This window comes from Melospiza georgiana, chromosome 15, assembly GCF_028018845.1.
Source record: "Melospiza georgiana isolate bMelGeo1 chromosome 15, bMelGeo1.pri, whole genome shotgun sequence".
Classification (NCBI taxonomy): Eukaryota; Metazoa; Chordata; class Aves; order Passeriformes; family Passerellidae; genus Melospiza; species Melospiza georgiana.
The window spans coordinates 5,276,113-5,416,592 of NC_080444.1; the positions used below are offsets into that span (position 1 = coordinate 5,276,113).

The following is a 140,480-nucleotide window of genomic DNA, read 5'->3' on the forward strand; positions in this document are numbered from 1 at the left end:
AAACACTCATCCAGTCCCTGCAGTTCCCCAAAGTGACAAGGTTTTATTTACCTAAAAGAGATGTATCTGGACTTTGATGAGCTCTTGCTGCTTTTTAATCTATCACTCAGGGAGCTGCTCTGGCAGGGAGCATTTGACACTGAGTGAGAGGCAGCAGTGCCTGGCACAGCTGACGTGCCTGTTTTCACAGGGGCTGTGTTTGAGCATCCATCAGGTGTGCTGTGCACACAGCCCAGCCAGACTCTGCTCTCTGGCAACTTTGGCAGACATCACAGCACTGTCTCTCACTCAGAGTGAGTGTTTTTTCTTCTCTCACTACACAGATGAAGGCGGAACTCGAGGAGACAGTCATCCTTCCTCCTCACACCACTTTTGCACTTCACAGTAACAGCGTTGCTGAGCGCTACAAAGCCTCCATCTTTTTCTTGCTCTGAGCGTGGTGGGATGCAGCAATTTCATTCCACCTTTAATAACACACAAACTGGCATTTAATTTTTAATGCTAGCTTAAAACCCAGGAGGTTGCTGGGCTTTACAGGTGAAATCAATCTCCTCTTGGGTCATTTAGAGAGTTCAGGAGTCCAACACCACTGCTGCCAACTAATCCCTTCCTCCCCCTCTCCAATACCCTTTGAATTTTGCTGGGTTGTAGGCAGGGGTAAGGCCAGGCTCCTGGGGTACTGCAGGGGCCAGAAACCAACAGGAATTAAAGCAGGATAGCTGTTGCAGACATCTTTTATGAGAAATCTTTCCCTTGGGATTTTTCCTCCTGAGAAGATGAGAGGCCTCAGGAACAAAATGTAAACAATGGTTATCTGCTGGAATGCAACAGATGCATCTGTGATTGGCCCAAATTAATTGTTTCTAATTAATGGCAAATCAGTCAGCTGGCTCAGACAGTCTGAGCCACAAGCTTTTGTTATCATTCCTTATTATTCTATTCTTAGCTAGCCTTCTGAAGAAATCCTTCCTTCTATTCTTTTGGTATAGTTTTAATACAATATATATAATAAAAAAATAAATCAAGCCTTCTGAAACATGGAGTCAGAGCCTCCTCTCTTCTCTCATCCTCAGACCTCTGTGAATACTGTCACAGATATCCATTCCAGATTACTGAGCCTATTTCCTGGCCAGTGCACTTTAGTGACCCACAACACATCTTGAACAGAGCTTACTGCTGTCCCTTTTCTGGACTCTGCAGCTCTTAGGATGACCTGCAGTCTGGTTTGATCCTACCTGCAAAGGCTGTCTTGTCTAAGGAGAAAAAAATCTAATATAAAGGAATAGATAAGAACATATTTCTGCAGAGATGAGTCCCCGAGGTTTTAGAGTTTCAAGTTCAGCAGACTTGTGACATGGGTCCATACCACCAGTGGTTTAAAACCTACTGTAGAGAACAGACTGCTTTTTCCACTCTCTGGATTTTCTAAAGGGAAAGATCAAGAGACTAGAATGGAAGAGGGGAGGGGGGAAAGCCACAAATAAGATCAGTTCCAAGAATACCAGCTACTTGTCAGCTCTGCAAAATAGCTGTTAATTTATAGAGGAGAAGTGTGCAGGTTCCCTCAGAACCTGCATATGTCAAAGCTTTCTCACCATGATACCTGGCTTTATTTGGCCTTCATGGTTTGGACCAAAATGGATTTCTCTGGTTCTGGATAAACTGCACAAGGGTGATGAACACTGTGATTTATGGCTGCAAGTGCTTAAAACGCCTCCCACTAAATTTGTGGTGACCTTCTCACACTATTAAAGCCTGAAGTAAATAAGTGCACTGAGTAAAGGTTAACAACACCTCCAATAAAACAAACAGCAAACAGAGGGGATAGGAGATTCTCAATACCATCACCAGCAAAATCCAGGGAAAGAAATTGCTGGATGTCCTGGCAGCACCAGGGAAGGAGCCAGAGGATGCAGAGATAAGGAATGTGGTTTAACACCTCGGCCCAGCAGCCCACTGAGCACTCAGCTTTGCTGTGACAGGTTGTCACCTCGGGGAGCCCCTGGATCAGGGCCATAATGAGCCCAGGCTGGGCAAAGAGCAGCACAGGGGCTCCCAGGGCTCCCTCTGTGCACTGAGCATCAAAGCACAGAAACCACCCGAGAGGACACAGCAGTGACTGCTCAAACAACGGCTCTGCAGCCAGGAGAAAATCCTTTTGAGAAATAAAAACCAAAAAGCTTTTTACTGTGGTCTGAACAGAGTCATCATCAAATTATCTCAGAGTCTTAATCAAGAGCTGAGTATTTTCCCTGTAGTAATTGGTTTAGGTTTGTTTCCTAAAAGACCATGCCCAGGTCATGCCTTCTATTGTCTGACAAAGATTTATTAGTTAAATAAAATTACTATCAGGAAATAGAGGAGCACTTGAAGGTGAACAAATGCAGACACTGACCCATAGAAAAAAAAAGAAACTTTTAAGCCACTGATTTGAACAGATTCTTTACAGGTGTGGAGAGGGAGACAGTCTCATCTCCAGGTGCTCCTTGTTACAAGGATAACGATGAAGTTTTCTGCAACTCAGAGCATCAGAACACACCTTGCCCACATCAGAACTCTAATAAAAACAAAATTTATGGAGGAGAAAACCATTTTTCATTACAGATCCTTAAAAAAGGTGCTTTAAGCCCTCAAGACAAAAGAAGCCATGGGGGAAGAACCAATTTCTTAATGAAAGCTGAAGCAGATTTTTTTCCATTTGGCTTCTGCAGTCAGAAATTGTTTTTTTATTCCAAAATAAATACTTATTTCCCATTTCATGTCAGTGTGAAGTTCTGAAAGTTCCTCTCTGTACATTAAAATGTTTGAATACAACATTTAGTACTCCCAGCCTCATTTTCTCTCTGATACATCAGCAAAGGTGAGTCAGGTCATTGTAATTTCCTTCCTTTTTACTCCAACAGCAGTTGGATCATAAATTCATTATTTTCATAATTGCTCCATTATAATTTAGTGATAGATTCACATTAATTTCAAAAAGTCCTACTATGAGGCATTAACCAAACAAAATAAGAAACAATTAAAAATAAATTTATCTAAACTCCTATTTAGAAGGCATTATCCAAACAAAACAAGTAACACATAGCATGAGATTTATCAAACACCCTATTCAAAATTATAACATTGAGACCAAAGAAAGTATTCCACATAAAAGCACACAAGATAATCGACTTTTTCTGCTGTGCTCTTGAAGCAAGAGCTGATAGCCAGAGCTAGAACAGACATGCTGGGCATCCATAGATTCACACCCCCAGCAGCCCACCCAAGACCCCCCCTCTCATCCAGTAATTTCCTTTTAGGTGTTATCATCTCATTGCAGGGGTTCCATACTGTTGTCTCCTATCACAAAAATTTGCTTCATACCTTTTTTGTGTTTCTCATGGACAGCCCCTCCAAGCACCAACTCCTTCTTCTTCACACAGCAGCCAACTGACTCCAGTTCCCCTCTCAAGGGGCCACCCCACTCTCTTATAGCATCTTCTTCTCATTGCCTACACCTGTGGCCTATTAAAGACAGGCCTGTTCCCAATCTTTGCTAATTAACCCAGCTGCAACCCATTAGGGGGAAGATTACTTTCTACACCACGCTTATTTTCTCACATTCTACCCCCCTACATTTAGGAATTCAGGGATTTATTACACCAGTAAGAAACTCACTTTTGCCAGCACTCCTTGGGAAGATTCCTCCTGCTGCCTCCAAGTCTCCAGGTTAAGAAATTCCTGCTCTGGAGCTGCAGGGAAGCTCCTTGGGTGGTGTTTGATATCCACAGCCTCACCTGGGCAGCTCCACACCCCCAGAGCCCCCACCAACACCTGTGGGGAGGAGCTCTGAGCACTTAACCACAAACCCTTTTCACCTGGCTTCACCTGGGCCACTCAGGAGCAGAGTATTGCAAGGAGAAAATACTCTTAAAGCCATCTGATGCTGCTCCTGCTTTGTCCAGTGTTCCTGCAGAAAGCAAAGATTATTGTTTGTCCCCTAAGGCTCCCAGATCTTTGTCTCACCACCTACTACTTTAAATTATAAACTGCTTTATTGTCACTTCAGGGAGCAGCACATAGCTGAGCCCTGCCTTGGGCTGCTCTTTCCAATGTCCCTCCATTGGGTTGTAGCCACTTTTAATTTGAAGCCTCCTTTTTTTTTTTTTTTTTGGTGTTTTTTTTTGTTTGTTTGTTTTTTGGTTTGGTTTTGGTTTTAAGGATGTGTTGAGCTGCTCTTGCTGGAGACATGCATTCTCTCAGCAGTAATGGGACAACAAATACATGGTAACCTTAACATGTTTCTGTATGTCTCAATAACTAGGTCATGTTCAGCATTAAGAACAAATGCTGCTGATCACATTGCTGTGTGCCATGCCCCACAAGAGGAGCTCATAGCATCATTTCATATGATTAACTTGGTCTCAGTGTCCAGTTTTGCATTTGAGGATGTATGTCCGTGGTCAGAAATATATTAAAGCAAACACTTAACTCCTCCCATCAGTTATCTCCTGTCTCAGCCTTCCTGAAATGAGTCATTAGCTGCATTTCATCTCTTCAATTCCAAAATCCTCAAATTCAGCTGCAGAAATGGAACCCCTTTGATCTTAGATTGCCACTAATTCATAATTGATAACCCAGTCTGGAAGGAAAGGAAAAATTCGTCCCCATTAGTTGTTCCACTTAATATGTTCTGGTGCTTCAATTATGCAAAACCCAACTCTCAGGGCCTGACTGCTTTCCAAAATGTGAGTCAATGGAGGGAAGAGAAAAACCCAGATTGAATTATTCCAGCTGTAAATCTCTGTAATAGCATAGATGTCACGAGAGCAATACTCAACACTGAACAATTCTGTTTGTTTTCTGAGCTGCTCCTTTGTAGAATTCCCAAGGCATCCATAAATGGCTCCAGAGAGCTCAGTGGAGGACTCAGGACTTGCTTCTCCCTCACTTACATTTTTTTGGCCAGGCCATTAGGCTGTGAGTTGTAATGACCCTTTTTGGCCCAAGGCACTAAAAGCCTTGCAGTAATACATGAGCTGGCGAGTGAGTAAGCGAGGAAGAATAATTAACACAAGTCATTATGTTCTTTATTTTGTAGAAGAGAAGCTGTCACTTATTTCTGAAGACCTTTGAATTATAAATGTTCAGAATATGAGCACTGTGAAGAGAACAGCAGCGCAGACATCACTGGGCCAGAGTGTGTTTTTGTACTGGGAGACTGACAGAAGCAGGACTGCACAGCAGGGAACCCAGCTGAAAAGGCAGAGATTCCTGCAGCACCTCATGAATAACCAGAAATCAAAGGTAGGGATGTGTCTGTACCTGTGTTCTGTCACCCAGCAGGTTGCTGGGCTTAAAGAAGGAAATTTGGGCTTGCATATCTCTCAGACAAAACTGTACAACCACGCAGCAAACTCCTGGGAATCAGGGGAAATAAAAGCCTGCAATTGCACAGGTGCTGCTCAAGATCAGGAGGATCACCTGTTCATTTTGGTTCCATAGTTCTCCAGAATTCATCCACATCAGCAAAAAAAAAACCCCAAAAATATTAGTTTGGTTTTCTACTGGCTTGTGTCAAGTGACTGATAGACCTCATGCTTTAGGAAGATGAGAACTCCAGGTGGGAGCTTTCCTGGAGTAGGGCCAGGATAAAATCTCTTTTCTGGAAAGCATCACAGCTTTTCTTTTTCAGGCACTTACAGAATTTCCCCTCTTCCTGTCACTGATTTTCTATAAACTTCAATCTCTTCCACACTTGTCCCCAAACCTGGTCAGCAGCTCCTGACACTGCTGGGGAGCCTGGGAGATTCTGAGTACGAAGGCAAGAGCTTCTTTCCTGGAATAAACTATGCTAAAGAAAAACACAATTATTTTGCAGCAGAAATTCACATCTGCTCTTTTTTCTTATGCACGGTGAGTTTCCCACAGTGGCAGAGTAAAGCCAAAGGCTTAAGGCAAATGGAGGGAACATCTTCACATTGCATTTATTGCCAGAATGTGTCAAAGCCACCACATAAACCTCCTTGCATTTTCTGGTACATTTTAAGGGCTAAGCTATTAACCTCTTACAAGAATAAATCTATCGGGTTCTCCAGGCTTCCCTTGCTCTGTTATTACTTCCAAGTCTAAATCCTTTTGGTACTTGGAAATTGAGGGGTACACTGTGCCTTTCAGAAACAGACAGATGCCACTGGTCCTCACAGAGCACCCCCTTCTCCCTCTTCCTTTGTCATGTGCTGCAGCACACCTGCTGTTACCCTTGCACTCCTGATATTGTCATTGCCACCCAAATTTTCTCTTATTTTTCAAAATAAATAAATGCCTCAGCCTTACACAAGTCTGTGAGAGCAGGAAACTCTCAGCTGGCATCCTTGGGCAGTGCAGACCCTTCCCCAGCCCTGTCCTGCAGGGGACAGAGCTCTGGCTTTGCTGGGACACTTTGGGGACCTGGCCAGCAGGACTGGGACCATTGATCCACGACCACTTCTTGTCTCACATTTTGCTTCTTCTGCTGCATGTTTTCCTCTTGTTTTTATTTTTCACAGACACCTGGCAAAAGAAAAACAGCCCTGCACCTCACAGACATTTTAATAATTCATATTCAACTTCAGTTGCTGGAAGTTTAATAAACAGGCTCTTATTAGAATACAATCACTTCTTCTTAAAGCGGGCAGTTTTTAGGAATGAAATCACAATAATTACCTGGAAGAATATGTATGAATAACAAACATTCAGTCCTCCTGTTTTCATTGGCTTGTTCATTTCCATGAAACACTTTCCCACTGTTCCCCTTGCCTCTGTTTTAGCAAAGACTTTGCTTTTAATTGGACTGAATATTCAGCTGGGTTCAAACCCAAATTTTTATGTAAAAAAACTACTCATAGCAACCAGCTCATCCTGGAATTCATTAAAAATAACAAGAGGGATTGCAATGAGATTATTTCAAGAGCTCTCTTGCATTCACAGGAAAACAGATTTATTGCTCTTGCAGAGAAGCTTTCCCAGGCAAGGGAGATGCAGGTGATAACACTGAGTCCTCCTGGTTTTTCCTCTTGTCCACAAAGCAAAACCATGAGGATTTCTGAGCTAATTTCATCCCTGAAAACCAGCTTGCCATGCTCTGAGAGCTTGTTATCAGCACTGCCTGTTCCTGCAGCCTCCCTCCTTCAGCCCTCCCTTGGGATGTACTGCAGGTCCCTGTGAAATTCCACCTGGCACTGAATGGAATCAATGGGGAATTCTGCACAAAACCAAAATTAACCAGGTGCTGCAATAAGAACACCTGCGAGAGCCAGGAAAGCAGTTGAAAAGCTGACTGACACCCTCAGAGCTGGGAAGCCCAGCAGCCTCAGCATTGTGCTGCAACAGGGGTGAGCACATCCCGACCACCCACCCTTGGCCCAGCCACCCTCTCACGGGGCTCCAGTGAAATTTGGGCTCACAAGTAAATTTGGGCTCACAGCATGTTGTCCTAAGAGCAGAGCACAGTGCCAAATTGCAGCCTGCCACCTCAGCTGCCACCCCTCTGGGAGGATGCAGGCTGTGTTTTCATTCCAGGGGAGGGGATTTTTTTATTGCTCTCACTTAAAAAACAGCTATTTTCATAAAAAGCATCTTTCCTGCCCTCCCACTCACAGCAAGAAAATGGAAAGTGATCCAGAGACTTTAGGTTTCTCCTTCTAGCTCCTGACAGGGGAAATTCTCAGGAAGAAAAAGAAACCCTGCTTTAACAGGATAATTAATTGTTTTGGGGGACATGTGTTGTGGAACCCTTGAACGGAAGAGAACATGGGGGTAGGAAAATTTTGACTTTCTCAACAGGGAAAAAAATAATTCCTTTGTAGATCACAGACACACACACCCTGAGGCTGTGGCTGAATTTTTGAAGGGCAAGTCCTCAACTAAGACTTTTCTCACTGGCTGCCCTGCAGTGACCTCATGCAGCAGCCCCTGCAGGAGCCTTGAATCTCCATCTGCAAAGGCAGGGGCTTGGATGCACATTGAACTCCAGGGCTACAAACACAGGCCAGTGAAGGAGCAGCATGTTCTCCTGTGTCAGGTAACACATGGCCTTTCATGCTGCTCTTCAAAGCAGAACATCTTCCTTTGGAGCACAGGCAGCTCCAGCTTGGGGTTCTGGGGAAAGGTTTGTGATGGAGGAGCCCTGATTAGAAGCCAAATAAAACAGGGTAAATTTTAGAGGTTTTAAGGACAAGTTTTATTGACTGCCACACACCCCTAAGTGCTGAAAGTCTGCTGATCCCAAAGGTCTGGGCTGCCAAACAAAAGTCACAGAAGCCAAGGAGGTTTTCTTTGAAGTCTTGCTTCCAGTTGCTTACAACTTGCATTCCTCAGATGAAATGAGCTGCAGTTTGGCTCTCTGTAGATAAAGGTCTCACATTTGCACCATACCCAAAGAGCTCCCAGAGCTCAGACATTGCTCTGCACTGTGCAGGTTCCTGCAGGAGTTCATCCCTGTAAAGCACAGTGAAAGGTGAAGGTTAAGGGCACTAAGTCCCACAGTTTCCTACAGATCCCACACCTCGATTTCGTTGGGATTTTTTCTCTAAGAGCAAACTAAAATGAATTGAACATTACATTAGTGTGGCTTAGTTTTGTAGCAGATCTTTAGCTGATATAAATTAACAGAGCTCTGACCTATATTCCTAATTCACACTTCTTAGAATGGGGAGTGAAACACAACCAGGAGGAATGCAGTTAACAACAAGGTCAAGGACTCATCTTTCACCTTTATTTTGATAACTCTCATGCCAAAACCAGAAGAGGAAAGAGGCACTTGTTTCATTGTCCTGGAGTTCATTCACTCTGTGTTTTATAAGAGCCTGTAACTTTGTGTTTTCTGCCAACCCATTTTCCCTGGTGCACTGGCAGAGAAGCACACTGGGCAAACACAAAAATCCCAAAAATACTGACCATGTTTGGATCTAACCTACTTTGGGAATCTGGGATGCAGAGGAAGTTGAACTGGCTACCCAGTTCCAGCTGTGTAAGAGTGCCCTGGCTTCTTTTAAAGCTTATTTATGTACAGATCAAACAAACAGACTTCCAAGCGCTTTCATTTAACTTTGATGCCAAACTTTGATGTTTTCACCATTTACAGTAATCATTTTTATGTGCATTTAATATTATTTTTTTAGTCCAAAACACTATACATAAAAAGACCAACTTCATTTAAAATATGCAGCATTTTTGCTATTTGAAAACTCTGCATTTTTAATTTGTTTCTTATCAGCAGAGTACTTCTGGGGCAAGGAGAACATCAAGTTTTTAATGCCTTTCAGTTGATTTAAATTAATACTTTATGTTTTTATTCAAAAGAGCTGACTGATAGAAGGGTGCTGACATTTTTTTCACACTCTTTCTCTGGCATGTGTTATATGCAAAGTAATAGTTATTTCTTAAATGTTTGGTGCTTTATTCCATGATGAGTACCCAGAAGATAACATTTCCACACAGTTTAATGTACTTAGATCACTGCTCAAATGCCCAGGCTGGGTAGGAAAGGGTTTCAAGGTTAAGATTTTAAGATTTGTATCTTAATATATCAAACATTTGTTTTAGAGGCAAACACTACCTTTGTGTGCTTGGAAGCCCCATCCCCTCAAAACAACAAAGCAGGGAAGTGTTTCCCTCCTTGGCTCTGTGTCTCTGCTGAGCTCTTTTCCAAAAACACAGAAAGCCACAAAGATGAGAGTAAAACTTTTAATCAAAAGGGGCCTGAATGATTTCTATAGCATTTAATAACCACTTCATCACTGTCTCTGCACAAAAGGACTGTGTTAGATTCCATAGCTGACAGGAGTGGTGAGGCAGAGGACAGTTTTCAATTGGGAAGCTGCACCCCTCTCCTTTTAAAATCAGTGGAGGAGGAGTATCTGGAGTTACGTTTTCACTGCTGAGTGCTTCCCCTTCCTTTACCCCAGGTAGCTCAGAGGCTGGAGAAATCTGGTACCTGCAGGATGGAGCTCAGACAGGAGTCACTGGGGATGCAAACTCAGACTATCCCTGCTACAGACACCATAGTCACAGACAGGATCTAGAAATGTCTGGAAAATGGGGAGAACTTAGAGGAGGAACTGTAATCACACAGCCAAGTCCCACACAGCACAGGCTACTGCAGAATCAGCACCATGTTTTTACAGAATGAAAATATTATTGCCATTATCCGTGAGGGCAAAGTACAGGGGAGAAAGTTTTTCTCTGTAGGGCAGATGGAGGAGGAGGAGAGCAGTGAGAAGAAATCATTAGTAAAATAATTGGCTGCCTGCTTTGCACAGTTGCCACAAAATGTTTATGCTGTCAGTGCCATGAGGGTATTGACTTGCCAAAGTCACAGTTGTGCCAAGGAACTGTCAACCACAGGGGCTGCTGTTGCTTTTCACCTTGTGGGTATATGAAGCACCCCTGGGTCACCACCCCCATTGCCCGCTTTCCCAAGAACCATATCAGAAAGATTTATTATCAGCCTCCTCCTGAAACCTAGGATTTTGGCCCCTGTGATTGCTATCAGGGACAAACATAAAATCTGAAAATATCTCTGAAAAATAAAGATAGGATGCTGTGTGATAAAGGATCTGAATTAAGTTTGTGGAGTGTTTTTTTTTAAGTGAGTAATAAGTTGGAAGCTTCTGTGTCAGAGAACAAAAGACCTGTTGTTTTTCCCTGCTGTAGATAGAAAGAAATGTTAATATCTTACATTCAGGCAAAATGATACTGAGTTAATTCCAGAAGTGTGCTGGAGTGGGGCAGAAATGTCACTTTAATAAAGCAGGTTTTTTTGCTTTTCCACCTCATTTTCCAACTAACGTTAACAAAATACAACTTGAAGAAGAAATGATGCCTTTGTTTTTTATCAAAGCAGACAGATATAAAAAAGAACTCCTAAGACACCCAGAAGTGGTTAACTGAGGACAGGGAATCATTGCAAAAATTCCATCAAGAATTATCAGCAAGAAATCACATTAAAGAAGGGCACGCTCTGGGAAGGAAAGCCATGCACCACATAGTAACTTACTCAAACATTACATGTGTAAAGAAAGCTTCTAAGAGCAGCATCCTGAGAGCAGCTGCAGCTCCCTGCAAGCCCCTGCTGCTCTGGGCTGGTGAGCACACTCAGCACACAGCAGGGTTCACCTCTCATGGCTCTCTCAGCCCAAAGCCAAACTGCTCCATGAATAAAACCCCTGCATGCTGCTAGAGCAGGACACGAGAAGATCGCCCATGTTGTTGAGAGATTATCAAGTGAATAAATCTAGCATGTGATAGATAAAACAAATAGCCATTAAAAATACAAATCTCTCAACACTAGGAAGAGAAATGCATTCCCAGCACAGATTCTGAAAGCCTTCAAAAAGACAGGCATATCCAGCATCAGAGCAGATGGAGGAGATGAACAATAATTGCTTTCCAAGCATCCATCCCCACAAAAGCAGTGAGTACAGGCCCCCTAAAGAGACAGATAATAAGAGCAAAAGAAAAATGAAGAGTAGCTCTGAAACACCTCGGACCTGATGAGAACAGCTGGGAATCTCTGCTGTGAAGTGTGACATACAGAGACAAATGCAGACACTTCTGGCTACTCAGCCAATAGTTGAGCTGGTATTGCCTTGATCTCAGAAATTTCCACTGACTTTTGGAGGTGAGAGAGGTGTAACTGCACCAGACTTCTGATTCTTGCTCTTGACTCCAGTCAGCCCAAAGTAAATCCAAGTTCCAAACAATTTTGTCCCATCTCTTCACTGACTTTGGAATCCACCTTCCCCTTCTAAGGGAACCTTAGTTCTGGTTGTTTCACACTCAAATTTCTCTAGATACACCTTGGTCTAAAGAATGAAAATTGTCTTGCCACGTTCACCTGTCAAGAGAGAGGGCAGCAGCACTAGCATAATTAAATAATTATTTAGTAATTATTATTAATTATTTAATCAGACACTTGTGGGGGTTTCTGGGCTGGTGCCAGCTCTCCCTTCAGAGGTTTTGGACAAGCACAGTGTGAGGGGAAGAACTCCTGTGCACTCTCCCAAGCTGTTCCATTACACCTGATTTATAGCATGACACTGCTTGTTCTAGCCCATAACCTTGAGCTTGTAAAATACACAGGGGAAAATTTACTAACTACTGAGTTCATCTTAATGCACTGTTGGGAATCTTAAGGGGGGAAAAAAGAAAGGAAGGAATTTGGCATCTAGAGGAGCTGGTTTTGAACAGCAATCCTGTACTGGCCCAGTGCAGGGCATCTCACTCTGCTTCCATTTAAATAAAGTTTCAATTTACACAGCCAGCATACAGTAAGGACCCATGTTTATCTGCTCTGAAGGTGATAATCAATAGGAGAGTTGTAGACACATTTCCCAGCTTATTAGCTGCACACATGGATGGAGTTTCCCACAACAGCATGTAAAAATGCCTCTACTCCACTCTTAGCTGGCATCAGTTTGATTAATAACGGAAGACAAAAAACTGGTTTGCAACTTTTCTATTAGGATAGGAAATTGTCACCCACATAGCAGACAAATTCCTAGCAGTAAAGGAGTGCAAACAGCACAGCCCTGAGAGCTGGATCATGGGTGCCACAGGTCCTTTAGCACACAGCCCTTGGTGGCTGCACTGCTGTGCAGTACACACAGGCACCACCCACACATCCAGAAGTTATTCTGATGCTCTGCCCCACATTTTGTCATTGTTTCCAAGTGTAGACTTTTAGGTTAATTTCCTCATCTAATACTCCTGAGGTGAATGTCTAATTTGCCCAAGAATGTCTAATTTCTCCTTGGCTTGTTCCCTTCAATGGCAGCCTGCCCTCTGTACTAATGTACAACTTCCTTGAGACAAGCAGAGAGTGTTGATGTTACAGAGTAAATACAAAATGAGCTCTGCATTCACTGACTATTCCCAAGAGATATCTTGCTCCTTACTTCAGTCTGAGTACTCAAAAGTCAGTCCTGAAACTTTCTCCTCAAGTCCTTTTTACCATGTAAGGCTCCAGCAAACAGCAACTTGTGTGTTTATTTCTGCCATTACAGTCCCTTACTTTGTTCAGCTTTTAATTATTTTAAATTACATGGCTGAAGTGCTGCTGGATAGATGTCATTCAGCAATAAAGGCTTGTTCTTTGAAGAGCCTGAAGTAGGGCCTTTTTCAGCAGGACTGTAGCTCATATGCTGCGGAATGTCACACTCAGGTTCTGTGGTTCACTGAGGACATTAGGAGTAACCTTATTCCTACTCAAAGCAGAATTGTGTTTGCAAATTACTCTCCAGCATCCCAGCAGTGGATTCTCATAGGGACTGGCAGGAAGCAGTGACTCCTATTGCTCCTCCACTCCAGTGACTGAAGGATTTCCCAAGTGACAGCACAGGAGTGTCACACAGCTCCAGCTTGTGCCAACAGGGAATCACAGGGTTTGTACTGCACATCCTTGGTCGAAGCAAGTTCACTGCAGGTACAGCAACACAGCTGAAGCACTGGGCACAGTTGTCACCTGTGTCACTGGGCACACCTGTGTCACTGGGCACAGCTGTGTCACTGGGCACAGCTGTGTCACTGGGCACAGCTGTCACCTGTGTCACTGGGCACAGCTGTGTCACTGGGCACAGCTGTGTCACTGGGCACAGCTGTCACCTGTGTCACTGAACACACCTGTCACCTGTGCCACTGGGCACACCTGTGTCACTGAGCACACCTGTGTCACTGAACACACCTGTCACCTGTGCCACTGAACACACCTGTCAGTGCCCAGGTACCAGCTGAGCCCTAGTGCAGCCCAGCTCAGCACAGCAGCTCCCAGCACACACCTGCCCACAACCAGCAGTACCAAACTGTCCTGTCACTGACTCTCACACTCTCATTTATCTTCCATGTTTAAAAAAGGACGAGGATCATTTTATAACTACAATCATGAGCCTTTCTTACTCTACCTCTGATGAACCACTTCATTAATAACTGCCCAGAAGTCTTAAAAAGGAAAAAAACAACCAATGACACACATCCATAAAGATATCAGGCTGCCTGACTAAAGTACTTCTATCTTCTCACTGGATACTTCAAAATGTTTATGAACAAGCCCAACAGCAGGTTTACAAGTTTCTCCTCAGTTAAATCTCACATTGCTCTCTTCATATTTCCCTGAAGCCTCACACCTTCACATGGACTTGCTCCTTCTGCTGTTTCTGTACCAGCAGCACAAACACCCACCATGCTGAGTTTACAGTGCCCCCAGATGTTACTCATGAAATCAGCACCAAGCAGAGTCCTCACTGCCTCTCCATCCCTTCTGGTGACAGTTCACTTTAAAACATTCTTTTATAATAAATGATCTGCTAAAGGCTTATTGCAGTCAGCACGGAAATTTGTGTCTGAATCTGTACCAAACACCTAACTGAGGTGCAGATGTACTGTAATTACCATGAAAGCACAGTAGAATCAAACCTCTAAAGTTTATAAATATACAATTATATGTAGTACTTGCCAGTATAAAGCTGTGTCACTACAACTTACTGAGCTGGAAAAGGTTCAGTTCCCAGCATTCTGATGGACCTAGCACAGAAACCACTCCAGACATTCTCACCACCTTACCAGGGAAAGGCAGGGACCCAGCCAGCTCCTCACCTCACCCCATCACTCCTGGCACAGACACAGCTGTGGAGCTTCCTTAGCCTGCACCATAAAGATCAGCTCTGGATTATGCATGTTTAAGACAGCAGAAAATGCTACCAAGGCACAGAAGAATACTAAAAACATGCCAAAAATGAGTTTTCCCACTTACTGTCTTGAAGAAGAAAACAAGAAGCAACAACCTTGCTTTTTAACTGAAAATATTTAAAGCCCAGGTCTGTTTGTTTAAAGGACTTTCAGGGCCACCCGCAAATCATAAAAGGAGCTGGAAAATAAATCTTCTCACTTCTCTCTATGTCTGTGGATTCATAACCACAGTAATGATATCTCTAAGGATACAGCCTTCTCTGGAGGTCCAGAAAGGATCTGAAGCAAAATCTACAGCATGCAGGAGAAATAGGTACTGGAATAAAATACCTAAAGCCAGGTTTTAGATATTTACATGTGTCTAAGTGTAATATATATGAGTGCTTATTAAACTTGGATTATTTTGCAATTCTTCAGTCTTCTCCCAGATCAGTCATCCCCAAAAAGATTATAAACAATTCAAATCTGCCACAACTTGTAAGAGATTCACTCTGACAGAGGAGTGCAAGGGCAGCTGGCAGAGCCAAGCACAGCTGTTTATCACAGTACAACAGAAACACTTCTTCAAACACACATCAGGGACTGCAGAGATAGAGTTTTATCAGAACACACCTTTCAGGCAAGTTACTAAATCGTGGTTTTACAGCAAGAAATGTGTTTGAAAGAGAACCAGCACTGCAGAGAGCCAGATTGCAAATAGGGCCCTATTAATGGTACTGAGCTCTCAATGTGCTTCTAAACATCATGGAACTCTTTCTTTGGTAGCCAAAAGAAATCACTCTGTTCCAGCCTTTGTCAAGACAATAAAAATAATTTGTTTCCTTACAGGAACTTTCCGTTTCCCATCAGCCAATACTGACCAAAGTAAACACATGTAAGAAAAGCTACCATGAGTTGTTGCAGTAAAAAGACTCAAGTAAGGTAAGCAAGCTATCACCCACTCCAATGTTACCAGAATGGAAAAGAAAGGTCCAAATATCAGACATTTGCATGTACAAGCAGCTGCTCATTCTGTTTTGATGTCCATCAATTCTGACTATCTTGATTTGAAAATTTGACTTGAGTGAAATGAGATTCCCCCTATCAATCTCAGTCTTCTTCTCTTCAAAAAAGTAATGATAAAAATGGGATTGTTTTCAGAGAACTGAAAGGTTGATTTGTACATGCAACAAGCCATTCCATATGAAATCCATGGAGTCTTTCACTTTCCTCAATGTTTCAAAAGCAATTTGTTTCCAGACAATGCAGAATTATGCATTGAATTAAGCTTTATGCAGAATTAAGCTTTTCTCCATATTTTGCCTGTTACCCACAATGAATTGCCAGAGAGAGCAGCATGAACTCCATGCCTGTATCAGATTATTAATGCCATGGGCAAAATCCAAAAGAGTTTGACCATTCTGGAAGTTTTCACTGCCACCTCCTCTGTGACAAACTAAATATTGCCACCTACTGACTGTCAGAGCCTGAACTTCCAAGGATTTTTTTATTTCTCTCTCCCAGACACAATTCCCAAGACACACAATGAAGGCTGTTACAGCCCAGATAAGCCAAAAATTGATGTCTGATATTCTGAGACAGTATTATTTGCTTTTGTCCACTGTTACTTGTTTTTTTCCAATGTTGTAACTACTTTAAGATGTCAAATTTTAGTTTGAGGTTTGATCTTGCAACATGACTGTCAAGCACAGAGTTTTACACTAAAAGTCTCACCATCCACAGCAGACACCAAGCTTTATAACAGCACCATATGTATTAAATTTGACAGTTCAGAGTTGAGCTTGAATGCTGTGGTCCAAGAAACTCAGAAAAAGTAACATCTGCTGCTCCAAGATTTTTCCATACCCTTGACTTGACAAATAAGGAAAAACCCATGATTTTTCTCACATCACCCAGCTCCAGCAGCACCAAAGATATAATTAAACCATGCCTTTAATGATTCCTTCACACAATTACATTGCCCAACAAGAGACACCTCTACAGCCACTAAAGTGAGTCACAGTGTGTGGACCAGGGTTCTGTTCCTCAGCTGCTGCACGTATTCCTTTGCTTGGTCAAAGCCAGTCCTTGGTGGCTCTGGGGGAGGAGGAGGACCTTCCACCAGCTTCACAAAGTAGTGGCACCTGCTGATTTTCATCATGCCAAACATGCCCTTGCCGTGGCACCGCAGGCGCTTCACGTAGCGGCCCCTGCCCGTCTGCGACTCCGCTGAGGAAACAGGACAGGGAGAGAGGAGGGTTCAGTCAAGCACAAACTGCTGCAGCTGCAATAAAACACCTGTCCTGCCAAGGGATTTTTCATGGCTGCTTCTAGGAAGTTAATTCTACTTGGGATTCTCCCCTCCATCTTTCTTCTGTTACATTTAGCAGATCAGTGCAACAGAGGAACCCGTGAGCTCCATTGACGCTCTTCAGGAGCACCAAAAAGGGGGATTTAGAAAGCAGGCACAACAAGATAAATATGTGCTGAAGGACAAGTCACACTGAGCACTTACTAGATTATACAGCTCTTCTGGAGGTGGTATTCATTTCACTGCCTTTCAGTAGTTTGTCTCATGAATTGCTGTGAAGTCTTACAGACTTCATTTTCCCTCCTTTCTCCCTTTACTGCATTCATCACAGGTATTTTCATTATCTGCACATCCAGTCCTGCACTACAGCTCAGCCTTCTTGTGGCAGAGGCTTGGAAGGCTCCAAAGAATTCTAATCAAATCTCTCTACAGTCCAGGTGACTTTAAGCTTATGAGGTCAGCTGAATAAAATTTATCCCCTATGAGACAAAATGGGAATTTTTTCTTTGGGCATCAAAACACCTAAGAGCAAACATTTCTCTAACATTTTCTAGGCTAAAAAGCACTTTAGTTATTACAAGCTTATCCTGCAAACATCTACAGACAATCTTTTTATTAAGAATTTTACTGTCATTACCCATTTACTTTTATACTGTGTTTAATGGAAGTTTAACTTTGATTCTGCAAATCAAATTGTACCAGCCACAGAAAAAACTTTCAGCATCTCTGACTGGCAACATTAAAAACTAGAAACTGTTTGCAGAAATTCCATTCTCAGATAGATAAATCCATGTTAAAAATGCTGCAAACATGTGCTTTTCATGTTTAGGTAAAGTTAAGTTTAGCAGGAACTGCCCTCTATTCACTTCTGGTGATTTCAAGCATCAAAATCTTATTAAATATAACACAGTTTCACAGGGTAGGATAGAGCAGGATGACATTTTTCTAATGCACTAAATTAAAAAAATGTACCTATGTGTAAGTTTGATTTGAATTCCACATTGTGCTTTCTTACAGCCATTTCCTGTGCTTCTAACAGAACCTGTAACAAAAGGAAAAGAAATGGAAATACTGAGAATTTAAGCAATCCTATTTCTTATCTCTAGATAACATGAAAGAAATTGCAAGTCTAAGTCAGTTATAAAAAAAGTATTTTATAAAGATAAAAACTTTTAAAAGACAAGCATCTTTTACATAACAATGTTCCTTGCATAGAATGAAAAAGCCTCAGGACAATTTTATTACATTTTTGGGGAGGAAAGGGAGTGGAAAAGATGTTTTCCACCAGCATTTGTCAGCCTTCCCTCCACAGACCTTTGTGTAATTAGACATCTGATTAGAAATAAATTCCAAGGTGGGCACAATGAACTTGGTCTACTCAATATTTTCAGCTAATACAGGACATTTCTTTGCTATAATTATACCAGAAGTCAATGCTTCAGCCAAGAAAATGAGCAATTTCAGAATCCAAACTACCACGCTGTATTTAGAGCTTTTGTGCTTTTACAGAACTCAGTCCTCTCCTCAATAATATCCCTCATCTCTTACAGTTTAAGAACCAAAGCACAGCAGATGTAGCAGCCATTAGTGACCAGGATTCTGCACCTTTTACCATGAACTTAACACCAAGCACTGCTGGAGAGGACACCCACATGGAATTTATCACCATGCCAAGTTAAAACAGCCAGCAAAAGTGACCCCAACATATTCAAAATTCACAACATTACACGACTGTAACAAAAATAAGTTGTTAGAATGTGCTCCCAACAGGCCAACTTAAAACACAAAATCCCACAGAAGTAGAAACACCTCCAAACTTCTGGTGACAGGTGTTGATTTTAAAGTTTTCTGGAAATCAGAAGTGTTAAAGAATATTGCTATTTACCTCTTTGATGACCTTTGCTCCCTTTTTGTCACTGAATTCCAGCTGAGCAAGAGCCTGATCAATGGACATTCCTTTTATCTGCAATCAAAGTGTTAAAATTAACTTCTGCATTTACAAGTATTTCCTTTCTTTTATTCAGAAGACAATATTTAAATTATACTGCTATTATAAAAACAAAAATATTGTCATTTCATTATTTACCATTTCTTCACTGTAATACCTTACAGCTAAACCAAACTAAAGCCATTCCCTGTCCAGACCTATGCTCCCTCCCAGGACTCTGCTATAAAGATGTTGATTAAACTGTGATAAAATGAGGCTCTTAAGACAAATACAGCACTTAAATTTTGCATTCTCTCAAGTACAGCACAAAGTACTCTTTGCTTACCAGTTTTGCCAGGTACCACATCTTATCTTTGCTGTATTTTATTTCCCTCCGACAGTGATATATTTCCTAGGGGCAAAAAAAAAAAAAGTTAAAGGATGAATAATTTTGCTGTGAAAACAGGAATGGAGCATCCATGTCTGCTCCACAATCTATGTTCTTACTAGGAATAAAATAAAAATGTCTCTGCCTACTACGAGAACAGCACATAGCTTTGACATTTGAGACTGAAAGCACTAAAAAAAGATGCTGGCACACAGGAAATTTTAATTTAATCTAATGACAGTTTATAAGCAGAAGTCCCTGAGAAGGATAATCAGAAGGTTTATCACCATCCTTTCCTCTCATTCTCCCCACTTTAGAAGCAAAGATTGACATGCCCATTCAACCTTAAAAATATTACCCTGCTGTCAACTCCACTTACTGGGAGAGCAAATAAACAATATCACCAGAATGAACTTAATTAGCCCTGGAGAAGTGAAGAGGGTTTCAAGTTTGATTGGCACAAAAAGCTCCACAGACCCATTTTACATTACTGCTAACAGGGACCAGCACCAGCTGGTAGAATCTAACATCAATACAAATTTGAAAGAGATGGAACTCTTGATAAACAGGGAAAACACTGATTTAATAAACAAGTCTGTCAATAGCTGCATTTTCACACACACTGCACCAGCCAGCACAGCCCACAGCAGGGATTTCTGTGTGCTGGGCCACAATGTTCACAAAAGCAATCAATAAATGCTCATAGCCCACAAAATACATGCCTAAAAAAAACCATTTCTTTTCAGATGTAAATACTTTTACTTTGCTGAGCAGTGTGAGTAACAGAAGCCACAACACATCAATTCCTAATGAAGGAAAATGATAATGGAATCCAGAATATCAGTTCTGGACAGTAGAATTTCTACCTCCTTGTAGTTCAGAAACTTCTACAAACACAGGATGGGCCCCTTGCAGCTTGAACCACACACTGAGTAAGTGAGCAGCTCCCAGTAACTCGAGGCTCCAATATAATTTAGAGATAGAAAGCATTCCAAGTGATATCAACCTCTACAATACAGCCTAAAACTGAATAAAATCCTAAATAATGAGCAAACAAGCTTTCAAACTAGTGCCTTGTGCAGTCACCCTGTGCAGACAGTGACAATTTGTGCAGAAATTCTCAGGTGAGGACATGCTCAGGTGCATCCTTACAGCCGGTCTGCGAGGCTCTCCAGGCAGCTGGGGAGGGTAAACAATCCTGTTCTTCTTCTCCCACTTCCCAATTTTCTGCAGGAATGTGCTGGTGTGGATGCAGGACAGAGGCAAGAGGCTCCCACATGGCAGCAACCTGCAAGGCAAGAGCACAGCCTGAGCTGCTGAACACAAGAGTGCTTTGTCCCTGCCCAGTTTACCTGGAAAACTGTGAACTTGCTGTCTTGAAAAAGAGAATCAGCACATTTGTACACTCAAAAACCCAAACTATTGAATCCTTTGTAGTTTATGCTGAAAGGGGTTTTTAATTCAGCAAGACTCAAGCTTCTTAAAGCAAACCATGAATGTTGGTATGGGATTCCACATGAAGTGTCCTCAGACTGTCACACAGTCACAGCCACCTCTGTTCTGATGCTCTTGTGGGGTTCAGGACTCACACAAACCATTTGTACCTTTCCCAAGGTACTTTCCATACTTATTGAACTTTTACCAACAACACATTTAGCAATGAAATTTTCTAATTTTTCAAGCAGCTGAGCATCTCAGAGCATTAGAGGTTTATAAACATGGTGAAATTTGAGAAGAGAGGTGTTCTAAACCAGTCCCAAAACACAATGAAGTCAATCCAAACACCAGACAGCTGATAGCAATAAAATCAATTTTCAGACAGTTTGCTCAGCTCAGATTCTGAAAAACCAAGCTACATTTTGCCCCCTGCTGCCTGGATAAAGCAGCAGCCACTGGTGACTACAAGAAACAGATGAGTTCAAGACCAAATACAGAGAGTTTTCCTGAGCCTTGAATGTCTTTGTGTGTGTGGCCAACCTGTGCAAAGCATCTTAAAAACAACAGGCAAACAGCCAAAAGGGGATTGTACACCACTGTCCACAATAATATGTGAGCAGAGATTAGCATTACACACACATTTCAATGTCATGGAATATTTTTGCAGGTATTTTCAGGGACAGAGCTGGCAGTTCCAGTGCTCCTACAGCACAGCTATGGGATTCCTCCAGAATGAAGGGAAACTTCAGCAAGTAAGGAAAGCAGCGACTGGGGACAGCACAGATACCATGCTACTGTGACTATCAGAGAAAATATGGATGTCCAAGAGGAAGAAGCGAGGAGAGAGATATCTGCATTGTGGCACAAGCTCTGAATACAGAGGAGCAGAGAGAGACCTGTGTGTGTCCAGAGCTCCAGGGTGGGCGAGATGGCCAAGCCAGGGGACCCCAGAGCCCAGCCCCAGATGCCCAAGCAGGGCAGTGCCTGTCCCACCGCCTGGGGCACAGGTGACAGGGCCAGACTCACCTCTCTGGCCGTGCCCAGCTGAGGAGACCCCGCGCCCAGGCAGCACCTGAAGGGAAGAGAAAGTGAGGGAGGCATGAACTGAATGGTAAAATCACAGCATGGTTTGGGTTGGAAGGGACATTTAAGACCATGCAGCCCCACCCCTCGCCATGGCCAGGACACTAAATTTTTGTACATACTGGAGAAAATGCCATTAACACTTATATGCATGAAATACAGGGTTTGGCTTATACTTCCTTCCTTCTTTCCTTCCATTGTCCCAGGCTGCTCCCAGCCCCGTCCAGCCCAGCCTTGGACACTTCCAGGGATCCAGGTGCAGCCACAGCTTCTCTGGGAAACCCGTGCCTGGGCCTCATCACCCTCACAGGGAAGAATTTTTTCACAATATCTAACCTAAACCCACTCGCTGCCAGTTTGAAGCCATCCCCTTCACCCCGTCACTCCAGGCGCTTATAAACACCCTCACTCCATCACTCCTGGACGCTCCCTTCAGAAACAGCAAGGATACAACTTGGTCACCCCGAGGCCTCTCTTCTCCAGGCGGAACAACCCCAATTCTCCCAGCCTTTCCCCACACGAGAGCTGCTCCATCCCTCCGACCAGCCCGGTGTCCTGCTCTCCAGCGAGCCCCTCCCAAATCCGCGCCGCGTCTCCTCAGCCTCACCCGCGCCCAGCGCCCAGCGCGCCGCCATCTTCCCGGCCGCGCTTTGCGGCAGCGCGGCGGGCGGGCGCACGGGCAGGGGCGCGCTTTGCGACGCTTTGCGGCGGCGTGCGCGGCGCTCGGCGGCAACGCCCGGAGCACGTGGGGCGGCGCGGGGGGACCCGGGGCGATGGCGGCGACGGGAACGGGAACAGGGACAGGAACGGGAACAGGGACAGGAACCGGGATGGGCGTGCGGGCGCTGCCCGCCTCCCCCAACTGGTACAGCAGCCGCTGCAGCGATGTCAGCAGCGACGGCCGCCTCTTCGGCTTCGCGGCGAGGCACCGCATCTGCCTGCTGGATGTCGCCGCCGCCGCGCCCACGTTTTACGGTACCGGCGCTGCCTTCGCTGTGCGGGGGCTGCGGGGAGGGACCGGCACAGCCTTCCCTGTTCCCCGCACCGTGCAGGGGATGCGGGGGGCTCGGCGGGCTCCGGGCGGCCGTGGGAGGGCTCGGCAGGTTGTGGGGGGCCGTGACGGTCGCTCGCTGTCGCGACAGGGGAGCTGATCGGGCACACGGACCGGATCTCCGGGTTCGCCTTCTGCCACTGCCCCGGGCACGGCGGGCTCTGCGCCAGCAGCTCGGACGATGGAAGCGTCAAAATCTGGGACAGCGGGACCCTGTCGCCGGTGCTGGAGTACAGCCTGCACCAGGTGGGACACGGGACGGGGACTCGCGGGTGTTTCGGGGCTCACACACAAAGCAGGCGAGGCTGCTCAGCCCAAAAGCGAGTTTCAAACAGGTTAATAATCCTGTTTGGCGCTCCGGGGCGCTCTTTGTGCGCAGCCCGCAGCGCTGTTCATCCCTGTAATTAGCTGCTGCTTCACCCAGCTCGCCTAAAATGATCTCAGCAAATTACTATGCCCCCAGGACAGACTAAGTGTGTATTTAAAAAGTTACTGCGGCTCGGGAGTGCCCATCAGCAGCTCCATCCATCCTCTAAAGCCTGAAAGAATGGAGGCACCCAGGGATAAACCACAGTGCTACTCTCAGATGATTTCCCGCTGTTGCTCTGTGTTTAGGTGGCAGTAAAACAGCTCTAAACCTTTCCAATGCTCTTTCTTCAGAATGCCATCTCAGCACTGCACTGGTCCCCTCTTGTGAAAGATCTTATTGTGACTGGTGATGAGAAAGGTGTCATTGTTTGTTACTGGCACAACAGAAACGACAGCCAGCAGTTCTTCCCAGAGCCAAGGACGGTGTTCTGCCTCTCCTGTTCTCCTCATCATGAAAACCTGGTGGCCATTGGGTAAATGCTCATTATTTAATGGTTTGTTTTCCTTATGTTTTGTTTTCTTCTTCTGCAAGAATTTAATTATGAGGTTTTGCTACATGGTTGAAACATAAGTTCTAAGAGATCTTGGTGGCTGTTCTTCTAGTTTTGGAGTAAAACAAATTAGAAATAACATTTAGATTTGATAAACAAAAGCAGAGAAATCTGTAAAAGCATATGGTCCAACCTGGCTTCTCTGTAGTAAGGTGGTAGTGACGCTGGAAAGAGCTTGTAAATCACCTTGGATATTACTCCACAAGCATCCAAGAGTCCCTTCATTAATTTAAATCTCTGCTTTCAGCTACAAGGATGGCATGGTGGTGATAATTGATATCAGCAGGAAGAGAGAAGTCGTGCACCGGCTGAGAGGCCACGAGGATGAAATCCATGGCCTGGCCTGGTGCCCTGTGCCTGGGGAGGAAAGGTTACCTGCTTGGCAGGATGAGCTCCAGGGTAGGTGAACATGATTAACAACTTGTGGAGTAATTTTTAGTTCATGTAAATGTCCTTCTACACTAAATTTTTTACAGAAGGTTTGTAATTAGCTAACCAAGTGATAAATTCAACAAAATCTGATCTGATACAAATCAATATAATTTTCTGCCCATTTTTTATGAAGCTTTGATTTTTAAAGCCTAATAACATGACTTCAATGGTGTTCAGCAGCTCCTTCAGAAGAAAGCAAGGTTCCAAATGGGGAGGTGACACAGGACACAGCCACAAAGAAAGGTTGTTACCTGGCCTCTGGAAGCAAGGATCAAACCATTCGAATATGGAGCTGCACCAGAGGCAGGAGTAAGTAAGAGATAAACAATAACAAGGTGTGGAATAACTCCTGAACTGCAAATTGCCTTTTGTGCTGAAAGCATGGGGAATGTAATTGAAGCTGCAGATTCACAGGACTCCTCTGTTTGTCTTGGTTTGAAAAGACAGGTGTCCTCTAAGGAAGGCAGGAGCCTCCCTTGAAACAGAAAATGCAAAGCCCCTCCCTCTGAATTATTATAATTTTGAAATTAAGGGGCTCTCAGGCAAAGATATGGGAGTAGGAATAACAGTTCTTTACTAGGAAAAAAATTAAAATGCAGTAATACCAAACAACACTGCCAGGGTCAGAACATGACCTGACACCCTGTGGGTCAGGTTGGTGGCAGCAGTCCCATTAAATGGTGGCTGCAGCCCCCTCGCAGTGACAGGTGTGGTTCTTTTGGAGCAGTGATCCTGTACAAGGGGGGACTTTTGTTCTGAAGGTCCAGTGGTGGTGGAGATGGGCCTGAACTTCCTCTGGGAATCCAGTGGGAAAGGCAGGCTGTGGTGTTCCAAACCTCAGATTGTGTCCAGGTAGGAGTGCTTGACTCCTCTCTCTGGACAGAGCATCTCCCAGTGGGATGATGGAATTTTATCAGCCATGCAGGCACACTCAGTGGCCCATGAACAGAAGATATTTTCCAGAGGGAGGATTGGTTGTGGAAGAGATAAGGAAAACTGCCCAGTTAACAGAGGATAACTGCCCCACCTCTAACAGATGGTGATAGAATGCACGCTCAGCCACATGAGTGCATTTGATGCATGAGTGCACAATTCTTGCATTTCCACCCTAAGACACTGAGAATTTGCATGTGTGAGATGCAGTGATGGCTCCTGGTCCTGCAGGTGTGATGACTCTGAAGCTGCCACCCACCAAGAGGAGAGGAGGGGCCGTGGACCCGGCGGTCAAGGAGCGCATCTGGCTGACGGTGCACTGGCCTGTTGGCCACCCCTCAGACCTCCTGTCCAGTGCCTTTGGGTGAGTGGGACACCCAGCAGCAGCTGCAGAGCCACTTGTTCCTGCTGAAGAAATGCTGCGTAGAAAAGACCCCCCCCCTTCTTCCCTCCTGTCCAGTGTTACAGGAGAAAACAGGCCAAGAGTTAGAGTTCAGACATGGAGAAAGTGACTGCTTGTCCCATAATTTGTCCAACAGTCTGAATATTGACTGATAATAGCACTAATTGTGGTTTTGCCCATCTACTGGGACAAAATGGCAGTTTTCAGGTGGAGTTGGGGTGTGTGGATTTTCACAGATGTCTGCAGAATCTATTACTTCTGTATATTTGTCACATAGTCTTTATAGGGCCTGTGTTGTTCTTGTGAAGTGAAGAATTTAAATACATTTCAATTTTGCAGAGGAGAACTGCTCCTTTGGAATTTGACCCAGCCTGGCAAACGCAAGTGGACTCTTCTGGGATCTTCAGAAGGACAGAACCACTCCCGAATTGTGTTCAATCTCAGCTCTGTGAAGCACCAAGACAGAGAGCTCCTTTTTTCCATTTCAATGGACAGAGATGTAAGAACCATTTAAAAATTAGCATAGGAATGCTTCTACAATGCAGTTTGACTGAGTGAGACTAACCCTTCTAGGGCCACGGTATTTCTCTTGAAATGGGTTCATCTTATAAGATAGTTTTCTACCATTTGTCGTGAGCATAGGTTGTGTTTGTTTCTCTTAGTTTATAAGCTCAGTCTCTTACCATGGTGGAGTGAATGCTTATTACATTCTAGACTTGAATAGTAAGCATTTAATGAAAGTTGTTTTCCTCTGTATATCACTTTTAAAAAGCCTGGTTTTCCTTCTTAAAATAATTTAATTGTAGAAACTAATGCATCTATTTTTTATAGGTCTTATTTTAGTCTTTGGTCTTTTACAGGCAGCAGAGTGTCTCCTATATTGAAACTTGGAGAGAAACTTAGTAAAATATATTCATTATGTCCATTCCAGTCTTGCAGCTACTGCAGCCCTGTCTGTGACATGGGAGCCATGGGTGCAGATCACATCCTGCCAAGCCTTGCATTTGACCCTTTGATTCTTTATTTCTCTTCTGCTCTGTTTTTCCTTGTCCTGTGAATCACTCTGTATTTAACCGTTCCTTGTCCCTCTAATATTCTTCAGGTGAAATGCTGGGATCTGTCCACTCTGGATTGCAGCTGGACCATGCCCTCCCTTGGGGGGTTTGTCTACAGCCTTGCCTTCTCCCCCGTGGACTCGGGCTGCCTGGCCATCGGGGTCGGGGACAGCATGATCCGAGTCTGGAATACTCTGTCCATCACCAACACCTATGATGTTAAAACCTTCTGGCAAAGCATAAAGTCCAAGGTTACAGCAGTAAGTGTTGGATTCCTTTTTTCCCCCCCTCTTATGCTTTTCACTCCGTTTTTTCCAAGTATGTTTTTCACTCTGAAGGTTTGTCCCATCTATAAGGGACATATAAGGGACAAATAAGCTAAAGCCATGTTGTTCATTTTATACTCAATTCTTTCTGTGCACAAAACATTTTAGAATCTGGCAGCAAGTTTTTAGATCTATTTACAATCTTAGAAGCTTGCATTTACATCTAGTGGAAATAAGCTGAAGTCCAGATGGCTGTTATGATACTTTTTCACCTTTATCCTCCTTTCTTGCTTTCACCCATGGTTGCCCTTGTTCTGCTAGGAAGTTTGACAGATACAAAAAGCCAATACAACCAACATAGGTGTCTTCAGTTGGGGTTTAACCACTGGTTGGTCAAAAGCTACTGCCTGGCAAAATAGCTGGCAGCTATTTCTGTTTTGTAATGTAGGTATCAAGTAGGATTTTAATTCTTTTACTCCCTTGCATCTTATCCCATCATAACTGGAAGGGGGAAAACCTTTGATACTCAAAGCAGAGTGGTCAAATCAAATGGCTGTGGTTGGAAGGGTGTGTATAAGGTCCTTGTTCATCAGTTTCAGCATTTTCCTTTTGTTTATTATTTAGCAATAAAGTGTTTATAACTTACACATCTTGTGTCTCTTTATATTTTGCTCGCAGTTATCCTGGCATCCAACTAAGGAAGGCTCCTTGGCTTTTGGAACAGATGATGGAAAAGTTGGCATATTTGACACCTTGTCCAGCAGGTGAAAAAGTATTATTCATTATTTCAAATTCATTAGTGTCAGATCTCCTGGTGTGTTACCACTCAGGACTGGTGTGATCTTTCCTGAGGGATGCCTTTGCTGTTAGATGAGTGAGATTAAATTCAAATTAGTCAAACAGGTGGATTTTCAGTACATTTTTCATTTGCATCATGTCTGTGAGCTTCTAAGGTGAACTTGCTTTAAGGTAAACTTAAAATGGCATGACCAGAGATCACCTGTGGGAAGACATCAATTACAGGAAGACTTTACCCAGAAAGGCGTTTGCAGGGAAGGAGAAGCAGCAGGGAGGGGAAGGTCACCAGGAGAATTATGTTACAATTTTAGTAGTGTCCTAGAGCAGATGTTAAAGAAACATGGTTAAGCCATGGCTTTTAGAACACCTGGTGTCTCAAGTATGTTGCTTTGATTTTATCTTTTAATTTCCATTTGCTGAAATCTGACTGCCCCTTCTTCCTTATCTCCCTGCCCAGTGCTAAGAACAAGCCACCTCAGATCTCCAGCACCTACCACAAGAAGACAGTGTACACATTAGCCTGGGGTCCTCCCACTCCTCCTCTGATTTCTGGTGAGTCTTCCAGCACCTTGTGACAAAGCAGAATGTCCATGCAGAGCACCCAGATGCCAGGAAGCTGCTATTCCCTCCCTTCCTAGGAGAGGAGCCCATTTGCTTGGAGTCAATCCTTTGGAACAGCTAAGAATGTGTTCTGTTTGAGGACTTTTAACAGTTTTAACAGCAAGGCTAGAAATTCTGGCAGTTTGTAAATTCTGGTACCTTCAGCAAATAGTTTTGAGTAGTGCCCCACACCTCTGGGTTGGCTTCAGGCTGTTCCAGGCCAGGAGCTTCACAGGCTTCGTGCAGCAATTGCATCAAACCAAATACAGGTTCCAGAGTTTCTGCCATTTGAACTTTAGCCCTTCTTACACAACTTGGATTTTTTTTTCTTTTAGGGATCAAAATTTAAAGGGAATTTTATTGGTTTTGGTGCTATGAAGGATCTGTTGGTAGAAATGAGAACTCCTTTTAGAGGGTTGTACTGTGAGAATTTCCTGCTGCTGGACCACAGGCAATTGAAGGATGTATATTGCTTTTTGAATTAATGCTTTGATTTATAGTGGGAGAGATTAGTTCTGTGAAGAAGAACAGAGTGTAATTAGCTCTTTCTCTGTTGGATAGGAGAAGAAAGTGAACAGCCTTCTGTAACTTTATATAGTTGTGCTGGAGAAGGAATTGTTTTTCAACACAATCCCTGGAAACTTAATGGAGAAGCAAATGACATCAACAAAGTCATCAGAGACACCAATTCAATCAAAGTGAGTATGAATTTGAGGGGTTTTATGGATTCATAATAATCACACCAGAGTTTTCATGGCCTTGTAATTCTAAGTTTCTGATTTTGCCTTTTTGATGTATCTGTAACAAAAAACTTGAACCCTTCAGTCTCCAGGGATGAACTTCAGTGACACTGACTCAAACTATGTAGAGTTTATATATTTATGTCTGAAGAGAGTGGTTAGTATTTTTTTTCTCCTGGTGTCAACATGGCACATCTTTTTTCTGGCATCAGTTGCTTCATTTTTTACACTGTGATTTGAAATGATCATATTTAGGTATCTGAGTTGTAAATTGTATGTAGCTTTTATCTGAATTCAAATGAATAGGGATAGTGAAATGTAAACTTTGGTTTCTTTTGAAGTGTGAAAGAATTTGCTTGCAGTGTCTAGTCCTTTCCAAGGAGTGTAAGGATATGAAACTTCCATGTCCTACTGGAATCCAGACAAAACTTCAAAATATTTCTCAGAACTAAACAACAATAAAAACCAATCATTGGTTCTTGCATCAGTAATTTCAGTCTTAATTGCTCAGATTTATGCCACTGCTACAAAAGCAATGGATACTGTTATGACTTTTCATTTTGCAGACTAATTGCAGCTCTGTCCAGTTGCCAGCTTTGCTCTGTGGAATGTATGTGAGAGAGATTTAAGAGATTTTGGCAATAATTGTGTCTTCTTTCTGCAGCACAAGCTGCCTGCACGGACAGAGGTCAGCTGGAAACCAGATGGCAAACTCCTGGCTCTTGGCAATGAGGATGGGTAGGTCCCACTTGTGGGTTCAGGTGGTGTCTGCTGATCTTGACTTCAGTCACTGTGATGAAGCAAAAGTATTTTTTGTTGCCCTGGTTTGTCTCTGTTCTTTCACTGCTGATGTGTTTGAATTATGATAATATAGAATTCCCTGCTGTTATTTGTTGTAGCTGCTCTTGGCATGGAGGATCCTCATTATCACATTAAATTCTATTTCAAGGATCCACTCATGGTTGAAATGCACTTTTGCTGATCAATGAAACCAGGGTTTGAGTTAGTTCCAGAAAGCACAAACTCAGTTACTTTATTTCACATGCTCCAATCCTGCTCATGCAAGATAACAAAAAAGTTCCCATTTCACCAACTACTGAAATTCTTACACTGTTGTTCTTACATTTCAGCTCAATTGAAATATTTCAGGCACCAAATTTGAAGTTGCTCTGCACAATCCAGCAGCACCACAAACTGATCAATGCCATCCGTTGGCACCACGAGCACGGGACCCAGCCAGAGCTGAGTTATTTGATAGCTTCAGGCTCCATCAATGCCACCATTTATGTGCATAATCTGAAGAGTGTTGTAGGTAACAGTTTGCAGATTATATTCCAAATCTTGGCATCATTTTTTTTTTGTTTATTTCTGTTTTGTCTTTCTGTCTGTCCTCAATAATTTTTCTTTTTCCTTTCAGAGAACTCTTCAGAAAATCCTTTGACAATAACGGAGCCTTTTCGAACTCTGGCTGGGCACACAGCTAAAATCACAAGTCTTTCTTGGAGTCCCCACCACCAGGGAAGATTGGTGTCTGCTTGCTATGATGGCACTGCACAGGTATTGTCCAAAGCACCTCAGAATTGTATTTCAAACCGTCCATTCCACAGCTGATCAAAGAGCAAAACTTGTTTTTGTGAGATAAACTATTGAAGTACTGCAAGTTTACCTTTGCTAACCATCTGGTTCTGGATACCTGATATGCAGATTATGTTGTGATTTGTGAATTGATTTGTAAGTGCTATCATTAAGGTTTTCATATTACCATTTTTGGATCCTTAGAAAAGAAAGATATTGGGCAGCTATATCAATGCAAACAAAGGAAGCCATGCATTTTCTCTGTGTGCATGTTGATGTTTGAAATACCCCTGCAAAATCCCAAAAGACAAGCTCCTACCTGTGCAAATCATGAGAAAATCAGAGTATCAGGTGCAGAAGTGACTTTGAGCAATTGCATTTCTTTCTTGTTGCCCAGGTGTGGGATGTGATGAAGGAGGAGCCACTCTGCAACTACCGAGGGCACCAGGGCCGCCTGCTGAGTGTGCAGTGGTCCCCAGTGGAGCCAGACTGTGTTTATACAGGGGCAGATGATTTCTCTGTTCACAAATGGCACATCTCCAAGCAGGAGCACACAAGGCCTCCTCAGGGTGAGTGTATTCAAATAGAAGATCTTCCCTGAGGTGATGTTGGAGCTGAGAATTGGGAGTTGTCATGTTGAATTCCAAATCTGCCTCTTCCTCTTCAGGAATAAACTGTATCTCGGTTTAAATTGAGTAATCTTATTTGGAAACTCAATGTTGATCCTGAGATATGGGCAGTTAATACACTATATTTTGCACTTTTTAATTTTGCACCTTTTGCACCTAGGCAAAAAGAGTATAGAATTAGAGAAGAAAAGAAGTATACAGCCAAAAGTCAAAGCCAAGAAGAAGAAAAAGCCTGTAGGCAAGAGTCCAGGCAAGCAGGATGCAAATGATGCCATGAATGGAGATGAGAGCATGAAGGAAATGCTGCTGGAGGAAAATGGAGTGTCAGACCACGAAGGAGAAAAAGAAGCCCAGGAGGCAGAGTTGGCTGATAAAGTCTCTGTGACTGGTAATAATCAAATCCTCTTAGTTCAATGTTTCCCAGACTGTTCAGCCCTCAGAGCATCACCAAGTTTAATTTTCATGCAGATTTTCTCATTGTTTGGTTTTATTGAAATTGTCCACTTGAAGCAAAAAGGCTCTAGAATGCCTTTGATAATTTTCTAGACCAGTCTGGGACTTAACTGTCATTAGATAACAAGATTCTGCCTTCATGGACAGAGTTACTGTGTTTGGCTTGAAACAATGTCATTTTTGATCACCATCAATAAATGTTATAATACTGATGGATCTTTGGTGTCTCTTGACATCTCATTTAGCCTTCTGACAATTGTCTGTTTTCTTGATATTTGCTTTCCCTAAAAAGCTGTTAAATTCTGTGGCAAAGCAAAGCTTGGTTTCTGTCTATTTCAAAATTAACGTAACAGAATGTGAATATGTGAATTATTCTGTGTGCATTTCCATTCATTGCTTTTCCTTTTTTTTTTAAATCACAGTGTCCAGGGATACATCTTCATCTGCGTGTGATTATTCTGCACTCAGCTTGCCAAAGCCTTCTGTGACCCAGAAAGCTGCTCCTGTGAAAAAGGATCTACCTAAAGAGAAACCAAGTTAGTATGTTTCAGGGATTTATAACAGTCCTGTACCAAGGCAGAGTTCCCCATTCTAGACTTGTTTGACTGCAGCTTCCCTTCCTAATGTGACACCAAATTATTGTCAGAGAAAGAAAAGGGTGCTTTTGGAATAATTTGAGGGGTTCTGCTGTAAATGCAGCAGCAGTGACTAAAATTGTCTGATTTTTCAGCTCCTGATGCCTCTCTGAAGAAGAGGAAGCCTCGTTCTATTCTGCCCTTCAGCACATTAATGGATCACAGATCAAAAGAAGAATTGCATCAGGACTGCTTGAGGCTGGCTGCATGCCTGAAAACTAAAGGTACCAGTATGAAATTCTAAATACTTAAAGGGTAGGTGCTCTCAAAATCAAGTGTTCAGGGACTTAATTTCAACCACAGCACTTTTTTTTTAAATCCTCACCTTTATCAAAGAGAGTGACTTGGTGTGATATCAAACTTAGATCTGAGTGTTGACCAGCAAATTATTAAATCTGCTGCACAGGAAAGAAAGTAGAAGACAGAATTATTTGCCAGCACTTGAGTGCTACAGTGACTTGGCACATTCCTGTTCCCAGCTTTGTGTTAAATCCTAAATAGTCATTCTTTTTATCTGGTTTAGATAATAATGAAGATGTGTCCCCTGACCTCAAGGATTGCATCCACTTGGGGCTGTTCACCGACAGGGATTCTCTGCACAAGATGATTGATATGGAAGGTAAGTGGCATAAAGAATATGTGCCCTGTAACTGTTATATTCAAGTAGGAAACAAATTGGGGGAAATGCTTTAGTTTTCTTTACTTTGGATTACAGTCTAGGATTAAGAATGAAGCTCTGTGTGAGAAGAATATACATCTTTTTCCCAGATAATGTTTACATCTTTCAGATGTAAACCTGCCTTATCTTGACTTTGAATTATTTCCCTTTTGCCAAGCTATTTTACTGTGACAAACGATGCTGATGGGAAATGTGTTTGCTTCCAACAGGAAAGCACCACTTGGAGAATGGGCATGCAGAGCTCTTCCAGCAGCTCATGCTGTGGAAAGGAGACATGAAGGGTGTGCTGCAGGCAGCTGCTGAGAGGGGGCAGCTCACAGACCAGCTGGTAGCCATGGCACCCATGGGTAGGTTTGCTCTAGCACCACATGAACTGCTGGCATTGGCTGCCAAGGTCCCCTCATTCTGGTGGTTCTGGACAGAAACTCAGAATTAGTTCTTTGTGATATGATTAGCAGTCCTTACAGCTTGCTGCTGGTTTAAATGTGCTTTTAAGTTACTGTACTGGCAGTGAATGTTCAAGCCTTAGTTTTGCCCTGCTTCATTGACTTGTGTTAGGGTGGTCAAGAAATAAAAACTAACCTGGGGCAGAGAGGTACAGATTGGAGAAACCAGTGATGGTATCACCCAGGAATTCTTCCAGTCATGAAACTGCCTCCAATGGTGTTGCCTTCTCTTTTGCAGTTGGATACCAGGCCTGGGTGTGGACAGTGGAAGCCTTTGCCAAGCAGCTGTGTTTTCAGGAGCAGTATGTGAAGGCTGCCTCCCATCTCCTGTCCATCCACAAAGTCTATGAGGCTATTGAGCTCCTGAAAGTGAACAATTTTTACAGGTTGCTGTATACTTATGTTTAGCACTTTATCTTGGTTTTTTTTTTTTTTTTTTGTGGGGTAGATTGAGCATTTTGGTTCACTCTTTGCACACAGATTAACTTTTCTGTCTGGTTTCCCTTGTGTGCATTAGGGAAGCAATTGTAATGGCCAAGGCCAGGCTGAGACCAGAAGATCCAGTTCTGAAGGAGCTCTACACCAGCTGGGCAGCTCTGCTGGAGAAAGATGGCCATTATTCCATGGCTGCCAAATGGTGAGTGCTGCTGGGGAGAAGAAAGACAGAATTGGTTCCATGCCTCAAACAAAGAAGGTTCTTGGTTTTGTATCAGTTGAAATCTGTTACCTGGTCTGGTTGTCTGAGGTGCTTTCTGAGTCTGATCTCACAAAATTTCCTCTAATGTAGGTGGGAAGAGAAGCTCCAGAGAGCAGTTCAGAGCAGAAAGCCCAAATGCCATGTTATAATAGAGCCATCTCTTTCCACAGACATTACTGGAAGTTTTTGAAAAATAATCTAGCAAGGCTAATATTAGGTTGTCTACAAAAAGGCTGTGTGAGATTTCCAACTTTTCCACTGGAAACATGCAGTGCAGCAGTTCATCTTGAGTTTCTTGAAGCCTTAGCTAATATCCTGGTCATTGGGGTATCCTGCTCCAGCTGGAGTGTTTTAACTCTGTGATTACCAAAATTACTAATACCCCTTGAAATATTTTGGCTGGAGCAGTGTCCTCTGCTTGATGCTGATTTCAGTTCTGGCATTTTTGTGGGTATCTCTCTTGTGAAAGGATTTGAATGAAACCCAGAGAAATGCAGTAGGGACAAACAGCTGTATATAACCTTTGTCTCCTGAATCTGTTTAGTTTTATTGCTCATCCAAGCCATGTGTGGCATGCAGACCATCAGGGATTTCAGTCCTGAATTTAAGGCTGTGTGACTTCCCTTTTGTGGCTTTGCATCAGATAGTTCACCATATGTCTGTAGTAAACTTGGATAAGAAAAAGTGATGAGAGCTCTGAGAACCTGTGGAAAATCCAGGGTCATCTTCATTTGTGTATTTATGCTACTGTGTTACAATACAATTTTAAAGCTATTTTAGTACCAATCAGCTTGTTTTGCTTTTATCTTTTTCAGTTATTTGGGAGCTTCCTCACCCTATGATGCAGTTAAAGTGTTGTCAAAAAAGGGAGATGTGGCATCTCTTAAAACTGCTGCTGAGCTTGCTCTGATATCTGGGGAGGAGGAGTTGTCAGCAACTTTATCTTTGAGATGTGCCCAAGACCTTCTGTTATCCAGGAACTGGGTGGGAGCTCAGGAAGTCCTTCAGCAGCACAAAACTTTATTTGTGAGTCTGGTCCTTTCCTTTCCACCTTCTTCAGTGTTGTCTCTCTACAGATTAACACAACTTGGCCCCAGTTCTCATTTCTTCATAGTCCTCAGTTGGTCCTTTGGGCTGGTTTTGCTTCAAAATATTTTTCTGGGAGTATATTGGAATGACCCTATGGAATGGTCATGGTGAGGAGGCATGTAGACTCTGTGCTTGTTGTTATATGGGAGGTTGTAGAGAAAAGTGGGATTCTTTGAAGTGCAATACTGATCATGAAAAGAAAGAAATTAAGTATTTGCTATTTATATTAAAGGAACAAATGAGCCAACTCTAAGTCCAGCTGCTGGATGCTTAGATTTGAAATGTTTTTGTGGACTGAAAAGCAGGTGGCTGCCTTGGCTTGCTCTGAGGTTTCCTTCTGACTTCCCTTGGGCTCTGTCACCAAGGAGCTGCTCCCAGGCTTGATGTTCTGAAGTCACTCTACCTGCTGTGGTCAGCAAGGGATTGTTTGTATGGTTGCAACAGCTCAGTGCTTTTTTTTTCCCTCCTTGTTAAAGGGACAGAGACTGGTTTTCTGCCTGAATGAGCTGCTCTGCAGCTGCCTCAGTGAGAGGAATCCCTGTGAGAAAAAGAGCCCTGTGCCCCCCTGTTACCACAGCTGGGAGCTGAACAGAGAGGCCCCATTTTTGGACATGGTGACACAAGTGTGGCAGAATGTGCTGGGCATGGACACCACTGAAAAAGCCACCTGTGCACAAGAGCAGCTTGGCAGGATTGAGCATCCTCCTTCAACCAGCAACACACACCCAAAGCAGGTAAATGGAATTTGATCTGTGCAGGCACAAATCCTTACTTGGGGATGGGCAGTAAACCCAGCCACTCTGTGGTGTTGCAGCAGCCATTCCCAGGGAGCTGATGTCTGCTTTCTGATGGGGGTTTAGTCTGGGAGAGAGATGATCAGCTGCTGGGACAGTTTGTGTAGCCACCAGTTTGTTTCTGTGCAGGGTAAGAACTAACACAGGGTGTTGGGATCAGCACTGAGGTCACTGAGATGTGCTGGATGGGAGTGATGGACAGAGCTGAGTAGTCTCAGCAGTGATTCTGTTAGGGGAGGAAGGGCTGCTTGTTGGCAAATTACTTTGCAAGGTCTGTCCATGGACTGGTGCTCCTGCAGCTCTTCTCTGTGACCACAGTGAGTCACTGCTCCCCCTTCTCATCTGTTTGCTGAGACACAAGTCTGATTTTACAGCTCCAGGTGATGTAGAAATGCTCTGCCCCCTGCATGAAGGAGACTGTAAATTGCATTGTCACTAAAATTGCTTTTGGTCAAGTCGTGTGCGTCTGGGCTCTCCCACAGTTGTCATAAGCTCACACTTTGCAATAAAACTATTAACTGTGTTCTCTGGTGCTTCCTCTAGGTGCTTTTCCATATCTCCCATGACCTGGCCCTTGCAGCCCTGAGCTGTCACTTGGGTATGTGGGATGAGGCAGTGAAAAGTATTCTTGGGGCTGTGAGCCGCAGCTTGGATGCTGGGAATTTCACTCTGATGCAGGAGATTTGCAGTATCATCCTTCCTGAGGGTGAGTCTCTTCTTGTGTCTCTTCTGGCACTGACAGGGTCTTTCCTGCCAGCACAGTGTGTCCATTAATGTTCCAAAATAATGTTTGGAAGCAGCAAGACATAGACATGTCTGTGGAAACTTGTGGAATTTGGTTAGTGCAAAGGCCACTGGGCAGTGAAAATTGTTGACTGTGGGAGGAAGCTCCGCTGTGTCACATGGTGGGAGTGATGTAGGAAACTGAGTTCTTTTCTGTGAGGGACACATTAGAATGCTGTGTGCATTTCACAGCAACACATACTCCAACTTGTTCTCTATTCTTTGTAGGTTATGCAGTGCATTTATGTTGTGGCTTGTGATTATGTGACTCTTGTGTTTTGCAGCTTGAGACCAAGGAAGTTTGCTGTAGCTGATGAGAACAGTTTAGCTAGAACAGAATATTGTGTCATATAACATGCCAAAGATGTTTTTATTTTCATAGTTTGTGCACTGCTCTGCCAGCATCTGAGTAAATCCCTGATTTAGGTTTCCAGGGTTTCCTGGTTCATTTACCAGATCTGCTCATTGTCTTTGGAAAGTTCCATGAACTATTTGTAATCCTTTTCTCATTATTAGGCTGTGATGACCTGAGAGACAAACTGGACAGCACAAATTCTCAGAGCATGGATGCCTGCAGGAGTCTGGAGGGCTTTGTGGCTTACAGACAGCTCTATAACCTGTGGTGGAACTCACCCAAAGACTCCCTTGGCCTGCAGAAGGCTGTGTTGGGTCCCAGTGAGCAGACAGCTCTTGAGAAGAGCTGTGTTTCAGGTGACCCAACCCCTGAGGAAACGGTTCAGACTGCAGCTGAGATGGGTGAAAACCTCTGCAGTACAACTGAAGTTTCCAAGGGTGAGACACAGAGTGACTCAAGAACTGATTCAGTTGGTGTGGCAGACAGACAGTCAGCACTGAAGGGTTGCCAAGTGCTCCTTTCAGAAGAGATGGCTGCCTTGCAGAACACCCAGAGGGACATAGCTGAGGTGCAGGAGACTTTAGCAGAGATGATCCGCCAGCATCAGCAGCAGAGGAACAATCTCCAGGAAAACACAAATGGCAACAGCCAGGGAAGCAACCTGGAACAGAATTCAGAGACTGAATCAGACAAACCATGCTCTGACAGCAACCAGATGAATTGGTAAGACTCAGCACAGGAATGAGAGTGTTGAAGAGTGTTGCTTTTTTGTGTGTTTGTGCAGGAAATCCCTTGTTTTGCCTAGACTGCCTCTAATCTCCAGGAACACTTGAATATAGAGCTCAGAAATCTTGCATTTCCCCTGGGCTGAACCACCACATGCATAAACTCAGTGCAGCTGAAGAGTTTTGTGATGCATGAGGTGTTGTCACAGTGAATAAACAGGACAGGTTGAAAAAGGGAGGATAATGAAAAGGCTGAGCATGATCTACTAGTTTTCTGTGTTGAACATTGGTTTGGGAGTTTGGCAAGAATGAGGTAGAGCATAAACCACTCAGCCAGTTCTCTCCTGTGCTCCTTGTCCAGGAGGGAGGCTGCACAGTCACCTAACAAAAGAGTTACTCATGACACCTGCTCTTCTCTTGACAGCAAAGATGAAGCAAAGCAACCAGTTACACTCCCTGAGCTCACAAAGCAGCTTCTGAATGCAAAGCAGAAATTAGCTGAATTCCCAGACAATTTAAAGGTAAGTTTTCAGAAGAGCCATTGCAGTTCTGAAAAAAGTCATTCTGTAAGGGCAGCCTTATCACAGAACCCCTTTCATAGAGAAAGGAACAGAGACATCCCTTGTGATCCTGTGGCAGTTCTGAGAGAGAACTGACACATGGCAGCAGGGTGGTGTTGGTGCTTTTCTTTCAAGTATAATTTTCCCCATGCAATTGGAAAGCAAAGCTAAAGCTACTGTGGGGGGGAACTCAGTGAGATATCCTGTATGGATCATGCCATGCATTTTAAGAGTAATCCTTTGCTACTTATGTATGAAAAAAATTATAAACAATGAAATCAAAAATTTAAACTATAAAATGACTTTTATAGATAAAGAACTGTAGAAAGTACACATAACACATTCAAAAACATGTAACCATGGTGATTGGGCAAGAGGGGGCAAACCTGGATAAATGTGAAGAGAAAATGCATCTGACTCTTCTGAGAATGCTACAAAGCCTTGTCTTTAGAGAGCTGCCTGATGATGTTGAAGCACTGTAATATAGACTGTAGACATCACCTCATGGTCCTTTTTTGCAGGTCTTCCCCTTCCCTGATGTGCTGGAGTGCTGCCTGGTGCTCCTTCACCTGGGATCCCAGTGTCCTCCCGAGCTGCAGGAACAGGCTCTGGCTCTCCTGAGGAACCACGGTGGTGCTGCTGTTTACAAAAAGGCTGCCAGGAGCTTCTTGACATGACAGTGGGGACCAAAGTGCCTCCCTTGAGCTGCCTCCTGCTACTGAACACTAAGGCTGCTCTTTCTTCAAGTGAAGGCTTCTTTTGATGGCTGTGGCTGTTACTGATACAAAATGTCAGGTTTATACACATCCACTTGTGCTCATCCACTGATACTTATTTAAGGAGACTGTTAGAAAACTGAAAAGCAGTAGTGAACTGTTATAACTGATTTTTGTATAGCTTTTTTTTATTGGTTGGACACTATGCTATTGAAAGCTCTTGCTGTTTACATGCAAGAGAAAGTTTTGAGCAGCTGTGTAGTCTTTCAGCAGAGGAGGAAGAGTAGCTGCCCTCAGGAAAATCAATGGTTTCTGTATGCAAACTGACCCTTAGGCCAGTATTGTTCTTAAAAGCTTTCTGAGTTTATTTTCTCTCCTTTAAATAAAGTCTTCTACCACCATGAATTGGTATTTAATTTGATGTATAGAAATAAGTTCTCTGGAATGGTGCTGTTCTAGAAAGTGCCAAAACCAATCTTGGATTTTGCAGTTTTGAACATGGAGTATTTTCACCAGTCTTACAGCTTACTTAAAGGCTTTGTCTTGTTAGAAAAACTAACTTCTATGAAGAGCACAAGGGTGCAATAAGCCTTAGTGAACACAGCATCTGTCTGAGTAATTTTCAGAAGCAAGGTTTTAAATGCGGCACAAAAAGTTGATGGGGGGAAGTGTGCATCATGAATTTAGAAAGTTTCAGTACAGTAAAGATAATATTGTTTAAGAATTAAAAGGAGGAGTAATGGATTTTTAGATCAGAAGCTGTTCCAGATTCTTCCAGCCAAAATGCAAACTTCTGACAGATTTCCTGCCTCAACCTGAGTAAAGCCTCAGAACAACTTCAAGAGCAGCAAGTGAAAGCCAGGGGTTAGACTGAACAAGATCACTGATTAAACACATCTACAGAGGCAGTGTTGCCACCAATTTGAATTTCTCAATTCCTTACAAAGCACCTGAAAACCAGGTGGGGGAGCCAGTGCTTCACCAACCTGCCTTCCTGCGCTTAGAGCAGCAACCACTGGAGTTTAGATGAGCAGAAAACTTCACACACAAGTTTGTCCTTTTAAGTGACCACTCTGCAGTGCAGGAATACTGCACCAGAGTGAGCAGCAGGGAGAGAACACAGCTCTGCCAGAGCTCCTCAGCTCAGCTCTCCTCAGCTACTGTACAAGAAGCTCCAAAGACATTTCACTAAATGGCAAAGGAAACAAACTTCAGCATCTTCAGGCATGTATCTCCCAAATTCAGATTCCAAAGCCTCAACTGTGGAAATTCTAGTGCTTGATGGAAAATCCAAAACAAAGCCTGGTTTAAAAAAATTTATTTTACAAAAAATAAAAACTAGTCTTTACAAACATTTCAAATACCAGCTCTAAACCTCAACTCTTTAATATTGGATTAAGCTTGTTCAAAATGCCAGACAAAGTCTTAAAAATTTTTAAGTTTGACATGTCCAAAAGGGTTTGTTCTTTTAAGAAATGTCATTACAGAGCTGTTAAAAAAATACTATAGAATGTTTTTCAAAGTCAGAATCCCAAGTTCTTCATCCTCTTAACTACTTTTCAGGTGTTTATAATGAAAAAGACCCAGAAACTCAGGGAAAAATAATCAGAAACTGTTTTACCTGTTAAGCATATTGTGAAATTAGGGGCTGGAGAAGCAGGGGTGAGAAGAGGAACAAATATTTGTCCATGCTGACTTATTGTGTTGCACGAGATGAATAAAATGTGTAGGTTTAAGCTGAAGAAAACTGAAGTCATAGTATTGGTCCAATCCCCTGTCAAAGATGAACTTTTGGGCCTCTGAGTGTATTTCCAGAACAGTTCCCTTAATACCCGTAAGAACAGAGCTGAGGCTTAGCATGGGTCAAAGCAGTAACAGAGAATTAGAAACTAAGGAGTGCTGATCAAATCAGCTCCATTAATCTCCATCCCCTCTGTTGTTAAAGCAAATCTCTGAATATTTTTAGCTGCAAGGATCATTTTTAATGTTATCTGTTCCCAAACCTCTGCAGTGATCAAAGGGAGCAATTTCCACAGACAGATAAAATAAGCAACACATGAGGTGAAGCTGTCACCCTCACAACATGCAGAAGTTTTAAAATAAGCTTTATAAAACACAACTTGCAATGTCTGTGTCCATTTTCACTGCATTTCCCAACCCTCAGCTCTACCCAATATTCTACAGGTGAATCTTCCTTGCAGATTCTGTACAGTAAAAAGAGGAAAAAACCAGAGGTATACACAGTAGATTCTGTCCTTTGCCCTTGGTATTAAAAATATAGCAAACCACAAATGCTGGCATTAGGAAATCAGTCAACTCTTCTGGGTTTCAAAGGAAAATGCAGCTCTTCAGCAAAACTGCAAGGCTTGGTGCAGCCTGTGTACTGGAGATGCTTTTTGTTTGAGATACTGTTTAGGGAAAATGGTTGAGGACAGCAGCTGCCAAAATAGTAAACATGTTCTGCTGAGGGCACCGCTCATCACGGCTGCATGTTGTTGATAATGGCCAAAATGCTCATTTTCTCTTGGGCTGAGTCCACATCTTCATTTTGTTTCTGAGCCACTCCTGTGCCAAGGCCATACAGTCGTCCGCAATACTTTGCATCATCAATTGTATCCTCAAAAAATAACTGCAGATTAAAAAAAAGAGAGAGAAACAGGTATTGTTTAATTAGGCCTCTAAATCAGAAAACATCCAGTGTTAATTAACAGCTCATTTGCAATCAGCCACCTCCAAGATGGAGTGCACAAATTAAAATAAGCAATGAAAGGGGAGTAAACAGAACAAGTCTGTGCCAAAATCAGCACAGACTTTGACAAACTGTCAGCAATTCCTATTCCTGACAGTTTGAAGTGTGATGGCCACAGGGCTCAAAAATCCCAAACTAAAACAAACAACACATTATACACGTTGACATTTATGGACAGAAAGTGGAGAAGGAAGAACACTGCATTACCTCTTTCATTCTGAAAAATGCCATTCCTGTGAGGAGAGAGTCTGATCCTGCCTGGTGTTGTCGTCCAATTCGCTGCAAATCCAGCTGGTCTGCCACTTCCTGAAGGCCACCCTGCAAAGAGAACAGAAGAGAATTTATTTTGGAACATTTATTTCTTGCCAAAATTGCCACATTTCTCCAAAACACGAGGGCAAACAGGGTATGATGGACCAATGCAGATCCCAGCAGTACCCACACTCCAGCTGGGAGTGAAACACAGAGGGAAATGGTGTTCAAGAGTGCACAAATAACTCTCCTCAAATTTAGGTGCCTTCTTTGCCTGCTGCAAATACTTGAGATAACTGTGGGTACATTCATGGGTTACACAAGCTGGGCCTTTCCCTCCCTTTACTCAAGGCTGTGATTCAGTAGATAAATTACTTTCAACCCTCTTACCAGTTAAGCCATGGAATATTTCATGTAAAAGAAATACCACTGCATGGGAAACATAAATATGCTGAATTATAATTAGCCTCTGATAAACAAACCAGAAGGCTGTGGCAATGTCCCCTTTATAATAAACACATTCCTAAGTCTGAAACTGGGGAGGGCAGGATCCAAACTGTGTCTCAGGTGCTTCTCTGTCACTACTTTTATACACATTCCCATTTTAAGACAACATATGCAGCAGTTCTGCCACCTGTATTCCTGTGCATGCAGAGTGTTGGTACTCATCACATGCTTGCTGGGGAGATAAAAGTACCTTGAGGTTTTTGCAGCTCTTCATTAAGTACTTCACATCATAGATAGATGGGAAGAAAAGGTTTAAGATATGGAAAAATTCATGTTCCTCTTCTGGTAACCTGGAGTCTGTCAACAACTTCACCATGTAGCCAAAGTCATAACCACTGAAAACAAAACCATAGAGAAACCAGGTAAGCAGGCAGTACTAAAACCCAAGGTACTGCACCTTGTTTTTGAACAGAATTTTACTTGCTTTGCCTTTCAAGCCTTAACATTTTTTGACATTCATAAAACTCTAGATCTCAGCCAGAACTCATCCTGATTTTCTATGTCAATGCAGGACTTTGGAATGCCCCCCAAGTGCCCTCACTAGCCTTTTGTGGAGCAGCTAAGCCATTGGGAAGAATACACACTTCTTCCCAACTCTCTATATTTCTGTAGCTAAGGGCAATACAGAAAAGAAGGAAACCCTGCAAGTATCTGTTGACATAGAAGGAGGTAGTGCCAAGTCCTTTCATTTGTGATACCGTGCTGGACCAGAGGCTTCCTGATCAAGTTGGTTGAAATGCGACAAGAAAGATATCTTAACCACACAGGTGGAAATTCAGAGCACCACCAACATTGTAAAGAAGAAGAAACAAAATCCTTTACAATGCATTTACTAAGTGCAGAAATCAAATTTCAACTTCTTCAAGAGAGGGAGATGGCAACAGCAAAAGGATTCAGAAGCAGTCAGGAAGTCAGACCATGAAGTGTCCTCACTTCTTAAACTTGGCCTTCATATCCTGAAGCTTATTTTAAGAACTGCAGGACTGATAATTTTTCTCCTTAAAATCTGTCAATCTCCATGGAAAATGCAGAGAATTAAGAAGAGATTTAACAGGGTCAGGGAGCATCCTGGACCTGGACCCACCTGTGGAAGGACAGCCATTTCACACTGTCACTGAGGACGACCCCCGACGTCATCAGCAACTCAGCAAAGTGCAGGGTGTCAATCCCTTCCTCTTCATGCTTCTGGAACTGCAGCCCAGAGCTGGCAAGGAGGTCTATGGAATCCTGAGAGTACATGTCTTCCCTGAAGGAAAAAGAAAAAAAGCAAGTTTGCACTCAGGGTGCTGCCAAGACAAGCTCATTTTAGAAAAATTCTCCCCACACTATGTCAAGAATTGGATTAACCAGTAGGATACTTCTGGGTGTCAGTTTGTCCCTCTAGAAAATTCAAACTGGCTCAGTTTCAACACCACTGCAGCCTCCTACAGCTGTAACAAGCTGTTCTATGATCATAACTAGTGAACACTTCCATTGCTTGTGCAAATTCCAAAGATTCCAGCTCCATAACTGACTGTTTTGAACAATGTCCCTTCTGCAAGGTGAAGGGAAACACCACAGATGAGGCCCAGAGGAAAGGGGAGTTCCCCCAAACAGGAAGATGTGCAGCTCTAAAGCACTGACCATCATTCCTGTCTACATCTTTCCTTTTCACTCCACAGCATGTACCACCTTATCAGCACCTCCACCTCCATCTTGGGGAGTAAACAGAATTGCATCACCCTTGACTCAGGAAGCAGGACAAGAATGATGTGCTCGGTGGAGAGATGAGCAAGAACCTGACCTCTTTACTGGTTTGTGTCATTTGAGGGAGAGGAAACAGAGCCAAGTTCTATCAATCAAGTGATCACACAGCACTTCTCTCTGATTTCAATACTTATAAGAGGCTCACAAATTTGTGGAGTAAATAGTGCAACTTTTGGGGTCAAGAACTGGATGATCTGCACATAGTAGCTACAAATTTTTGTAATGCTTTCCAACGACAGTTTCATAAAAATTGATTGATTTCCTCTACATATGTGGTTTTGCCAGATAAACCCTTTCTTTATTTCCAGACAGCTCTAGTGGTAATTATGCTGAGTTTATCTTTATAATTACAGGGGAAGGGATAATGAAACTTGTTTCAGCTGCAAGCCAGGATATTACAGTATGGAGGAGACAAGAACTGCCACACTCCATTTAACAAGATTCATTCTGAACAGATGTGATGATTACACCAACATGCTTTTAGATCCCAGCTTACACTTAAGCATGGATTTGTAAAGAAGTCTTTTACTTTTTGATGAGAGCAGCACATGCATTTATTTCTAGCAGAAAGAGATGGAGTTTTACATATATATACATATATATATATATATATGAAGTTTCAAACATTGGTCCAGAAAAAAATGGCACACAAAATTATGAAGAGAAAGGGTAATAAGGATAGAATTTTAGAATTCTAAATTTTAGAATTTAGACTTTGACCTCCAGATACACTGTTAACTCCTGGCACTTCAAAACAGGTTCCCACATAGTCAGTACTAGAATCTGGATCCTTATTGCTCAGAGGCAGCCAGCAGTGATGAGCATACGGACACAGACATTTGCCAAAGCAGAAGGAACAGGAAATTAATGCCAAGCCCAAAGACTCACGTGAGGTTGAATTTGAAGTTGAACTGCCAGGTGTTAATGCCAGAAGGATACTCCCCCTTCTCATTTGTGAAGGTGAGGCCCAGCTGGATGATCTTGAGCAGGTCGACGTTGCAGCGCAGGAGCTGGTACTGGTAATCGATGGAGCTGCGGAATTCACCGATCGGCCTCACCACCACGCCTGGGAACTCCGTGTCCTGGCACAGAGGGAAAACTCAGCTTCACCAGGGATTCTCTGGGAATCAGGGCAGCCCAGACAGTGAAACCCTTCCCTGCTTCTGAGGAACACTCAGTGCCTACATTAACAAAAACTACTGTCACACAAACACACCTCAGCAACAGCAGCCGACTGTTAGATGAAAAATCATCTTTTGGATGAAGAACTTCTTACTCAGGCAGGGACTGTGGGCTGTCTTTGCTGAACACCAAACTGCCACACTGCCTCTACCCTCAGACTGGGGCACTGAGCTTCTCCTGATTACACACAAAATCCTTCCCAACAAACCCAGTGCTGTGCACCTGACACAATCTCTCCCTTGCCCAAGAGGTTTATCTGTCTACTCTTACAGCACAGTCACTCAAACAAACCCTAAGAACACTTTCAGTGAGACTGAAAAGAAGCAAAAAGTTCATTTCTCATTGACAAATGTTAACAAAAAAATTCATATTCACCTTCACAGCTGAATTTGACACCAAAATCCCACACACTCTGCAAAGGCACCTGTCTTTTGCCACACTTTTAATAAGGACTCTTCATAACTTGAGGTTCAGTGCTCCTAAGCAAAGCTGGCAGAACTTACAGCATCAGAGCTAAAACCAGTTCTTTATCTAACACACTGGGGTGCTGCCAAGCAGATCCAGACTTGTAAGAGCAGGAGGAGATTCCTCCCACCTGGGGGAGAGTATGCTCTTCTTAAACAAAGCTTTCTGAGCATATTGTCTTATCTACAGCCAGAATATTTTTCTTCCCTAAGAATCAACATCTGCCCTTATCAGAAAGGAGGCAGCTCAGCTGGCTGGCAGTCACTTGCAGGCCTTTTAACCTCCAGTGCCATGGCATCTTTTATAATCAAAAGGAGAAAAACAATCACAGGATTTAAACCCAATTGTGATTTGTTTCATTTTCCTGTTGCATGAACTAATACACTATGAATAGCTAAATATTAAATAAATTCAGGTTTTTAAGTTGGTCTCCTCCTCCCCTCCTTTCACTCAATCCATACTCAGCAGTGCTTAGATTAAATTCTGGAAAGCTACCAAACAGCTTTTTATTTTTTCACTTCTTCTAGTTCAGTTTGACTGAGGGTGGGGAGAAATCATTTCTCACCCAAGAATCAACTTATCCACAACCCCAAAAAACCTCTTGACTAAGGGAATCAGGTCAAGTATAAAACATTTACCATGGCAATGTAGCTGTAACTCAGGACAATCTCCCGAATTTTCCTCATCTCCTCCTCCAGGTTGTTGGCCCATACTTCACAGATAACCTGGCTGTTCTCTGCAAGGGCTGCTGGCATCTTGCAGGGACCAGAGAAAAGGCAGCTGATGCTGAATTCCAATGACAGTGCAGGATCACAAGCTGTGCAATCTTATCAGTGTGCTGCATTAAAGAGATAAATAAATATGTTTTAAGTAAAGGAAGAGTGACATGTGAAAAATGCTCTGTAGGAGTCAGTCACTTCCATTTTCACCTTCAAATAACCCACTTAAAGTTCACACCAAATTTTCTTGCTTTATCACTTTCTGTAAATATGCTGAATGAAATCTAGAGCATCTTTTCACAATATAATAGCAGATGCACAACCAACAGTCCAGTTATTTATGTAAAGAATCATTATCCCTATATCCCTTTTCCTGGCACAAGCTTTGACACTTTGGGCACAAGATGTACAGGCAGTGAATCCTCATCTGTAACCCTCGACTATTTCACCATCCCTGGAAGTGTTCAGGGCCAGGCTGGATGGAGCTCTGAGCAACCTGGGCTAGGGGGGTGGAATGAGATGATCTTGAAGGTCCTCTCCAATCCAAACCCCTCTGTGGTTCTGCGATGAAGATAATTGTTTAAACACAATAACAGAATGCTTTAGAGAGAACACTCATGGGCATGAGGTTTATGGGTATGAATATCTAAAGGAGGGTGCCAAGAAGATGGAGCCAGGCTCATCTTGGTGATGCCAGGACAAGAGACAATGGGCAGAAAGTGATGCAAAGGAAGTTTCTCCTGAACACGAAGAACATGAGCAGGGACTGGACACGGGAACAGGCTGCCCAGAGAGGTTTTGGAATCTGCCTCAATGGAGATATTCCAGAACTGTCTGGATTCATTCCTGTGCCACACGCTCTGGGACGGCCCTGCCTGAGCAGAGAGGCTGGACCAGTGACCCACTGTGGTCCCTTCTAACCCATGTGGGATTCTGATGTACTGGGTCAGGCTGCAGGGGGTTCCCCTGGCACAGCGGCAGTGGCAGCAGTGCCACAGCCCGGCTGAGCCCCTTTCCCACAGTAACACCGGCGAACCGCTCCCAGGCGCCTGCAGGAGGGCTCCGCCTCAGCCGGGCCGGGCCCGCGCCGCAGTTACCGGGAGCGCACCGCCACAGCCCGGCCCGGCCCGGGGGCACCTCAGGGCCCCCTCACAGCCGGGGGCGGCCGGACGCGGTTCACCGCAGCCAGGGAGCGGGAGGGCCGCTGTCCGCGCCGCCGCCCCCCGAACCCCAGCGGCAGCCCTGCCCCCTCATTGCCCGTCCCGGTGCCGGTGCCGGTGGCGCTGCCTGCCCGCCCGCCCCGCTCCCCGGTACCTCCCGGCAGCCGCGGCCGGGACGCGCCGCTCTCGCCCCGCGCAGCCGCGATGGCTCCGAGTGGCCCCCGCCGCGAGGGGCGGCGCTTCCGGGTCTCGCGCCGCTTTGCCTCTCGCGAGAGAGAGCGAGACATGGCGGAGCGGGCGGCGCGCGCGGCGGGGCGGGGCCGGGCGGGGGAAGGGGGCAGGTACGTTACTGCGCGCGGCCGCGCTGCCCGCACTGCGCATGCGCCCAGTCCTAGCCGGCTCGTGTTTCTCCTCCTCCTGGCCCCCCCCCGCAGTCTAATGGGCTCGCCCGGGCTCCCCCCGCGCTCCAAATGGCGGGCGAGTCCAAACTCCGCGGGAGGGGGGGGAGGAGGGATGAGGGAGCTGGGTGCCTGTGCTCCTTGAGGGAAGCGTCGCCATAACACCCAGCGGGGCTGGGGTGGGCTTCCAGCATGGGGAGCCCCCAGCACCCCCATCCCCTGGGACACGGGCTGCGCCGGGCCCTGGCTGAGCGTCCCCGAAAGAAGCAGCGGCCGCCCCTCCCTCACCAAGGGGAGGTGAGGGGGTCCCCGGGTCGGGGTTGGGCCCGAGCCCCCCCGGGCTCCCAGGCCAGGGTGGGAGCGGCTGAGGGTTCGGTTCCAGGGGGGATTTCCTAAAGCCCAGAGAGCAAACGCTGCTGTCAGCCCTGGCACCCCTGCTCCTGCGCTATAGTGCGCATCAAGCTCATTAATGGAGCAAGATCTGCTTCTCCCTGCAGGGGCTTAGAAGTCATTTAAGTTCCTACTGCACCTGCCGACTTTTAGCCTGGCTTCTCCTGTTCCAGGAATGGAATTTAAGTTACGTTAGCAACAGAAGGTTGTAGCAGGTAAAGCAGCTACTGCTTGTGTAACGCGGCTGCCAACACTTGCTGTGCTGGCTGATGCTGATGGCAGATCGACAGTTCATTGGGAAAGCTTGTCTGCTAATTAAACTTAGATAGTGTTTCCTTTATTTTACACTGCCATCTTTCTGGACGGGGTTCGATCTGTTGTAAAATACGTATGTGCCTATATAAATAATATATGTTCTGGTACTGGATTGTCTGCCCACCATATGGGAGTCTTTCCGTGAATCTCAGCTTCTTGCCCAGCATTTTGATCAAAGTATTTGCAAAAGCAGATATTGGTATCTTTCACACCTCAGACACTGTTCAGTGTCACAGGTTTAATGTTCATGCCTCAGCAGAAATGTTGCCTTTAGAAAAGAAGAGGGTTTTTCAAGTGTTGCTGTGTTGAGTGACCTTGCTGCTGTCAGCATCTTGGTACATTCCCTTTATTGAGCATTATTTTGATTCAGAGTTTATCTTCAGGGATGATAGAGAGTTACTGTTTTGCCTTAGCTCTGCAGTCTGTGGTGTTGTGCAATTTATGCAACATGCAATATGCTACACTGCCAGAAAGTAATCACCTGTGGTCAGTTGAGTCCGGGGTTTTGTACAAGGAAATCTGTGTTGTTAGCAGGTAAATTCAGCAGGCTGGATTACAGCACCCTGTAAATATAAGGTGAAATTTTTATTTCCCAAAAGAGTTCAGAGTCATTTTTCTTGCTCATAAAGCCAGCACTTGAAGGGATGTTGAATCCAGGGGAAAAAGGAGGATGGATCTCCTCAGGCCACTGTAAATATCTGTGCCCTGGCACTGTAATAAAAATGTGTTGCAGGCAATAATCACCTGTGATAAATTACATTTGTAGTGTGTAAAAATACCTCTGTAAAACAAAAACTGTTCAAGGATGTTGGCAAGCACTGGTGGGAAGAGCTGGAGACACATTTTGCTTGATGAGATCAGAATTATTTTCAAACATGACATGGCTAGTAAGGATTCAGAATAGCTGGAAGAGGCACCCTGCTCTTTAAAGAGTCCCATCATTTCTGTATTTGGAGGTTTCCAAGGTTGCCTCCAGCTCCAGCACTCCAAAGCAAGTCTTGAAGAGTCCTCACATCTACCCTGAGTGTAGAGCTGCATTATAAGGTGGAATAAAGGTATTTAACTCAACATTTTCACACTGGGCAGCTTGAGCTGCACGTCCTGTTGTGCCTTTTCTTTAGAGCTTACTCACAGCACCACAAGAAATCTTGCTTGTGGGAATCCTGAGAGGTGAATTCATCCTTGTGTTGTTGCACAGGTGCTCCCAAAGCAGCCACTGCCGTGCTAGGAGGTGGCACACGTGCCCAGGTGAGAAATCTGGTTCAGAATGCAGGGAATCAGGCAGGGGGTGATGTGTGCCAAGCTCAGATTCCTCTTCAGGAGCTATCAGTATGGCTCTGTCCAGTCCCTGAAAGATAATTCATAGCTTTTCCCCTGGTGTTCCTCTCAAACAGTGAAACAACCAGTGCCTATTGCAAAAACTGTGAGGAGTGAACAAAGTTGTATTATGAAGTGTCTGATCAAAAATGTTTTTTTGCTCTGAAGAAATCAGACTGCTTGCATGGCTGAGCAAAGATTGCAGCAGCATTGGGGGGGTCTGTGATGGAGACATCACACAGGGCAGAAGCAGCAGTTTGATCAGTGACAAGCTGGGCTAGACACAAAATTGCAGCAGAAGATAAATGGCATTTACAACCCTATGAGTAATGTGCTGAGCTGTCCCTATGGGTATGAATATTTCAGAGATCACCCATGCTGGCATTGAGCAGTGGTTCCAAAGGAACACAGGTCTGAAATTCACTCTTATCACTGACTATTGGCTGTTGGATGAACAGCCCTCCCCCTGCAAGCTGAAATGCAGAGCTCAGCTGAGGACATTGTCCTTATGGCACCCCTCTCTTGGGATGCTCATTTCCACTTCCTCCTCTGCACGTGAGTGAATAGTCTGAAGGAATCACATTCCTCTCTGCTGAGCCTGCTCTCTGTGATAAATGCCAATTAGTAGCAACAGTTAAGAATTACAACTTCTGTCCCTACCAGGGAATAATTGGAATTAGGCAAGAGAAAGTGAGGATGGAAACACCAACAGTGTTCAATGCTGTTCACTCCTGCAGAGCTCTCTGCAGTTCCAGCTCTGCTGGCATGAGGTGTTGCTGAGAAAGAGCATTTCTTGCTTCACCTGTGAAGGGCAAACAAGGCTCACTGTGAGGCAAAGGTGATATTCCCTGTTTTTCCTCCTGTGGGAAAATAAATCTGGAAAGTTATGATAGTAACAACCTCAGTTGCCAGAGCTTAGCTGGTAGCAGGGCACAATTTATGGGCTAAGTAAGAGATTGGGGCCACATTTGCATAAGAAAGATGGATGCCACTGTAAATGACATCTCTGCAATGCCATAATTACACATTTTATGGTCTGTAAACACCATGGTTAAACACAACTGAGCCCAAGCACATGCTAACCTATGTGTGTCTTCACCTTACCCATGCAAGCCAAGCCTCTTACTGGTTGAGGGCACTGTGTAGCAAGAGTTGGAGTAATTTTTAGACTTGGTACAACAACATGAAAATTGGACTGCTGATTTTTTGCCAAATTCCACAGTAACCCTATTGCTTTGAACAAATACACCTTTGACCCATTCAGTTGCACTGGCAGTAGCTATTTTGTGCTCCAACCATGGGTTAGTGAATTATAAAAACTAGTTCTCTTTAGGATGTTGGTGGCTTTTTTGTTCTCAGGTACAACAATGAAAAAACTTAGAGAGATGCAGAGATGTGTTCCACGTGCTTAACTGAGTAACAGCATGCACATACACACAGGAACAGTGCCAGCACTAACAGTGACATGGCACTGCCTTCACATGACTTGTCTGGGAGGGGACAGGAGCTCCTGCTTGGAAACACACCCCCAGTGCCCTTGCCTAAACCCTCATAAAGCTTTGACAGCAGTCATGAAAAGTGAGGAGTTGAACTCTGGGCTCTGAACAGACACAAAGGACCTCTCCTAGGCTACCATCAGCAGGTGCTGAGCAAAGAACAGGCAGCCAGAGTTCAAGGGTGCTTGAAAAGATATGATAGAGACTTTGAGGAAGTCATTAAAAGGCAATGTCGTGTCTGTGTGAAGTCCATTGTCAGCTTTTCTAGGAACGGGGTTTCCCTTAAAACCGTGCAGTGCTTGGTAGGACATCAAACGCCACGGCTGGTCCTGTGTCTGTCCTCACAGAGGGGCTGATATGCAGCTGTTCAGGTGACCAGGTAAGTGCTCCTGTGTTCTTTGTTCTCTGTGTTCTGTACTGTCAGGGATAGTCACATTCTTTGTTCTCCCAGGAGCGGTTGTGCACTGTCTGTGCTGTATAAAGGTTGATTTCAGTGAGGTAAGAGCCACACCAGAGGCTTCAGGAGGAAGGCACAAGGAATCCCAGGGAGCTGGGGTGGGTGGGCAGCCCCCATCACAGCAGATGGAGCTGGTCTGAGCTGTGCCTGCCATGCAGGTCTGGCTGCTGGGAGAGGGATGCAGTGCAGGGAAAGGGCACCTGGGCTGCCTCAGCTTGAGGCTATCTGGGCACCAGAAGTACAAGAGAACAGCAGGCATGGGGCATAAATAATAATTCACATGTTAAAAAATGTAAAAAATACAGCAGGGCTTTTTTCAGATTATACTCAGATTATATTGAGCATTTTAAAATATGACTTAGACCAGTGGAAAATTCAGTGAAAACAAGATCTGTGACTTAATGAACAGTTTTTGGGCAAATTAAGTTATACATGGAAACAATAATATTAAAAATGTATTAGAATTCTTGTTTGACTAGTGTATGTTTCCCCTTTAATATCAAGACACTGATTGGGAAAGCAATTACTTTTATTCTAGGGTTGAGAATTTATTTTGGATCAAATATGGTGTTAACTAATTCGAAATAACTGGAAAGGAACTTTTTTTTTTAGGCAGGACTAGTTCTAGCTGATATTTGGAAATAGCTGCAGGCAGCTGAGAGCTTCAGTGGTTGATTTGGGGCTGTAAAATATGCCAACATGAGAGCAGTGCCAAGCAGCTGAATGGCTTTTTTGTTAGCTGAAACAGCCATGGTTACATGAATGGGTTTTTAATGTATTTGGTGTATTCTGAATCAGGAGAGAGATTATACAATAAAAAAAAAGAGTAGGTAATGAGATGTTGGGGAAAACCTACTCTATCCAAATTTTTCTGGGTTTAATGTAAATAATGTAGAATTTTATCCTGAAAAGTGGCTTAATAAAGGCAGTGTTTTAAACAGAGGGCAAACAGATGTGGCAGTTCTGCTTTGAACTAGAAATCTTTGCCCAAGCCAGCCTTCTGTCATAAACTGATTATTTTAACAAGAGTACTAGAAATGTGATTGCAAATTTAACTCTTTCCTAAATGCACAGAGTATGTGACTCAAATCAAGTAATAGCTCCTTCTCCTAAAAACTCAAAACAGAGTCACATTTTCTACAATGCTCTGCCCTGGAGCTCTTCACATGCAAATGTGTCAGCAGGTTTGAGTCAGCACTGCTGGATGGAGGAACCTCTGGAGCATCAGCCTTCCAGCTCAGTGAGGTTCCCCTCTCACATCTGCCTCTCCTAATCTAATCTTGTCTGCTCCAAAGTCATCAGAGAGGAATAATCTCTTTAACCACAGAAAACTATGGCCAGCACTATTTACTTTACTGTCCCAGCAGAATAATTGGATATTGCTCTTTTCAGCTCCCTACTGGGTGGTTGTAAAGATAGAAATGTGCACAGCTAAGAGCAAATAATAGGAGTTATAACCAAAAAAAATCCAAGTGGAAAAAACTTACAGTGAAGGTTGTCAAATACTGAAACTGATTTGCCAGAGAAGCTGTGAAATCTCGCTCTGTGCAGACACTCAACTGTTCAAAGCTCTGAACAACCTGTTAAGAAATCTGGAATGGAGCAAAGCCTCAAAGGAATGGATTATTCAAGCCTGACATATTTCAAGCTTTAGTAGTGTTTCCTTGGAGGCAGTGGGCACACCTGCCCTGAGAGGACCTGTGTGACAAGATGGGCATGTAGTGGATGTTGGGTAACAGATGTGATTAGAAGGTCTTTTAAAAATTAAGATAAGATCAATTTAAATTTGGCCTGTGGCATGTTATTTATGCTGCTCTCTTCAGGCTAGCAGGTTATTTTTGGTTGTTTCTTATGGGTATTCTTCATCAGATATATCAGAGTCCAACTGTATTTATCAATAAAGATGTGGTTGGCAGACAATATATGAGAGGAAAAGAAGATCCCACAGACTGGCTGTGGTAGCTCACACGGTGCAGAGTGAGGAGCTCTGTGTCTGGGGAAGGACAGGGAGCCCTGGGACACTGCAGGTTCCCCAACACATTCTCATTTTCAGCAATAGCACCTTAGGACACCTTTCATGATACCTTTTTGGGCCAAGGGAGATAAAGTGAACTTGGATTTGGTTTCTTTTTAAGACTGCTACCAAAATTCAGCATTTCCCATAGGAGTATATCCAGCCCTAGTGTTGAAATACTGGGTTGGGAGTTGGCCTCAGGGTTTCAAGTTTCAAATCCCTTTTTGCCTTGTTTTTCTTTTTTTCCTTCTCAGAACTGTCTAACATCAGTTTCTTCCACTAAAATGTGTGGTAGGGTGGGCTGGCTCTTTGTGTCTGTGAGTAAGCAGGAAGGAGGTGTCTAATTTTACTGTCTCATGCCCTTTGACCTGCATACTAACAGGGAATGTAACAGAGCTGGGAACACCTGTGAATAAACACAGTTGTATTTGGAAGAACATACCCAGAAGGCTATAATTTCAAATCTAAACCTCCTGACTAATACAGGATTTCTTTTTGACAGTTTATTCATCCTTTCTGAAACACTTCAAGAAGAGTACTCCCAAGAGGCTTCCCTCCATCATCAAGGTAATAGAATATCATCTTCCTAATGAGTAATTTTCCAACTGTTTGTACCCTAGACAAGAATGTTTGATCCTTCTCTGTGCTTGCCTTTGTACTTTAGGTAACAGTTTGCCTGTGCTTGAATATTCTACTGAGTAGGAAAAGCAAAATGGATTAAGTTCTGCAATCCTCAGTAATCTGGCTGTCATGTTGTTAGAAGTTGTTTGTTATTAAAGACCATGTGAAACCAAGAAAATATTAAGGAATGTTTTGTTAACTTTTGCTAATTATATTTGATGATAAGACTGCGAAATATAAAAACAACTATGCAATAATCCCTAGGACAGCCAGAACACAGCCTGAAATACAGAACCCCCCTCATGGCCATGGCCAGCAGTGAACTCCCAGCAGTTACTCAGACCTTGGGTTTGATTTATTTTTTAAATTTCTTTTAGCAAAACCATCAACAAATGGTCAAGCAGAGGCAGATGCAGGGAGATTCATTATGCGATGGCCACATGCCCATTTAGGACTTTAACTCTCTAAGTGACCATAGCAGGACTTGAAGCAAAGATGATTTTCTCACTTACCATGTTCTTAAACTGTAACTCAGAGTTTGAGTGAAGGCTGTAGGGCTCTATTGTGTTAGCTCTCTGTGGCCCAAACTCATTTTGTTTTCATCCCTGTTTGTTTAATTGCATGTTGTCATTAAGGAAGAACATATGTCCCACATTATCATTTCCTTACAGCCTGGGAGGGGCTGGAGTAGCTATTGGGTGCTGCAGTGGATTCCCAGGCCAGATCAAGGGAGGAAGTCCTACCACAACACACCAGTGACACAAGCAAAAGCTTTGGTTTTGGCTGTTCTCCCATTTTTCCTTGATATCCTTGCATCCTTAGTCTTCTGGGACATTACTAACTCCTCAAGAAATAAAGGCATTTTTCTTCTCAAGAACTCACTTTTGCTCCATGGCCAACACATGAAGGATGGAGCAGGACAGGACGTGGCACACAGAGTAAATATTTTACACTTTTAGCACTGAATTACAAGTAGAGATGATTTGCTGTTGTCTGCATCATATTCTACCACTCTCCAGCTGGCCACAGTTCACTTACTTGGATTACCTTTTATTTCAGATGGAAACCAACCCTGGACATTCCTCCACAGCTGAGCTGCAGAAGCAGGTAAAGGCTCCAGCTCATGTTTTCAGGAAGCTCATGCAGGTGCTTTGAAGGCTGAATGTGTTGAATCACCTTCTAAGAGAAGTGACAGACACATCCTCATTCCGAACATTTTTGCATAATTAGGAGCTCATCTCTTATCACTAAAGCAACACTTCCCCAGCATTTTTTCCCTACAGTGGACTGCAGCTACAGCAGCAAGTGGGGAAGGAGCTGTTATCTGTGCTCGAGGGGCAAGAGCCCACCACAGTTCCCCAAAACCAGAAGCTGTGCCACCTCACTGGACCTGGTCCTGCTAAACTCTTATGGCCACTGATGTGCCCCAGTCTCTTTACCTCGCCAGCAGCAACCCTGTTCTGCACTTAAGGACTTTGCCAACTTCTACAAGCACTTTAAGAGCAAGAACTCAAGCAATCCATGAATTAGTTTGGAAACTACTGTGCTGTAGCTGTTGGCATGGGGAGAAACAGGGTATTAAGCACTTGGACTTGATGAACAAGATTTGTTTTCTACATAATTATAGTGTGTGGGGTTCATGTAATCACTTCATCATATGCAATAAAAACACAGCCTTAAAACAAGACACTTTCTAGCCAAAGGGCTGTTAAAATAGCTGAAGGGCTGAAATTTAGCTCTTCTCTGTCCTGTCTCAAAGCAGGACATGCACAGTGTCTGAGTATTAGGAGTTAAAAGGGATTGAAACTCTTGAGCTAAGGGATGTTAAAGAAACTGAAACCTTCTTTGGGCTAATTGGAAATTTTGACACTTGTAAGACAGAATTTTTGTTTGGTATGCTCTTCATCCCAGGAGAAAAAGGCTTTACAGGATTTTCCAAAGATTAATGTTAAAAAGCTCAAAGCTTTCTGTAACTTCTACAACATTTTTTTTTTCTAAAGAATATGTAAATGATAGTCCAGGGTCTAAAGATTAAGAAAGTCTTACATCAGCATACATGGGGCATAACATGGATGCAACTGGAATTGTGAAAGTGCTGAGAGAGCAGATCTCTGGTCCAGGATCCAGCAGGCACCATCTGATGATGCAGGAGAGGCTTTTGCCAGCCTGGCATTTGCACTTCAGTACCCCCAGTGATAACAGTGGCAGCTGATTGCACTGCTCTCCTATCAGCCCATAGGGTTCACAGTATCAATCTGTAGGGCAAGAGTCCTGTCAGTCCCTTCCTCCCTAGCTGCTTTTTCAATTTAAAAGAAAAAAGGAGGTGATAGGAGGAAGGGGTTGCTTGCTTGTTTTAGTAGTGAATGTTTCAGTCAAGAAGTTCTGTCCTGGGACAAATAAATATTGCTTATAAGTCCTGGGCCACCTTTAATGTTCTGTAGCTGTTACAGAATCTAAAAGCCATGTAAAGAGGATTCTTTTATATTTCATTACCCTAAACCACCTGCATTTGGCATTTCTGAGAGCTGCCTCTCTTGTTTGTCCTCTCTGACAGGAGGTGAGCAGGACTGCAGCTATGAATCACACTGTGTTCACTCCAGTCTGATTGTACAACACAACACCACAGTTAAAAAACAGGAAGGACAGAGGAATGAAGAAGACAATAGCTGTTATTATACTATTGCATTGATTTTTTTTAAAAAAAATTACATTGCAGATAGATATAATTCATATTCACTCACAAAACCCAAATTAATTGCACTCCAGAACGAATTCCAACTTGGACTACTCCAAAAGATAGATCATTAATTATAAATTTGTTGTATATAGACAACTTTGTTTTGAATATTTAAATATTCAAATATATTGAATACTGCTTTTTGAATATACTTATTCCTGTTAACCAGGTCATCTGAGCACAGCAGTTCTTGACTGCTGTGGGGAGAAAACACTGCATCCTGAGAGGGAGAAAATACTGAGGGAGGGAGGTGAGGGGATGGAACACCATTCCTTATTGCTGGTGTTCCTTTCCCACTGCTCTGAGTTATCCACAAGCCCCTGGAGCTATAGCCCTCCAGTAGCAGTATGCCAAATGAAGGGAAAAAAATCAGTGGTCCTTTCTCTCCCTTTGGTTGTTCCAAAGGAATTCCCCATCAGTCATGCACCAGATACCTGTAAGCATGACAGATGGATGATTATACACAATATCCCACAACAGCTTTGTTATTGTGTTCTTCAGAGTGTGTGTGAAGCTAAACAGGCCGTCACAGGACTGCCTTCATCATTTCAAATACCAAAAATGCCAGGGCAGGACACAGCAGCACGTGCTCACTCCCTCCTGTTGCTTCTCACAGGGAAAGAAGCTCTCAGATGCCTTGAGGATCAGTGCCTACGTCTTCAGTGCAGGCCTGCTCATGTTCACTGCCCTGATGAATGCTTCTTCTTGGTAAGAATGTTCAAACAAAGCAGCCTGAGGAGAAACTTTCTGTGGAAAGGGGGGAAAGGGGATGAATAGATGGGCAACCAAGCACTGTTATTCCCACAGGTTAATGCAGAATATAACATTAGACAATTTCTGGCAAACAGCATGGTTGGAGTTCTACGACTATATGGAAGGAGATGAGTGGACAATCTTCCTTGTTGGTGAGTTTTAACAATGCTTCTCAGGAGAAATCATCCATTTATTATTGCATATTAAATGGAGACGTGGACAAACTTCCCAAACTCACTAATCCTCCCACTGACAAGCACTGCCTTGGAAGGTACCCACAGGTGATGTGGTGCAGCTGTTCTGCTTTTGGATAGGGTCACAGTCAGGGTGCTGTACAGATTAAAAATCTGATCTTTTTGCTGCTACTGAAGTGGCTTCCCTGTGAAGACACTTTGCTCCTGTGAGAACTGAATGACTCAGTAGAACTAATTACTAAAAATATAAGTAAATTTAGTGAATTCTACTCTTGTTGTAGTACTTACAAAACTCTTTCTTTTGTTTTCTGATTAGCAGCTGGTGAACAGAACTGGTAGAGACTTTGCAAGGTTCTAGATATCAAGTCAGCCTTAGCCTACTTGGATTTAAAAGCAAGAGAGGCCTCCCAGCCACCTAGAAAAGCCTTTTCTTAGCTTCAGTTATGTCAGGTTTCAACCTCTGAGACATTTATCTGCTCTAACCTCCTTTCCATTCTTTGATTTTAATTTATGTCAGAATTTACCAATATTCCATTTTAAAGCATCTTTGGGCAGGGGACACACCCTTGGCACATCTGGGTCCCAGCAAGGTCCTCTGGGTACTGTGCCAGTGTATTTTGTTTCTGATTTAGCCATAGTTCCCAATTCATTCACACATCTCTGCCCTTTCCTCATGCCACAGGGGCTGCATTGGTGCCTGCACTTGCTTTCTGGGGCTTCAATGGAATCCTTCTGGTGGCTGATATAACAGGAAAGCCAACTTTCATTACTCGCTATCGCATTCAGCTGGGCAAGAATGATCCTGTAAGTACTTCTCACTCTGCCTTTCCTGCTGGCTGAACACTTCCTGCACTCTCTCAGGCCAGGAATGGGGAGAAGAACCTGTTATGCTTTTCTCTTACAGCCAGGTAGGATTCCAGGGGGATCAAGTCAAGTCTTGCATAACCACTGTAGGAAGGAAGGCAGATCCTGTTGTGAGGCTACTGATCAGATCTGCATTGACTGCTTGTTAAAGAGCTGATCCCAAAACTAACTGCCTACAAATCTTAAAGCTTTTCATCCTTCCAACTAAAACTGCATTGCTTCTTTCTTAGACTCAAGTCCTGACTTCTCTTTTGCAGGTGGACAGAAAGAAACTGTGGAAAGCCATCTACACAGCGCTGGGTAATCAGTTCTTTGTCTCCTTCCCCATGCTTGTGCCCATGTTCTACATCATGCAATGGTGGGAAAACACCTTCAGCAAGGAATTGCCAACCTTCCAATGGTTTCTTGTGGAGCTAAGCATTTTTACTGTAATAGAGGAAATTCTCTTCTATTATACACACAGGTGAGCTGAGCACAGGAACAGGTGCTTGATTTTCCTCTATGCCTTTAAGTTTATACTCATACCCTACAACAGCAATAATCCTCATCCCTCTGTTCCACCAATCTTGTATTTATATGGGAAATCTACCCTCACAACATGAGGCCTTGCTGCTGCCAGCAAACAAAAATGGGTAGAATTTTAAAGGTGGAACAGCTTAAAAGCTAAGGAAGAAACAGAACAGGCAGTTTTTCACGAAGCATTCTTTGAAAAGAACAAGACTGACTGTCCTGAAAGATAAAAATCTCAAAGGTCAGTGACTGATCTCTGTTCCCTTGTACAGCATCCACAAATCAGGGCCTGACTTCCAACACTGCAGGATTCCCAAACACTGACACAAAAATTAGAGGACAGAACTAAAGGAAGGAAGACAAAAGAAGCAGAAGCAAGCAGAGTACTCTCAGAAATCTGTAGGTTTCCCTTTAGGACAAATGCACCCAAAAAAAGTAAATGCAGTTTTTTACCAAAGACCCATGGAACTGAAAATTCTGATTCTTTGACAGTTGCCAGTAGAAAAAGTCAGAACAGTGAAAGCATAAAGTGAGTCTTCCCCTTACAGTACTCCCGGATTTGAATAAATAAGTAATTCAGGGACTTTGATTTATGGGATTTATCTGGCCTGAGTTTATCATAAGCCAACAGACACATTAATTGAATAAGGACTCAATACAAAGAGAGCAAAAGAAGCAAGGAATCCTACACTCTTATTGCCAGCTGCTCTGAAATCCTTATGTTAGTGGAGACACAAGCAAGTCCCCTGCAGAAATTCTGTTACTCCTTTTTTGCAGAGCTCAAACCCTGCCTTTCTGTTTCCTCTGCCTAGGCTTGTTCACCACCCAGTGCTGTACAAGCACATCCACAAGAAGCACCACGAGTGGACAGCCCCCATCGGCGTGGTCTCCATCTATGCTCACCCTATAGAGCACATAGTAAGTGGATTTTCACGTGGTCACCCTCCAGGTGCTGTGTGCAGTGTGATTTCCATGGCAAGAGAAGAAAATTTGCCCTTAGAGGCTTCTTCCTTAGGAAGAGGAGGCTGAGCTGCCCTGCCAAGAAGCTTGGCTCTAGGAGGGTTGCAGTAATTGTTTATTCTGGACTCCAGCAGCTTCCAGAGCACAGCTCCAAGGGCCTCCAGTAGATAAGGAATTGACTGGACAGGGCTTCCCATGAGCCCCAAGAGGACTGGGAGCACAGACAGTGCTTTCAGCAAGAGATATGACAGCCTGAGTGATTGTGTGGACTTGGAAATCTGTCAGGATTTTTGTGGTGGTTGCTGGCATCAGTGTTTGCAAGGAGTGTATCCCAACACCCCTGCAGCTGAGACTTCTCAGGAAAACACATCCCACCTTCAAATATTCCACTTAAAAATTCCATCTCCTGTTACCAATAGTCCTGGGCTGCTCTGGGTGTCTCCCCAGCTGACAGTCTTTGGACAGCACAATGATTGAGGAGCCCAGCTGAGCTGTGCTGGTGCCTGCAGCTGGGTCTGGGCAGCCAGAGCCATTTGTGCCAGGGCAGATCACAGTGAAGAGCTGCAGCAGGGTTTGTCACATTGCTGGGTGTGTCTGCAGGCCATGCCCTTTCACAGTGAGGTTTCCCAAGGGCAGATTCAGCATTATTCCAAGGTGAAGCTGAAATTCATACCTCAGACTGCAGGGTGATTTACTGGGATCATGCTGTACTCACCCAGGGTTTGGAGTCATGTCTAACTTCTACTGCAGCCTTATGGATTTGGGCTTTGTCAATGGTTTGCAGTAGTAGAACTCTCTTATCCCTATAATTACTTTTTGGATGATTATATAACTTTAGTAAGGTGTTTGCAGAGTTGTTTTTTTTCTTTACACTGTTTGCACAAAGCAGGCCAGTGTGATGGATCACCAGGTGACAATTCAGCTCCTAGAGGAGAATCTGCTTGTAGTGGACCCATTAATGAGATATTTTCTTCTCATTTCCAGGTCTCCAACACTCTGCCTGTCATGACTGGACCGATGATCATGGGATCTCACATTGTTTCAGTCTCAGCATGGTTCTCCATTGCTCTTATAACAACAAGCATTTCTCACTGTGGCTACCACCTGCCCCTCCTGCCATCTCCAGAGTTCCACGACTTCCACCACCTCAAGTATGTCTGGGCACTGCTCAGTTTCCCATTCTCCTGCCTCTCCACTGGCACCACTGGCAGGAAAAGCTCCTTTCTGAGGGTCAAGTGGGTTTGCCTGACTCATGCACCAGCAGTGCAGCTCTCCAGTTCACCTGAGAGCAGGCTGAGTGCTGCCAGTCTTAGAGCAGTTAAACTGGGATTTCAAGGCATTCCAGCCCTGTTAAGGACTGTTCTCTGCAAGGTTCTTCCTAGAAGTTCAGAATACACTTCATGTGATCTAAGGACAGAGCCAGGGCATGTCACACAGGTAAAATAAGCGAGCCTGCCTGTCTGTCCCTCTGCCATACACTGGGATCAGTAACACTGATCAGATTACACTGTGCCCAGACAATCACCATTAACCCTTCCTGACAGAGATTCTCAGCCTCCTGTGCTGGACAGAGAGTAGTTGCAGCAGACAGTTCAAGGATACACACCCGAGCAGTGGAGAAACATTCCCAGCTCCCAGAGTGGCCTACATTCAGACATGCTGCTCAGAAATGTCTGCCCTGCTGCAGAACCAGCCCAGGGGACAGTTCTGTCACCACATGCCAGGACAGGGATCCCTGCAGAGCCAAGACACTCTGGGTGGAACAGCTGTGCCAACTGGGGCACATCTGCTCCATGGCTCAGGACAGCCAGATCTGGAGAGCACACGGGGCACAGTGACATGGGTGCCCAGTGCTCCCACAGCTCTGAGCTGCCCAGGAGAAACAGATGATGGCACCAAAGAGGAGCTGCACAAGGTTCACCCAGGCTTTGACAGAGCTGCCAGGGAGACTGGTACAGAAATCCCATGGACAGATTATCAGGGCTCAGAAAGGAATGGAGAGAAAGGGCAAAGTAACCTCAGTAACTTCAGTGATGTTTATCTGTGTTTGGTTCTCAGGTTCAACCAGTGCTACGGAGTGCTGGGAGTGCTGGATTTCCTGCATGGCACAGACAAAATGTTCAGACAGACCAAAGCCTTCGAGAGACACAGAATCCTGCTCAGCCTCACACCACTCTCTGAAAGCATCCCAGACCCACCCAAGAAAGAGGAGTGAACCAGCCCAGCAGCTCTTGGCCAGCCTGGTGATGAGCAGAGTGAGAGACAATGATTTATGCCAATTAGTATTTTAATCAGGAAACAAATTCTTGTCCACACATAACGGATGAAGCTGAAGTTAAATATGCTGCTTGGAAACGACTGCACTTTTGCTGACATTGTTTTCTATATAAGACACTTATAAAAAAACCTGCTCTAGAAATCTATTTGTAAAATTTAATTGTTTATCTGTTACTTGCACTGTCCCCTGGTTCCATCTGCCTGTGTATGAGGCAGGTGTGTTCTGGGCCACATGGCTCAGGGTTCCCACTGGTCAGCCCATTGTCCCACAGCCCTACCTGTGGAACCAAAGCCACTTCCTCTGCTCCTCTCCAGTCCCCAACTACACCAGGATGAACCCAGCCCAGTTACCTGAGAGGGCAAGTCAGCAGAACAGAAAACCCAGGCACCACTGTCTTTTGAACTTTTTATTTTTATACATTTTTTTTTGTATTAAAAAGGAAAAAGCATAATTACCACAAATTACAAAGGACTAAAGCATTACTAGAATAATGAATCACATCAGCCTAGAAAGCAGATACTCTGAATAATATTAATGTTATAATACAAGCTCTCATTCAAGTATTTTACATTTTTCTCTGTTCCTTTTATACGTGATGATGATCCTAGCACATGGGTCAAAGATTATGTACTATCGACAGAGATGGATCATGTACAGCAGGCCGTAGTAACAAGATTTTCCTCCCAGGTGATACATGGTCTGTGATGAGTCATTTTAAGTTTGTCTCTACTATAAATGCAGCTGAAGAAGGTTGCACACACTCTCTAGTTTTGGGAAACAGAAGGCTGAGGTTGGACACACAGGGTTTGAGAAGGGCCAGCACATGGAACCATCACCCCTTTAGCTCCAGGTGAGTGCAGAAGGCTGCACTCGCTGGGATGCAGCTCAGTGGGTGCCTCTGAGCCACAGATCCAAAGGTTTCCAAGCCCAGTGGGGCCAGGACAGGCTGGGGGGGAAGACAGGGAGCAGGGCTGCACCAGGGAGGCTTGAGGGACCAAGTGGTGCCCAGCATCCCTCCCAGGATGGCACCACTGGCACAAGCCACCCTGGCCCAGGGCTGACACCTGGGGAGAGAGCAGGAGGGCAGGTGGGGAGCTGGAGGGAGCCCAGCTGGCACCCAGGGCACCCCCTGCTCCTCTGGAGCTCCCACCAAGGGGATGTGCTTGTCACAGATACATCGGTCCTATGTTCAAGTGTCTGCAGAAAGTGAAACTGTAAACTACTCCTGGAAACGCTGCCCTCCAGCCACCCACTCCACACCACCGAGATGAACGTTTGCTTAGAAAAAGAAAAATGAAAGAAACTCTTTTATCTGTTACCTGTATTGGAATCTTTAAAAAAAGTCAGTGAGGCATTTAACATCAAGTGTAACAACTCTCTCAGGAAGAGCCCAGCATCCATTTCAAAACAGTGACAAGTGACATAACCAGCCTCAGAGACAGGAGACATTAAGCATTGCAAACACAGCTTGCTACATTTACAGTTTTCCTTTTTTTTTTGTTTGTTTTTTTTTTTTTTTTCCTTTTGATAAAATAACTGGGAAGGCATTAACAGCTAGAAGGCCCCCTCTGCACTGCCACGTGGAACATGGCAGGACACTGAGGTTAAACTCATCAGTTTGTTACAGTACAACAATCAGTCCCCAGCAGGTGCCAAAACTCAGGGACCCCACGGGCTACAGTGACAAGGTGCCATCAGAGGTGCCAGGGGGCAGCAGAAGAGATGGACAGGCAAAACCAGAGCAGCAGCATCATTATTTTTTAATTTTTTTTCCCAAATGAGCACGGCAAAGCAACAAAGCCTCCTCAGAAACACACCTTCCACCTCCACTCTGACTCTACACAGCTCTGTACCTGTTGCAGCCACCTGCATTCAGACAAGTTGACCTCAGCAAGGAGGAACTCCTGAGAGGAGGGGCAGGATGAGGAAGGCTCCCCTGACTCAGCCTCCCTCAGCCTTTCCAGAAGCAGCTGGGGCTTCCCCCAGGCTCTGCCAGTGGCTGGACACCAGCACCATGGAGCTCTCATGAGCTGTGGGACAATCAGCACTCACAGGAGCACGTGTGCAACCTCTCAATCCTCTAAAATTCAAGAAAGCAAAATACGTGGTGGAGGTGAGGCATTCAAACTAAAAGCAAGGCCTAACTCCCTCCTCTGCAGAAGGGCAGGAGCTCCCCCAAATGCAAACCCCCTCTGGACAGCTGTCCCTTTACCCAGTGGGGACATGAGCCTGGCTGTGGCCATCGTGACCCATCTGGGCACAGACCAGGCACCCGGGGAGCTCCCTGCCCTCTGCCAGCCCCCACCCTGGCATGGAGCAGGAGGGAACAGTTCTGTGCTCCCTTCCCTGCAGGAGCACAGGGCTGAGCCAGCAGCAGCTGCCTCGGGCTGTCACATCCATCTCTGCTCTGTCCTGCCCTGTCCCATGACAGCAAAACAAGGCACACGGGCACTGGGACCACTGGGATTGCTCTTCTGACCCACCCTCCCCTGGGTGCACACACCAGTGTGACAAACCACTGACCTGGCAGAGGGGGAAGGGAAAACACTTCCATGCCAAGACTAGAACCTCAGAATCAGAAATTTAAAATCACTTAAAATCAGTATTTTGGGAAATCCTCTGGGAAATGTCCTACCTCTTCTACAACCCAAGCAATTCCACAGTCTGCTCTACAAGCAACAACTCCATAGCAGCAGCTCATCCCTCCCCATTTCCTATGAATTTGTTGCTGAAATGCAGACAATTGGCTTCAAGAGAGCCACATGCCAATGAAAGGAGCACAGACACAGCAGCAAGGATCACCTGTGGCACATCCAGACCTGCCTCCACTTGCAAACAACCAGCAACACATCTACAATGTCCTGGATCGACTCTCCAGCCTCCTCCTCAAAAATCTGGGACAAACCACCTAGAAATGTAACCTCAGAGATCTGACTCCAGCTCACAAGAGGGGAAATGCAGAGATAACAGTCACGGCCACAGCACTGTACAAGTGTTACTTTTGCCCATCCTGCCCAGTTCCCACCCCACAACCCCAGAGCACTGCTGCCATAAGAGAGACCCATGGCCTTGGATGGGCTGCCCTGCTGCGCTCAGGCCTGGGAGTGGCACCAGCTGCAGGTGACATGGCAGGGCTGGACAGGGCAGGGCAGGGTCACAGCACCAGGGAACAGCCAAGCAGCAGCTCCCCAGCCTCTCAAACCCAGCTGTGCTTTCAATCCTAGCAGCAGTTCACTCCAGTCAGACCAGCCCAGCTGCCCCCACAGGCAGGATCCTGGAGGCAGGGCCAGGTTGGGAAGGGATGGCCTCAGCCAGGGCCCCACAAGCACCCACAGCCACTGCTGATGGACAGCCTGGCCATGCTCCCCCCTTGCTCCTGCTCTCAGCTCCTGGCTGCTCCCACCCACCCTGCAGCCACACAGGGACAGCCCTGGAGAGAGGATGACTGCTCCCAGCTAAAAGACAGCTCTGGATCAACTGGATCCCTTGGGAAAACTGCTCAGTACCAGCTTGTGACTTTGCAGAAAGGACAACACACCGAGCTGCACCCTTGGAGTGCTGCATCCACACTGCACACCAGAGCACAGCTCTGGAGCTCACAGGGATGGAGCCTGAGCCACAGCCAAGCCTGGTGTGCCAGGGACCCAGCAGAAGGAGCAGGGTGGCAGCAAGGCAGGCAGGTCTGGCTGGACAGGAACACAACTTTCCAGTGCTAGCCCTGGAGCATCTCCAGAGATAGCACTGGACATCTCTGAGATCTCACACCTGACACACGTCCCTCACAAAGGATCCAGCTCACAGCCAGAGTCCACCTGGTGCTGGGAAAGGATCAATCAAGTAAATGCCACAGCAGCAGCTCTGCAGTCACCCCCTGCCTCAGCTGGGTAAGGAGCTACACGGTGTCATCTCAGCCCTTGGAAATGCACAGGGGCTGTGCCCTGAGTGGGAGACTCCACGCAGGCGCTGCCACAACACAACACACAAGGAAACCCAGCTGAGAGCTCTCCTGTGCCAGGGAGGCCCCTGCTCACCCCTGCACAGGTCCCAGCAGCAGCCCTGAGCCAGTGGCTGCTGTGGGACAGCATTCCCAGGGCTGCCTCATTCCCTGGCAGGTACAGAAGCAGCCCTCGCTCACAGCCAGGAGCAGTGCCCCCAGCTGCTGGGACATCTCCCTGCTCACTCCCCAGCCACGCTGGAAGCACAGACAGGAGCAGAGGCACCTCCTGCCCAGGGAGGGCTGGGGCTGTGAGCAAGGCCATGACACAAGAGTCGCTGTCGTGGGGACAAGGCTGCCACGGTACCAACACAGCGGAGCAGAGTCCTGGATGTGACTGCCCTCAGCCCTGCCCCAGGAGCCTCAGGCCTGGCAGGGAGGCTCCACGGCAGGGAGGCATCGAGCGAGCTGCGGGGTCGGAGGAAAGGCCGCAGGGAAGATCAGCTCGGCAGCAACGCCGGGAGGAGTCTCTGGGCCTGGGGGAGCCAGGAGCCCAGCGCACCCCAGGCTGCAGGAAGCCAACAAGCCTCCCCGCTCCAGCTCCACCATAAGGCAACTTTTTTTTTGTGTGTTTTTGGGGTTTTTTTGTTTGTTTTTTTTTTCTTTTTTTTTTTCTTCAGTAATATTTCCAAGGAAGAAAGCAAAGGGAGATGTGTCTTTTTTTTTAAAGAGTTTTTCTGTTGTTGTTTCAGAGGGGTTTGTGGGTTGGTTTTTTTTTTTTTTTCCTTTTATGTCATTTTTTTCCAAGGGAAAAGGAAGAGAAAAGCTCCTTCAGCAAAGTCCTGTCTTTGCAAGCGATGGGCATTCCTGGGGCAGCGGGTGCACCGTCCACACAGGCTCGAGTCCAGGTGCCTGCCAGCCTCCCAACCAGCCATCCTCGCAGGAAGGAGTCACAACAAGCCTATCCTCGGCAAAGGTCCTTTGGTTGACTTCCAAATTGTCCGTGACAGAAGGGAGAGGTGGTCAGAGGGAGAGCCAGACCCTCGGGAAGGCGAAGACGTTGGGGAGGAGGGAGCAGGAGGACGAGGAGGGCGATGCTCCTGGGCGGAGGCGGCGTTGGAGCGGCCCCGGGGGCACCAGCCGGGTCATGGAGGTCAGAGGCTCCGCAGCAGCTGCATCGGCACACGCTGTGGCTTCGGTCCCCCACTGGGGGGAAACCTCGCTCCTCCGAGCTTCCTGAGCGGCTGCTCCGCCGTCCATCCCAGGGGGACACACAGGGGACTCATTGGGGCCACACAGAGCAGACTTGTTTTGGTAAATCCAGACGAACTTCTAGCAATAATTTAAAACTTGATATATATATATAATAATAAAAAAATCTCCCCTTTCCAACCCAGCCAGAACACATTTTTTTTGTTTTGAAGAGACACTAAGACATGAGCGTGTGCACAAGAGGAGAGAGAAGGGAAAAAGGTTGGGTCTGCTGGGAGCGGGTCTGGCTCTGGTCAGGGTAGTAATAGCAAAATGGTGTTTTGGACGCAGATCGTCTTTGCTTTCCAGCCACAAGAGAAGAAAATCGTGTGCGTTGAAGTTTCTCCCAAGCAGCCTATTCCTGGGAACCCACCTTGCAGCTCCCTTCCTGTCCCACCCCTCATGTCTGCCCCTCTCTGAGCCATTCCCCACCACCCCACCCCACCCCGGCAGGAAGCTGCAGCCTCTCTACTTCCCCACTGTCTGCGACTCTGCAGCTGATGGGGCAGGGGATTGCTGGCTCAGGTTTTTGGCATCCTCTTGTGCAGGCTGGCTGGGTGAGGCGTGGCCTTGGCTGGATGGGCACTGGCTGACCGTTTTGCTGGAAGACTGGGATGGGTAGCGCTTCCTGCCGTCTCCCCCTGACGTCGTAGGGTATCGCTTGTGTCCACCTTCCTCCCCCATGGGTGGCTGCAAGAGAAGCACCCCAGGATCAGCACAGCCTCCTCCAAATGCAGGTCCTGATCCCTCCTCTGGGATCAGCCAACAGCCTTCCTGCAAGCTTCCAATTGCAGCTTCCCTCTCTTCCTGGCCCACACACACTCACCCCCCCAAGCACTCAGCTTCCCTGTCCCAATTTCCTGCTGCCACATTTGACAGAAAAACTGCCTGGCTTCCACAAACTGACCACAGTGGTGACAACTTGTCTTTAGTCACCTGCTTCCCACACAGAGGCACAGTCCCTAAATTTGGGAGCCAAAGCTCCACACCATGCTGGCTCTACTCAAACCATCCAAGCTCCCTTTCCTCTGGGACAGGCTCACCCAGCTCCGTCATCCCACACTCACTGGGTTTGCCATATTCCAATCCCGCAGTTTGCTCCCAGTCTGGCTGCAATGACTGGGAGTGACAGTAGGTGTCACTGCCCCCCCTCCTGCCACCACCTGGGGATCCCCAAAATCCCCCACCCTCAGAGGACAGGGCCCCCAGTGAGGTGCAGCAATTGTGTCTACTCACATCTACTCGGAAGTCCTCGAGGCGCTTGAACTTGCTGAGGTATTCTTGCAGTTTGCTGTTAATGTCCAGATTTTTGGCTTTGGAATATTTTAAGAAGGCCCAGAACTTTTCCAGCCCATAGAGCTGCCCTGGAGGGAAGAAAAAAAACCCAATCCAGATGTCAGCAGGACAAAAACCCAAACAAGACACCTTTCCTCCAGGCTTCCCCACAAACTCTACTGTCCTGCTGGTGGGCACAGCCTAGGCAAGATGGAACACCTGGAGGGAAGCAACCTACATCAGTCCTGGGAGCCCCACCTTGGGATGCCCCCAGGCTCAGCCACTGCAGGGCCTTGAGAAATCCCACAGGAAATGGTGCCTGTACAGGAATGCTCTGGCAGAGCTGCAGCCTCCCACTGCCCTCCTCCAAGCCCCAGCAATCTTCACTATGGTGAACTCAACCCTCTCCTGTGAAATGAGCAACAGGACCAGTCCACAGCGCTATGTGGCTTCCCCAAAGTGATGAGAAGAGGCTCAGGAGGACCACACACCTGAGCTACAGCACTGCCAACCCCAGGGGAGCCAAAGGAGGCACCTACCAGCTTCATAATCCTTGATGGTCTCTTCTTGGAAGTCCTTAAATATGTCCGGCCGGAATTTCTTCTCCAGCCCGTAGCTGTAGTATCTGAAAAGGCACTCCAGACCGTACCTGGGAAGGGAGCAGCACGTGCAGCTCAGACACTGCTGCACACAACACAGGGCAGCAGCAGCACGAGACTGAGAACAACCCCAGACCCGCCTTCAAGCAGGGCAGAGGCACTGCCTTATCTGCCCTGTAGAAGGCCAAACCCTTAGAAAAGGCCACTCTATCCCTCCTCTCTTACCTGTATCCCTCCTTCCCATCCTCCACAGCCAGTTGCTTGAACTCCTCATACATTTTCTTGTTGAAGTGATCTCGGAGGAAGAAGGACCAGAACCGGAAAAGCGTGTTCATCTCCTGGGACTGACCAATGCCCAGTCGTTTCCGCTCTGTTTGGGGAGGAGGGGATGATTACAAAGCCAATCCTCCCCCAGGCAATCAGGGGCTCATGTGCAGGAGGGCCCTGTGGCACTGTGATGACAGCAACCCAGTCCCAATACTGGACACCATGAGCACAGCCCATGCTCGCCAGAAACCCTGGGGACACAGCAGCTGCCAGCAGGGCTGTCCTGTAGGACCCTGTGTCCCTCCCTGCCATGTTCCTGTCCCCAGCAGGGCAGAGCACCTCCTGTCCCTCCCCTCAGTGCAGGGTCCCTACCGTTAAGGCAGCGCCGCCGGTACTTGTGGTAGACGTGTTGTGTGAAGCCGTTCTCCTTGAGCAGCTCGTGGGAGGGATGCTGGAACTTGGGCAGGGACTGCGGGGTGCAGCCATAGCTCCCCACAGCCGGGGTCCCCTCCGAGGGGCTGGAGCTGAGGTGAGAGACTGCTGTCAGCATCCTTCCTGGGCATCACCCAGGAGAGGGGGGTCACACTCCACCCCACCTGTCTGATGGTCCCACCCACACCTTGTCACTATCCTGGGCTTGGGGCATGAGCCATGGAGCAGTGTACCAGGAAGTGTGCAAAGTCTCTAATCAAGTCTGTCTTGCAATTCTCCAAGGCCACAGATTTTCCCCCAAGTCTTTCCATGAAGGGCAGGCTTGGATCCCTGAATGCTGTTTTCCCCTTCCTTCCCACACTCCCTCCCTTCCCCATTTCTGCCTCCTCCACGATCCTGCAGCCTGTCCCTGGTACCTGATGGAGGCAGTCCTGGGCCTGTGCTCCCTGGAGTCCATAACCCAGCCCACGTGGCACTCCATGGGAGGGTTCGAACTGTGCCTCGTCTTCCTCTTCCGCGGAGTCTGCAAGACACGGAGCATCACACACGTGCTCCCCTCCTCCTCAGGCCCCAGCTGGGAGCCCCAGCTCCTGCCCCCCAGCCCAGCCTGGTCCCACCTTGGCATCTATCGTCCTGCCCTCCTTCACCACGGGGTAGAAGCGGGGCGTCTGCGTGGGGTCCTTGAGCTGCGGCGTGCGCGGGGTGCGCGGCGTGCGGGCGTTGCGGTAGTTGGGCGATTCTGGGACGGTCGTGGGCAGAGAGCGGGCGATGGTGGAAGGCTCAGGGACTCCGAAGAGCTTGTTGGCCAAAGCGTCTGTAGGTACTGCAGGGAGAGACCCCCACCCTGTGTCAGCCTGGGCTCCAGGCACTGCCAGCCAGCAGATGGAAGCAGCAGGGGCAGGAACGCAGGGACACGTCCCAGCTCCCCCACACAGGCAGCCTGAAATCCAGTTTGGCCACGAAGCCACAATCCGAGCTGCAGATGCAGAGAGCTCCCCACAAGGTATCTGCTTCCTAGTGGTTAACAGCAGCAACAAATCCCTGTCCCCAAGGACACAGCCCTGGTGTCACACAGGCAAACAAGGTCCAGCAGGCAGCTGCCTTCCAAGTACTCAGAGGGTCCAAGAGGAAAGCCAAAGCTCAGGAACTACATCTGAGCCTGCCAGATTTTCCTTACTCCACTGGGACACCCTTGCTTTTGGGCTCCTCTTCCAGAGCCCCACAGCATTCAGCTGGGAGCATTAATCTAGGAATGATGCAACTCAATATTCTGTGAACTAGATAATCCACTACACCTGCGACCTCAGTTCCTTCTCCCCAGCTGCTACCCAGCCTCCAAGAACCTCTCAGCATGAGAAGCCTGCACAAACTTGGTCCCATCCATTCATGCCCCATCTCTTACCTTGCTGGAACCTGGGGGGACCAGGAGGGACTTCCTGGTTTGGGTCCACGGGGGGCTCTGGGGTCAGGGTGTCAAACTGCTCCCTGCTGATCATATTCACCTTCTTGAAGTTCTCCACCTCTTGCTGCATTGGAGGAAGAAGATGGTGAAGAAACTACTCACAACCATGGCTCTGCTTGAGCAACAGTCACAACACTGGGCCCCAATGACAGTCACAGGGCCTCGGTGCCCAGAGGGCACTGGCTGCACAGGGGAGATGCAGCAGACAGAAAACTGGCACTGCACAGGCCACATCTGAGCCACTGATTCTGCCAAAGTTTCAGGGATCCCAGTTAGGTTCACTAACCAGCACCTGCTTCTCTCAGGCTTTTACCAGCCAGGTCAGAGCCAGTGCAGTAAAGCTCAACATGAGCTCAGTGACCATTTTTGGCCAGGACCCCCTGCCACCCTCCTGTGTCCCTAGAGCACCCCTCCCCACATCCTCACAGCCAAACTGGCAGCAAACACCCCAACACACACTGTCCCTGTCATCCCAGAGAGCAGTACTGCTTCAGCAATGGGCCAGGTATCACACTTAGAAGCACTGAGCCCAGCTGGCAGCTCTAATAAGTCATCCCACCTCACAGCCATGATTTCCGTCACTGAATGAGTCTGGGCAAGTCCCTGGAAGTGAGAGTCACCAAGTTGGGACCCCAACATTTCAAAACAGCAGATGGGCTTTCTATAAAAAGCCCGTGTCTATGCAAACTGACACCAAAACTGAGAAGAGCACAGGCCAAGAGCAGTCCAGCCACCTATGACTCTGTCCCCAACACACGTAGTCTCCAACAGGCTGTGCCCAAAGCACAGGGCACTAAGGGCAGTGCAGAGACAGCCAGTTCCCCTCACAGACCTGGCACTGCCAGCTGAGATCCTGGCAGACAGCAGAACAATGGGCCCCATGTTCCAGGTCACCTCACCACTGGCACTTTGTTTACCTGGCTGTAGCCTCACGTCTGCTTACAGACACTGGCACTTTGTGTTTATCCCTGGCATGGGCAAACATGGTGCTGGGAGCCAAGAATCCCAAACACTGCAGGAGGACTAATCCCAGTTTAGCTGTACCCCACTGCACTGCCCTTTTCACACTGCTGCACACGAGGCTCCCCACAGGCCACACAGATCCCTTCCACCCTCAGACCAGCACTCTCACCTTGATCTGCGAATACTCTGGCTCAAACTGCTCTGTCCACAGGTCCTGCTCGTAGTAGTAGAGGCCATCATTGATGACCTTGGCCAGCTCTGAGCTCATTTTAGCCCTGGAGGTGTGGTTGCCAGTCCTGTCCCCGCCGGGGTGGCGGCGCAGGTACGGGGGGGTCTGGGTCACGATGAGGATCTTGTTCACGTCGCGGTCGTCGATCTCGTAGTCCGAGTCCTCGTCTGACCAGTCGGTGAAGGTGTTCTTGCGCCCGTCCATCTGCTCCATCTCCTCATCAAAGAGGAAGTCGAGCTCCTCAGGCTCATCTTGGTCCTTTTGCTTCTGCTGCTGCGGCGTCTTTGACTCCTCTGGTTTCTGCAGGGCGGGGGTGAGGGTGACACAGGGTAAAGACCCCACGGTGACACAAGACCCAGCTCTCACCCCTTGTTTCTTTACCCCAGCCCATCTGGGGAGAACATTAATTTACACCACTGAGGAGCAGCTCCAAAGGGGCTCAGATGGACACAGGAGAGACTGGGACATCACTCCCAACAGACCCTACTTCACTGAAGCCTGCCCGTGTATGATCCAAGCCACCCCAGTAACTGGGAGACTCTCAATCCAACAGCTCCCACATCTCTTACCTTGGGCCTGGCTGGGGAAGGTCGGGGTCTCTTCTTCACTTCAATCCATGTCTCTGAATCCAGGTCTGGCAGGCTTGTGGACAGGCCCTTGGGCATTGTCTTCAGGTTACTGACCTCCTCTGTTTTGGTGGGGACTGGGCTGGCAGGACGTGGGGAGCCTGGAGCAGACTCTGGAGCCAACAAGAGCCACAAACCACTTTAGAGGGAGGGAGGAAACCCAGGGGGTGTAGTTACAAATTACCCAACCATTCTGGCAGCATGGCACAGCCTCCAGGACTAACTGGCACACAGTGCCCAAAAATGCTAGAGTGGGAATCTCCAGTTAAAGCTATGATGCCAGGAGTGGCCACAAAGCTTTGCAGGTGACAGCTCCCAGACATACTAAGCCCTAAAGCAGGTGTTCTGTTGCTCTCTGGGAAACCTTCCAGAGAGAGTCTGGAGCCAGATCTTCTGTCAAAACTCTTATGGCAGCACCAAGATCCTTCACATGGGCCCTCAGGCCCAGCCCTGGGCTCCTGCCAGCCCCCATGGGATGAGGTGACAAGAGCCTGGGAAGCCCATGAAGGACAGAAGACCCTTCTGCAGCACTTGGGTGACAGCTCCACACCTGCTGCCCAATTTGTGCCCAGTATCTCCTCATCCAACAAAGGCTGGATTCACAAGTGTCCTCTGCTCTGCCCAGCAGCTGTAGACTATTTCCAGGCAAGCAAAGAGACCTTCAGCAGGACTGACTCTCTGAATCCCTTCAGCCCTAACAGAGGACAGCCACACTCAGTCTCTCACATTACCCTATACCTGGAGGCGGCAGCATTCTGGGAGTCCAAGGACACCAGCTCCCACCACCAAGCAGAAAGGCAATGGCAGAGCCCTGCCCTGGGAACACTCCTGACTCTCAGGGTCTCAGCCCTGCTGCAGTTCCAGCACTGCATCCCACACCTCCCTCCCCATTCCCCCAGTGCTCACCAGTCTCCTTCTGGAAGCTCTGCCGGGGCACAAACTCAGGGCAATTGATGAACTGTGAGAAGTCTGTCTGTGTGTAGTCTGCCATAGGAGGGCCAGGCAGAGCCCATTTTTCTGGCTGCTCTTTTCTCCTGATCTTCTCATCCACGATTTCCACCACCTTGCTGTCCTTCAGAGCCTGGAACCAAGCAATATTTGGTTAACTTGGGGCCTTGCTTTGGCATACTAAGGGGGTCAGCCCAAGCCATCCCTCCCTGGAGGACTCACAGGAGGCAGGAGCAAGTCAAGAACAAGAGAAGGCTCCACTTGCACCTCATCCACAGTGAACAGGCATTACACAGGGGTGGTGAGAAGCAGAACAAGGAGGAAAGGTGACCGTTCCTTGCCCTCACCTTGATGATGAGGCTGATGTCAGTGGTGAGTGCCTGCACACGGTGGAAGCTGGCGATCAGCGTGATGGGCAGGAACCCCTCCGAGTCCATCTTGCGCCGCAGGAAGAAATCCCGCTCCAGGTTGTCCACACTGAAGTAATATTCTCTGCATGGACAACGTGTCAGTGAGAGGAAGCCCCAAACCACCATTCTCTGGGCACCCCCTAGGAACTAACCCCCACACACCCTCAAGGGAGAAAGCCTGGGGAGCCCAGACGTCAACACCTCAGCAGGGTCAATACCTCAGCTGTGACCCTTCCCATGGGATTGGCTGCACAGTGCCCACCACCCGACAAGGACAGGAGGTGGTGCTCACATCTGCCTCTTGATGTAGTCCTTGAGCAGCTCCTGGTCCACGCTGTAGAGCTCAGCACTGCTGATGTTGTCGAAGTAGTAGGTGATGTTGCTGGCGTACTTCTGCGTGCGGGAGCCGTCCGAGCCCTCGAATTTCCGGTACCCATACTGGTAGTCAAAGTGCCCTGGGGGACACCAGGGTCAGCACAGAGCCCCTGGGGTCTGCCCTGCCAGATGGGGGTGGACTCCTGCACAAACACTTCCCTCTTCCTGAGGACCCCCTGGAAGCCCACAGTGGAGCACCCACATCCCTCATCCTCCTCCTGCTCTCTCTCTCTGCCACAGAAGAGGGCAGGAACCCTCTTACCCAAGGATAACTGGGCAGCCCAGCTGACACACAAAGGCCCTACACTGAAGCTGCATCAGTGTCAGCACAGACACTGCCCAGTCATATGTCAGGACAGATGCTCTTTCTCACCCAAGCCATGACTCCTGCTTGGCTGTCAAATGGCATAAAGCCTTCACAGACTATCAGCATGCTTCAATTCCTGCTTACAGAGGTATTGCAAGGGGCAGAAAACATGAAAAAGAGCTTAGCCTGAGTAGCAGGAAGACATCTGCTTTTATAAAAATACTAGTATGAATTATTTGCTTTGTTAACAGCAGCTCAACTTACCAGCTGCAATGACCTGCCACAATATTCCCCTGCATCCCTGGAGTGCTCTGCCCTCCCCAGCCCACTTTAGAGCCCCAGATCTCTGCGGCACACAGACACAGAGCTCTGTGTCACTCTCCCTGCAGTCACAGAGCACACACACACAGTGCTCACCTCCTCTGCCACGGCCCCTGCCCCTGCCCCGGCCGCGGCCCCGGCCCCGGAAGGTTCCTCGCACGGCGCCGCCCTCGCTCTTCACGCTGGACGTCTCATCGTGGTCCTGCCAGCTGCGCTCGTGCTTGTTGTCAGGGTGCCAGCCTGCAGCAGGGGGAGAGGCAGGAGGGGAGTGAGGGCATGACAGCACCTCCCCTCTGAATGCAGGGCAGCTGTGCCCCGTGGCCAGGCCAGGAGGGTCCCCAGTCCCAGCCCCACCTTTGAGCTCGCTGCGGTTGTTGGAGGGGTGCCTGTGCTGCTCGTTCTGCCGGTTGTTCCGAGAGGCTGTTTTGTCTCTGGGCACCTCTGACTTCATGTCTATCTGCAGAGGGACCCACTTGTGTTTGTTGCCTGCAAAAGGACAGGGTTTGGGTGTGACACAGATTCAGAGTGTGGCTGCCTCCTCCCCTGCAGCCCCCACACATGGAGGGGAGAAAGCAGCAGGGCCTTTTGGACAGATCCTGTCCTCTGACACCCCTCCAGGCCTCACTGGATGCAGAACAGCTCTGACCAGGACTCTGAGACATGGAGGGACATGAGTCAGAACTTGCTTGTGGCAATTGTCACAGCACTTGTCCTTCCTCTGCCCCTTTCTGCCTGCCCAGGCTCAGGCCAGACTAAGCCCACGTGTCAACCACAGCTGATGGAACCCACAGTGAGGGGCTGTTCTGTGCCACCATGGAGCACCTGGGAAGGCAGGCTCCTGCCCTGCCCCTGCTTGGGCCCTGCTCCACCAAAATGACACGTGAAGCCTGCAAACACCTTTTCCCACAGCTGTCCCTGCACTGGGATCATGTCCTGCAGCAAGGACTCCACAGAAGGCAGAGGAGGCTTCCACCTGCCTGAGGGCCGGGAAGGGGAAGAGAAGCTGAGCCTGGAGGACTCTCCCCACCAGCTCCTGCCTTACCTTTCTTCTTCTGGGCTGACTTCTGGTTGTCATCATCACCATTCTTCTCCTCCCCAGACTCATCAGATTTGGTTTTCAGGCTCTCTTTGCCATCGCTCCCATCTCCCTTTTCCTGCTCTTTCATGTCTTTCTTGACAGGCAGTTTCCGAAGGGATGGTGCTTTGTGTGGCTGCTGGGGACACAGCAGGGCAGGAAAATGTGAGAGGTGGGAGTAGTGAGGAGCTGGAGGCAGCCCCCAGCAGGAACAGGAAGACTTTGCCCTAGGCTGGGTGCATCCCTGTACCTCCCAGAGCTGTCCTGCTCCTGGGGAAGGGCTCATGGCTGAGCAGGGCAAGGGCTCATTGAGACACCAGGATGGGCTGACAGGGAGACCCTGTGCTCATGGATGGCTTTGTCCTGTAAAGGACCAGACTGCCCCAGTGACAAAAGGGTGAGTGACCACCTTGCCCTGACACACAGGCAGGAGCTAGCAGAGCAGCACCCAAAAATAGAAAGGTTTCAATGACACCCATGTCCTCAGCAGGGAGGAAAGGCCGAGCCCCTTCAGCACACCAAACCCTTTCATGCATTTTCAGTTCCTCCTGACCTTGGCCCAGTCCCCTCCTGCACAGAGCAGGTCTGGGGGCTGGCCTACCTGCTCCAGCCAGCCCAGGGCTCAGAATGGGCTCCAGGTTCCCAGAATAGCACTGAGGGAGGGAGGCAGCCCTAAAAGGAAATTCCCTGCACACTATTCCTGGCTGCCTCTGCACTGACACTCAGCACCCCAAATGGCCTGGCTCAGCCAGTGCTGCCAGAGGGACAGGGAGGTCTGCAAGGGCCTCATCCTGCCCATCACAGTGGTTCTGTGTTCTCACCTGCACACTCTTGTGGGCTATTTCTCCAGGTGTTGGCCAATTTGTGGCATCACCAAAGTCACCAACCTGGCAGCAAAGAGAAAGGTCCTGTTAGTGCACAAAGCTGCAGCAGGGAAGAATGCTTTCCACCCACCCTGTCCCACAAACAGCTGTCCCCAGGAGGCTGGAGGGGGACACCCACACTGCACATGCACAGCCCCTCTCCCCTTCAAAGCAGGAACCCTGAACTAATTCCAAATAGCTGCAGACAAGTTTATGTCCATCAGACATTGAAATGAGGCTGCCACCACTCCTGCAAGCTCCCAGCCTCTCACCAAATGTTCTGCCCCAGCAGCAGCAGCATTTGGCAGCAAGTTGCCCAGGGTAATTCACTCAATTACAGGCACCATCCCTTGCACAGGGAAAGCACTCAGCTACCAGCATTCTAAATACACCTGATGCAAGTACATTCCACTGAAGAAGCTCTTCCAGCTGCTGGCAGCCACAGCCAGGCACAGCCCCAGTCAAGTGCCCAACTACAACCACCCTGTGCTGCCAACAAAGCAAGGACATGGTCCCAGAGTGGCTGAGAAAATTCAAGCACGTGAAGGAACTTCCTCATTCCAGTCACTCCATGGCCACACAGGGGAACATCAACTACTTCTCTCCTGAATAAATGACCTGCTCACTACCACCATTTCTATCTCTTTCAGCTTTCAGAGGACCTGCAGGACAGAGGAAAGAAGTCAAACAGCTGCCCAGGTACCAAAGGAATCATATTTGGGCACGGAAACTCCTCCTTGCCCTTGTGAGATCGTTATTTCTGAATTAATTTGGAATCAAAGGAATTTTTTATCCCTCAGGAGATCACATCTTTACATGCAGGTGCCATGTTCCTCTGCCCAGGAGGCAAGTTTCCTGGGAAAACCAATTCCAGTGCCTGTTTCACAGAGAGGAGCACCTTCCATCCCAGGGCCTTCCTCTCTCCAAAATGGAGCAGAGAAGTAAAGTCCTATCAAGCTGCTGGGAGCCAACACCAACAGCCCCGTCCCCAGCTGTGCCCCAGAAGAAACTGTCCCTCCATCACCACTGATTCCCTGGAACAAATTGCCCTGGTTCCTCCAGAGGAGTGGCTCTGTCTGACATCAATTTCCCTGGCTCTGTGTGTGCCAGGGAGGAACAGACTGCACAAGGAAGGACAGAGCTGCAGACACACCACTGGCACACCCTGCCTACACTGCAGGGCTGGGCACAGGCTGAGCCCACAAGGAATCTGGGGTGTCCTCACAGCAGGGTGAGAGGTTTGCCACATCCAGAACTCCTCCAGGTTCCTCCCTCTTAGAGGTGAGGTGAGAAGGTCTCCCCTAACCTAGCTGGGCAGAAAACCAGTCACAGCAGCATGCGAGATCCCTAAAATGCTGAAGAGGAGATGGAGAACAAGGCCAGCACATCAGGCTCTCCACAAGCAAGCTTGTGAAGGGAGAGCTCTGTCTCCAGACCCTTGAGAGGCTCATGCAGCACAGACAACTGCACCAGAAACTGGGGGCCAGTGAGAGGAGAGCAGGCACAGCCTTACCTTGCTTCCTTTCCTCTGTCTCGGGTTGGCAGCCCTCACCACTTTTGCTGGAGTTGTAAGTTCTGCAAGAGAAGGATAACAGAAGTGTTAAAACACAGCTGAGAGCTGTGAGTGGGAGTGTTGGCTCTGGACAAAAGTGGGTAGGAAGGAAAGCAGCTCCCCCTTGAGCAAAGGAGGGCTAACAGGAAAGGTAAACAGAAAACACAGCCAGCTCCTGACTCGAGTCTCAGAACTGCCCCGTTAAGATCAGAGAACTCCTGACCAATCCAGGCGGCCCAGAGATGGACTTTTAACCCCAAGCTGCTGCAGGATGGCAGCCCCTGCCTTAGCTCTGCCCTCCCCAGCCAGGGAGGATGGGGGCACCCACAGAACAGCAAAACAAACCTGCCCTTGAAAAGCCAATTCCCATCACAGTGCCCTGATGCTCCCCAGAGGGCAGAGCAGGGCTCTGACAGAACTGTGCAAAAGTCTGTGGCTGCTGAATCCTGGTCTGAAGTCAGGCATCCCAGCAGGGACAGCAAGTTCAAGGGAGGAAATGTACAGAGAGAACGAGCCAGGGCCTAAATCCTGCTACAGCTGAAAGCATTTAGGCACTGAAGCACCTCTAGGGTGTTTTAACACATCAGAGTGAGACTGCCGGGGTTCACACCACCACAGACCTCACAGCAAGTCAAGATCTCAGCCTCACCGTGGCCCATCTTGGCTCCAGCTCACACACCACCTCCTTACAAGCACAAACAGGAATTCAGCTTGCTTTGTGCCCCAGCTCTGGCTGCAAGGTCTCTGATCAGGCTCACACAGGGCACACAGAGACCAAGCAGGAGAGCAGCACAGCTCTGCCCAGCACACACCAGAGGGTTTGTGGGACCTCCTCCAGGACACTGGTGCTCCACAGGGACAGGAGAGCCCACTGGGCCCTGCCCCAAAGGGCAGCCTGTGCCAGGTGCCAGCTCCTGCAGAGAGGATTTCTGCTGACTCACTGGCTTTGTTTAGAAGAAAAGCAGCCCTGGCTGGGGTAGGCTGAGGGTGGGAGGATCAGCACGGGCTATCAAGGGATGCCCCGGGAAACACCCTGAGTAGCCTATTCAGCTCTGCTCAAAGCTGCCTTTGATCTCCTTGCAAGGCTGGACAACTTTGCCTGGATGATCAAAACCGGTCCCCTTCTGAGCCTCCACACCAGTGATTCATCCTGGCCTTGCTCAGGGCTGGAGGCTTTGAAGTGTCAATAAGGCAGAGTCAGACATGGCAGGACAGAGCCATGTGCACTCCCCTTCCCCAATTCCTTTCTCTATAGCTCCTGCATGGGGATTTCATGTCCAGAAGAGTCCAAGCTCTCAGCTGGGTCCCTGAACCCTCCCCTTTTCCCCCAGACCTCCCCAACCCACCCGCAGTGCCTCCCTTCACGAGCGGCAGCAGTCCCACGTGTCCCTCGTTTATTCCATGTGCACTTCATTGAGAATCCTGCTCCATGGCACAAAGCTTGCCACAGGGCTTTTAAACTCCCCTGCTGGTGTAGGAAGAGGCACCACTTTCAAAACCGCCCCCAAAATCCTCCATTCAACGCCCACAGATGTCACCAACTAAATATAGCTTCAAAAGGCACCAGGAGCTAGAGCACAAACCCACAGACACAGAGGAGCCCTGCCTGCTGCAACAGCACTGATGGGACTGGCACAGCCTGATCAGAGCTGATCTCTGGGGCTGGGGACAGCAGGGACAGCTCTCAGCCTGCAAGGATCCCAGCCAGGCTCTGCTCCCAGCACAGCACAGCCCCAGGGCTCACAGCAACAGCATCCAGCCCTTTCCTGCAGCTGCCTCGAGGCCATAGATGTTCTTGTGCTTTTTTTGGGGAACCAGTCAAAGACAGGGGCCTCACAAGCAGCACTGAAAGAGGACCAAGGGGCACAGCCTGTGGCAGGGGCAGGTGCCACAGACTCCATGATCTCTGCGGGGGAGGGAGGAGATTGTTTGAAACAAGTTCTGCTGCTTTCCTTATCTGCAAGATATGAACAGGGATCCCTTATCTCGATGAGGTGCTGAGAAGGCTAATTAGCATTTGCAGAGCACTGCAGAAGACAAAACACAAAGTAAAGGGGTGCAGTCCAGCAGGGGGGGGGGAGGCTGTGGAGCACGGATGGAGCCCCAGCAATTCATGGTGGAGACCAAAGTAGGAGACCAGAGGCTGGGACTGTGCTGGTGGACACGTGGCCAGACACAGCATTTGTTGAGCCAAGACCACAGCAAGCAGAGGCCATGCAAGCCTGGCACCCTCCAGGGCACAGCAACATAACCAAGGGCACCAGCAACACATCTTGTGGTCTTCAGCTGCAAAGACCCCCTGCAGGAAAGCCTCACTGCATCAGCCTGGGGAGTGGAGAGCAAATGAGTGCTGCTCATGCCAGGCAGGAGCTCAGCACAAGCACTGAGGGACACTGGACGCCTCCCTGGTTCACAGCCCAGCCTTTAAAAGCTGCTAACAGATGTCTCAGACCTCTGGGTGTCTCACAACCCTCCCTCTGCATGTGTTTGGTGGCAGTAAGTAATTTCAGTTGCACTAGCAGTGCCTGACCACCTCCTGAAAAACAGGGCCTCTCTGTGTGAGGGGACAGACAAACAGCTGCAGCAGGAGCCAGGGCTCAGTGGAGTGAGGCTGGTACAGGGACAGCGGGCAGGGAAGCAAGGAGCAGCTCTGCCTGCAGCCACAGAGCAGATGCTGGCACAGCCAAGAACAGAACAGCAGCAGGTCTTGAGTTTTGATCTGCTGCCTGCAGCCAGAACCTGATGGTTTGTCCAGCCACGAGGTGATTATTCCTTAGCAACCAAGGGGATGAGGCACAGGTGGGAGCACCCACAGCAGCCCCAGAGCTGCCATCACAGCCAAACCCTTCCTGTGGCTGTGCCACAGCCAGAGCCCTCCCTGGCTTTGCACACTCACTCCCAGATGCACCCGAGTGCTTTCCTGCAGCCAACACCTGCCTGGGGCACAGAGCCCTGGGGTGGGAGGCTCACAGGGGCATCCAGGTGAGCAAATGCCTCTTATCCTTGCAAAAGGAGCAGACAGCCAGAGTGACAGCAGATCCACAGCCCCTCCACCCCAACAGGACATTTGACATAGGACCATGGGACCCAACCAAGGAGATACATCTACTAACTGATCTGGGAAAATGAAACCAAACACCCAGCAACTGGTTTTCTGCCTTTCCTTGAATCCAATGGAATTTATAATGGAATTTTAGAGAAGGTACATGAAGAGAGAATAAATCAGCAGTGCTGGGCAGAGACCTGGCATTACTGGAGAAATACCTGTACCTATAGCAAGAATGCTGTAATGCCTGCTCCAGGTGTGCAATGCAGACAGGGGCTCCAGCAGCTGGGACAGCCTCAGAGGGCAGCCCAGGCTCCCAGCAGGAATGCAGAGCCCTCAGCTCCGGCACACTGTCCCTGACACAGCACGCCCTCCTTCCCCAGCAGCCAGGTCGACAGAAAGGAGCCATCCTGCTCCCTGCTCCACAGCCTGGCACCTTCCAGAAAGTGCTGATAAAGGAGGTTCCAAGCCAAGAGCCCGGACTTTGTGCTGAAGAGGCTGAGGCAGGGGCGCATGCTCTGTGATGCAGCTCCTGATGGGGCTGCAGGAGCCAAACCAGTATCCCCAGTTTCCCCAGAGCCCTGGCAGGAGCTTGAGGGTGCTGTATGACACAGCCACGTGCCCAGCAGTCCACCAGGATCCACTTCACTCTTCTGTCTGCACAGTGCACAGAACACTCTTGGCACATGTGAAGACTGTAAGGCATAACCAACACCACAGGACACCAGCTCTGGCATCGAGGTTTTTAGGTGAGAAAAGCAAGTGCAGCTTGGGCAAGGGTGAGCCGAGAAAAATGTTAAAAAATGTTTCTGCGTGGGATTATCTGTTTTCCCAGGAGATAGATAGCTCCTTCAGAGTAATTTTGTGAGGGCAGGAGAGTCCCTCCTGGGGTACTGACACACAGGAAAGAGGGGGTTAAACAGCACCAACCCTCAAAAAATTCCTGTAAGACAGACCCAGCAGGCCTGCCCGGACCCCACTGTGGCAGCAAGAATTCCCTTCCTGGCCTAAAAGAATACCTAGAGAGCAGCTCCAAAGGTGCATCCCTACCTTCCCAACATGGGTAACTCAGGCCACCAACCCTGTCCCTGTCCTTGCTCCAGGCCTCAAGGAATCTCTCTCTCAGGGTGACCTGATGTGCTCAGCAGCAGGAGCATGATTTGGAGACTCTCCTGTGGCACTCATGTACTCAGTGCAGGACTTGCATTCTGAGCCTGCCCCAGCCATCAGATGACACAGCTGGTGAGCTGCATGTCCACCAAGAGCACACAGGGACATGTGCAGGACCAGTCCTGCAGGCCAGATGTCACCTGCAAGCCAGCAGCAGTCCCTGCTCCCACCCGCAGCCTCTCTCTTGCAGGCAGAGATAAAACTCTTTCCTTTTTGAGTCCATCCCAAACAGGACCCCCTGAAGTTACAGGCAGAGAAGCCTTGGGGAACAGGCACACACTTTATTTATATATTTATAACAGCTCCTTTTGTGGGTGTTGCACCCATTTCTGGATCAGCAAGAGGCTGGGGTGGGCAACACACCCGTGCTGTAAAGTGGCTGGGAAGCACCAGCAGATGGGAGGGGACCTCAGCCAACCCAGGGAGACACTGGCAACACCCCAGTGAGCAGAGAGGGGCAGGTACCCCCAGAGACCAATGAGCAGATCCAGCCCTGCCCTGCCTCCCCAGGAGCTGCTCCCTGCACAGCCCCAGCCCTGTGCCAGAGCTGAGATGGGAAACACTTGTCCCTGCAGCTCCACACACGAGCGGAAAAGCCTGGGATTTATAGCACTGGCTGCTTGGCAGGCTCACATTCTGCTGAAGGCATCACAAAGCCAGAAAGGTCCAGGACAGGCTCAGCCCACAGACTGCACCTCCTCTTGGTTTGCAGTGTTTTACAGCTCTACCTCCCACCAAATCACAGCTGCAGCCAGGGGCACATGAGTGCATGGAGGGGGAAACAAGGGAGCAGTGCATGGAGTTCTACAGCTTTAAAGGAGATGTTAGCACAAGGATATCTTCCAGCACAAATGGGTTGGTGCCTCCATGACAGGGGCTCCCACCTGCTCCTGGGGACTGCAGAGAACCACAGCCAGCCCCACCACTCATAGCACCTGGTGTCACAGCTCCCAGAGGCAGTGTCTGGCCTTGCTTACAAAGGTAAGAGGAATATCTGCAACACCTCAGCAACAGCAGGAGTTTCCTGTACATGCAAGAAAAGCTGCAGAAGAATGGCCAAGGTCAGGACCAAGCAGAAGACTGGATCCTTAAGGTGGATGCCTGAGCAGGATTCAGGCTTGTAAAGCTCGTGGGAAGCCTGCTGAGCTGGAGCAGGAGATAAGCTGCAAGCAGCATGGCTCAAAGCCTTCCAAGCAATTTTCCCCAGCTCCACTGTACAGCCCTACTGTAACAGCAAAGGAAGCAAGGAGCTGCCTACACCTCTCTGCAATGTAAGCTCTGCAACTGCTGCAAAGATCACTCTCTAAAAATAACTTCAAAAAGGGCATCTGACAGCTCCATGGAGAGCATGAGAACACTCCCACCTGGGTGTCCTAGGCAGCTCCAGGAGCTCAGGAGTTTGCCCTGGAAAAGTGCAGGGAGGGAGGCTGGGGCACAGGCAGGTGGAGCCAGGACAGCACTGCCACAGGCTGAGTGTGGGCATCTGAGTTATAATCCAGCTCTCTGAGCCCTCACATCCCCCAGCTGATAGTCTGAAAGCCCCGGAAGAGGAGGAGCAGCTCAGGACATGTGCAGAGCCCTTCTCTGCTGACAGCACAGATCCTCACAGCGAGCAGGGGCTTCAGCCAGAACAGCACTGCTCCTTCAAACACACAAAGCTGCTACAAGCTCTACACACATGCATTATCTGCAGGGTCTGACATTTATTTCCAGAGCAAATGAGGGGCAGGAAGGGTCTGGACTTACCAAAAATGCGAGATCATCTTCACTGCAGCCTCTCAGTCCCAGACAAATGCTGTAACTTGTGACCAGCTACACTCCAGGAGGAGCGGGTCAGGAAACACCGACAAGCATTTCTAACATTAACACTGTCACTGAGGGCAGCCTGGATGCTTCCTGGCACAGACAGCTGCTATTAAAGGTAGAGAATGAACTCCCTCTTAAGGGCGAGTGACATCTTTCCACCGCCTTTTCAAGCAAATCTCTTCCCTGAAGAGGATTTCTAGGAAACTCCTGACACACAATCCATGCTCACAGCCCTGCACATGATCCCCGAGATGCCAGGCACACACAGAATGAGACTGCACATGAACCACCTCCCACCCAGTTATCTACAAAGAAAAGAATTCTCAACTAAGGATTCTCTCCAGGGGGAACCAATGGTTCCTAAAAACCAAGGAGCATGGCACAGGGGACACAGGCAAGGTCACCCAGCTGACTAGACCTCAGAAACTGTCAAAATGAGGAAGCTGGGCTGGCTCAGGTCCCCACAGCTGCTGAGCCACCCTGGTCTCTCTGAGCAGGGACAAGGCACCCACCAGCTCTGCAGGAGAGCCTCCAGCACCCGTGCCTCACCCAGTACATCTGGTGCAGATATCTCCAGCTGGAACAGCATGTCACCAGCAATTCCCCTGCCAGCATGGAAGGCAGAAAAGCCTTCAAGGACACCCGTGAACACTCTGTGAGGTTAAATGGTTCAGGGACAGGGGCTGGAAAAGCTGCAGGGAAAAGGCTGTGTCAGTGTGAGCCCCTGAGAAAAGGCACAAGTTGATCCAGCTGCTGCTCTGGGCACGAGGCACAGCAAGGACAGCCCAGGGCTAGGACAGGAGGCCACCTGAGGCAAGGCTGCAGCAGCCCAGGGTGTGCAAGTGAGCCAAATCGTGGAGGAGATGGAGGGTCAAGCCCTCCTCCCAGCCAGTTCAGAGACCAGCTGATAGTTCATGACCTAAAAACTAAAATCAGTGGTGGGGAGAGGGTTAACATGAACAGGAACTACAGGACAGAAAGGGCAGACACCAGGCAGGACTCACAACTCCTTACAAAACAATAAAAAGAAACCAACCCAACCCACTCACCTTTGGGAACAACTGATTTGCAAATTAAAAGGGGGTGTCCACCCTCCAAGAGAGATCCGGAGCAGTTTCCTCTGCTCCCGTTTACCTCTGCTGCACCGCTCTGCCTGTTCTGCCGGGCTCTAATGAAAAGCTAGTTAACAGTTAATTATTACCCATTCAGACACACGATCCCCTACTCTGACTGCCGGCTGGGAGGGATAAGACAGTCACGTGATGCAAAAATCCCGACCTTATGAAAGCACGGGCAACTATATTTAGTTGGAAAAACGATGACCTAGCGAGCCTGCTCCTCCCCGGCCCCCCTTCAGAGGAGCCGACCTGCCACCTCCCAGGATCCTCCCTCCACGCACCCGGCAAGATCCTCACCCAGCAGGAGCTGGAATACTTACAACAGGGACACCTGGCACGGGAACAAGCCCTGTGTGCACCTCCAGGGTGGAGGGGCCAGGCCAGCACACAGCCCAGCTTGAGGGACCTTCCCTCCTCATCCTCAGTGCTCTGCAGAGGGTCACCCTGTCAGCAGCAAAAGCTGATAAGCACTAAGAGCAACAAACAGGGGCCTAGCCCAAGGTCCTGGACCTTATCTCGAAAGCAGGAGGCACACTGGGAACCTGACCTTTGTGACCAGCACAGGAGATGCATTCAGCAGACACGCTCCAGCTGCTGGCTTCTCCATGCCCAGGGCTGGTGATGCCCAGAGCTGGTGATAGGAGTTTGCCCCTCCGGACCAGTCTACCCCTCTCTCCTCAGGGCTGGGTGACCAAAACAGGCACTGGTGTGCTAAGAACAGAGTGGGAGCCAAGGCATGCGGAGACATGGCCCTAGAAAATAAGGTGCAACAACAAAATCCAAGAGCATCATCTGCTCCCTCTGAAAGTGGAGGGCTTCACTCTGCAGTGAAAGAGCTTCAAAGCAGAAGAAAACAAAAAAGCCTGAGGAGCAGACTTCATTAATCTCTTGACATCAGCAGAAGGGTGCTCTCTGCCTGGATCCTGCTGTGGGCCATGAGACAGCACAGCCAGCAGCACCTGTGGCACAGGTGAGAGGAGGTCACTGCATCGCTGCTGAATTCCTGCTGACACCACCCCTTTAATGGCTGTCAGCCTCTTCTGCAGCTGCATCTGGGGACTTGGAAGCTGACAAAACCCTTCCTAGGGAGCATCTGGTATGTCTCACTGTAAATATTTAACAACAAAAAGACAGGAATGAGAGCCAAGCGCCTGCAGAGAGACCCTCCAGCTCCAGTTCACACTGTCTAGGAGGAGACTGTGCAGCTCCCACTGTGCCAGCAGAGGGGGAGAGAGGTTGTACAAGGCAAAAGTGTGAACTCTGCACAAAATATGCCTCTGGAAAAGCTGTCATCTCAAAGAACAGAATGGGTTTCCAGAAAGGAGACTGTGATGTAATTCAAATAGCATCAATCCGAGTTCCTCCCGCTGTGATTCCTGGACCTTACTGGCTACTCTGGCAGAGGCCTCCCTGCAGGACCTGAGTGTCCCCTGAGCAGTGGCCATTTGCTAAGTGACCACTTAACCTTGCCCTCAGCCTGCACAGCTGCAAACCTGCCTCCCTGACTGCACAGAACAAGAGGAGACTGAGCAGCAGCTCAGCTTGCGAGGTCAAGGAACACAAAGGCATCGTGGTGCACAAATCCAGCTCCATCTCTGGGGGCAGGGGACAGTAACAGGGATTTGGTGGTAGGAGCAGGTGCAGCAAACTTCCCCAGGAATTTAGGGAGGTCACACTTAGGTCTCCCACTAAACAAGGTGTCTCCATAAATGTGCTGAAGAAATCTTAGTCTCATAACCACCTAGATTAAACTCAGCACAGGTATGGGGGCTTCCTCCTGCTAGTGAATCCGTAGCATTAAACTCATGACAAGGCACTCAAATATCCCTGTGATATTTGAGAGCAAGCAGAAGGGCTTCTTTCTGTGCTACTTCAGGATTACTGCACCTCAGCTGAGCTGATTTCAGGCATGCTTTTCCAAGCAGAAGATACATCATCCTCACTTATGCCCCCCACCTTAAGATGCAGAGACATTCCAAATTTTTCTAAATAACCCTGATATAGCCACTTTCTTCCTGGGTTCACAATCACATGAATCCTGCTCCATAAACCACTCTCTCTAATAAAGTTAATTCCAGTGCTACAGGTGGCTGCCTCCCATGTCAATACAGAGCATAAAAGAGTACAACACCCTAATCAGACTAAGTCTTCCCAAAGGAATCAGGAATACCCAATTACAAAAGAGTGCAACATAGCAGTTTCCTAATTTAAAAATCCATCTCCCCTCCTTTTATTCCTAAAGGATTAAAAATCACTTCCTTGCAGTGGTAGTATCACCCTCGTCTCTTTATGGAAAACTTCACAGCATTTAATTCAAAGAGGCATTGATAAATTCAAGAAAGATATCTCAGACACTGCTGACAGTTGTACAAAATGATCAGGTCAGGGTGCAGCAGATGAAAAAAAGTCATCAGGAGTGGTGAAACCAAGACAGAGCATCACTTGCTGCTCTGCTGAACACCAGCGCATCCACAGCTGCACCCTGCAGTCAGCTCTGGTCTCTGGAATTCCACAAGGGCACAGGGCTGTTACAGCTGCTCAAAGAAAAGCAATTAAACCACCCAGAGGCAGCTCCTCGAGAGGTGAGACTAAAAAGGCTGGGATCGTCCACCCTGGAGAGGAGGAGGGCTGGCTGCAGCATGCAGGAGGCCAGGAGGGCACAGGCACAGCACACTGAGCTAGCAGGAGATGCACTTGAAGTGCCAGAAGTATTTCCTTTCAGAGCAGGCAGATCTCACACAGCATCAGCTGCCTGGCAGAAGTTTGGTGTTCAGAGTGAAGACATCCACAGACATCCAGCTGCAAATGTGCCCTCCCAGTCCTCCTCAGCAGCAAAGTGGGAATGTGAGAGCGTGTCCCTTGTTCCACCAAGCCCAACCCTGCATCTCTCAGGGGTGTTGAAGTCTCTCAGCTTTCCATCTGAACTCCAGATCACATGGTTTGAAATGGCTCCTTCTGAAAAGCACCTACAGCTGCCAAATCCTGGCTGTGGGATGTGGGAGAGGAAAGCACTGAGGCACTGCTGTGCCAGACAGAAGGAAAGTGAGGCCTCTCTTCAACAAGTGCTTTATTTGCAAACACTGTTAGGTAACTGGGACACCAACACTGCTGTGCTTCCACCTCCATAGTGCTCCACGTGACACGGGGATGATCCAGGCTGAGGATCCAGGCTGAGGGCAGGCTGCCACCAGCACCCCATGCTAACAAGCAGGAACATGCTCTGGGGCACACCAGAGCTACTGTGCCTACAAAATGGATGAGTTTTGGCTCAGGCACCCCACCTATGCAATTCCCAACCCTGATACTGCAACTCAGCATCTTCCATCACTCTGCTAAACCATCTCCTTGGGAGGGGACCAACAGACTTCTCACCCAGAGGGGAAACCAGCCATTCAAACACACCTGACTAAAGCTTAAAAAACAGATCCCTGATACAAGTGTGGGAGTTCTGGTGACCAGAGTAAATTAACTCATTCAATAACCTCAGCAATGAAAAGGAGGTGAGAGAGTCAAACCCTCAGGAATGCACAACAGCTCTGGTGGCAGGAACAGTGCCACTCTACCTTTGCCTCTGCCTTCACCCTTCACTGTATTTTGAGATACCACAATCTCCAGATAAGCTTAGTGCAAGGGAAGAAGCAGCATGGCACCAACTTTAAGGCTCTTCTGGAGAAAGCCTGCACAATGTCTGTGCAACTACCATTTAGAGGAATCCTGTTTAAGCTTTAACTTATCTCCTAAAAACCAGGCAGAATTGTAAAAAAGGCCCCAAGCTCTGTAGGTAATGTTTTCTGCAACACTGCTGACATGTAACAAACACTTTCTGAAGCACTATCATCTGCTGCAGACACACACACACTCATGCCCCACCCTGGAGGCAGCTATGCAAGGTCCCCAACCAGCTGGAGAACAGAGAATGGAGCAGTGCCAAGCAAAGGACATCTCTGAGTTCACAGCACAGGCAGGCAAAACCCCATACCAAAAGAAGACAGATCTTCAGCAAGATGGAGAAAAGCCTCCTACAAACTCAACAGATGGAGAATATATCCTTGCTCTTCAAAACCCTGATGTTTCACTATTACAAGTTAAGAAAATCATGAGGGACTTACAAATGTGTAATCAAAGCCTTAATCCAGGGCATCTAGTTCTACACCAAGGCCTTGGTAGCTGGCTAGAGCTCTGGAAAAACATCCACAACTTCATCCCTCTGTTCAGTTCAGCAAGTTCAATTACAGTGCCTCCAATGTTACACCAGACCACTCCAAACCAGGGAGTTATTTTCCCTGAAATCAGCTTTAAGACACCAGAGCTATTTCCATACTTTCAATGCCTCCACAATCAACAGTGATTTATCCTCACACCATCCATGAACTGGAGAAAAGGGATCCTATGCAAAGCCAAGGATGGACACAGGGACATGCCTGGGGTGACACAAGGCCAAGTCAGGCACTGACTTCCATTCCCAGGGCCTTTGCTATGGCACATCCCCACATGGCACTACAGCTCTGAAACAACAGGCTCTCACTGGCTGATCCTGGTATCACTGGTTAAAACACAAACCTTTCCTTCAGTCCTGGCACTTCCACAACATCAGCCTGGATGAGAAGCTTCTGGCAATTTGGGAAAGGCAGGAATTGAGGTAATCAATGTTTGCTTCTGAAAACGACATTATTCTCCTGATTTGAAACCTCCATCCAGAGCAACCTCACTCTCCCACCACAAGGCTACCCACACCACTGGGGCCAGGAAGTTTTTTCTTTGTGCTGATGGCAACGCAGTGAGCAGCTTGGTTGTCCTTAACAGCAATACTCAACAGCAACACACAGACTACAAGCCACAGGGGAGGTCTGTGTCTTCCCAAAGTACTGCAAATTCAAATATATATCCTCAGGTTCATAGACACATCCACCTGTATACAGGTAACATATAAACAACAACAATCTGAGATACATTTGCATCTTGACACATCAGTGTTTTCAATTATGTGTGATGAGCAAGACCTACAAGTTCCCAAACTCCTTCACCCTGGACATCCAAATTTGCTATGCTACAATGTATGGGAGGAAAGAACCTTCCAGCTGTTTAGTCATCACTACATGAAAGCATAAAAGATGCCACTGCTATACAGGAATGACCAAATATTAGAGGTTTGTTTAGGAAGTTCCTTTGCTTCGGTTTTTGGGTGGGGCTTTTTTGGGGTTTTGTTTGTGGTTTGGTTTTGTTTTTTTTTTTTTTTACATGAATGTCCATTGCATATTCCAGACTGTACATGGCATGTACCAGTCTTCTAAGTTTGGTTAGAGCTGACTCTGAAGAAGAGAAGTGCAGGGAAGGCAAGGGAGAAGGAAGTTTGAAGAGCTCCATTTTTATTTAATACATACCAGACTGGCCATCAGCTGGAAATATATCTGTAAAACAAAAAAAAAACAAGAGGATCAGTATTGGTTGCAGCTGGAGTGCAAATCATATTTTAAAGGTCTCCTCTCTTGATTTGTTTGCTTTAGCTAAACAGAGGAAGTATTTTCTTAGTATCCCAAGTTAAACATCAATCCAGCTTGGAACCCACCTCAATTCAACCACTTGTTGAGAGAAAGATTTTGAAGGAGTCTGTGTTTACCTGAATGCACTGCTCTCATAAATAACCTTCTGCATTGGCTTCTAGCAGACAGCAGTGAGCAATAAAAAAGGTTCTTGAGATGTACAAAGATCCACACAATGAGCTACTTGGTGGCAACCCACACTCCCCCTGAGCAGTAACATCAGATGGAAATCTACAGAGACCATCTAACAGGGAGCACAGGTGGAAGCCAAGGCAAAAGCCAAGTGAGCATTCTTCTGGTTGTCCTTGGTTCTGCAGCCACAGCAGCTGTGCCTGGCTCTAACACAGCACCTACACCAGACACACACCCTCATCACCAAATGGACACCCAGGGCCTTGGCAGAGCCCCCATCACTCCAGGAGAACCCTTCCCTTTCCCAGCTCAGGAGTCTCTGTCAGCAGGCACAGGCCAGATGGAGTCTGGGGGGCTCAGACCCAAAAACAGATTATTCAACTCCCCAGCCCTCCAGGCTCTCTCCAGTTAGAGCCACAAGCCCTTCTCTTGGAGGGCCTTAGGTACTGCTGGGAAGATGTTTATTTAAGTAGCTGGAACTTAATTTAAGGAGCACACAGGACAGTGTGTGTGGAAAACCCCTGTTGATAAGGCTTCCCCGGAAGATATGAAAACAGTACTTTTGAGAGAGCAATTCATCATGTTTTCTTCAAGGATCCTGGAAGAGGAGGGGGAAGGAAGGCTGCCAGCAAGGCAAGGTCCTCCTGGGACAGGGGCAGGCCCCTGGCTTCTGCTTATCAGCTACCCAAAACACACATTCAGCTGGAAAGTCACAAGAGTTGCAGCAAGGACTACCCCTCAGGCAGGGCAATGCTCTCTGGCCTGGGCTCAGCTCGTGCAGAAACAGCAAAAACACTGCTCTGCCAAAACAACTTCTATTTCTCTTCCTTTGACTTGCACCATGTTCAAGTTTGCACCATTTTCAGGCAGGGATGCTTTCATCCCATATAGGAACGGGAAGAGCCAAGCAAAGCAAAAATACCCAGAAGTTAAATCAAGACTCTCTCTACCATTATTACACAATTATGGTCTGTGGCCATCTGAAGACATGGTATCAAGGACTGCTCAGCACATCCAGGACAATCTCCAAGCACCAGTTTCAGTCCTTGGCAAGCTGCATGTTCTACTGCAATCCTCCACCAGCCCAAATGTCCCAAATGCATTTAAATATCTTTCATTTTTGTATGGTCACTGAGGAGTTTAGGCTTCTACATCAGCAAGCTGAAACACCCGTCACAGAATCATGAAATCGTTAAGGTTTGAAAAGAGCTTTAAGATCTCAAACAAGATATAATTAATTTCCCTACTTGGGCTTCTCTGCAAAGGAACAAGGTGGTAACACTGGTATCCCACCTGTTTGGATCAGCTGTACCAGATGTTACCAAAAACCAAAATAAATAACAGCACCACAAGGGCTGATAAAATAAATTCCTTTGTGCCAGCAGGAATTTAGCAAAGCCAGGCTTTGGCAAATGCTTCCCTTGCTGTACCCTGAGGGGTGCAGCTCTCCAGTGCATTCCTGCTGGGCTGTCCCACCAACTCCTCATCAGACACACCACAGCAGAAGCAGCCACTCACAACAGGTCCAGGCTCCAGACACCACAAATGCCACCAAATCAGGCACAGCTGCAGGTGACCCCTCAGCACCATTTCCTATCAGACATGTCACCACCACAACTCCAAACTCACATTCCCCCAAGGTCCCCTCTCAGCTCACTGCCGTATTCCCCACTGCCCTGTCGTGCTCTAGATGTGCAGCAAGGCTCTCCTGGCTCCTCCTGAGCTCAGCCACAACTCTAGTGCAGCTTTGTCACTACATTTACCAGAAAAGCAGTGACTTGACTCAGTGGCTGAGGTCAGTAGAAAGCAAGGACCACATGTGATGGCCAAGGACAGATGCAGCTCACAGGCACCTCAAGAGGCTTGCCAGGGCAACTCCTCTCAAGGAAATACACTGGCATCCAGTGCTCAGCCCCCTTGCTGGGGACAGGCTGACCTTGTCCAACTCATCACACCTGTGATTAACACAGATTTGACTCCAAGCTCTCCAGAGCACACTGAGAACACTGCAAGCTGGCTTGCAGGCAGCTTTCCCCTACAGAGCAGTCTGTAGGACTTGCTTTGAAAAATGGGGCTGCTGGGAGGACAGATCTGAGGTAGGGCTGGTCAGGACCAGCAGGCACAACGACCCTTTGGGACACCTTTTTCCCCTGCAAGCACAAGTGACTTAAATTAAAAATTAGCCTGCCAATTAAGGGCAGCACCTCAGGTGCCCAAGAGAAGCCTAAATCAGGCAGTGCTTTTCCCAAGAAAGCCATGGTAGGGAAGCAGGCAGAAACCTATGTGGCCAGCAGGTAAAGCCCTGGGCTGCTCTCCAAGGAGCCCATGTGCTGCACTGCAGGGCTGAGGCTGCCTGGCCAGGCCAGCTCCCTCCCCAGCCCTCCCAAGGCTAAAACTCAAACACAAAGGCACAGGGACAGGCTTTGTGCTCGAAGTCCCAACACAGAAAGGTGAAGCCAGCAAACCAGTCACACCAATTCCTCCCACCACACACACCTGCTGCCTCCCAAGGCACCCTGATGCCAGGTATCCCAACTCTGGCCAGATGCTGCAGGACAATGCTTCACAGCAGCTGTCCACCATCCTGTCAGCCACCTGCTCAGCAGCAGGCAATCCCTACACGGGACCCCTGCCCACATGACACCCTCCCAGCCATGCCCAGCCTGCCCTCCAGGCAGCCCAGTGGAAAGGAGCAAGAAACAACAGTATGCCAATGCAAATGAGCAGACCAACGAGATTTGAACCCCACAGTCTCACACTTCCTCCTCCTTCTTGCACACAGACACTTGTTTCTCAGCATGCATCCAAAAAAGAAAGATGTGGTGTCTGAACTAAGGGACCCAGTGACCTGCAGTCACCACAGGAACCACTGATCTCTCCACTGCAGCACCACGTACTCCCCAAGCCCCTGACCATTCTCCTCAGCCCTGTACAGAATCCATGCAGCCTACAGTATCTCAGTAGAAAAACACATTCTGTGATCTTCCTGTTATCAGCAAAGCAAGGCGGAGGATGGAGTGAGGAGGAGGAGGAGGTCAGGGGTGTGCATGGCAGCTGGCAGGATGCTGGGACAGGCACAGAGCATCCCTTTCAGGACCATCAAGTGAAGATGCAGATGTGGTACAGGGGTGCTTGCTCTGAGCACCAATACCCAGAGTTGCTGCACACAGCCCAGGAGATAATATAAATTGAGGGCAGTCGTCCTTATTTTAGGTGGTGCTGGGGGTGGATCTCAATTTCAATTTTTGCCTGATGGTATTTTTACACAAAGGAGAAGACCGTATGCTAAAATGGGGCATTTAGAGAGAAAAGCTGATGCATCCACACACAGACCCCCTTCCCCAGGGGCTAGCTGGCTACTGCTGCTATTCAGGTATCTGGGACAGGTCCAAGAAAGTCACCCCATTTATGAGCCCCCATCTCCCCTCTGTTGCTCCCTGAGGAAACGCACACCAACCACGCTCACAGTGCTGAACCCAAACACCCACACAGCAAGCCTGTCTTCTCCCAGCTCAGGAGCTACAGCTGGGAAAGGACCTCCACCACCCAGCGCTGTCCCCAGCCCCCCTTTTCCAGCAGGGACACTGCTTCCTCCCTGCTGGGCCATGAAGAGCAGCTCATTATCCCTGACGCAAGAGAAACGCTGACTCGTTATTACAGCAACCTGCAGCCATAACTGCCGAGGGGCTGTGGCCACAGGCTGAGTGCCAGCAGGAACCAGCTCCCTGCTCACCCCCCACCTCCCATTATTACCCCTCTGCTCTCCCAACAACGGGGAAAAACCACCTCAGAGGGCTTTATGCCACCTGCCAGACACCAAAGTGCACTCACTGACTGTGGAGCACACTAGGTGAGGGCTGTGCACACACAGGTACCAGCACAGGGACCCAGTGGGACACTGTCACATCCACACTGCCACAGGAAGACACCAGCTGATCTGTTCTGGCTTTCGACCCGTGAAGTTGTAACCAAATCATCCTCCACGTTTTGCAGACAAAAGACTCGGATGTCAGAAAAAAAAAAAATGACCTCTCCAAGGTCACCGGGGGACTGGCAGCAGGGACGTGACCAGAACCCGATCACAAAGGCTCCCAAGCTGCAGGGCTGCACTGCCTGCCCAGGAGAGGGACTGGGCAGGGAAATGCTGGGGGATGACAGGATCAACTGGTATCTCTCCTCCTAACCTGACCTGCTGCCCAGCAGGGACAATCCAGGCGGGAAAAAGGTCCAAATTACACAGTCCAGCATGTAGTGCAAAGAGAACAGAGCTGCTGGACTCTCTTCTCTGGCCCTATGCAACATTTCACTTCAAATCTGTCATCTGGCTCCCCCTTAGAGGCCAGGGCAGTGCCTGCACAGGTTCCCAAGACAGTTACAGGACTCTTCAAAGCAACACTCAGCAGAGATGAGGGTGAGGTCTGCTAGGGAAAAGCAGCAAAGCAAGAAACCCTAAACCCAAAGATTAGCATGGCCAATTTGATCCCTCCCAAAATCTTGTTTGCTTCCTGTTCCCCTCCTTTGTTACCTGCTGAGCAGGATTGGGGAGGGTCCACCTCTCAGTCACCCAGATCATTCCAGCCCTCTCCAGCTGCCAGGTCCACGCTAACACCTCCCATGCCTCTAAACTTACTGTAAGACATTTACCCCCTCAAAGAGAAGCTGAAGCATGAGACAGATGGATCAATCCTAACATGGTGCTGGCTAGGTCCCAAGACCTGCTAAAACCTGTGCAAGAGAAGCAAAAAAAAAAAAGCTACCAAAGAGTTTAACCCAAATCACTTCCTCTGCAAAGGGATCCAGACCAGCAGTCTCTGCTAAGGGGTTTTCTGTTCCCTGCCCAGAGGAAAGGTTAGATTTGTCCTCAGGCACCCCCATCACCTACATTGGCTCAAGAGCTGCAGCCAGTGGGAGCTCTGACATGTATTTCCCACAAACCACGTGGAATCAAATGCTTGAAATAGGTTTCCAGTGTATAAACAGCTGTGAGTTTGGAGAAGTTCAGCTGTGGTGCCCCTGCTATCTTCATGTACTTGAAAAGTAATCACAGAGTTTCAGAGGAACAACTCTGGGGAAAAAAAAAAATCACCTATTCCAAAATCAGAGCATTACCTGGGATGAGTCCCTAACTCACTCCACAGCACACACCAAATGAGTACCTCAGTGCTGATGTTCAGTGTCCTCCAGACGGATGGGAGCAGGGCTGGGACACCAGCTGGACACACAGCCACCAGCAGGACCAGCACTGTGCCTGGCAAAAACACCTTTCAGAGATCCACAGGGATGGAACAGGGTCCAGGTCTCTTCTCCAAGCACCAGAGATACCAAGGGGGTTCTGGGGAGCCTGTCCAGAAGAATGAGAGCTCTCCAAACAGCCAGTCCTGCAAATCCACCACTCACATATGCACAGGCACACAAGGAATAACTGGAAGGTCACAGGCTGTTGTTTCTCCCATCCCCTTATCAGTGCTTGCACTGGAGAGAGCAAACACTGGGTGTTCTCTCCCATTAACCCCATCCCCTCATCTCCAAAGTGCAGAAGCAAAGTCCCAACATTCCCGATCATGAACTCAACAAGGGGCTTTAGATTACTCTTCCATGGAACAGCTGGTGTCCCATCTCTCTGCCTCACATCCTTTAATCACCAGTAAGCCTGGAGTGATACCACTGGAGGCCTTAGGCCCTCCAGGAGAGCAACCCTACATGATTCTGGACCAAATTATCACAGTCACCCTCCCCAAAGTGCTCTTTAAGCCACTGGATACTGAATAGGCGCTAAAATTTCTGGCACAATCAAGCAAAATACACATCTCAAAGACTCTTGTTTAAATACAGGGGCCATTCTGGGGTGGCCTGGAAGCCAGCTGGATCCCACACTGTGGAAACTGATTGAGGATGGTGTTTCCCTCTGACAGGGTTGGCACTCTCAGAGCTGCAACACACTTTTCTGTCTGCATATCAAGGACAGACCCAAACTCCAGAGAAGCTTTGCCCAAGGACAGCTCCATCTCCATACAAAGGAGAATCCATTGATGTACCCAGATATCCAGCATCTCCATGAGAGACGATCCCACCCCACCTCCTCAAACACATCAGGATCATGGTAAAGCCCCACAACATCACACAGGGATGCCATAAATCCTCATGAAAACCCCAGAAACTGAAAATTGCAAGGCTCTCTCCACCTTTGGGCTGCAGGCAGAGGGCTGAGCAGGGAGCTGTAGGATACACAAGGCAGCACAGCGAAGACAACATAATTAAATCTCTTGACTGAATTACAAATTATTAGACACAGTCTGAGGTGTTGCCTCCCTCTGGCCCAGGCTATCTGCTTGGTTTTAATCAAGCACAGCCATTCCAATCACCCTCCAAACTCCATGCTTGCTTGGTTACACTCACTGCTGACAATTGCATCAACTCAGATTTCACCTCCAATTGAAGCTAAGAGGGTTATCTTACTGCAATCTGCCACGTCTCCTCCAAATCATCTTCACAATTGTCATTACAGGTTTAATTTTGAAATTTAAAACCACGGCTCATTTACACCAAATTCCACTCTGCAGAGTATGCAAATGTCACACTCATCATTCCACAGTTAAAAAAAAAAAAAACAAAAAACAAAAAACAAAAACCCCCAAAAAAATCAGCAACAGTGAGCTTGTGGAGCTCACCTGAGATTGGGAAACCAAAAGAAAAGTCCCCTTTTTGTTCAGCTCAGTGTGAGACGCTCTGCAGTGGCAGAGGATTTCTGAGCACTCAGAAGATGCAGGAGCTCATAGCAGGTATTCCCCCGAGCTCTCAAGGTTGAGCTGGGAGTTGGGAAGTGAAATTCAATATGATTACAGTGAACTCTCATGCTTTGTCACCCGAGCACATGGTGGAGACACCTCTGTGATTCGCTCTTCTCTTTTGCTGGGTGGAACCTCGTGCACAAAACAAATCCCATCACTCTTCTGTTTCAGTCACAGTAAAAACCTCCTGATTGCATTTTTGGGATGTGCTTCTTCACATTTCAGTATCTGCTGCTACAGACACATCATTTCTCAGCATCACACATACTGGTGTCACTCCTTACACTTAATTCTTCATTCTGTTTTTCACTCTACTTTTCCCCTTCACACAGCCTTGTGGCTGCCCTGCCAACATGAGCCCACCTGGAGGTAACACAGCTACAGTAAAGTGCTTAAGTCACTCCTTTAGGTGACTCTTTTTGTGCTGAATGAAGCCAAGAAAATTGCTTTTTGTTATTGTGGTTGGCTTTATTTTCAGTAGGCTCGTTCTGTGAGGTCAGGAGAGCTGACACAAACTCTTTACTACTCGGAAGTGTAACCTCTCCAGTTACAGCAAAGGCATAAAAATTGCAGAGGATCCCAAGGGTCCTGCAGGAATAAACTCAGTGCTTCTTTAGCAACATATAATAAAAAAATAAAGGAAGATATGACCTTGGAGAATCCAAAGAAATTAATTTCCTGTAGTTTAAGTGAAAGCTGGCTTATCAGACATTTGAGTGTTGCTTATTAGCTGTGAGTTCTCACTATTTTATTCTGCCACTAGCTTCATCATCTGCCAATGTGCAAACCACATAGCTTGGTAGCTAAGACTTGGTAAAACAATCACTCATTCACATCACTGAAGCTACAAGCTTTCAAAAGCAGTCATAAAGAAAAACAAAATAAAAAAGGCTGTGTGATTTAGTGTAGAGGCTGAATACATATCACAAATAATCTGTTTTAAAGAAAGTGCTCAGTATTTAGCAGTATACTCACCTCTGAGTTACCAGGCAGGTAAAACACCAATCTCCCCACACACCTTTTCTCTTACTTTCCCATCCACAAAACTCTACCCTTTCCTCATTTCTGTGGTTTTTCCAATTTCATACTTGTTTCCCCACATATTTAGCCATGAAAAAACTCACCTCTTCTCTTAGTTTTTTCCAGACTCCTTAAAAGCTATCTTATCCAGCCCTGAAAACTCCGTGTTCTGTCCATGCATTCACACGGAGGGCGAGTCAAAGAAGTCAAACGAGCACCAGGAAAGGAGGAGCACCCAGAGCCCCCTGTGCCGGCTCCCTCCAGCGCAGCCGTGCCCTGCAGACTGCAGAGTCACTCTGCAGGAGCTGCACTGGCCGTGCCCTGCTGGAAAAACGTGCTCAGCACTGTGCCCAGGACAGGCTCTGCTGCCTCCCCCGAGCTGTGCCCCCATATCTGAGCCAGGCAGAGTGAGCACCCCCTGTCCCACCTGCTGGACCCCACCTCGGGCTCACACGGGCCCTTCTGGCCAGCAGGAAGGACACACAGCACATTTCTGTCCCCATCGTGCTTTAACTCTGTGCCAAGGACACGTGAGGTTCAGCAGCCCCAGCCAAGCCCCCATCTCTCCTGGTTCCCCCCGGCTGCCACGGTCACCAAGGGATCGCTGACAGAGATGAAGTGAGTGACACTGAGCAGCACCAGAGATGCTTCTCCTCCATCATCTTCCTCGTGGGGCAGGGATGCCTCTCCTGGGCCCCGTCAGCAGCCAGGGCTGCTTTGGGGAGCAATTGGGAGTGAAGAGCAGCACCTGCTAGAGCAGCAGGTTACAGACCTGCTCCCAGCCACTTCAAGGGGTGTCCAGCAGGAAGCAAATGTGCTTCCCCAGGAGCACAGGGCAGGGCATGCTGTGCCCACCAGCACACTGCAATGTTTCTCTAGTTCCTCCACTGTACTCTGGAGGAACCAGAGAAACATCTTCTAGATCAAGAGAGCAAAGGGCATTTGTGTCACCTCGGAGTGCCACTAAAATCAGACTGAGCGGCATCACACCAACAACCATCCCTGTTGACCACTTCTAAAGGAAATTAAGGTTTCCACCTGGCCTGCTGTGACAGAGTACCCAAGCCAGCCAGGGCCACCATGGTCACCTCCAACACACCATCAGTCTGCAGCAGAGAACTCTACCAAACCTTACAAAGGAACAAAGGACTCTAAACCCACAAAGTAAAAATAAAATCACAACCACTGTAGAGCACTGAACCCAGCTGTGTGTTCCCATACAACCCTGAAACACAGGGAAGTGTCAAGGGAAGCTTGTGCTCCTAAGTCAGCTTTGCTCCAGAAGGACAGTGAAGGTAACTCACTGATAAAGCAGGTATTAGGTGAGCCTGTTCCCAGCCCTTCCTCCCTTCTCCTTGCATGGCTCAGCAGAACATCCCCCAGCACACGGAGCTTTAATGCTGCAGGAAGAGCTCTTGGTCCTGGCAATACACACAGCGAGTGTCAGACCAAAGCTGGGCCAAATGACCTGCTAAGGATGGCTCCAGCAGCTCATCAGCACCATCAGCCTGGTGCAACCCTGAAACCAGCAGAGCCACAACACATCACACACCAGTTTAATCAGAAAAGGCAATCCACCCACAAAGCCCCCCAGACTTCAGCAGAAGTGTGTGCTCTGATAGAGGAAAGTTCAATTAAGAGGATCTTCTGGGAACCTCCAATTACAGGATGAGCCTCCCTTTAGAAACATGTTGACACTTGACCACAGTTTCCACAGCCTTTCCCAAAAACAAAAGTTTATCTTGCACAGCATTAGAATTGCTATCAGCAAACCTATTTCCACCAAATGCCTTGTGCCAGTTTTTGCTCCACAGCTGTGTGACATTCATGTGCACACCCACTTCTCTGTTTGCCAAGCAATCCAGGCCGACCCTGACCCAAAATTTTCCCCACAAAGAAATCTGGTAATTGATTTATCCAAGGCCAAACTCAGTTGCCATTTGTTCTGGTCATCCATTAGCGTTACCTAAATACACAAGTAGCTTTAAGTTCTCCCAGCACTGCATTAACTTCTTTGAAGTCCTTCTTTTCCCTTTCCTCTGACCTCAAGTCATGCAGCTGCATCATTTGATACAAGATATTCAGATGAACCAGTTATTTCAATGCAAGGAGGTAAATCTCCCAATTCAGACCTCACTAACAAGGATCTGGACCTGCAGAATGAGTGGAACCAAAGCCCGGTTTCAAGTGAGAAAAAGAACAAATGCAGAGCTGGCCATGCTAGGGACCACCCAGAGCTTTAGCCAACCCCAGGAGACAACTTCTTGGCCATGAAAGCTCCACCTAGACAGCACTATCACCAAGGGAGAGCTCTGCAGGTATCACCAAGGTTGCATCACCTCCTTCCCCAAGCTCCCTGTGTACACAGCAAGCCAGGATTTGTCAGAGCCAGCAGTGTGGAGACTCAGGCCCTGGGTAGGAAGTCAGCAAAGGCTTCAATGCTAAGATGACCAAAGGATAAGTAACACATTAAAGACCATAATGCAAATGTGTATCGCGGTTGGGAACGAACAAAGCTCCTCTGACCCAAGGGTAAGAGCACCTGTAATAACTGTAGGGGTTAAAACACTCAGCCTGGTCTGAACAGCAAGCACAGCTTTCTACTAAAATGCCCATTCCTTATTTTGCCAAATAAGAACAAACACAGAAATGGTGCTGGAGATTCATTAGTCTCAAGTATGTAAAGAGCAACCTAACTCTATCCAAGTCTGCATTTGGCATTGCCCTGAAGATAATTTCACACTGTTCAAGCACAGTAAAAAGATCTGGTGTCATAATTTGGAAGGGAGAGCAGAGCATTGCAGCCCCAGTGCCCCCATTTCCAGTCCTGCTTTCTGGACTCGATTTGTCTCCCCATCTAAACAAAGTCCTTCTGCTGCCCCAATCGTCGTGGAAATCTCCATGGCACAACAAGCAATATAAACTTTAAAAGAAGACCTGTGAGGGTAAGGAGATGGCTGGAGAGAATCCCTCAGCAATGCCTTGGACCTGGAAATCTGGAGCTGGAGGTTGCAGCAGAAGCAGGCACTGAAGCCCAGCAACCAGGGCCCGTGAGTCAGCTCCCAGGAGCTGTGCTGCATTCCCCAGCCCTCTCTGCCCGAAACAAACAGTGCAGAACAGGGCAAAGGTCCAGCACAAAGCTGAAGGGCAAAGGTATGTGGGGGAGGGAAAACACTAAGCCCCATTTTTTTTTTGAGCAACAAGTTCCAGTCACCCTCATCCTCCCCAACAAGATGGGATGAGTTACTCGAACGTGAGTTGTGGGATTGGAACAAAACAGGAGTTTGGAGAGGAAACTTGGGGAGGTGGTGGAGGCCTCCTGCTGCGATAGCAGCTCTGTTGCAACAGCCAGAAGAGCTCCACAACTACGTGCCACGACAGAGTGAGAATTGCCCAACACTCTGGAAATAGGTGTGTGCAGGACTACCAAGCTGGATACCTGAGCAAGCAATGTGTCTACTCTGAACACGAAGAAATGCCAATGGTAAAACAAGCTTCCCATCCATCTTATCTCCTGTACTGGAGCCTGATTTCAAGGAAAGCCCTATGGGGAGTTAGTCAGCAAGGGGTGAGATGCTAATGAACCTCCCCTGCCTTCTCCTCAGCACTGGTAGCCAAGTCAGACTCTGCTCGGGCATAAAGCAACACGCACTCTCAACAACAGTCAGCTCACCCCTGGTGCTTGCTGCTAGCAACTAAGGTGTGCCTTCTGGAAAGTACTGCCTATCCACCCAGCACGTTTGCCAAACAGCATGCAGGAAACTCTACTCAAGAAATCAAAGCACCTCCTGCATCTCCTCTAGGAAATACACCACTTTCCCTGGCCAAGCACTTACAAGGAGAATTTTAAAAGTCAGCCCAGGCAAAGCTGAGCAATTGCAGTGCCAGTCATTAAAACCTGCATGTTCTTACTTCCAAGATGTAAATGGCTTTAAAAATAAAGAAGTGCCAAGTGCCTTGATGCAACATTTCTTGAAATACATCCAGCAGGTTTTCAAAACGGGGTGCTGTTAACACCTGTCCTCACCAAGGCTTGCATCAGCATCAGCCCTGGTGCAGGACACAGCGGAGGAGTACAACATGTTCCAGAAGGTCGAGCTGTTTTAACTGCAAGCCACACTGCTCATCTACAGAAGAACTGAAGAAAACACTTTGAATTTGGTTTATAGCGAGTAGTGCAAAGCTGGTTTTGCCAGAAAACGTTTCCTTCACTACCACAGACACACATACACTACCATCATGTGTCAGTCAGGCTGCAGGCTGCATTTATTTACTTGATAAGAAGAGAACATGTAATAACGAGGGCATGGTCACACAGACCTTGCTACTAGATCATTAGAGTAAAAAGGAGGCATCATTACAGCTCTGCAGCGTCCCTCACAAGCAGTCAGCAGTGTCAAGTACAAGCCCTGCCACATGGGACAGGACCATGTGTACCTCAGGACTCCAAGGATCCCCCATATCCTCTGACAAAAACTCACACAAATAAAAGGATAACGTGCATCTTGTCAAGAGACCATGAAAATTTTCTGGTGTGCTACTCCAGAAGAGCCTCAGCCTCCTCCACTCAGCATCAGGTGTCTAACTCGACCTAGTGGTTGCCCCACTTACTGCCAAGCCATTGTGCCTTCGGGAGGTTAAGAAGCAAGGAGAGGCTTCACGTCAAGAGCCCTCCTTCCTGAAAAAGCAGAAAGCTTTGCTCGAACATCCTATTATATTACAGGCTTCACTGCCAATTTTGAGCATAAAAATGCTGCAGCAGGTAGGCAAGACACAAGCTTCTAAAGGTAAATTGTAATCCACGAAGAAACGACTCTATTCTTCAGTCCCTGTGTCAGGCCCCAAATGGACTCAATTTGCCCAGCTGTGGCGTGTCAAACAGTTCAAAACAAGCTGCTGTTTTGACCACCTGGAGGTGGATTTGTTAAGCTCTTCCCTATTCATATTCCAACATGGACAGCAGAAACTTAAGATCTTGCAGGTGGCTGTTTTCCCTGAGCTCAACACTTTTATAAGCACCAATTCCAACGCAGGCCATTACAGAATGCGTGGACACCAAAGGAGAAGGTCTTGTCCATTAAATCTACTCTATGGGTCTATAATTAATATAATCATTATAACAAAATAAGGGCTTTCAAAGCCTGTAAAACAAGTCATAGAGGGATCCCTTTATCTTTACAGAGCTGTATGCACTACACTCTCTGGTCTCCTCACTACCTCTGGTGGATCAGGGCTGGAAACATTTAGCATCTCCAGCACACAAGCACTGCACTGGGAACACAGCTGGATTATGAGCAAAGGCCTTGTAAGCTCTGCTGAGAAACCAAAGACTTCCAGTAGTGACTTTCCAGAGCCCAGAAGCTCTCAATCCACTTCAAGTGCAGAAAAAGAGTCGCTTTTCTTGGGTGATCCTCCTGCAGGTCACCACACCATGACAACTCACCTCACCAGCTGATTCTTTCACACAAATTCACGCTCCAGATCTTTTTTGGTAAGTGCCTGCCAAAACAAATCCTCCACCCAATGAAATGAAGACACAACATGAGGCTGCAAACTCTACAAGAAGGTACCTGGGTGCAGGGCTGCCAGGCAAGGTCAGCTGCCAGCCTGCCTCTCGTGGGAGCTCAGCAGCCGTGTTTATTTTACACGTTTTCTCTTCTGCTAATGAACACGCAGCAAAAGAAACAATGGCCCAAGAGAGGCGAGCCAGGCAGCAGCACTGGGGGCACTGCTGGAACCAGTCGCTGCTGCCAAGAACACACCACCAACAAATTCCATTTTCTAAACACCTTTGGGAATACAGAGACAACTGTGCTGGGCCCAAGGACAATTCTGAGTGTTGCAGCATTACTGCCTTACCCTACAACAGCGTGGACACGCTAATGACACACCCTCACTCTGTCCCTCAAATAATCACCCCAGGAGTTCCAAGGGCCCCCTGCTCGTGCTGGGCAGCTGCCTCGTGGCTGCTGACTCTGACAAATCACACACCTTTGCAACCGATGAGGCTGGTAATGAATCCGGACACTCCTTACACAGGAGACTCAAACAGGAACACTCAACCTTGCAGTTTTGCATTTTTTGGTTTTTTTTTTTCCCCCCTCGGGATCGTTATCTCAGAAGGCATCACAATAGAGTGCAACCTTCACACAAAGGAGCGATGTGACCAGTTTCGTGTCATAACGCACGAGGCAAATGCAGACAGCAACGCTGTCCTGGATTTCCTTAAGCTTTGCTTATGTCCATGACTACAATGACAAACCACCAAACAATCCGAACACGGACTTCTAGCTGGCAGGATTAACTTGTCCTCTATACTTCCCATTAAGATGACAGCTTTCCAGGTGGAAATTGCATAGCTGTCCATCTCCCAGAGATCAATAACTCTGATGAATCACCATGCTAGGTGGTAACAGTTCTTACAAAACACGGGCACGTACAGTAATTGGGGATCTGATGGCACATCTGGCAGCGCGATTTCAGAACTAACAGAGACAGGTAGAAAAAGATTAAGTCCTTCCCAAACAAGATGCTTAGTGAAAACTTCTGTGCTTTTCCCCTACTCCCGATTCACTTGAAGCAGGTACGAGAGGAGCGCAACACCCATCCCGACAGGCGAGGAAATGGTGCTCTGCAGCTTCAGCCTTTGCTGACGACAGCAGCGGGTTACAAGCGCGATTTGGACAGCGCAGCCCCTCCGCTTCCCTTTTCGGGGACCCCCGTTCCCCGGGCGTGCCCCCAGCCCGGGCCAGCGACCGCGCCGGGCAGAGCCGCGCTGGCCTCGGCCCCCGGCCCCGCGGCCGCCATGAGTCGGCAGAGAAAGGCGGCGCGGCCTGCGCGGGGGAGCCGCGGCCGCGCACACGTGGGCAGCGCAGGCCGCGGCCCGGGGAAGGGCCCCGGCGGGGGCGGCGGGGCCGCGCTCCCGGGGGAGCCGCACGCCGGGAACCGACCACGTTGCCGGCGCTGCTGCGGCGGAATGCCGGGAGCGGGAGGGAAGGGGGGGCCGCGTGTCCGCCGGCGGGCCCGCCCGCCGCCGCCGGGCCCCCGGCGCCCTCCGCTCGCCGCCGCATGGCCGGGCCGGGCCGCGCTGCCCTCCCCGCCTCGTGGCCGCGGCCGGCGCCGCCGCTGCCCCCGCTCCCGCCGCGCCCCCCGCCCCGCCGCGGCCCCGCAGGCCGCGGGCGCGGCCCCACGCCGCGTGTGCCGCATGGCGCGGCCGCCCGGGGCGCGGTCGGCGGCGCAGCCGGCCCCCCCCGCCCCGCTCCCAGCGACCCCCGAGCACCCACCGGGAGGCGACTGCCCGTTCACGGCCGGCGCGTTCTTCGTCCAGGGGTTCACCTTGGGCGGCGGGGCCTCGATGAACTCCCGGCGCCCCGCGCCGCCCGCCTCGCCGCCGTCCTCCGCCTCGCCGCCGGCCCTCAGCAGGCTCTCCTTCTCCTGGTTGTTGCTCTCCTCCTTCTGCTGCTTGGCGCTGGGCGGCCTGGGCGCCGCCGGCCCGCCGTCGGGGCCCATGGGCGGCTCGCCCTTCTCCCGGCCGCCGTCCTGCGGCGGCTTCAGCACCAGGGCGCGCTCCTCGGCGGGCAGCAGCGGGGCCGTGCCGGGCAGCAGCGCCTCCACCTGCGTCGCCATCTGCGCGCCCCCGAGCCCCGCCGGGAACCCCCCGACCCCGGTGCCGCCGCAATATGGAGCCGCGCGGGGACCACGCGACTGCCGCGGGGGCGCGCACCGCCCGCCCGTGCGCGCCGCCGGCGAGGGGAGGGGCGGTGCGGGGCGCGCCCCCGCGGGGCGGCCGGCGGCGCGCACGGGCCTGATGCAACGCCCGGCTGAGCCGGGGGGGGCGGGAACGGGGGGGTTTAAAGGGCACCGGCCCCTTCCCCGTATCCCGGCCTCGGGAGGGGACAGGCCGGCTCGGGCCGGGGATGCCGCTCCCGGCTCGGGGAGCCCGGGAACGGATGCACCGGTGTAGCCCCGGAGTGCCCGAGCCGGCTGTGACTGAGTCTCCCCGGCCGGCAGGGATTGGGATGTGCTCGGTCACCCACGCCTGGGGATAATGGGATAACGTGGTTGGAAAGTGCAGAAAGGGACTCGGTGTGCGTGTCCTGGGAATCACGGAGCCACAGAAACGCTCAGGTTGGGCCATCTGGTCCCAGCTCTCTGTGTAAACAAGGTTGTCCCAGAGCACATGGCGCAGCATTGCATCCAGACTGTTCTTGAATATCTCCGGTGAGGGAGACCCCGCAGCCTCCCTACTCTCTGTTCCAGTGTGTTGTTCTTCCTTATATTCAGGTGGAACTTCCTGTGCATCAGTTTTTGCCCGTTGCCTGTCCCCTATTGCTCAACACCACCAAAAGCCCTGCTCCATGTGCTTGGCTCCCCCCTTTAGGTATGTATCCACATTGGTGAGAGACCACCTCTCATCTCCTGTGCACAGCAAAACCTTTGTTGAGTAGGCTAAAATATTTAATTGATCTCTAGCTGATAGAATGTCACTTGCTCATCATTATCATCCTGGTATTTGTCCTCACTTCTTGCAGCCAGCAAGACAGCGACTGCAGACCGTGTATGTATGTGCACATGAATTATACACATTTAAAAGGCAACTTGCATTGCTGATACCATTTAGCACAACCTGCCTAATTCACAACAACCCTTACTTGATGCCTTTTTTTATTCAGTGTGAGCCTGTCCCAGCCTCTTCCCTCATCACAGCGAGCACACCCACCCTGCTTCTGCCGGGAAAGGTTCATCTGGAAGTCCAGGCATGTCCTGCAGCCCCAGGGACACATCTATGCAATCCCTGCAGGAGACCCGTCAGCATGACAAGGCACTGAAGATGTAGCTGCCAGCTGCTGATGCGTGGAGAAGGATGAAAAGCTGATTTCACTGTTGGAAGGAAAGAAGAAAGCGAGAAACAAACATGAGCTCAGCACAACATTTGGAAGGGCAACAGCATCAGGAAAGATCCATAGAGGGAGTCCCAGGCTGTCAGGGATGCTCCACTGAGACCATCTCAGCTCTCTGTGTGCCTCTTGGCTCAGAGAGTACCCTCCTGTGCCACAGCCTCAGGGATCACCAGCACTTGTCCCAAATCATTCAAGAATTTGGCCAGTAAAATTCCATAAGGAAGTTTAAATATAACTCCAAAAGGAGGTCTGCTGGCCTGGCTGGCTCTGTACTGAGCTGCAATAACCCAAGCCACATCCTGTGCCCAGTCCTGTGCCATGTCGGTCCCTGACATGCTTATGAGTGTGACCTGTGAGCTGCACAGCTCCCAGCCAGTCTCCCACCTTCACCCTCTCCAGGAGCTCCTGGCATGGGGAGCCCAGCTGGGTGAGGAAGGTGGCTGCGGCCAGGGGACCTGCAGGTGTCCCTCACCTGTCCCCCAGGCAGGTGCAGGGTTCCAGCTCGCTCCCTTTGGGGCTCTGCTCTGCTGCCACGTGAGCAGGAACGAGCCCGTGGTGGCCAAGAGCCAAACTGGCTCCAGAGCTGCCAGGCAGGAGGGAGCTGGGCAAGTCTCACCCTCATGCAGTGCCCAGCCAGGCCAAACCCCAGCAGGTTTTCAGAGCTAGAAAATAAATGCACAAGCAAGGGGGGAGAGAGGGAAGTGTCCGTGCAAGCTTCTTGCGTCAGCTGTAGGGAACATCACCTTGGCAGGTCAGCTCTCAAACACCCATCCCTCATGGGAATGGAAGCTGGGGTGCAGCACCTCCATGCTGGCCATGTCCAGCAAGCTCCGTGTGCTCCACTCCTCCCTTGGTGTCCTCACTTCTGCTGGACCCATCTTCCCCTGCTCTGCCCAGCATCCAGGACACTCGGATATCCTGCTCCTCCCTCCAGGGGCTTGCTGAGAAGCAGCCAAGGAGTCTCCACATTTCTGCAGCACAATTCACTGGGAAGTAATCCATCTCTTCTTTCCCCAAATTCAACAAAAGCACCCAACTGGCATCCCCAATCCTGCTCCTCTGCCTCATCCTCCACCCCAGCTGTGTCCCTGTGCCTGCCCAGACCCCAGCAAGCAGCTCCCTGTGCTGGCCCTGCAGGCTGTGAGGCAGCAGTCTCCAGGGAAACTCCTCTGCTGAGCAGTGATTTGGGCAGGAGCTCCCCACCTCCCCTGCTCCCTGTACAACAGCTTATTTATTTCTCCCCTGCTGAAGCGTGGCTTGCATATTTATCACAGACAGCCGGCTGCTTTGCTGCTGGCCCGGAGCTTTAAAGATGCTTTGATGGTGGCCATTAACGTCTCTGAGCATCTCTGGGTCTTGCTTGGCTGGAATATCCCCAGCTTCATTTCTGCTGGTCTGGCAAGCTCACCTAGGGGCCCAGCCTTCCCTTTGGGAGCAGCTTTAGTTCAGTGGCCTGGAGCAAGGCCTGTGCATGACGAGGAGCACAAAGCAGCCAATGTGACTGATCTGCTCCTTAACTTCACCATCCTGTTTGGCTGGGAGCTCAGCCCCTTGCTCAGGTTCCACTTGCCTAATTTTGTCCAGCGCTGTGGCCGCGAGGTCACGCTTAAAAGTGTTTCCTCCAGTTTCACCTTTGCTCTAGTGTGGTCCTGGATGCTGATCAGTGTCTGCAGCACCCTCCTGATCACACCTCCCTTCCCTGCATCCAGGGGCTGTGCACACCTCCAGGCAGCTCTGATTTGAATGTGCTTCCCAAGGGAATTTCCCCAGCACCTCCAGACCAGTTTGCTTGCTGCCAGTGCTGGTCACGCTGTTCCCTGGTGAGATGCCCAAGCTTTACACGTGGATGGCAGAATATTAAGGCTCAGGCATCTTTAACGCTGTGCAAAAGAGGATTTTTCCAGGAAAGTCCAAGCTTCCTATCCTGAGTCATATGCTTTGACTTATTTATGTGGTTGTTATTGCTCTGTGAACCCTGCCAGGCAGAAACATTGTCAGGGACAATGCACACACAAGGTTGGGCTGCCTTTCCTGCAGCAGCCCTGCAATGTTGCCCTCCAGCAAACCCAACTGCCCCGAGGGGTTTCCTGCTCCCGATGGACTTGCAAATGAAGCCTGACCATCCAACTGCTGGTGCCCGCAGGGAAAAGCTTTTCAAAGGACACCCAGAGCTCATTCCTGGAAGAGAAAGATTTGGGTGATATGCTGGGGCAGAACCATTCTCAGGACTCTATTACAACCCTCAAATTGAAATAGGAATTTTTAATTTCAGAAAACCTGACAGTTTCCCATTGAAAAATGCTCAGCTTGCCCTAAAGTTCTTCATCAGGATAATCTGACCCAACCTTTTCAGTCTGGGTGAGATTCTTTCCCACAAAACAGAGGAAGCTCAAATTCCAGTCGCAATTTGCTGTGCCACTGGTGAGTGGGGCTGAGGGCAGGCTGCCAGCAAATCCCTGTGGCCCTGCCATGGCAAGGGCCTCCAGCCAGCAGACACCTATAGTGGCACATAGTGGCCATCACAAAGGACACAAGTGCTTTTAAAATTAGACACCCAAACCTTTTATTCTACTACTCAAAATACCCACATTTCGACCTGCTTTAGCTCAGAACCAGAAGAAAGTACCCATTCCTGCAGGTTTCTGCCAGAGAGAACTCCAACATCCCCTTGTTTAACCCAGATTTTAGCCTCTCCTTGCCCATGGTTTTAACCCTGCAGGGATCATGCACTAAAGCACAATGCACAGCCGGAGCAGCAAGCTCAGCTTCTCCACTTCTGCTGCCAGGCCACAGGGGTGAGAACACACTGAGAGCTCCCAGATAGTCCCATAGGCTTCTCCTATCTGCAGCCATGTGATCCAGAGAGATGGAAGACACTCCCTGCCCTGAGATTAATTCACTTGGACCCTTCCAGCAAAGCATATGAAGGATCAGCGTGAGGAGCGAGCGCATTCCCACCACTAAGTAATTTCCAACCTGAGCAATAAAACAGCAGACACTAACGAGTTCCATTACATCCCCATTAAAAGGTGCTTTCCCTTAGCAGGGCTCCACAGCCCAGGGCTGGGGCTGGCTGGGTTGGCACTGTGCTCTCAGGGCACTCGTGCCATGCATGGGGTGGGAACCAGCTCCCAAATCTGCCAGCCCCTCGCTGCTCCCAGCCATGCTCTGCACACTGGGAATTGGTGCTGCAGATGTATCTTTTTCTGAGAGTGCACCCCTGGTGCTAGGAAGTTAGATTGAAATGCGAGCAAATATCCTGTAATTAAAATCTGAAGCCTGTTATGTAGCTTTGGCGTGTTTTTAATAAGTGGGTTGGAGGGGGGGGATATCTAATGATGCATAACTGCTTTTATCATCACAACTTTTCCCTCCAAAAGCCACAGTTCTTGTAGGATTCCCCCAAAGCCAGTAAATAATCTTGACTGCTTGAGAAAAATTCCCCATTTCCTAGTTATTGATGGCATGGGCTTTGGAAAGCAATACCTCCTCTAGAACACAATTTCTCACCTTGTGTATTTTGCTGGAGATATATTAACCTGAGGTTTCTTATGTCCTCTAAACCAGGGGGAAATGTTCCATTTCCAGGAGCTTGTGAAAACATGACATGAGGTGACCACTGAATCTGATGTTTTCTCTGAAGGATATTTACCCTCCATGCCACCCCTCTGCCATCAGGAATTTCAGCAGAAATATTTCAGACATTTCACTACAAAGAGAAATGAGATATAAGAGCTCTACTATCCTTGTTCAAGATGCCTTAAGCTCCACATGCTTCAGATGAGATGTCCTGCATCCTTCCCAGGTCCCAGCCACCCACAGCAGTGCCAGACTGACTCAGCCCACCCAAGGATTCCTCTGGAGGAGCAAAGCATGCTGGCAATGTGCTGTGATTCCCAGGAATTTGTGTTTCCCTGCCATCAGCTCCTTGCACCAGCACTGGCCAGGGTCATACATCTTTCTGCCTTGTGCCTGATGTGCAGGGAGGCACCAGCCAGAGGCTGCTCCACAGAGCTCAATTAATTCAAGCACTGGCAGCTTGTGCAGGTGCCCTAAAAGCTCCCAAAGACTCAAGGTGAGAATCAATAAGATTGATGGGTGGAATTGCTGGGATATTTTCCTCTAAGCACCTAAGGATAATTAACAGCCAAAATGCTTGGAGTCAACCACCAAAGTTATGAAATAGTAAATCAGAGGCAGTTCCCAGCAGCTTGGCTGGCTCCCTTTGCAGGTTGCACATTCACAATGAAGCCGTCAGCCAGGCACGGCCACAAATTCTCTCTTTCCTCCTGGGATTCTGCTCATTCCAGTGGCTGGCAGTTATTTAAATATTGTTTTACCCCTTCTGCAGTCAAAGCAAAGCCCTGGGCTTTGCCATTCAAATCCTAGCCTGACCCACAGCACAAGGACATCTCTGCTGGGTGTTTCCCTGGCTGCTGGGATCTGTGTGTTGCACCAGGCGGTACAGACCCAAGAGGTGCTGTTCTCCTCCTTGGATAGCCAGGAAACTGAGAAATAGAGAGAAGTTGAAATAATTTGGCTCTTTTGTGTGCAAGAGTTCATAATTCTGTGCCCCAAACTTTTGAAGGCACTGGGCATCCTACACCAAAGCTTTCCTTCCCACTTTTGCAGCCACATTGACTCTGGTGCCACGCACAGCAGCCTGGACTCCAACATGGGGGTACCAGAGGTGGTGGAACCAGGCAGGAACCCTTTCAAGAGCCAGTCTGGAATGGTGGGGCTGAGCTGCCTGGCCAGCTGTCCCACACAGAGCTCAGGTTTGCTCCTGTGACCCACAGCAGAGGGTCAGAGGGTCAGCACACAACCGCTGCCTGTCCAGCCAGTCCTGGGCCCCAGCCATCATCACACCATGAGTGACCAAGCACCCAGGAGGGTACAGCACATGTCTGTGTCCCAGAGCTGCACTGTGCACATAAGCAAAGGGGCTGGAGCAGGGACAGCTCCATGCCTGACTCTACTTGACCCCTAGGCTTGACTGAATGATCCTCCTTTAACCCTGGGATGTGCTGTGTGGGCCTGTTGTGCTCCTGATTCTTCCTCCACTGCACGTGTCTGCTCCCATCCCTGCTTCCATTGCAGGGAAGTTTCAGTGCTGAGCAGGTTTTCCTGCCTTTTCTCCACAAGCTATGACCTGGGGAGGCTCCATCATGCCCAGATGCTCCCCCAGCAGCAGCACCCAGGGTGCATGGAGGGGACCTGGGGAGCGTCTTTCCCCCATTTGTGCTCTGCCTCGAGCCAGGCCCTCTGCCTGTGACTCCCACTCAGCTTCACCAGCTTTGTGTTTGCTTTCCCAAATATTTTGCTGGTGCAAAGGAAACAGCCGGCTGAGCTGTGAGCTGAGCCACCTCCACCTCCGAGCTGAAGCCCATGAAGTGAGAGTGACGAGAACTTGGAAGCAGAGCGCTGCCAAAGCCTAGAGCAACACGCACCAGTGCTCCTCACCCCCTTGGTGCCACCAAGTCAAGGTGGGGACAGTCCCCAGCATGCTGGCATTGCCACTGCACCCACCACAGGCTCCTGATAGCACCCTGTCAGCAGCTGACCAGCGAGTCAGAGGTAAAAGGGCTTCAGCAAAGTGCAGTGCCAGCACCCAGCCGTGGCCAGGCCTGTACAAGCACGGCCCGTGGGACACAGGCAGGGGGATTAAGAGATCTGTGTCAGCAGTGGGCTGTGTACACAAACACAGCAGCTAAAAGGGCTCATGTTCATGCTTTGTCCCCAGGGAGGTCGCTGGGGATGGGAAAGGGTCGTGGAGGGCTGGACATGCAGTGTCTGTGTCAGTCCTGTCAGCCAGGGGAGGAACAGGCTGGGGATGGCAGGGTGAGATTGGCCTCAGGCAAGGGGACTGTCCCCCAGCTCCCCTCCCTGCATTATCTGGGCATGGCAGATAATGCTGCAGGGAACTCCCTGGCTCTGTGGTGGCCCTCAGGAGGGCTGGGGAACCTCACCTGGTTCTGGAGATGGGAGCAAAGGAAAGGAATTGTTCCACCAAGGGTTTTAAAAAGTCAGCTCAGAGCTGTTGAAGTAGGAAAGAGCCATCAAAGTCAGCAGCTGCAGTGGCATTCACCAGAGGGTCTCTAAGTAACCCCAGGATATTGCTTGTCTGTTTTCCCAGCTCCAGGGGACAAGCAAGACTATGGGATGCTCATGGACACATTCCTGTAAGACTTCCAGGAGGATCTTGAGTTCATAGACCATAGAAAAGCCCAGGCTTCAAGATACTGTACTTTATGACTTTATATATTTGCCCTTGCCTCTTCTGCCCCTGCACTTCCCAATGAGCAGCTGAATAAGCAACAAGGAGAAAAGAGACCCACCCCAGGGACCTGAAACATCCTCTGTCTCCAATGCTGTCAGGGGAAACCAACGTGGGATGAGAAGCTCAATTGCAAATCTGTGGCCATGTTCTGCATCAATGCATTCATTTTTACAATTATATCAAGCAATATTAATCACATCCAATGTTTGAAGACATCCCGGGGATGTCAGGTGATGGAGATTGATGGAGAAGTGACAATGACTGACCATGTTGGGTGAAAGAATCTCAGGCCAGAAGTGCAGAATTAGCAGGTGGATTTTGTTATATTTTGGCTGCCCAATTTGGCAGTGATACAAGAGCTTTGCCTTTTCTGGTGAGAGGAACAGTGCTGACCTGTAAGGGAGTGTGTCCTCCTGCCAGGCTCGTTGTTAGACTTTGAAGTTCAGTCATGAGCAAAATAAATGCAAAGTGAAGCCATGTGCAGTCAGAGCCAGCATTTCTCGCCTGTGTTTCAGTCTGTTCAATTTTCATGGTTTTCAGCTAACACTATTTGTTCCTAAACATGTTTTCATCTCACAGCAAGCAAGGCCAGGACTTCAGAGTGGAAACAACAGGAGCCAGAGAGGAGTTTACCCTCTTCAGAGAGAGACATCTTTCAGGTCCTCTCCATCCTCAGAAAAAGAGCAAGGAGAAAAGCACATATTGCCCCTCTCCACTCCAGCAAGTTACTTAAGCTCCTGTTCTCACAGTGAAGTCTTGCCTTTGTTTCAGTAGAGCCAGCACAAGGTCAGCACAAAACCACCCCAAGATGGTCTTTCCTGCTCTCCAGAAATCTTTACAGCAATTTATATCCTAAAGCAAGATCACCCTGTAAGTCTGCCCAGCAGTACTCTTGAAAAGGGATTTTTTTTTAGCTTGCTTCCACTCTACGGCCTTATCTTATTATTTTGCAATTCCTCTCCTAAAGATGCAAAACCAAGGCTCGTGCCACACCAAAACATCCCTGCAGTTTATCTGGGCAGGGAGGAGCCTGTGATGGTGGCCCAGAGCCTGGAGCAGGACAGCAGCTGGAGCCTGGAGAGCAGCCAGGGATGGTTGATGCTGGTGGGCCAGGAGACTCCCCACGACAGCAGGACACAAAAACCACACTGGTGGCTGCTTTGGACTTTTTCTCCTGCCCAGTGAGACAAGGACACCAGAGGGTGGAAACCCAGGGCGCTGTCTGTACACACACATCTCTGCCTCCCTGCCCCTCCAAACCCATCCCTGTTCCTCCTCCCAGCAGCTCCTGGGGTGGTTTTTCCCTCCAGCAGGCAGGAGCCATCCTGCTCCGTGTGGCACTGCAGTCCCTGTGCCAGCCCTGGCTGTCTCTGCAGCTGTACTGTCTTAGCTGTTAATTTAATAATGAACTTTAGCAAGCCTCATTAAGGCACCTCCTGCCTTTCTGCACATGTCCAGGCCGTGTTACAGCCACGATAATCCCAGCCAGGGCTGGGGCACGGAGCTGCTGCTGCTGCTGCTGGGCATGATGTCTGTCTGTCCTCAAACACTGCCCTGTCCTCCCGGGGCTCTCCAGCCTCCCTCCCCACGCTCTCTGAAGACCAAACACTTCCATCTTGTCCCCTTTCCAACAGGGGCCAGTGACAGATGCAGTGCAATTGCTCTTTGGGAAGGCACCATCTTTGCACAGGGGAGTGGAAGAGGATTCCATGGGGCTTCCCCAGATTTGGGATGTTTTGCCTGCTGAAGCTGCTCTCCCTGCCACCCCTGAAGTGTCCTGCTCAGTTGTGTTGTAGCCTGTCACAGACATCTTTTATGAAAAATCTTTTCTTTAAAATTTTTCCTCCTGAGAAGCTGGGAAGCCTCAGGAACAAAATGTGAACAATGGTTATCTGCTGCTGTGGAATGCAACAGGTGCATCTGTGATTGGTCTCATGTGGTTGTTTCTAATTAATGGCCAATCACAGTCAGCTAGCTCAGACTCTGGCTGAGACACAAGCTTTTGTTATGTTTTTTTCTTAGCTAGCTTTCTGATGAAATCTTTTTTTCTATTCTTTTAGTATAGTTTTAATGTAATATATTTCATAAAATAATAAATCAATCCTTCTGAAACATGGAGTCAGATCCTCGTCTCTTCCCTCATCCTCGGACCCCTGTGAACACTGCCACAGTAGCCCAAACACCAGGAAAACCCCCTGGAAATTGCAGTGTGCATTTTTCTAATGCACACACTTACATTTAAACCTTTTCTAACACACTGCATAACCATTTTTGTCCCATCCTGAAGGTCTGCTGGCTGCTGGAGGGCAATCCTGTCCATTCATCCCACTTGCATGGGACAGGACAGGGTTTGGAGGCAGCTCCTGGGCTGCACCTGTCCCAGGAGCAGCTGCTGCTGTTTGGGGGTGGCAGTGCCAGCTCCAGAGCAATCAGGATCCGTCCTTCCCTGGAAGAACCAGTTCCCCAGGCAGCAGCAAGGGGCACTTTCCCTTGGGCAGGGGCCAGGGAGCCTGTCCTGCTCAGCAGGGCTCTGCAGATAGGCAGGCTGCAAGGCGTGCAGCTCACATGAGGAGGGGAGATAGCATAGCCGGGCTCTGGGCCCTCGGAGAGCCCACAGGGATGGAGTGAGCCAGCAGGGCTTTGCCCATGATAAAAGCTTCAGCAGCCCTGTGTGTAATCAGGAGAGGGCAGCCCCAGCCCTGAACTGCATCTCTGCAGGGCCAGGCTGGGTGGGGTGACACAGGATGGCAGTGCTGGAGATAACTCAGTGCCCCAGGAGACAGAGCTGGCAGGGCAAAGAGAGGGGCATTTCCCACCATGGCAGGTGAAATAAACAGGGTTTTGTTCATAACAGCAGGGGCTGGGGCAGCTGTGCTGGGCTGCTCTGCAGGGTCAGGCCTCTGGGAACTGGCAGTGCCATTCTCGTGCCCTCTCCTCAGCCTGGGCCTCTGCAGTGCTGCTCTCCCGTCCCTGCTTCCAGGGAGAGGAGATCCAGGGAGATATTTGGGGTTGGACCAGCACCAAAGGTTGCAGATCCTCCACCATCAGCATCCCCAGCTGGTCCCAGACACCTCCTGTCCTGCTCAGAAGCACTCACAGGCTCAGAGACTCTCTTCTTGCTTGCAGCAGGTTTCATGTTCTCCTGTGGCCAGACTTGGGCTTCCTAAAATCATATGGCTCTAAATCAGGACCTGGTTCCAGCTTTGCAGCTCACACCCTGTCTCTGAGGGCAGCTTGACCCCATTCCTGTGCCCACCCTCCTGGCAGGAGCTGCTCCACCACTCAGGGCTCTGTGCTCTCAAAGCAGACTATTTTTTTTTTTCTCTCCATGTTTTTAATTTATTTCCTTTTTTTTTTTTTTTTTGACCAAGCAGGGTGTTAGAGGAGCATGGCAGTCTGGGGAGGATGCTCCCAGCTCCCTGCCAGGGGTTACATTCTTTTTCCCCACTATTTCTCTGAGGATGGCACAGCGCCAAGCCTCCATCCAGCTGATGGTGCAGCTCTGGGCACTCGCCAACCCTGCCCTGTGACTCAACAAAACCACCTGGGCCTGTAAACAGGCATCCCAGAGCACCCTAAGAAGGAAGGGGGATGTCCTTGGCCCCCTCCCAGCCCTGCCCTGGGGCCAGGTGCCAGGGGAGAGCTGTGGTTGGTGCCTTGGCCAGCCCTGCTGTGCCGTGAGCTCTGGCAGAGCTCCCAGCAGATGGTAGGTGCCATGGAAAACCCACTGAAAACCTGTTTGTGGCTCCCACAGCCTTGTGCTGTGCTTTTTTCCCCTGTTGTTTTCCTAGAGAGTGTTTGGAGGTGAGAGGAGCTTCCTCCTCTCCCTCCTCCCTGGGGCTCTCTCTTGGGAGGCATTAGAAAATCCGTGCAGTGGGAATGGTTTATCCTTTCTGGAGGGATGAGACCCCGGCATGGTGCAGTCAGAGAGGTGTTGGAAATGTCGCTGTGCCCAGCAGGGCCCTGCAGAGGTCGGGGTGGGAGCTTTGGGGTGGTTGAGGATGGGGAGCATCACAGATCCAGCTTGGATTTGCCTGCTGGGAGAGGAGCCAGGGCACCACAAGGTTGGGAGAGAAGTTCAGAAAAGAAGGAATTTGGAGGGAAATGGTGATGCTGGCTCGTTCCAGGATGAACCTGGGATCGGGGATGCCCAGGGATGAAGGGAGCCCCGAGATCAGAGATGTCCGGGGATGAGGGTTTTAATGAGGGTTTTTACAGATTTTAATCTTTCTTAATGGACGCTCCTCTGTCGGGTTAACAAAATATTTAATGTTCTGCTTATTTGATTTGTTGTATATTGGTGATTTGTTAATAATGTACGGATGTAAGCTTGTGTCATAGACGGACGACCCTGGTTACTCATTCTAGCATTAATTCTCCTATTTAAATATAGGTTAGCCTGTTAATGGGGAGGGAGCCATAAAGTTCTTATATTTTTGTAGTGTAGAGCTTTAACGCGCTCTTATTTGATGGCTGCTTGAGGGCCCACAATGTAATTGGGAAATCAGTATTTATCCGCTCGTAGAGATTGTATTCATCGGGGATGTCGGGGGATGAGGGGAGCCCCGGCATCGGGGATGAGGGAGCCCCGGGAGCAGGCATGGCCGGGGATGAGGCAGCCCCGGGATCGGAGATGCCCAGGGATGAGGGAGCCCCGGCATCGGGGATGTCTCCCCGGGGAGCCCCGGCATCGGGGATGCCCAGGGATGAGGGATATCGGGGTGTGAAGGATCCCCGGGACGGGAGCGCAGCCCCGCTCGGCTCTGCTGCCATCTGCCGCCCGCAGCCCGGCCCGGGGGTGCCCCGAGCTCCGCTCTGCCCGTCCCTTCCTCCCAAACCCCTGGCAAACAGCCCTTCCCTCCTTCCAAAGGGAATGTTTGTCCTGCGGGAACAAAGGGTTTGCTTGGAAAGGAGCTGCCCGGGGCAGGAAGGCAGAAAGGCTCCTCCCGCCTGGCCTCATCCCAGAAATACATCCCAGGAACACGCTGGGTGTTTGTTTGCAGGTGTCCTCAGCAGAGCAGCGGTTGATCCGCCCTGGCTCCGGCTGGGGCATCCCCCAGATAAGATCGGAGCTCGCAGAGCCGGTGCCAGGGCGAGCAGGAGCCCGTGTATGCAGAGACACTCAAATACCGCCGGTGCAATGAATTTATATAAAATCCCATTCCCCAAGGGTTCCCGAGAGAGGTGATTTTTTGTTTCCGTGTCCTCTGTTCTCGGAGCCAGTGAGAGCCAATTCCTTCCCATCATTTCTCCAGATTTCATCTCCACACACAGCACAGCTGCGCCCTGGAGGGCTGGGTTGGTAGAAACCGGAGGTGCAAAAGCCCAGGGGTTCCGAGATAGTCCAAGGCAGCAGTTCCTAACCCCGCTGCTCCCTTGCAATCCTCGGGGCTGGGAGAGCCAATTCCCCCCAATCCTCTGGGAGGATGCGCTGTCAGGGCTGTGTTACCCCACCGCACCCTTCATCCAGAGCCCTGTCCCTGAGCCCCTTTGGGTCCCGCCGAGTCCCGGGAGCACCGAACCCCTCCTGTCCCCGGGCCAGCAGCCGGACCCGCGGCTCCTGCGGCGGGGTCGGAGCTCTGCCGTCGGTGCGCCGAGTGTCCAGGCGGTGGCACATGAGGACTGCGGCTCCTCCGCTCGGGGATGGCCCGTCCCGCCCTCCTGGGTCCCGCCCTGGGGATGCTGCTGCCCCGGCGACGGCCGCGGTGAGCACGGGCATCCTGCATTGATCCTTTCGGTTTTTCCCTCTGTGGGAAGCTGCAGACAGGCTGGGATAACCCTCCTGGCCATCAGTTCCCATCACCAGACCCTGGCACCGCCCAGCGCTGCTGTGCAGAGCTCTCCCCGCGGATCCCGCCTCCCCACCACCCCCCGAGCGGGGATGCAGTTGCTTGCCAGCCTACCTGTGCCCGCTGTGCCAGGGAGCTGTCCCCATCCTGCCCAGCACAGCACTCTGCTCCCTGCCATGGCCAGCAAGGACGAGCTGGCAGGATCGTGTTCCAGGTGAGGCAGGGCATTCATCAGGTCGCCAGGAGTACGGCCAGCCCTGAGCAGCTGCCTGAAAACACGCCCAGGTGGCAGTGCCAGGGTGGCAGCACACATCCTCCTGTATGTGCTGGGCTGGGTACTCCCCTCCTGCCTGCCCTGAGGGTTCGTGGGGGCTTCCTGACAAACTGAAGGTTTAGGACAGGAACGTGGATCACAACTGTTCAACCTGGAGCATCCATATCTGGCTGCCTCCCACAGGTCATTTCCTTTTCCAATGAAACTGTTACAGCTGCAGAAAGAGAATCTTTCCCCTTAAAAATCTCTTGATCTTTCCTCCTAATATCAAACCACTCTGCTTGCTCAGGGACCACTCACCAGGCAGAAGGATGTTACAGCTGCTCTTGGATATTAGCTGTGCTCTCTAGCTGAAACATTCCTCCAGCTCCCAGGGCGACAATCTCTCTTCTCTGAAGTCCTGATGGTGATCCATCATCTGGGGAAAGTGTGTGGCACGGAGCCACGTGTGGATGTTGGCACTGCCCAGGTGGAACAATCTCACTGCTGTCAGCCCGCACTGGGTGTGATCCAGCACCTGGCACTGGAGGGGAAGGCACATGCAGAAAGGAATGGGAACAGTGCAGGTAGGGAGTTTATGATCACCCAGGATTGTGGAGTTTGAGCCACAAGGGACAGCACGGGTAGGAAGTTTATGATCTCGCTGGATTGTGGAGTTTGAGCCAGCTGCTGCCTCTGGTGGTAAGTGCAAAAAGCTTCCAAAGCGTCATCATCGATAAGCATTAGCCCGTGGGATGGGAACTGTATGGGGGGAAGCCCTGTGATGCCAGGGACATGCTCCAGTGCCAGGGAAGCCTGTCCCCTTGCATCTCTGCGCAGCAATCCTGTCCCCTCGCATCCCTGCACAGCGATCCTGTCCCCTCGCATCCCTGCACAGGAATCCTGTCCCCTTGCATCTCTGCACAGCAATCCTGTCCCCTCGCATCCCTGCACATCAATCCTGTCCCCTCGCATCCCTGCACAGCGATCCTGTCCCCTTGCATCTCTGCACAGCAATCCTGTCCCCTCGCATCCCTGCACAGCAATCCTGTCCCCTCGCATCCCTGCACAGCAATCCTGTCCCCTTGCATCCCTGCACAGCAATCCTGTCCCCTCGCATCCCTGCACAGCAATCCTGTCCCCTCGCATCCCTGCACAGGAATCCTGTCCCCTCGCATCCCTGCACAGCAAGGAGTGCATCCTGTCCCTGCCCAGGCAGGATGGGCGCTGGGCAGCCAGATTGGCACAGCTGGTACCCGATTCCCGGCCTGTGCCATGACCGTGAGTGAACCATCCCATCTCTCTCTGCACGCACAGCGCTGCCAACCAGCCCCACGGGCTGCGGGTGCGGGGGAGCCCAGAGAGCATCCCGGGGGAGGGTGATGGGCACGAGTGGAGCCCCAGCAGGCTGAGGGGTGCATGGAGTGTCCGGGAGGATCCGGATCTCAGGTCTCGTCCCACTCAAGGGGTCCCAAGGGCTGCCCTGATTAACGGCGGGGCTGCGCTCGCTTGAGCCGCGCGGCCGCTGCGTTTGATGTATGGAGCAGGAGGCGGCGAGGGATTTTCCTCCCCTTCTGGGGTTAATCCTTCCCTGCCTATCGCAGCCCTTTGATTGCAAAGCCCTGCAGATAAACCCCCTTAGTCACCAGCAGACTGCAGGCACCGGCCGAAGGGATGCGGGAGCTGGGGAGGTGCAGTGTTTGGAAGCTCCTGTGGAGTGCGTGTGCTCCTCTCAGCCTGCGAGAGGGGAGGAAAGCGCTTTCCTTTGGATTAATCTTGATTAATTCTGCTGATTTAACCAGAGATCTAAAGTAACATGAAAAGAGCCACAAAACCCCGAACGAGCAGCGCTCCCCACCCTCTCTGTTTGAAGGAAACATTTCCGAAGTGGGAGCGCTCCAACAAATCAGGAACACACCCGCGAACATGCGGTTTGGGATAGGCAATGGCCGCAGCACTCTGCCCTAGCCCCAGCCAGCTTTCATCATGCACAGGCAGCCATAAAAGCCAGCCTAGAACAAGCAGGGTTGTTTTTGCAGGAGTGGTGGAGTTTTGGATTTTAATAAGCCTCAGCTTCCACGTAATTTTCCTCTTTAAAATGCTAAAAGGCATCAGCCCAAAACAAGGCTTTGAGAAAAGCTTGAAAATTCCTGTAAAATAGCTTGTGAGTGTCTGAATGCCGCCGAGCTTTGCTCTCCTGGGCTTAGAAATGCCACCTCCGGAGGGGGAGGGAGGGCTTGGGGAGATCCCACTGGGCTCTGTCCCACTGCAGAGCAGGAGAAGCTGAGGGGACATTGGTGGCCCAGGCTGTGCTGTGACAGAGGGATGGGTGGTCTGGGTCAAAGGAGACACAGCTGCTGGAATGGGGACAGCCAGGCATGCAGGACAAGGATGTCCCTGGTGCATGATACCATGGTGTCTATGGTGTGTCCCCTGCCTGAGCTCCAAGCTCAGGGAATTGAAGCCCTTCTGAGCCCCACAGCTGCACCTGACTGCCCTGCACAGCCTTGTCCAGCTCAGTTTTAAAACACCCATGATATAACCTGGCCCAGGCTTGGCTGTCCTACAGTGACTGAATCATTTGTCTTAATATCTGACCTCTGAGCTCTCTCATTGCCAATTAAGTTGATTGCATTTTGTCCCAACTTCAGAAGACCCTGAGATCAATTGATCACTGTTGTCTCAGGGGTCCTGGGAGATTTTATCATGTCCCTCTCCATTTCCAGCTTTCTAGAGGAAACAAAGCCCGTCTCTTTGGACATGTTGGGCTATCCACTTTGTCATTCCTGCTGCTGCACTGACTCCCCTGAGCATCTGCATCCCTCCCTGAGCTGGAACTCAGAGCTCTTGGGGCTTCACTTTGATCTGTGTTCACAGCAGGGACCCCAATGCCCTGAGCACCACCCCAGGCCACTTGCTTTGCCCACATACACGAGTGCACACATGAGCTGAAGCCAAATGAGGCTCCTCAGCCCTTCAAACTGAGGGGCCGAGGTTGAAGTTGAGCCAGGATGTTCCCTTGCATTACATCTGGAACTGGAGGGACCAAGATGCCCACATGCTCTAGGCTGAGGGGGCCTCAGACCCTCACCACATCTGCATGAACATCTGCACACCCAGAACCACGTGCTGCCTGTCCAGCTTTTCAGCCAAGGATTCTCCAACCCAGAACTGGAGTGAGCCATCCCAGCCTGAAGGATGCTGTGCTTCTTGACTTTACTGTTCCCAGTGAACAACACCCCAGATTCCTCTCATTTGAGGTCAGCAGCTTTCCAGTTGCCTAGATTTTAATGCTGAAAACATAACATTTTTCACCCACCCCCCTGCCAATCATCCTCCCCTTCCCCCTGCTGTAGGATTTTAAGAAAGATCCACCGGACAAACAGCTCTGAGCAATTAGAAAAGTGCTTTCTGCCAGCTGCTAGACTGCTTGTCACCAATCTGATGGGTAGACTAAACAGCAAGGACCTGGGCTGATCCCCCTGTGCTGCTCCAGCCTGGAAATGGGGGCAGCTGGGAGAGAGCAATGGTTTGCATCAAAACTGGCAGCGGCGTCCTAGAGGAGAAGGCCAAGGGAATCCTGGGGCTGCCTAATGGAGCTGGGTGGGAGGAGGTGGAGAGAGGGCTGAAGGGACTCTGGAGGATGGAGCCCAGGCTGTGGAAAGTGGGGAGCCCCTGGATTGGGGTCACTTTCCTCCCTTGTGGCAGTCCAGCTTTGCATCACCCCTGTTCTGTGTCCAAGCCCAGCATGCCAAGCCTGGAGCTTCAAAGGTGATTCTTTTTTTCCCCTTTTCAGTTGCCCAAACTCTCCTCTTCCTCTTGCTCCACAGACAGACGACACAGACAATTCCCCTCAGGGGCTGAGGAGCTCATGTGGAGGAGCTGGCACCATTATCTGGGAGTCATTCCCTTATCAGGCAGCTGGTTTTGGCTCCGGGGAGTCAGCACCTCTCAGGTGAGGAAGGCTGAGCCAGCAGCTGCCCGTGCTGGGCAGCCAGGAGGGGTTATCAGCCTGGCCACCCCCTCACCTGGCCAAGCCCCATCAGATAGCAGCTCTCAGACACCCCTGGGGTGATGGGGTGGAAATGGGACATTGCATCTGGGAAATGCCTGCTGCTTCCTTAAAACAGGGAAAGGGAAAAGCATCACTTGGGCTCGGGTCCCTCTTGCCAGCAGTTTGCAGCAATGTGTGATTGTGCCACAGCAAATGCAGTGGTGCTGGAGAGAGCTGTGGCTTTTATTGCTCTTATCTCCCAGCTTCTGGAAGATCCCTGTGCTGTGTGTGGGTCTGGGCAGGGACATGGTGCACACGCCACAGGGAGAGCAGCTCCCCCCTAAATCACAGCTCGCCATGATTTACACACAGGCTCACAGCTTAGGTAACTGCAGTAAACAGAATAAACAGACCTCCCTCTGGATTTATGGACTGGCAAAAGGACCTTTAACCACAAAAGAAATGTGCTTTGCAGCCCTCTTCTATCACCAGATCCCAACCAAAGGCTTAAATGCTTATGTCAAGCCCACAGAGCTCAGGATTTGGGCTGGGTTCAAGCTATTCCTGCATCTTCCCTGCTGCCCGGATAAGTCATCTCACAGTTCACCTCCTGTTCAGCTCCCAGCTGACACACACACACAAGTGATGCCAGAGGGAGCAGGGACAGGATTGTTCTGTTTGGGGCTTAAAATAAGTCACTCTTAAATGCATAAGCAGCAAAAGGTGTGCAAGTACTCTGCAAAGGGGTTTCTTTCTTCTGGAGCTTCCCATTCCTCCCCAATAGCTACTGGTCAAGCGAGGAGCTTTGGCTGCTATCACTGAGCTAAACCTTCCCAGCACAAGAGCTGCTGTCTAAAGAGAAATTAAGGATGTTTTTTATATTTTCTTGGAGTAAAAGAGGTGTTAGATTTTGATGTGTTCTCAAATATCCCTCGAGTTTCCCCCTGTAGATGTGGAAACTTGCATAATGATGCTATTACTAACATTTCAGGCCAAAACAAAGAGTGAAAAATGCCTCAGGAGTCCTTTGCTAGCAACCTTGGGACCATTATTTTTAAAGTGGCTTCCCCATACAAAAAAAGCAGCTGGAGAAGAGGAGCCTGTCCATCCCCAGACAGTGCTGCTCCTGCCTGGGGTGCTGGTCCCACCAGTGGCAGGAGCAGGTTAGGCAGTGCCAGTGGTAAGAGAAAAACCAGAAACCAGGCTGAAAAACTTTGGAAAATATTGGCATTATTAGGAAAACTTTGGAAAATTTGGCATTATTTTTGCTTTCCTGTACTCCTCAGCTGAGTCAGCCTATGCATCAGCCACACAGAGCAGCCCACATGGCTACCAAGGAGGTTCTCAGAGCCCAGAGTTACCCCTTCCCTTCATGGCCAGAGAGGGAAAAGCATCCAGGAAAGTACTGCTTTCCCCCCATCCTGCACATCTTTATTTAATTCCACTGAAAGCAAGCACACATTTTTGAAATGGAACAATTTAAATCCATGAATTGTTCTGAATCCAGGAGAACTGCCAAACTTTCTGTTTTAATACATTTTCAAATTGCCTTTTCCTCCTGACTTGGGGAGCCAAGATATGGCTATTTAATTACAAGCACAACCTCCATTTAAGAAACCCTCGTAATGAGGCTGGCGTGGAAAGGCATCCAATTTTTCCATTGTCTGACTGAGGGGCTGCAAGGAGTGGGTTTTATCCCAGGTTTGCATTTGGCAGGGCTCAGGGAGGGATGCTGTGGGGAATGGACTAGAGGCAATCTCTGTGCTCTGGGCTCTTCATTATCCTGCCTGTTAGAGGGAACCAAATCCAGGCTCTTTCCAGGGGAAGAGGATTTGGGCTGGCTGCTCTCGGCAGAGAGAAGGGGCATTGAATCCTCCATGGCACAGGCTGGGAGAAAGGGAACAGAAAAGAAATACAAAAGGTAGGGAGGCTTGGGTCAAAGGTAGGCCAAGAAAACTTGTGGTAAGGGAGAGAGGCAAGAACACCATTGCAAAAACCACACAACATGGGTCTTGTGGTAGCTGCACAAAAATGTTTCCCTTGGCTTGCTTTGGGTGAGGAACAAGAGCTGGCCCTTGGAAAGAGTAGCTCCAGGTGTGTCTGCAGCAGCTCAGCTCTGAAAACCACTGCAAAACCTCCCTGGAGGCTGGGGGGACCCAGGTGTGAAGGTATGGCATTGAATATGAAGCATCATTTCAATGCTGGGATGCCCTAAACCCAGGGTAAAGACCCTCAGTGCTGGAGCCCACCCTCCCAAAGGGATCAGAGCCCACCCAGACCTGCTGCCAACCCAGGAAGCCAAATATCAACAAAAGCATCTCCCTGGCACAGCAGTGAGGACCATCTGCTTGCAGGTCTCCCCATGCCAACAGATGTGGTGCCACCCTGGCACCATGGTGGCAGTGCCCCCTTCACCTGCCGCAGCCACCCACCGCCCTCATCCCATGGAGGGGACCTGGGAGGTGATGGAGCAGGGTGGGAGCATCTCCCCACTGCCCCTGGAGCAGGCTGTGGATCTGGATGGGCCCTGCAGGACCCTGCCCGATGTGGGGGTGCACACATGAGGTACCAGCACCCACTCCCGGGGCTGCGGAGAGCTCAGCATCCCCCGGACCCGCATTCCTGCAGGCTCAGGGAGCGCTGGGCCGGCTCTGGCTCCCAGCCGGCCGTGGTGGAGCCATCCTCATCCCCATCCATCATCCTTATCGGGCGGCGCTGGCAGCCCGGCGGGCCCTGGCAGCGGGGCCGCACGGCCGGAGCCGCGGCGCGCAGACAGGCGGGAGCATCGCGGCGATAAGCGCTCGCAAACAACAACAACAACTGCCCTGCCCGGCACTTCAAAGCGCACAGATGACATTTCTGCGGTCCCCGGCCCTGCGTGGGCGCTGCGAGCGGGGACACGGGCGGGGGGACCGCGCTTTGCCTGCGCGGAGCTCGGAGATGATGTAAAATGGGATGGAAAGGGGATGGGGGCGAGGAGCGGGGTACCCTGCACTGCCACGGGCACAAAAAGGGGAAAGCGGCAGCTCAGCCCCAGACAGGGCGCTGCTCCGTGTCCTCTCTGTGCCTGCAGGCTCCCAAACCTTCCCATAGAAATGTGCTCCAAGGGATTTGCCAGCAAGGATGAGAGACAATTGCTGTTCACAGGGATAAAGTAGCTTTGGGGACAGGCTTTTGGGATGTCAGGAGGGAGATTTAGGGCTGTTCCCGGGGAAAGTAAGACACAGCCACACTCCACCTGTACTTGAGCGGCTCCATGAGCGTTACATGACATCCCGCTGGCATTAACCGGGGTTTTATTCCTCCCTGCTCGCACTAACGGGGATTTTATTCCTCCCACGGTCCCGATGAAATCCGTGAGACCTCTTGTGGCCCCAGCCGAAACTCCAGGCGCATCGCATCCATCAGGGACCGCACCGAGCATCCCGCGGTGCTGCCCCAGCCCTCCCGCGCTGCCACCGCACCTTGGGCACGTCTGCATACACATATGTTCATACACTTATCAAATTCCAACTGTACATATAGGTATCTCAATTCACAAGTGTCATTGTGCTATTAAAACAAAATGACACACAGTTTAGCTAGCTGGTAATTGCCTGTTATCATAGGATTAACTTTCATTGATCTTTGTATCCCAAGTCATGGTGAAAAATAAATGATCTTTAAGTTTTTAAAAAGTCTCTTAAATTTATATAACCATTATTTATCAAGGATTCTTTTATTTGTCAACAAAATGACAACAAAAGGATCATGGATACAATCAACCACCATGGACCAGGATCATGGATGTCACCAACCGCCATGGACCGGGATCATGGATACAACCAACCACCATGAACTGGGATTGTGCTTGTCACCAACCACCATGAACTGGGATTGTGGATGTCACCAAACACCATGAACTGGGATTGTGGATGTCACCAAACACCATGAACTAGGATCATGGGCATGACCAACCACCATGGACCAGGATCATGGATGTGATCAACCACCATGAACTGGGATCATGGATGTGATCAACCAGCATGGACTGGGATCATGGATACAACCAACCACCATGAACTGGGATCATGGATATAACCAATGAAGTGGATATAACTGGATATAACATAGATGTAACATGGAGCCAGGATCATGGGCATGACCAACCACCATGAACCAGGGTAATCAACACAACCAACCACCATGAGCTGGGATCATGAAATATGACCATGAACCATGACCAACCACAATGTCCAACACCACCCAGCAAAGCTCAGTCCCTTACCTTTGATAGCAGCTGTAGTGATGTCACAGGTACCTCTCACAGCTGATTGGCTGTCAGGTGTTGGAGGCGTGGTCTCCCTGCTCAACCACCCCTTAAAGGGACAAAGCCCCCAGCCCAGGAGGGATGGTCCAGTCTCTGCTGGGGATGTCCTGGCAGCATCCTGCTCCTTCCGTGCCAGGAGAGCCTGCCTGCACATATACATACTTACATACATTATGATATCTTGTTTTAATTACATTAGAGCAAATGACTGCTTCCCCTATGGTTTATATCAGTGCTTTAGGTTTGTAATTTATCTTGGCACAGTCTAGACTGGAGCCACTTTGAAGCTGTTTCAAACAGGATGAGAACAAACAATTTTTCCAAAGTGGCTGGATTAAGAAAACTGGCAGCCATTCATCTTTGGGGGAAAGCTTGAGCCCTGCCAGCCTCCTGCTCCCTGCCCTGCTGGGACAGAGGGGTCCTAACCCTGCAGAGGGTGGGAAGTGGCAGCTACTGTGTGCAGGGGCGGTGACAAAGGGCACCATCAGGGGGGTCTGTGCAAGGAAAATCTGATTTATTGCTAATTATTTACACTGAGTTTATGCCCAAGTGTTAGAGGGGAGGATGGCCCTGCAGCATGAGATGCAGCACCAGGAGCATCAGCTGCAGGTGGGGGCCAGGGTCCCCCCATCCCAATCCCAGAGCATGGCTCCTTCACACATTCATCAACACCTACACAGAGCTTTCCCTATAAACCTCATTGATGTCTTTACTACGGGAAATCTCTCCTTATTTTCTTCTTATTACAGATAAAAGTAATCCTGAAAATATCTTGCCTAACTTCTGTAGTTTCCCCAAGATATTTTTTTCTTTAGAAAAACAAACCAGCACCTAACTCCTTCCTTAACTGGGAATGGTGGTTTGCTTCTAGATCATTGTCTTCAGGCACCCCAAAAGCTGAGGGGCTCATTTTATGACAAGCACAGTAAAGGGAATATATCTCCATGAGCCTTGCAGTGGGATTATATGGATGCCCCTCCGTGGGCAGGGTGAGGGTCCCAGGGTGCCCTCAGGGTCACCCAGACCTAACAATGTCCTCAAGCCCCGCCAGAGGTGGCTCCTCATCACCTGGGCCCTGCAGCTGCCCTGCAGTGCAGCTCTGCACAGCACAGAGCTCACATGGAAACACACGTGTTTTCTATATTTTTCCACCCAAATGCCGGGGGTTTAACTATTCTAGCAGCACTGTTTGCTCAGCAAAAGCTGCCAGGGTTTATGACAGATCCTTCCTCCTTAAGGCTTTGAAATAAGACTGTAAACATGCTCGCCAGGCTGAAGTGTTACCTGTAAAGGGGGTTCTCCCCTCGTGATGTGCCTATTGGCTCCAATTAGCACTGGCAGGAGTCAACCACAAAAAGAAGGCAAGGCTTATTCTGGGAGTGAACTGATTTATTTACAGCATTTTCAAAGCAAGATGAATGTGGCCATTTTTTTACTTTTTCTTTTTCTGTTCTTTATGAATCAACAGGGAAAAAAAAAAAACCCCTTCAGCTATCCTCTAAATAGCTGGAAGCAGGAGGATGCTGTCTGCTTTCCCGAAGATGGAAATTCAGCTTTGTTTAATAAGGGTGGGATAAAATCACCTGGCATTGTAGCCAGCCCTGCTCAGAGCAGGGAAGCAGCACCTTGGCACCATGGGGGCAGGAGCCAGAGCAAAGGAGCTGGGTGTCCTCAGGATGCCACCAAGGTACTGTGACAGCTCCCTTGTGTAGGTGCTGCAGGAGCTCAGCCCAGGTAGGTTTTGGATGCATTTCATCCAACCATTGTGTGACAGATTTACTGTGTGGAAAATCTGTGGTAACCCCATGGGGAGACAAACCTTGTGCAGGGAAGCCAGGGAGTGGGATAGATGAGGAAAAAACTGAGGAAAAACTGGGAAAAAAGGGAAAAATTGAGCCCATGGGCTCAGCCATCCTCACATCCCCCCAGTGCTTCAGGTTTGCTCGGCTTCATCACCCCATCAGCACACTTGGGCACCTTCATCCACCTTCATCCTTCAGGCTCCTTTCACCTCCACTACTCTGCAGCCCAAAATTCCCTTTTCTGTCAAAAGCAGCTGTTCTCTGTCACAGTGCTGTGCAGAAGGAGCCAGGCAAGGAGGTGTTTGAATGTGTGGGAGCTGCAGCCACCACCTGCTACCAATGGCACCTCTGCTCCCCTGGCAGGAGCTGTGTCACAGCCTGAGCTCAGGGCTCAGCCTGCCTGGGTGAGGGGACAGCTGACAATGGCTTTATGGGCTTTGGAGGGGACTTCCTTAGGGGTAACCTCAGGGATCTTGGATGGCAGAAAATGCTGGGAGCTGGATGAGATCCTTAAAGGAGGGGAGCAATGAGGTTGGTAAAGGTGGGTGTGCTATCAAATTCTGCCCCTGTGGCACATTCCTGCAGGTGTCACCGTGGTGGGTGGCAGCTCCTTTCCTTGCTGGGGCTCAGGATCCTCCAAGAGGAGCAAGTCCTTGGAACCCTTCCTTGTGCTCACCATGAAGGGAAAGGATATTCCAAGAGGAGCAAGCCCTTGGAACCCTTCCTCACGCTCACCAGTGAAAGGAAAGGTTCCTTCAAGAGGACCAAGCCCTTGGAACCCTTCCTTGTGCTCACCATGAAGGGAAAGGATCCTCCAAGAGGAGCAAGCCCTTGGAACCCTTCCTTATCCTCACCAGTGAAGGGAAAGGATCCTCCAAGAGGAGTAAGCCCTTGGAACCCTTCCTTGTCCTCACCAGTGAAGGGAAAGGTTCCTTCAAGAGGACCAAGCCCTTGGAACCCTTCCTTGTGCTCACCATGAAGGGAAAGGATCCTCCAAGAGGAGCAAGCCCTTGGAACCCTTCCTTGTCCTCACCAGTGAAGGGAAAGGATCCTCCAAGAGGAGCAAGCCCTTGGAACCCTTCCTCACGCTCACCAGTGAAGGAAAAGGGTGGAAAATGAAAGAGGAGAATATCACCACTGCTTTGGGTCTGCCCAGGGGTAAGCTGTGCCTGTTTCCCTGCAAAGCCTGGCTCTGACACACTGCTGCTCTCAGGACAGAAGGACAGCTGGAGCTCAGCTCTGCTCTTGGGACAAAACAGGCAACACCAAGCCCCAGCACCCCAAAACTGACAGCAGGCAAGGCCCAAGGCTTTGGAGCCGGGCTCTGCTCAGCAGCTGAATCAGCAAATAACCAGCAGACCCAGAGCTGAAGGATTAACATCCTCTCCTCTCCAGCGGCCAGTCCAGCTTAACCCTTTCACCCGAGTGTCTCCAACACCCTGAAGCTTCGGGGTCTCCCAGGGGGAGATGCTGCCGTGGGGATGGCACCTCTGGGGGGTGCCCAGGGTGTCCCAGGCAGGCTGTCCCTGCCTGCTTGGAGTCCCTGTGGCAGCACAGCCCGAGGGGAGCTGCTGGGGTCAGGCCAGCCGTCAGTGCCGGCTCGTTTGTTCCCCTCCTGCAGCCGATGACAGCGCCTCCCTCCACTACCAGCTGCAAAAACCTGGCAGCTGATTTAGGAGAGCTCCCGGGGCCCAAAATGTAAACCGTTTTTCACCAGGAATGTATAAGCAAGCCATAAAATAGGGGATTTGAGGCTGGTCACATGGGACAGGCCTCCCATAAAATTGAAGCATTGATCTGTATTTTAGTGAGCAGCTCCGAAGCTGCCCGGATGATTGAAGAGCTGAGCTTTAACAAACTCTGTAATCTCCCACCATACATCTGAAGTGGCATGTTTGAAGTCCGAGGAGGAGTTATTTATATTATTTGTATAATACACGGTGAAAGGACATTAGCCACGGCTCGAGCACCAGAGGTGGGTATTGCTGCTGGGCAGAGGGGAGAGCACCTTGCTGGGCTGCTCCACACGTGTGTGACAGCTGAGGTGGCTGTCCCTGCAGGATGTGGCTGTGCTGCTGCACACCATTGCCATCCTGTGCCCTCTGCTGGCTTGGGATGCATGGCCCTGCTCTCCTGATGGGCATCACGTCTCTTCTGGCATGTGTCACCCCCTTCTCCATGTCTGTCACTCCCTTCTTGCTGTCCATCACCTCCTTCCCAGCAAGTGTCACCTGTTCTTGGCACATGTCACACCCTCCTCTGCCTCTGTGTCCATGCACCACCCTGGCTTGTGTCACCCCCTTCCCATTGAGTAACATCCCCATCCTGATATGTGTCACCCCATTTGCAGCGTGTCACATCTTCCTGGCGTGCGTCACACCTTTCCAAGCACATGTCACCCGTTCCCAGCCTGTCACCCCCTTTCCAGGATGGGTCACCCCGTTCCCAGTGCATGTCCCCACTGTGGGCGCTGTCCAGGCTCCACTGCTCAGGGAGTCCCCTTTTCTTGGCAAAGCCATGTAAGGAAAAAAACCATTGCCACCCTTTCCTTTTCATAGCCAAAACTGCCCTTGCCCATCAGCAAAAAAAAAAAATGTTGGAGAAGTATATATTCACTATAAAAAGTATACATTTGGAGGTAAGCAAAATTATTTGTAAATTCTAAGCAAACTCTAATCAGCTCAGGCAAAGCTGGATGCCTGGAGTATGGGCTGAGAAAGTCCAAGTGACATTTAAAAACATGACTTGGTGTCTAGGAGATGTTTCCTCTGTGCCCAAAGTTCACATTCCGTGACTTGAAGGGACTCAGCAAAAAACTTGTTAAATCTGGGAAGTGTCTCCTCCAAAACCAAACCAAACCAAACCAGTATAATTTGGATCACATAAGCGCATCACAACCTTTAAATGAGGCTTCTTGGTAGTTTTCCTGCACCAAAATCTCCTTATTTCCCTGCCAGGTATTTTTGGGGAGAGCTGTGGAACCCAGACCAGTCAGTAAGTGTGAGGGAAAGGGATGGTCTCAGTTTTGATGGTTCAGTTCCCAAAATGCTGAGCTCAGTGCAACACTGTCTCTTCCCCACTGTGCTGTAAGGACTCCCTGAGGCTGATGCAGAGATACCTAAAAATCCAATTTTTTTCTTTCCTGGATTATCACTAATCACAACAATTAGTGATGTTATCATCCAAGTAACCAACAACCCCAGGAAACCCCACAAGCCCCCATCATGTGAGCCCCACTGGGGTGGGGGCACAGCTTGAGCTCAGCCCCAATTTCCCACTGTGGGCTTTGGGGTAGGTGGAGAACTGTGCAATATTCAGCCTCTAGGGAGTATTTTGTGGCAGCCAGAGCTGTGCTCCTGTGCCCTTGGCAGGACTTTGGGAGCCTGTGATTACTAAATCCCTTGCCCACTTAAGGCAGGCTCGGTGCTCCAGCCCAGGCGAGGCATATTTGAAATGCTTCGGGCCAGATTCTGACTCCTGTGCTGCTCAAGCTTCCAAATGGTTGCCCAGGACAAAATCCTCCCTAAAACAGCCCCATCTGTGGCACTGAACCCACAGTGTGGGTGTGCCCACCTCGGGGTGGGCACTGCTGTGCCCATGGGGGCTCTGGGCTGGGAAGGACAATGGGGACAGTGGGGACAGGAGGGACAGGGAGTGCTTGGCTCATGGAGGCAGCCCCGAAAGGAAAAATCCAGGTGAGACAGGCAGGGCTGGCTGCTCCCAGGGCTTTGGCACCCTCACAGTGGGATCCAGCACATGGGGGCCACCAGAACCCTCCTGGGGGGAATTTCTTCTCCCCTGAGCAATGCCCCAGCAAAGGGAGCCAGTTAGCTCGGTGCCACTTAAAAGGGGGATTAAGCACACAGGGCTGATAAGGGGCTAGGGGGGTTATCCCAAACTCCCTCCCAGTCTCCAGGAGGGGCTGGGGCTGGGCTCTGGGGTGGGCAGGGTGTGCAGCCCCTGTGCTCTCTCTTTGTGGAGAAAGTGGCAGAGCAAAGCCACAATAAATTCCCGGAGTTTCACCACATTATTAGAAATTATTAGGACAGAATTTTGGCAGGGTCAGAGCACCACTTTTACAGCCATGACTTTAACAAGCATGTGTGTGTTTGCAAGGTGCCCGTGAAGTTCCCTTATCCCAGGCAAAATGCTCCAGGTACCTGCTTGGCTTTCATGGACTGGGAAAAACTGGAAAGGACCAAGCCCTTTGCTTCATCCATCCCAGTGAGCAAAATTCCTCACAGTCACTTGCTGCTTGGCCAGGGTTAAGCCTCAAACTGCATCTTGCAGGGAAATAAGACAAATCAGCTCTGGGTATGAACCCTTCTGCAGGAAAGTACAGCCCAATCTTGTCAAGTCTATGTGTCCTGCCCTCCCTGCATCCCTGCAGCTTTTACAGCAAAACTGCCAGAGTCCTGAAGTTCTGTTTTCTGCATGAAAAATCAGCTTTTCTTAAAAAAAAAAAAAAAAAAAAAAGGAAAAAATTGAAAATATTTAAGTGTGATCACTTAAAAAGGGGTGTGTGCGCATGTAAATAATTTTAAGTCGGTCTCAAGAGCGTTGCTTGCCTGACTCATGATCAGGGGTTTTTTTATATATCACATCAGAAAGTACTGTAAAACATACTTTCAAAGCCTCTGAGGACCTTGGCCTCCTTGGAGTACTCAAAAGCATCAATTACACGAGCATTATGGGCAGGATAGTTTGTACGAACCCTGTTAAAAAGTCAACCTGAGACTTGTGCCTCTAAATCCCCTCACTGCCCCCAGGGCTGGAACTGATTTTTGCCCAGGTTTCGGCACTAGGAAATGTTTCAGTTTAAAAAACGTTGAAAAACATTAAAACCAGGCCGTATGCACTTATTATTGAGAAAATCCCACACAGATGGACTGCATTGAACCACGAGCAATTATTTTCTGCCGTTCTCGTGGTTAATGAGATGATCAGAAGTCCCCAGGCAGCCTTCCTCTGCCTGCAGTGCTGAGCATCAACCTCCTCCTCTGCAGCCTGGGCTGCACAGCTCTGGCACAGCCCCTGCCAGCCTGGGGCTCCCTGCCAGGGGCTGAGAAGGCAGCAAGGCAGATCCTGGGTTTCCAGCAGCTGTAAAACCCAGGTTTTTTTGGTCCTGAATGTGTTTGGGTGTGCCTGTGCATCAGGAGGAGCTGGCAGGAGTTGGTGCCCTATGGCAGACCCGCAGTGGAGCGGGAGCTGCGGGGGTTTGGCACAGCATGGGTGGCCAAGATGAGGAAAAAAAAATTAAAAAAAATCACTTTTCCCCCCTGTACTAAAGGTTTGGTGTTTTCTGCCAGTGAGGAGGTGTTTGCCATGGCTGCTGAGCACATCCCACTGCTGCTGGGTGCAGGGAGCCGGTGTGAGCGGGGCAGCGATGGATGGAGAGCCCTGGTGGGGCTGTTTACAAACCCTGGTGCCTCACACAGCCCTGGTGCACACTCACTGCTCTGGCATGAGCCAGCCCAAGGTGCCTGAGCTCTGCACCCTTATCAGCCAGAGCCCTAATTGCTGCCCCATCCTCTCATTCCTGGGGCTCGGCCGCTACCTCGGGCTGCAATTCCCTGAGACAGGAGCTGTTATTGTCCAGATGAGGGGTTTGAAGGCTTGCAAACACAAACCTACCCTCAAAGGGAATTTCTTTCGCTGACACTTTCCAAGACAAAGAAACATTTCTGCCTGGGTTTTTGCAGATGGATCTGGCTTTTTTTTTTTTTTTTCTCTCCTTTCTCCCCCCACCCTGCTCCTGTGGATATTTGCTGGGCTGGCTGTGTCTGCTTTCAGTAAGGATGGGATACAGGCAGGGGTCAGGATCACCACCCCAGTGTGGGGCAGGAGGGCACACCTCCCTGCCAGAGGGGCTGATGCCTGTTTTAGTGGAGTGCTGAGCTCCATCTTACTGGGATTCTGGCATGGGATCCATCCCATGGCTCGGGGGCTGTGAGCCCTGCCACTGTGGGGATGCTGTGGGCTTGGGGTGGCAAGCACAGGAGCAGGGAGCTGCCAGTCAGGACAGCCAGAACTGTTCCAGGCTGATTTTCACAAGGTGTGGAGCTGAAAGTGCTGCTTCCCGTGGTGCCATCACACAGGCATTGGATGTGGCCCCAGAGAGCCACTTGCCAGCCCTCTCCCAGAGTTCAGTTTAGAACTGGGAAATGCTGGAATCCTTTCTTTGCACCATCCACCTGCTCCCAGCAGGATGAGACACTGCCTGCTCTGACTGGGGCTGGCTGAGCAAAACAGTGAAGGGAAATCCTGTGGCCTTTCTGCAATGTGAGTTAATCAAATTGTGCCTCGTTAGCAGCACAGGAGGTGAGAGCCCAGAGCAAAGCTGCTGCTGCCTGTGCTGGGCTAAGAGCAGGCTCTCATATACCAGAGGAATCAGCGATTTAAAGCAGTAACGTGATCAGATGTAGCCAGTTATTATAAGGGCCTTGGTGACTTTAATGAGGTCCTGCCCAGACTGGATTACCATGGTCACTCATCCATAGTTCATTAGAGCCTGCCAAAGGGGATCCACAAGAAGTCATGAAATACGATCTCCTAATCTCCCCTAAGTAGGAGAAGCCCAGCTATAAAAAAAAATGCCTTTTAAAAATCCCCGTGAAGTGAATAAATCTCCCTTGTGCTAAAAGGCAATGACAGCGGGCCCGTGAGAAGGGGATCTGCTCGTGGGATGTGTTTTCCATGCATGCACTCAGAGAGACTTCACTCAAGGGTGGTGTGCCTGGGTGGAGGAGCAGGAGAATTTCTAATGGTTTTCTTGGGATTCCTGTGGAAAACAAATAAATAAATAATGGCTGGGAGGAGGAGGAGCAGACCTGCTGTCCCTGTGGGCAGCAGTGGGCAGAGAGCCTGGAGGAGGAAGGTCTGCCCATCTTGGAGGGATGCCCAGTTTCTGGTGTCCCTCTCTGCTCCAAATGCCTCACCCAGTGTGGGGCTGGATACATCATTTTTGGGCAGGGAATGGCAGCCAGCTGGCCCCTCTCAGGCTGGTGCCAACCAATCCCTTTCCCAGGAAAGGTGGGCTTGGCATCACCCCAGATATCCTGCCCCCCAGGACAGCTTATTGGGGTGATGATGCTTCTCTGAGCATGACACAGCACCTGGCGCCATCAGGTTATGTCTGCAAGTTCCTGAGTGTGAGGACATCACTCCCCTCAGCTGGATCAGAAGGATCCATGGCTGCATCCTCTGTGTGCAGTGGGGTTGTGGCCCAGGGCAATTTTGGGGTTAGGAGAGCAAGGTGTCCCCTGGGACCTGGAGGAAGGGGGATGAAGCAGCTGGGACAGAGCCGTTCCAACAGCTGGCAGTGATTTCCACAGATGGTTCTGTTGAGATGAGCCACGTCCAGCCCCACTCCATGGGCAGTGGGAAGTGGAACATCCCAATGAATAGAAGAGAAAGCAGAGCTCCAGAAAATATGGGATGAGGTCCACAATCCCTGCATTATAGAGCAGGCAGCTCTCTTGACTGGGAAACCCACATTGCTCCATGGGCAAAGGAGCTGGCATGGCAGCAGGGATGCCAGTGTGCAGGGATGCCCACACAGGACTGCCCAAGCAGGACATGCAAAGGGAAACCCTGAGAAGATTCCCTGTCCACTACAAACTACCCCAGCCCTTATCAGGGAGAGCATTCAGTAAGTGATTAAGTGAAGACTTTATTAATTCTGCTGCAGCTGGGACTGCTCAGGGGCTTAACCTGAAGCATGTGCTCCTCTGGCTGAGGGTCTTAATGCACTCCGTGAACATCTGGACGTGGCCCTCCCCTTCCAGACCTTTCTTCTCTCCACGGGCAGTGGGGTTATCTGGAGGGGAAGGAAGCCTGGAAGCTGACTCTGTCCTGCAGGGCTGCTCTCATTCCTCAGCAGGCCCAGGGGAGGATTTGGCAGAGAGGAGCGTCGCCTGAAGGAATGTCCCGTGATGGACGGCGCTTAACGGGACGCCTCCACGTGCACCCCTGGCCACGCTGCAAACCCTGAGCTGCTCCCTGCAGCCTCCCGGCGTGGAGAGGTGATGGTGAGGCTGAAGGATGCCCACACTCACCCTCACAGTGCGGTGGATGCTTTCCCTGCAGACACCTCTGCGTACCTCTGGACGCGCAGGCTCTGCAGACTCCAAACGCCGAGAAATGTTTGACAGAGCAGCATACATATTCCAAACATTGTTTGATTCATGTTTTAAAGTCTCACTTGCAAGCATACTTCCCCAGCTCAGACATCAATCACTGCAAATATGTTCTTATAAACAAAGCAACACAGACTGACTGTCTCTTCCACCCTTACCATAGGCAGGTCACCGGGCAGCGCCCTGGGGAGAGGAGCTTCCCAGAGCATCTGAGCCCCCCTTGGAGGACACCAGCACAGGTAACTGAGGAAAAACAATGG

The 140,480-nt window shown here is 49.0% G+C and overlaps 5 protein-coding genes across 13 annotated transcripts; 2 read left to right on the plus strand and 3 right to left on the minus strand.

The window, feature by feature from the left end:
• Window positions 1-10,837: 10,837 nt before the first annotated feature.
• On the minus strand, window positions 10,838-22,488 carry MRPL22 (mitochondrial ribosomal protein L22). Of its 4 annotated transcripts, none has more exons than XR_009115280.1 (8): window positions 22,436-22,488; window positions 21,772-21,817; window positions 20,461-20,596; window positions 19,267-19,332; window positions 18,879-18,956; window positions 17,966-18,035; window positions 13,728-16,911; window positions 10,838-13,616 (listed from the first exon to the last, which is right to left on the minus strand). XR_009115280.1 is itself a non-coding variant. In XM_058034961.1 (7 exons), exons 1-7 carry the CDS (start codon window positions 22,461-22,463, stop codon window positions 16,700-16,702), a joined length of 636 nt encoding a protein of 211 aa, XP_057890944.1. In that variant the 5' UTR covers window positions 22,464-22,488; the 3' UTR covers window positions 10,838-16,699. The 4 variants fall into 4 exon arrangements, 1 of the variants encoding a protein (XP_057890944.1); XR_009115278.1 differs by having other exon boundaries at window positions 10,838-13,501; window positions 13,642-16,911; XR_009115279.1 differs by having other exon boundaries at window positions 10,838-13,483; window positions 13,624-16,911.
• Window positions 22,489-22,628: 140 nt separating this feature from the next.
• GEMIN5 (gem nuclear organelle associated protein 5) lies at window positions 22,629-39,567 on the plus strand. The gene is made up of 28 exons (XM_058034963.1): window positions 22,629-22,803; window positions 22,971-23,125; window positions 23,540-23,721; window positions 24,047-24,198; window positions 24,412-24,540; window positions 25,396-25,528; window positions 25,907-26,066; window positions 26,670-26,882; window positions 27,567-27,652; window positions 28,144-28,238; window positions 28,848-28,984; window positions 29,691-29,764; window positions 30,157-30,338; window positions 30,444-30,583; window positions 30,999-31,170; window positions 31,391-31,618; window positions 32,106-32,219; window positions 32,414-32,542; window positions 32,842-32,937; window positions 33,207-33,344; window positions 33,682-33,829; window positions 33,961-34,080; window positions 34,956-35,166; window positions 35,706-35,963; window positions 36,567-36,729; window positions 37,323-37,884; window positions 38,311-38,407; window positions 38,968-39,567. Exons 1-28 carry the CDS (start codon window positions 22,659-22,661, stop codon window positions 39,121-39,123), a joined length of 4,575 nt encoding a protein of 1,524 aa, XP_057890946.1. The 5' UTR covers window positions 22,629-22,658; the 3' UTR covers window positions 39,124-39,567.
• An 896-nt stretch (window positions 39,568-40,463) lies between these two features.
• On the minus strand, window positions 40,464-48,165 carry CNOT8 (CCR4-NOT transcription complex subunit 8). Its single transcript, XM_058034766.1, has 7 exons — window positions 48,097-48,165; window positions 46,702-46,901; window positions 45,305-45,498; window positions 43,755-43,916; window positions 42,861-43,005; window positions 42,119-42,229; window positions 40,464-41,791 (listed from the first exon to the last, which is right to left on the minus strand). The coding sequence occupies exons 2-7, from the start codon at window positions 46,816-46,818 to the stop codon at window positions 41,642-41,644; spliced, it is 879 nt and encodes a 292-aa protein (XP_057890749.1). The 5' UTR covers window positions 46,819-46,901; window positions 48,097-48,165; the 3' UTR covers window positions 40,464-41,641.
• Window positions 48,166-48,482: 317 nt separating this feature from the next.
• FAXDC2 (fatty acid hydroxylase domain containing 2) lies at window positions 48,483-65,080 on the plus strand. 5 transcript variants are annotated; one of them, XM_058035133.1, is made up of 11 exons: window positions 48,483-48,637; window positions 52,107-52,237; window positions 54,832-54,896; window positions 56,010-56,057; window positions 58,304-58,395; window positions 58,495-58,592; window positions 59,317-59,438; window positions 59,756-59,961; window positions 60,821-60,926; window positions 61,953-62,119; window positions 63,027-65,080. In XM_058035133.1, the coding sequence occupies exons 4-11, from the start codon at window positions 56,010-56,012 to the stop codon at window positions 63,181-63,183; spliced, it is 996 nt and encodes a 331-aa protein (XP_057891116.1). In that variant the 5' UTR covers window positions 48,483-48,637; window positions 52,107-52,237; window positions 54,832-54,896; the 3' UTR covers window positions 63,184-65,080. The 5 variants fall into 5 exon arrangements, with proteins under 5 accessions (XP_057891116.1, XP_057891117.1, XP_057891120.1 ...); XM_058035134.1 differs by having other exon boundaries at window positions 52,118-52,237; XM_058035137.1 differs by having other exon boundaries at window positions 52,127-52,237.
• LARP1 (La ribonucleoprotein 1, translational regulator) lies at window positions 63,638-108,257 on the minus strand. 2 transcript variants are annotated; one of them, XM_058035131.1, is made up of 20 exons: window positions 108,039-108,257; window positions 92,657-92,683; window positions 80,097-80,158; window positions 78,542-78,607; window positions 77,688-77,856; window positions 77,000-77,131; window positions 76,742-76,885; window positions 75,935-76,097; window positions 75,580-75,724; window positions 75,191-75,365; window positions 74,228-74,397; window positions 73,599-73,958; window positions 72,407-72,530; window positions 71,622-71,827; window positions 71,421-71,527; window positions 70,945-71,096; window positions 70,531-70,675; window positions 70,246-70,355; window positions 69,668-69,795; window positions 63,638-69,121 (listed from the first exon to the last, which is right to left on the minus strand). In XM_058035131.1, exons 5-20 carry the CDS (start codon window positions 77,809-77,811, stop codon window positions 68,900-68,902), a joined length of 2,607 nt encoding a protein of 868 aa, XP_057891114.1. In that variant the 5' UTR covers window positions 77,812-77,856; window positions 78,542-78,607; window positions 80,097-80,158; window positions 92,657-92,683; window positions 108,039-108,257; the 3' UTR covers window positions 63,638-68,899. The 2 variants fall into 2 exon arrangements, with proteins under 2 accessions (XP_057891114.1, XP_057891113.1); XM_058035130.1 differs by having other exon boundaries at window positions 77,688-77,859.
• Window positions 108,258-140,480: the final 32,223 nt, after the last annotated feature.

Bases quoted from the DNA above. Each gene is read 5' to 3' on its own strand.
- MRPL22 (XM_058034961.1), bottom strand. From the start codon at position 22,463: ATGGCGGCGCGCTGGGCGCTGGGCGCGG. The intron at 20,597-21,771 runs GTGAGTCTGGCC...CTTGCCTTGCAG, and splicing joins AGCTGGGCACGGCCAGAGAG to GTTGCTGCCATGTGGGAGCC. The intron at 18,036-18,878 runs GTAAATAGCAAT...CTTTTGTTACAG, and splicing joins GAGCAAAGGTCATCAAAGAG to GTTCTGTTAGAAGCACAGGA.
- GEMIN5 (XM_058034963.1), top strand. From the start codon at position 22,659: ATGGGCGTGCGGGCGCTGCCCGCCTCCCCCAACTGGTACAGCAGCCGC. The intron at 22,804-22,970 runs GTACCGGCGCTG...CTGTCGCGACAG, and splicing joins CGCCGCGCCCACGTTTTACG to GGGAGCTGATCGGGCACACG. The intron at 24,199-24,411 runs GTAGGTGAACAT...GGTGTTCAGCAG, and splicing joins TTGGCAGGATGAGCTCCAGG to CTCCTTCAGAAGAAAGCAAG.
- CNOT8 (XM_058034766.1), bottom strand. From the start codon at position 46,818: ATGCCAGCAGCCCTTGCAGAGAACAGCCAGGTTATCTGTGAAGTATGG. The intron at 43,006-43,754 runs GTGGGTCCAGGT...TTTTGTTTTCAG, and splicing joins AAATGGCTGTCCTTCCACAG to TGGTTATGACTTTGGCTACA. The intron at 42,230-42,860 runs GTACTTTTATCT...TTCTCTTTGCAG, and splicing joins AGAGCTGCAAAAACCTCAAG to GGTGGCCTTCAGGAAGTGGC.
- FAXDC2 (XM_058035133.1), top strand. From the start codon at position 56,010: ATGGAAACCAACCCTGGACATTCCTCCACAGCTGAGCTGCAGAAGCAG. The intron at 58,593-59,316 runs GTGAGTTTTAAC...CTCATGCCACAG, and splicing joins GTGGACAATCTTCCTTGTTG to GGGCTGCATTGGTGCCTGCA. The intron at 59,439-59,755 runs GTAAGTACTTCT...TCTCTTTTGCAG, and splicing joins AGCTGGGCAAGAATGATCCT to GTGGACAGAAAGAAACTGTG.
- LARP1 (XM_058035131.1), bottom strand. From the start codon at position 77,811: ATGAAAGAGCAGGAAAAGGGAGATGGGAGCGATGGCAAAGAGAGCCTG. The intron at 77,132-77,687 runs GTAAGGCAGGAG...GTCCTTTTGCAG, and splicing joins GTCAGCCCAGAAGAAGAAAG to GCAACAAACACAAGTGGGTC. The intron at 69,122-69,667 runs GTGAGTAGACAC...CTTCTCTTGCAG, and splicing joins TCGAGGACTTCCGAGTAGAT to CCACCCATGGGGGAGGAAGG.